The 144,179-nt window shown below is 41.6% G+C and overlaps 3 protein-coding genes across 4 annotated transcripts; 1 reads left to right on the top strand and 2 right to left on the bottom strand.

The window, feature by feature from the left end:
• The first annotated feature begins 32,371 nt into the window (after window positions 1-32,371).
• marcksa (myristoylated alanine-rich protein kinase C substrate a) lies at window positions 32,372-35,797 on the top strand. Its single transcript, XM_070987482.1, has 2 exons — window positions 32,372-32,783; window positions 33,941-35,797. Exons 1-2 carry the CDS (start codon window positions 32,688-32,690, stop codon window positions 34,616-34,618), a joined length of 774 nt encoding a protein of 257 aa, XP_070843583.1. The 5' UTR covers window positions 32,372-32,687; the 3' UTR covers window positions 34,619-35,797.
• A 2,525-nt stretch (window positions 35,798-38,322) lies between these two features.
• LOC139347892 (histone deacetylase 2) lies at window positions 38,323-51,473 on the bottom strand. The gene is made up of 14 exons (XM_070987742.1): window positions 51,157-51,473; window positions 49,069-49,181; window positions 48,862-48,979; window positions 48,017-48,091; window positions 43,460-43,598; window positions 43,109-43,250; window positions 42,841-42,933; window positions 42,072-42,180; window positions 41,841-41,981; window positions 40,808-40,916; window positions 40,263-40,393; window positions 39,187-39,342; window positions 39,026-39,083; window positions 38,323-38,716 (listed from the first exon to the last, which is right to left on the bottom strand). Exons 1-14 carry the CDS (start codon window positions 51,209-51,211, stop codon window positions 38,686-38,688), a joined length of 1,470 nt encoding a protein of 489 aa, XP_070843843.1. The 5' UTR covers window positions 51,212-51,473; the 3' UTR covers window positions 38,323-38,685.
• Window positions 51,474-53,096: 1,623 nt separating this feature from the next.
• Window positions 53,097-139,201, bottom strand: LOC139348206 (heparan sulfate glucosamine 3-O-sulfotransferase 5). 2 transcript variants are annotated; one of them, XM_070988182.1, is made up of 4 exons: window positions 138,797-139,188; window positions 94,380-94,457; window positions 55,484-55,625; window positions 53,097-54,970 (listed from the first exon to the last, which is right to left on the bottom strand). In XM_070988182.1, exons 3-4 carry the CDS (start codon window positions 55,588-55,590, stop codon window positions 54,040-54,042), a joined length of 1,038 nt encoding a protein of 345 aa, XP_070844283.1. In that variant the 5' UTR covers window positions 55,591-55,625; window positions 94,380-94,457; window positions 138,797-139,188; the 3' UTR covers window positions 53,097-54,039. The 2 variants fall into 2 exon arrangements, with proteins under 2 accessions (XP_070844283.1, XP_070844284.1); XM_070988183.1 differs by lacking the exon at window positions 94,380-94,457 and having other exon boundaries at window positions 138,797-139,201.
• Window positions 139,202-144,179: the final 4,978 nt, after the last annotated feature.

Raw genomic sequence — 144,179 nt, 5'->3', positions numbered from 1 at the left:
AAAGGGAACCGAGTCTGGCAGGGGATGACCGCTATCAAAGCTTCTTTTGTGAGTCACACCAAGACAAGGCACAAACCGTTTGACAAACAGCACGGGGTGAAGGAGGCCAACATTTTCGAAGGCACAAACAGCACTACTAGGGAAACCAAACCAGAGCGGTCAACACAACTCTCGACTACAGCGCTAGCAACGAAAATTGGAATCATATGAATGATGGTTGTCAGTCGTAGTCATACGAATATGTGGACAATGGTGGGAAAAGATTAGACACTTTAGGGGCTTCTGTGTGGCTCATTGTGTGTGAAGCGGTGCTCAGCCCCCAGCCTGTGCTCACATCAACTCACACATCAGTCTGTGATCACGGCACAACTCGTACCCAACAGCTGGACTACAATTGGCAAGTCTGGATTGATTATAAGGCTTAGGGGTGCTGGGAACAGGGGTCTGGAGGGGTTGGGGGTACCAGTAAGAAGAGTAAAAAGCAGAAGAGAGAGAAGGCAAATACTGAATCATATAAGGGCTTGTTGGACCATCGAGAAATATCTAAACCCTCTCTCTCAACATTTTTCTGACTTCGGAGTTGGGGGTGGGGACTGTCTCTTTTTATAACTTTCCAAATCCGACAATCCGGCAAGCTTCCCCACTTTACCCAGAGAACTAGTCGGTGTGAGGAGAAAAGAAAGTAAATAGAGTTGGACTTTTCTTTCAGCTATGCCCAGTACACCACCAGTACTTTTGAAAAGAGACTGACCAACAGAAAAAGCAACAACTACAAAAAAGACCCAAAGTTGCAATAAATTGGAATTATCCTTTGATTAGAGAAAGCTTATGTAGCAGATGAAAATAAGTTGTGAGCAAAAATCTTACGAGACCTTGTTTAGGGCCTTGGGCTGAATGGTAGTCTTAAGGATCAGTTTCAGAGGATGTACTGAAATGAAGTGCTACCACCTCTCTATATGGTTTCTGACACAACTAAAGGCATTTAGTTGCATTTACTGGGGGGAGAGTTGTACTCAACAAGTAATGTTTTCTTCCTCTTGTTGTCTTTGTTTTGCAGCCCTTTATTTCTTCGGTTACCATGGAATAAGGCTGACAGGCTGGAAAAGCCTGTTTAGGGTGGAGAAAGGTGGCTGAGATGGAATATCAGACCAGTGACCCTGAGGCCAATGATTGGATATGTGAGTGAGAGTGTGTGAGAGTGTTCATATTAACTCATTGTGATTTCCCTAGCAAGTGCACATGGAAAAAACAGGTGTGAACTGGTATAGGGCTGAAAGAATTCAGTATTACAAGAGTGAGAAGAATCTTATTTCACACACTGACAGAAGCAAACAGCTGCACTTGTGTTGTCAGCCAGTACAGGCAGACTGTATCTCATTAACCATCACATTAACAGTTCTTTATTACTGCAGTTTGCGGCTAAATATTTTGACCATTCCGCGTACGGTCACGTCATTTCTTTGGAGTATACGATCTGGAATTTCCTTGACCATAACATTGAGATTAGCACAGAGGGAGTTTCTGTATGGTAAAATGATTCGTCTAGAAAGAAATGAGAAATGAGATTTAGCTGCAGTCTCAGTGTACCATGACATAATGAAGTGAAACATGGTAAAGTATCAAACATGCAGTGAGGATTTAAATAGACTTTCACTATCACTATTATTATTGCCTATAAAATGCTTTCCTTTTCCCAAATGCACAAAGAGTGAGTGCATTTTCAAGCAATCAGCATTATATATCAATACTCCATACTGAAAAAAAAAAAAAAAAGATGTATCCAGGGTAATGACAGAAAAAAAATACTCAATTTAAACATATGAAGCTTGTGTCTGAAGTGGGGTAACAAACATTTTCTACCCACATCTGACCCATTTATAAGAAAATGTTGCAGGAAAATAACTGTATGTCATTGTTAACACTAGACTTGGGTTCACACTTGTATAACTACATAGTCCATCAGTTTCAAGATCAAGACCATGCATCGTGATGTTTACAATGCAAATCACCTGCTGTGGATGAGGAACTCTATGGGATTTATTTTCATTCATTTTTCTCATTGTGAAAAGTCATTGTAACAACTTACACTCACATGCACACATGCGTTACGCAATTTACACTTCATCACGTCATCACACATCATGTATCGTCAGACCAGATAGCTAACTGGTATCAAAAAGCCAAGTGTAAATGTGCCCAAGATGCAGTGGAGATGATCTATAATCTATCTATACAAATGTTGAAAAGGTGAAAATACATCTCTCTTTTCAAGTTGCATATCTATTATGAGGCCCTTTCAAGCAACAGGAATAGGTTGTAGGCTGTTGTAGCATTTACCTGATCCCTGATCAGTCCAACCACTGATTAATCTGTGTGGGCGAATGAATCAAGTAAGTGAGTACCCACAATGATGAACAAAACTTTTGACTACTTCATAGTCCATCCATGTGAGTCATCTATGCGTTGGTGTTAATGGATTGCTCTGAGATAGCTAGCTAAAGTTAGCTAAGTTCAGTGAGCCAGTTTAGGTGAAATAGATTTTAATGTCAATATAGAATATGTACAGAGATCATATTTGGCATCCAGGCTCTGATCTCCTCACTCATCCACGAGAATATGCTGAGGTCAGCACAGCAGGGATTGTGAAGTAACAGTAATAAGTTTCCAATACTGCTATAATGCAAGAAGTGTACTGGATATATGTCCTAGTCACAAGAGGGCATCACGTGAGATTAGCAGTGGACTCTGGTTTACTGCACTAACTACCTCATAGACTTTGCTTCATTTATTCTTTTGCGGCAGTATTTTGTCCATTACTAAACCGTCTAAGGTGCATTACCACAGCCCTCTGGACTGGAGTAGGTCTGATCCAGATTTGCATGTAGAGAGGAAAAAGCAAGGCAGATGCAACCAGATTTCTGACTTTGCCACTGGAGACACATATGGCTGATGGCGCCTTCAGACCAATAGTATCCAACATGAAATGGCTCTCTCATTCATTTGACTGGGACCAGTCCAGCGATGCAGTGGGGGTGCTAAAGAAGGAAGCTCCAGCAAAACGACACAGAGTCATCCATTGAAAAAAGTTGCACTTGGTTCAATTTTTGCCACAACGCAAGGAGGCATTGGCTTATCAAATGCATGTAAGCACACATTCTTAGCTGATTGCTTTGATAGATTACTATGTGTCCTCCCATTTGATGAGGCACTTGAATTACTCCTTGTGAATCGATGTTACAGCTGATGTTCCACAAGCCGCCACCTGCTGTACCGGAGGAGAATGCAGCAACACATGAAATGAGTGGTTATGCCTCCCATCAATGTCACAGCCAAACTTTTTTTTTTTTTTTTTTTAAATCTGGGTGACAGGTCTGGTTATTCCAACTGGTCTCCCTGGATCACCTGTACCTTAAACAACATGCCCCCACTAACAAAGCCTTATGCACTATTTTAACACAGGGCTGTGTTTGGTCTGAATGCCTGCTCAGTGTAAACAGAGCATACTGAATAGTATCTGGACTTTATCTGGATATGAGATACTTTAAGTGTGTGTAACTGGGACTCTGAGAACAAAAAGTATGGATTTTATCATCCAGAGGGTTTGAAGTCGCCATTAATATATAAGAAATCTTGTATAAATAATCCTATGATAATCCTACAGTTATTAACCCAGGTCAAGAACAAGGTCAGCCAGTTTGGATGAATGAGGATTTTGATGTAACTGAGACCATCACGTATCAATCTTGATTGCCCGCACGTTTCGTCTGTAGACTTGACTGTCAAAGCTGCTATTTGTCCAGTAAGCACATCAGTTTTAGCACTAAGATGACAGTCTATATGGTTTACTGAATATGAGGGTGGGATGCATGTCCTGGGAGTCTGCCTGGCAGCCACTGTGTGGCTATTAGCCATGTTACAAACTGCCCCAGCAGGTACCCAGAGACAGACGGACAGAGTGCTGATTGTCACCACTGTTATCTGAGCCGGGTGGTGGCAGTTGGCAGGGTAGGTTTCACCCAGCGTAAATGTGAAGTGACAGTGTGTTTTTGTGATAAAATCGAGCGAGGCCAGTCTTATTCCAGGGAGTTCTGTTGGCAAGAGACGGGGACACTGATATGGGCCAACTTTGTAATCCAAGCTGAACCCAAACTGCTCGTTTCCCTTTGTGTGAGCAATAAAAAACTGCTGTAGCCAGCAGAAAACATGTTACTGCTGCTGTTCATTCCCAATACTTGCCTCTGAATAAATATTTGAATCAATTCCAAGTGAGGTATCAAACAAAATCAATGAAATATTCCTGAATGTGGTTTAGCTTAAATATGAACAATAGAATAATCAAGCTAGAGAAAGGGAGCAGACCACTGACAGAGCAACTCTACACGTGGGGTGGAAAAAAAACAACTGGCAGTGAATTATGGGAGCATATGGCACAGGATGAGAGGAGCAACGGGAGTCACCAGTGTGGCTTAAAGGAGACACAGACAAGAAAAATCTCTCACCCCAATCACTGGCAATAGCAAAAAAAGAGTCTGTCCCAAAACTGGGCAAAACAAACACCACAGAAACATTATATCTTCATATCTGTGTTTGGTAATCCCTCATCAGCATGCAGAGCAGTGAATGGAGAGTGAGAGTGAAGGGGTTGAGGGGGTGAAACCAATATGAGAGGGGGTACAGCCCCACCATTCGCTTCTCCGCAGGTCAGGGAGCCCTACACTTCTCGCTGCCGCTGCTGCATCGTCAGGGCATTGTGGAGCTGTTGCCATGGAGATGTGGGTCAGAGTGGTGATGTGCGAGCACAGCGTGGATTTGGCGCTGGCAGCGGAGTGCAAACAGCCCAGGCTAGAGCCGGCAGTAAACTCTGGCTGAATCTAGGTCACCGGGATTCTCCAGAGCAGAGGCAGGCTGAGGCACAAGTCGCTGCAGAGAGGGCACAAAGTGGTGGGGGGGGCGCGGGGAGTGACGGCTGGGGCTGGGAAGTACTGGCTCACACATAAATGGATTGCTATATCAAACCCAATGCATAGCAGGCATAGCAGTTAGGGAGAAATTAAAACAGGGATCAGAATCAGGACTTTGGGATTTGGACAAATGTTTTTTTTTTTTTTTTTTTACCTTTGCCCCCAATGGTGCATTCAAGCACAATGCAAAGCTTATTTTTGTCCAGCTTCATGTTGTGCTGTGTGTTAAAAGATTTTTTTTTTTAACCCACAAACAGCCAGTGGACATTTTGGCATATTTGCTGTAACAACACACACTTGTGTGGATTCTGTGGATGTCTGTGAGACAGCTCATACTGGTTATTGTTTAACTTCTCAGGAACTCATGTTGTCTCTTTTATTTGCTTCCTGTTCCTCTCCACCTCTGCACAAGTGGAGGCAAATGACTGACAGATACAACAACTACACAATAAACCACAAAAATCCCCCCAAAAAGTTGGGCTGTTGTGTAAAACGTAAACAAAACAGGACTCAACAACTTGCAATGTGGTTTGACATTGTCTTGCTGAAATAAGCAAGGACGCCCCAGAAAAAGACGTCATCTGGATGGCAGCACATGTCCCTTTCAGTATCAATGATGCCTTCACAGATGTGCAGTTGCCCATGCCATGGGCACTAACACCCCCCCCACCCCACCAACACAGATGCTCGCTTATTGACTTTGTGCTGGTATCAGTCTGGATGGTCCTTCTCTTTAACCCCGAGAACACCATGTCCATGACTTCCAAAAACAAACTGAAATGTGGACTTGGTCTGGACTGGTCAGGCCACAGAACACTTTGCCACTTTGCGTCAGTCCATCTAAGATGTGCTTGAGCCCAAAAAGTCAGCAGAATATCTGGATGTTGTTGATACATGACTTTGCTTTGCATAGCAGAATCTTGGATGCATTTGCAGGTCCCTGTAGTAATAACCTTTATACATTCATGTCAGTTTTTTAACAGAATGTTACCTGAGGGATCAAAGGTCACAGACCATTAACTGTTGGTTTTGCACCCTGGCTTGACAGTTTCTGTTTTTTGTATTGTTTTGTTACAGTCATTTGTATACAGTTGTTTATCAAAACTGCTATCAGAACTGGTAACAGTGTGTTTGAGTGATAAGTAGATCTACAAAGTCTATTTTATTTAATTCTAACTTCTGAATTGTGCTGCCACCCTCATCAAAGCTTCAAGGTGCCCCAAGAAGCTGTGTATTCTGTTAAATATACATATATTATTTAGAAATCAGCACCTAAGAATCATTATCTAGAATAAATTTATGAGCTGTCATCAAGAGGACAAGGATTTCAAAGAGTTCACCCACAGGCAATTAAATTATATCTTCCATGACATCAAATCACTGAGAATTCTTTCTGTTCTCTGACAGTACAATCAAAGAGAGCATCATGTTCAAAGACTGACACCCGATGCTTATATACTGTACAGTCAGGACTGTAGTCATAATTCAGTTGTCTGAAGATGCAGACACTGAATTTTTCCAACCACTGAGACACAACACAGATCACCATCTGCTGCATCAGCAAAACCTCTGTTGAATCTTTGACAGTATAGGAAACAATACCTCCCATTCTTTGTCCAGCACCACAGACAGACAAAAGCCCCAGAGGAGACTGATAGCTATCCCTCCCTTTAGAGTATCACCCGTTCAAAGGAAAATGGTAATGAGATGCTGGAAAACAAATGGGAAAGCAGTGGAACTGACATGGTGCAGCAATTCCATCCATCCATCCATCCATCCATCCATCCATCCATCCATCCATCCATCCATCCATCCATCCATCCATCCATCCATCTTCTTCCACTTATTGGTGGCAGCAGGCTAAGCAAGGTAGTCCCAGTGACGTTTCCCTCTTGCTTTTTCCAGGCCAGATAAAATATAATCAGTCCAAAATGTTCCAGGGGTACCCCAAGGTCTAACACTAGTTGGAAATGTGCAGGAAACCTCCAAGGAAAGGTGGCCAGGAGGCAGGGGGATGCTGCTCACTGCAGGAGTTTTAGTGAGGTATTAGTAAAACAGAGAACCTAGAAACTTAATAAAACATGTGGGAAAGCTGAGCAGTCACTGATTCACTAATCTCTGATATTTGTTCATTGCTCTATTTATTCCTAAACTTCTATTGTTTTACTGATTTGGCTTTCTGTCATTTTTTACTTTTTGTCATCATTCTTAACTAAGCTTCCTATTCGTGTTTCTTGGTGTCTGCAGTCTTTGTCTGGTTTTTCATTATATTTCTGTGCTAAAATGAAGTTTGAATGAATGTATGAATGAATAGAATAAATAAGATGGTCTTAATGGAAAATGAATTCTTGTGTTTTTTTACCCTGTCCCTTCTCTTCTCCTTCTTTCTTTCTCCTTGTTTTTGGTCAAAAGGCTTGAACAATCATAGAGAACCATCTTCCCACTCATTATCATCTCGTTAGTGTAACACAATATAGGTATGTAAGGTACCGCTTACGATGACCCTGATGATGACCTATGTTGGTCGCAACATGTCGGTCATTTTAAATGCATGCTGCCATGTAAATTAAAGGCATTTTATTTCAGCTGGAATCCATCAGTGAGCCTTGGATCATTGTTCAAGGAGACTTGAATTTTAATTTTTTTATGGGGACCATATCACACCCAGGCATTGAGCCCTTCACAAGATGGAATAAGCACACCACACCTGAAGGATCACCTGTATGATCACCACAAAGACACAGCAGCACTTCTACTCCATTGCTCGTGTGTCAGGATGCTACCACTCAATTTCACAGCTGTATGTTGAAAAATGAATAAGCTTGGTAATCCACCATAGTGAACATTATGTCTATTATTTTTTAGCAATGTTGACATCATTTCTGGTAATTGTCAATACAAGTTTATTCACACTACACACACTTTGAAAAATATGCACCACCATGTAAAGTGCATATGATTTGGAGTAAATAGACTAAACATGCAAATCCACTGATATGCCAGCACTCACTACAGTTGTGTGATTTGCATAACATAGTACAAAGCAACAGGTGATGAAGTACAATATTTGAATATGTCAAGCCCATGTAAAAAAGCTGACTGCTGTTGTCATGGTGACAACAAACGTTACCACTAAACCAAATAGCATTAAAGAGTAATGGCAACATAACAGCATGTCATCCTCTGAACTTGACGGGTCCTGTAAAATACACAAAATGTGAAAATGTAGGGTAGATTTTGTGTCGAATGGGGGTGGCTTTCAGCCTCAGGCAGCTTCTGATGTTTTAAGTTGGCCTTTTTTCTTTCAAAGACACCGCTGACGCACAAGCCAGAGACTCTCAGCCAACGCTGTTGTCACTTTTAACTGAATTCCCCATTTACACAAGATGACCATGTGAGCAGTAAAGGCTCTGTCACTGGGGAAACATGGAGACCTTTCAATCTCAACAAGGAAACAGTATCAAAACAAAATTAACTGAGAAACGGTTCTTTTCCCACAAACACAGCCTGACTAGTTCACTGACAATCATCAAAATGTCTTCCATAATTTCTGCAGATACACTGGACATGATGAAACTAATGAGTAGATATCTATTTAAGGAAAGAGTGTGTGATCACTTGGACAATAGAAAGAGAGTGGATGTGTGAATATGGATGGAGAGTCATTATGATATTTTAAAAAAGGCATTGCCCATTACAGTTCTCTTACTGAAACAAGCTTAAAGGAGCTCTAAATAACTCAGGAAAAGCTGCATCATAGGATGATTTAAATGCCTTTTATTAAAATATCGTGTATAAAATGTGTAAGCAATGGTTAAGGTTGCATCAAGTTTCAGTACAACTATGCAACTGCTGAACCAACGCCCTGCAGGCCCTGGGCATGAGCAATGCTCTGCTCGCTTTGTTGCATACCAACTAAGTGTTACAGCCTGTGTTTTCATTCAGCCTGGACCTTTGCTGTACCGCTACTCCCCCTGTCCCAAATCTATTCCCTTCCCCATCCATCATATTTTAAATAAGCCAAAGTAAAACTCTATGTTGTCTGAATCCATGTGTCCTCATGAAATAGGAGGTGCTTGAAGCTTGGAGCTGCAGTGACTTTACAGAATGCTTCCTGATGCGCTCACAAAATACAGTAGTTCACGAATGCGCTAACAGGGTTGCCAAGTTACCTGAAAACTGCAATCAGTAAGTCATCACTCATTGAAAAAGTTAGAACATTTCTAATTACTCAGCAGCACCATAATGAGTTACATTACTCATCGTTTCACTTTTGTGAAACTGCTCTGTCAAACTGCTGTTAAACAACTTCAAATCTTCCACAATCACAAGCATATTTTCTATTTATAACATGTAAAAAAAACCCCTCATTTTGGTTTAATCATCCATCTTATAGTTTAAAGGGGTGACTGATAATGTACAGCTACTTTAATGTTAATGTAGCCCTGGAGCAGTCTGTGCAATGAAGATGCAGGCGTCACACTCTGTCCAACTCTGTAAGCCTGCTAAAAAGACACAACAAATCAGGCAGCTTAAGAGTTACCAGAAGTCGAGTTTGTCCTCTTTTGGGAGAGGCTAGCCGCCTGCTAACACCTCCAGCCCCTGCACCATGCAAACACTTTCTACACCAGTCTGCCCATTGAACACATGGAGGCCAAACTGATGTTGACCATCCATGAAACTGCAAGGACACCAACCCAAAAATGGCAAGGTAACATAACATTATGCCCAACTGTGTACTCCAGCCATCCTGGAGCATGCTAGTGCTCGACAGTCTCAGAAGCTCCCCGAGCTTGCTGACTTGTTTGTTGACCAAGAGCAAAGCGGCTATGATTTTGTCGACATATCATCATCATATCGAACAGGACCTACAGTTAAAGGTATCTTTGTAAAAAAGCATCAGTAATTAGTGAAGGAAGACTTTTGAAGGACCACTTCCTTTTAGAGTCACAAGTTTGTTAGATAACCTGCTGTATTCTGTGCTGTTTTACAGTACCTTCATTTCATGAGACAGAGGCCAAATGTTAAAACACATTGGTCTGACAAAAAAAAGTTGTTTTCTATAGCGCCGCTGACATTTTGACCTGTACACATTATTTCCCTTGCACACAGTCTTGTTTTTACTCTGCCTTTATTTCAATAAGGACAGTCTGAATGAAGATGATAGAGCTGAAAGCAAAAAACTGCAATGTCTCTGCTGCCTCAATTTGAGTAACAGATGACTTCAGATTTCCTGTCATGGTAATGTTGCTGCAGGCAGCTGCGTTTTTATAAGGCAGCGAATTGGATATAGGAAAATACATACTATTCCATGTATGGTGTTGAATGAGAAATGCTCCCAAACATCATGATTAAATGAATAAATATGACCACTGTTTGCCATGTGATTTTGGGGTATTCAATAAACATGTAAACAGTTACACCTTGCTGCCAGCTAATCCAACACAATACATAATAATACATAATACAATCAGGTCAAGAACTTTTACAATTCTATTTGTGTGAGTGACTGTGAGGACTTTCCTGAACAAACTGAATGACTCTCGGCTCAGCTGCCATGGTATTTAGTAATGGTTCCTAATTCATTGCTACTCCTTTTGTATCCCTCTTCAACATTGATCACGTGCCCACTGATGCCTTTATCCTTCCAGACAAATCCCGAGAAACTGTGACCACATCCTCGCCATTCTTTCCATGAAAACTCCAACTACAGCAATTAGTGGACTGTGAGTTACACTATGCAGAGGGCTTGGGAACATAACATTCATAGACCTTGGAAGACCTTTCAAAAGAAGACAACAATGCTTTTCCTGCATTCCACAGAGAATATGTACATATGCCCTCGAGCAAGAAGGGGGAGAGCTCACATTCCCAGTTGCAGGGGGCTCACAATTATCCCCTGATGGAGTGGAACAGAAAGAGGTCCGAAAGGTCTTGTCGAGGATGAAAAAGTCCAATTGAGATTAACTGTTTAATTCCAGTCAATTCACTGAGTTCTGATGATCTGTAGAGCACAGGGCACATGCTCAACCTGTTTCCCATAAACCCGACTCAGAAAAAGTCACTCCAGACGTGGGATTAAATCCAGGCATGGGTAGCAGTGCATGTGTGTCACGTAACGAAGAATTTCCTCCCATCCGTCAAAGAGAATTACAAGCGTGACAGGACATAATGTGCTCATTGTGTGCTACGGCATCACTTCTTATCTTCAGCCAGAAGAATACAATTTGAGGGGTGTGGGGAGCTGCCACAAGTTTGCTGTTATTTGCACAAAATACCAAAAATGTGTACAGCGCATTGATATATCCTTATTAGCATTCTCAGTCAACACAAGGAAACCGTTTGTTCCCAGTGTGAGGAAATCAGGTGAGAATATAGATTTGGGTGTTACAACAAATCCATCAAACATGATACTGCAAGCAAAAATGCCAAATATTTACTGGTTCTGCAGCTGCTCATATAACACGATTTGACACTTATCTCTGTTTTCTAGCATTGTAAATTACTGTGAATATCTTTTGGTCAGACAAAATAACTTCCTGTAACTGTGTCTCTGACAAATTCCTTTGAGAACTTATGTAGCAGCTCAAGTACTGTTAAAGGACAGGTTCTGCCTTAAAACAATAGTCAGGCGCCCATGTGAACACTGAAGTGCTTTTGCCTGCTGTAATCAATGTCCGTACAGACGCGTGTTTACAGCTTTCATTAAGAAACCTTTTGTTACTATTCCTCCACCAAGCCCACCTCCAGCCAAGGAATGCTGGGGAAACAAAACACGGCGTTCTGTGATATGAGGACCAGCTCGGGAAGATACCCACCTTATTAACAAACAGCTTGATAAGTCTTTGGTTTTTGATTGATCAGGAAAAGATAAGAAGGACTCTTGAATGACTCTGTCTCATACTTTTGTGGGATGCTCAGCTGTGAACAGGGAGGCTGATAACACCACTGTCATGGTGGAAACGACAGGGCAGGGAGTCTATGATGGACTTACAGTATGCAGTCATCTGACACATCTATTGTACATGGTTACAGGAACATATCAGTTACAAGACTTGAAGACATGTCTCGCATTAAACTGCCCCACTTTTGTATCTGATACAGTCACTCCCCTATATCAACACCTAACCAGTCTCTCTGTTATAGGTGTTCTCTTTATTAAGAAAGTAGATAGCTTGTTTTAGCTGGACAGTTTAGCCCCATCCCAGATTTCCCTGTTCTCCCCCCTTTTAGATGTGTTAAGAAATGGCCTGAGATGCACATGGCATATGTAAATAACAGAAAACTTGCTCTGAGGTAAATTGACGGCATTTTTTTTTTTTAAACCAGGGAGCTGAAGCTGAATCTGAAACCCACACATGCACAGTGCAATTTCAACACAGTATTCTTTTGCTTAAAAGTGTCCTAACTTATTGCAATTTTGATAAAACAAGAACAGACTCATGAAATCAGGGACCTGTGAGTAAAATTACAGATGACAACTTTCTCATTGTTTTTAAATCTCAGTATGAGGAAATGTTGCAGCAAAGTGACCACAATCTGGGAGCAGCATGCTAATTGTTATCTTACACTGCATGTGTCCCTGAAATCTACATTCAAATGAGTATATCGTCATACTCTACATCCCTTATTTTCAAATCAGACTCCAGGCCAATACTACATTTGGTATTTTTCTCTGCAGGATTTGGAAGGATTACCAGATGTCCAAACAAAGACACACAACAACTGTATGATTGCTGCAGTAAACATCATGCCAGTAACACACAGTGTGAATCACTGCAGCCAGGTTCCATGAATGTAATGAAAAGCTGAGGGACAATATTTGAAGACTGTTTCCAGGCGGCGAAGACTTTTGTGTTTCAGAGTGATAACGGTTTGTTAAAGCAGACACACTGCACATTTTATTGAATAAAAGAGACGATAGCCAGTGGAAGAAGGAGAAGCCTGCTGTGTGTCTACATCCAAACAGGGAGGAAAACAAAAGGGCTCATTAAAAACCAATTCAGTTTTCCTGCCCCTCGGTCAGTCTTATCATCTGGCCTCAAAAGTCTTTTTCACATATTTGCTTTGCTAGTGGAGGGACCTTAAGAAGGTAAGGTCTGTTGGTCAGTCTGCTGAACGCTGTGGTTCGGACAGACCATGTTACTATGATATTCATGGTTGCAGAAGGAAGGTCCATGGTGTGTTTACCTGACGTTTCTTCTTGTGCCAATGTTAGGCCATATATAAACTAATATTGCCAGTGGGAAAAAGATTGAAAGATGAGAAAGATAATTAAGTACAGTGCTTTCCACTATTGCACAGTAGATAAAAAAACATGACAAATATGAAACACAATATAGTAAAAAAAAAAATATATGCATAAAGTTGGTGCAAAAAAGATTAAAAAAAAAAATGTAATACGTGGACCCGTGGTAGTGTTCCTCCTTACAGAATGAATGCAGCAGTCTGCTGTTCAATGTGCTGCTTAGGGCCCCCACCGTCTCATGCAGGGGGCGGGATGGGTTGTCTATGATTGATGTCAACTTAGCTAACATCCTCCTCTCACCCACCTCCTCGTTGTCGTCCAGAGGGCAGTCCAGGACAGAGCCAGCTCTCACAGCCCCAGCACACTGCTGCATAGAACATTTCAGATGCCACCAGAGTCATGAAGTGTTTTTAACAGCGTCCTACATACTCCAAGGGACCTCAGTCTTGTTAGGAGGTGGAGACAACTTTGGCCCCTCCTGTACAGGGCATCTGTGTTGTTAGTCCAGTCCAGTTTGTTGTTGAGGTGAACACCCAGGTATTTGTAGCCTCCCACGATCTCAATGTCCAAGCCCTAGATGTTCACCAGTGTAGTCTGTGGTCAGTCATCATCTCCTTTGTCTTGCTGGCATTTATGTGCAGGTGGTTCACTTCAGACCGCTTGACAAAGTTAGTGATATACTGTATGTATATCACATGTTTGTTGTAAGTAACATTAGTTATTAATAGACACTTTGCTATTTAGCTAAATGAGTACCAGGATGATTTTATAATGGATTGCTGCTGATAAAAAAGGACATATGGTTCGATAAGAAAGATAGCTTTATGAAACCAGATATGTCACTGAGGTTGAATCACATCCAAAATAAAAACGGCTTCTGGAACCTGTCCTAAACGCAGACACCTTACTCTAATATTCTTTTATTGAAAAACTGCCACATAGACCCCAAGGCTATTTGCTGAGTTTCCATCCACAGACTTTTTGTTTGCTCTTTCCTTACAAAAAAACCTTCTCCAGCTGTGGGAACCTCAATATTCAGCAGAGTGCTTAAACACAAAATACCTAAGGAACAAGAACAGTCTAATGCAGTAATCATCAATTGTATCTTTAGTCTTGTTTGTTCGCCTCTAAACAAAACCTCTGAACAAACCTAAAGCAGGGGAGCACATTGATTTCTGTCTGTGGAAGACAAATATTTTCCCTGGTCCATGCTGTTATCTGCAATTCTACTGAATCTTGGTTCTGTATTCATAATTTATGTTATCGACAGGCATCCTGCTGGTGAGGCCTGTACATCCTTACACTATGGCCAGGCTTGTTAAAATGTGTTGAACAGAGCATGGATATATAATACACTGTTAGATGTTCTTTGCTCACTCTATATTGGATTATTATTGGATATTGTTTTGTACAACAGTCCAATTTCAAATCAATAAAGAATAGTTTTTTGGAACAAACTAATGTGAAGATAAATGAAAGAGCTAGCATGCGATGTTGAAAGAAACCGTTTCCATTTCTCCTGACTTACATCAGCACTGCTAACAAGATGCTGCTGCCAATTCAAACCATTCTTTGGTCTTCCTGTATATAAGAGGGACAGGAGCAGCATGGTAGTGCAGTCCAATGAGTAGCTCATGGTGAGATTATTGTCAAGGCTGGGGTTCAGCGAAGGTAAGATAAGGCTGTATTGATCCCACACCAGGGAAATTCAGTCGTTACAGCCAACAAGTATTAAAAAAAAAAAAAAAAAAAAAAAAAAAAGCAAAAACAGTGGCATAAAAGGGTCAAGATAAAAAAAAATGTACAGGATACAGAATAGAAAAACAACTATGTATATGTACATTATGTACAGATAATAAAAATACTAAATGCCATAAAAATCCTACTGCCATAAAATATACTATTGCTAATATTGTTATGAGTAAACTACTAATGTCATATGTTGTAAATACTATTGCACTTGGAGAAATACTAGGTCTATGGATATGCACAAAATATACAGCTTTTAAAACTACGGTTGATAATAAATAGTGTTATTGCGCACTTAAGAGAAATATACAACTTCAAAATTGCACCAGATGAGATGGATAATGTGAGCATATATTAGCATTGATAACAGTAGTGCAAAACAAAGTGGGTTTATGATGTAGAATGTGAAAGATAGCATCAACATAGTGTGACATTACATGATGCTGGCGGTAAACAGTCTGACACGCTGTAATATATAAAGGGATGAAAGCATCAACTGAATGGTACATATTTATAAGAGGGGAGGTCAGTGACAACAAGTGTTTTACATCTGAGACACCTGGAAGTCAAACCCCAGTGTTTCCGACACTCAGAAAGACTGAAAACAGATTCCAGAGCACTATTAGCAGACATCATATCCTATAAAGAGGTGCTGTGGCAGCCAAAACAAAACAGACATTAAAAGAGCAAATGAAACACTCACCAAGCTCAAACACTGACTTTCTGGTGAAAAATAAACTATTCTCAGCTCAGCAGCTTTGGGTTGAAGCCTCAATATGCTTCAAGGAAACTAGGTTGTTTCATCATAAAGTTCAGTCATGAATTAAGCATGTGGATATGTGGAAGATGGTATATGCTATTAATGCAAGCAAATACATGATATGTAGCCCTGATACATTTTGTAATCGCTCTGTATATGAGAAAACTCCAATTATGACAAATACTTCAGTCATGCCAATGCCTCAGGTGAAGACTCAGCAGTCCACCTACTGGAAGAAGCCATGTACGTCAGACTGGAATGACTGAAAAAACAGACTGTGCTTCTGGAAAAAAATTTAAAAAATGTATATTGTTATATTTTTTACTTTTTTAATAGCTTTTTTTTTTTTTAGCAGATGTGTCATGCACCAACCTCACCAAAGCAAATTCCTCTTAAGTGTAAAATCGTACTTGGCAATAAAGCTTTTTCTGATTCTGATTTCTGATTTCTGATTCTCTCACTGAACAGAAGGTAGTCTGCAACACCACTTATCAGCCCCCCCAATGCCTGAGATCCCTCCCCAGGTGGCTTAATGCCCATTCACACCTTGACTCATGTGACCCTGACAGCTCGCATGATGGCCGGGTTGGTCAACGACTCACTGTGACCTCAACAACAGCAAGAGGATAAATACCTGGGACTCCTCACCAGTCAGTCAGATCTGCAGAAGACTCTTGGATGTCTTCTAGAACCTCCATAAAGTCCAGTTGCCTTTTGAAGCACTTACAAGTCAAATGAATGTTACATACTTTTCAGTTTACATATGAAGCTCCTATTCAACACCTGACACTAGGATGTTGTGGTGTTTTGTATTAAAGCATCAATCTGACCTTTTCTGGTGTATTCTCAACACCCTTGCCCAACTTTACATCTGATACGATTCAATTCCAACACACTTCTATAACACACTGCCTGATGTGCATCCTATGCCTTGTCTTGTGTATCTTGTGTCTTGTGTTAGGGTTTGACACAGGGCTGTAACGGTTTGCATATTACTACTGCACCATCACAGTATGGGGGACATGGTGTGGTGCACACAGCCACACAAGTGTGAGTTCCACCTGGAAACTTTTAATTGGATACCATTAGCAACATGAGGTTAGCACGACAAGCTGATTGGCGTATGAATCAGCTACACTGTGACGAGCATACATGAAATACCGCAACTGAAAGACTTACCTCACCTGCGTCCTTTAAATCAGTTGTTTGGGAACAATTCAGGTTCCCAGTCAGCTACAACAGCAAAGGAGTAGTGATTGTGGATGCAAACACATCAAACATGCTAAGACACATTTGACGATGTCACTCAGCTGAAAAGAAACATAACCTTTAGCATTTTTGTTTCTCAGCTGTACTGACAGACAAAACCATGATGCTTAAACCAGGGCAAGAACTTCTGTGTACTGTTATACCCCTACTTCGACATGGTCACTGTGGATGGATATGATATGGTGTCTCTTGGGAAACATGGAATAATAAGTTCTTAGGGCGTATCGCTGTAATTTCTTAAAAATGCCCAAACACAGGAGCAGCATGAATGACTTCATTAAAATCTGGTCAGTGGGATTCAAAATATTGTTTGTGACCAACGGACAAAGAAAGTAAAACTGTGCATGCATGGACAGTCATGGATGGTGTGACTGGTGGACTGGGGGATTGCATGTGGACTGTCCACCAGTTTCACCATGGGGTCTTCTACCATTTTGCTAGAAGACATATCTGGGATCACCACACTTGACACTTCTGGTGCACGCTTAAATTAAGGTGTCACTCTTGAAAAACACATATGGGTGCATTTTGTCTTAGTAGCTTTCCTACGAATTACAATGTCTCACTTGTCTGCACACATGTACTGTGACAGTCCATTTTGGGATAGCACGTGGGTTGAGTGACTGGACGGGCATTGCATTTTTGATGTCCATTCCTGAAAACTAGATTTATGTAACTGTTCTTTGAGCTACACACACAATAAGGTGTCACTTTGTATCTTGTATGAGATCATCTGGACTGGTTTACTTGGACTAACTTGATGTCTGCCTCCTCTCTTTGTTTTTATGGTGACACAATGGTTGAGATGCTCACACAATACAGAAAGCTGCCTTGATTTGCTCAAATCTTTCCCACTGACTATAGATGAGGTTCTGATTTCCACTTTTCATTGTAACCGGCTTCATTCAAATCAGGCCATCAACACCATTAACAAAATTTTCTCTGCTTTCTTTATGATGGGGGCCATGGGTAGATTTGTGTAGAAGCTCCTAGAAAATCTCTAAAAAGTAGTAGTGTCAGTGATATGACAGAAGCCCTAACCTAACAATCTGCCAACAGATAGGAGCGTAGCACATCAACAAGATCCTTGTTATTCCATCATTTTACTGTCGCACATTTAGTTAAAGGAAGAGGACTAACAACACTGTGTACTGAGAGCGTGGTGTGGGCTGAGCTGAATTACTGCCACAATCACTGTCGGTGTAAAAATACCAGGTGCAGCAGGGCAGTGCTGGGGCCTGGAGCAGATATCCAGGAACTGCTGCCTCCAACACCCAAAACAACCCCTCCAAGGTTAGCATACTGCCAGCTGGCCTGCAGCCATAGAGCCTTTCCTTCCCTCTCAGATCCCCCCAGCTGGCCTCTCTGTGATTATCAGCAACCAATGAAAAAAAAACAGAGTATGCGGACCTGCTCAGGAGCTCTGGATCAGATCAACCCACTCAGCTGTCTATCTTAGTCCGGGTCACTGTATATATCCCAAAAGCCACAGACAAGCATACCTAACTGAGGGAAAAGGCAGAGGATACACACACAGCTGTGCCTTCTGTGGGCATTATTGGCTCTGACTGTGTAAAATCGACATAATATGACTGAAAAACATCCTTTGTAAAAACCCTGAATTGTGAGTGAGGGGGAAGGGTCAGTCCAGAGTTGCATTTAGGGATGGGTCCATTTTGGATCCAGTTGTGAACAACCGAGCCTTTCCAGGATGCCCCTTTCATACCCAACCATGATACTATCACCTGTTTCCAATCAACCTGTTTACCTGTGGAATGTTCCAAACAGGTGTTTTTGGAGCATTCCACATCTTTCCCAGTCTTTAGTTGTTCCTGTCCCAACTTGTTTGAAATGTGTTGCTGCATCAAATTCAGAATAAGCAGACGTTTACAAAAATCAATGAAGCTGATGAGGTCAAACATTAAATATATTATCTTTAGGATCAGAAGATGGTCATATTCTGTTTTATACAATGCGCAAACTTTGTTGGAATCGGGGTTGTTCCTCTGTGACTTCTGCAGCTGTAGCACAGCCTGCCAGTGAGGAGCAAACACTATTTTTAATAGTATTAAATAATAATTAATTAATAAACGTCACAGAGCGGGGACAAAATATGTGGTGAAAACCCTCCACCCTCTCAGAATCTCTGATACTACAATACTGAATGAAATTACAGTACATATATCAGGGTTGTTTTTTTTTACTAAGACATGCCATTCATTCCCCACCAGCACCTTAAAGATTCAATAAGGGCTTTGACAGGATTGAGATCTGATAAGTGGATCTGGAGCTCGATTCAGAAGTCGTGAGATGCTATCAAACCACATGTTTAGTAGACGGCTGGTTTTTTCAGTCTAGCACTCAACAAACTGGAGTCATGTGTCAAAGCCACACAGGTAAAAATGTGACTGAGCAATGTCATGCTGTGGCAGATGAGCCTCTATTGTTGTTAAGGAAAAAAGACTGGATTCTTCCACTGCAGAAAAGCAAGGGTTACTGCATTTCCTCCCTCACAAGTTAAAGACTGATGGAACTACAAGATGCAACAGTGCTTTCAACATGGTGGGAAAATTCCTTGAACAACAACGCTTGCATGCCAACCAAAATTATTTCCAACAGAGGAGATGTGAAGAACATTCTCAAGCTAATGAAAGCAGTAACCAACATCAAGACAGAATTATAAACACCCCTTAAGATAGATCATTTAACAAATACTGAGCTGGAGAAGGCCAAAACCAAGGTTGCCAACAGCACAGTGTTTCACAGCAGAGGCGGTCCTCATTGCTTGGATTAAAGACTCCTAACATTAGATGATAATAATACTTCGGAAATTAAATTAACCTTCAGATTTCACAAGAAGGCCTGGAGACCATGTCTCTGTTTTTGCAGGTTTAAATATACTTGCTACTTCCTCATATGCAACACTATTCAGAGCTGGAACTGGAAAAATCAGATGGCCTCAATATTTTTTATACTCCGTGTACTCGTCCATGTGGGAGGATATGAAACATGAAACTATCAGAGTGAACATTTTCATGTTGGTGTTGAAATGAAAACCTAGGGCGACTTCCCTTTACATGAAAAAGAGTATCTGCTTTCTGTTCTGACTATTGATGCATCTACACAAAGAAACAACAGCAACACAATGACAAGGCCTGGTTCCCCCTGCCCTCACCATCATGAGGACATCCATCTGATATCATCGTCGCTGGAGTATTTGCTGTTCTCAAAAAACATTCCCCTTTCAGCTTCAATTATCTATCTATGCATCATAGCTTCAAATGAATTTCAACAAGAAAGAGACGGTGCTTGTAGTTTAGAAGTGGACCATCGCTCACTCCAGCTGTGCTTTCACCATAAACAGCTGCAGGCATGGGTAGTCTAACAACAACATGCATCAGGCTGCAATAGTAGGGCCAGGGAAATGTTCTATTAGTCATCACTTTCAGGTAAAGTGCTGGGGTGACAAAAAGAAAAAGAAAAAGAAAAAGGGTAAGCTAATAAGCTAATTATGGGCCACACAGTTAGGACCAGAGGTGGGAATCAAAGCCGGAAGTGTTTTCAAGCAAAAGTGGTAACCAGAACAGTCACAAATAATTTGCTAATCACGTGGCATCATAGCGCCACACAAAATGGAATATCAACAGCAAAGTTTTATTACAGTGCATAGAATGCATTTTGGTGCTTTCTGCTTTCAAACAGCACATATTTGGCAATGACCAGACTCCCTGACCAGAATCCATAAAGCCCACACTACCACTGTTCTCTCCTGCTGATTTTCCCACTGGAAATTGGTTTTGCAGAGGTTGTATTATTTGTTCCATTTCTTTTGGTGGTAGTGAAGGTGCTATTTCTTTCAGAAGAGGCAGGATGCCTCAGAAAATATATGAAATGCTGCGGGGAAGCCTGTCTTCAGTCAGCTCTGTGGACAGTAAATATGGCAGCCTGAAAGGAATCAATTTCAGCAGCTCTAATAGTCAATGCTGGCCAGCTGTTCAATATATATGTTAAAATTGATGAAGAAATCTTTACAAAAGGGGAAAAGTTCATATTATTTTTCTTCTGCTACTTTTGTGTGCGCTATTATATACTAACTGTGCCAATAAATCATCTGATATACTAGATAACCTTTTCAACACATTGTCTATCGTTGTCATAAAAAGTTATTATTCTCAAATGCAATATTCAGCATTGGTGCTGAATTAAAAAATGTGACCTTGCCGGTTACATAGCACACAAAACAATGTCACGGAGATCATCTCTGATCCAGTCATGCCTCGGACACACGCATAAAGAAGATGGTCATGCACATGTGGCTGATCCACAGTGAAATCAGACATGTAGTTAAACACAGGACAGGTGTTAAAGTTAGTTCAAGTTCCATGTAACAATCAAATAATGCCTCAATAAGAAAATATTTGAAAAAGACCTCAATATTCCAGATTTGTGTCATAAAGACACTGATTGTAAGTATAACGGGCCACCAAAAAAGACGAAAATATTAACGACATGTCATTTTCAATGTAGTTCTTACGTCACACCCAGGGATCAACAAACTCATGTTTTTTGGGATGATTGTGACACATCAAGTCATTAGAGCTAATTTGGGTATGAGACACATCGACAGGGCAGACCCACAGCAGTTAGAAGGGACCCTGCCCAACCGGATTCCAGGGTAGACCCAGAACACACTGGCAGGGTAACTCATCGGCCTGGGAACAGTTTCTTCAGGAAGAGCTGAAGAATGCAGCTGAGGAGAAAGGTGTTGGGTTCAAACTGGAAACAAGCAGAGGTGAAACCCAAAAACACAAATGAATGTCATCAAAAGAAACTCTTTTTCCCCATTCTATTTGGAATACATGATGCATTATTACTGTATGATCCTCCTATACAGGCTCAAGTGGTCCAAATTGCCCCTCGACAAATGTAATATATCAATATAACTAATGTGATCATTAGCAGTGATGGATGAGGCATATTCAGATATCAATCAAATAAGCCATTAAAGGTGAGCAGACCTTTAAAGCACCTAATAACAGCTCTAACTGATGGCGTGTCACACTGGGAATGCCTTGTAGTTGAAATGACAGAGGCTCGGGGGGCTTCACAGTTGTGATTTTGGTCCAGTTCCTGTTGCTCCTTAAATTCCTGCTTTAAATGCTGCTGATCTGACGCAGCACACGCAGCGCCAGTCCTGTTTACTGAGGCTAAAGGTCAGATATTTTTGCCATGCGTTTGTCATTAATTGGGAGCAACTGGCCGAAAGGATGATGAAAGGAGCGGCTGTAGACGTGGAGACACTGTCCAAGCCTTTGAGGAGACCAGCTGTGTGGGCCTGGACCAGCACACTGAAAACTCAAGGGCCTCGTATCAATTGAAGGATTTTATACCAGGATTTCACACTCTCTGAAACTGACAGCTGATGCTTTGTTTTGTGGTTTCTTCTTCCATAATCCATCTTTGACAAGTCTTACCATCTCAAAAACAGCAAACTCCTCACTTTTGAGAGGCTGGAAGCTGCAAATGTTTTGCATTTTTTCCTCAAGAATTATTCCTGTAAATGTTGAATTATCAGTATAGTTGCTGATTTCATTCCACACACTGCCAAATATTAACAGTTATGTCACCAATATTAACATCACCTCAGAAAACTGATCAGCTGATGCAGTTTGCACGTTCATCTCTCCTGACAGCAGCATCTACATCCCATCTAATGAATCAGCAACAAAGCTTATCTAAAACATGCAATCCAAAGGACTCATTCATTTAACCAAACTGTGCTGTCACGCTGAAAGCAGCATGTAAGAGTGAGAGGATCAGTCTGTGAAGAGTGTGAGCTCTCCACTTAAAGGTCACGCACAAGAATTTTATTCTTAGAATGGGATAATCAGCCCCAGTGGAACTGACAGACTGTCATTTGCTTTAAATAAAAATTCTGACAGAACACAGGGCTGACAGACTTGTTGTGGATTTATTTTTGCAGAGTGTGAGCTCGGCATGTGGCGCACTGGCAGACTAAACATCCACTCTGCCAGACACATGCTGCTTCTGCTGCATCTGTCAGCCAGTGGCATCCCTGTGGCTGCAGCCTGTGCTGAGGCAGCAATCTGCACAGACAAAAGTCTTATCAACACGCACAAACAACAGTCTGACCCCCCCGCAACCTAACAGAACAGACACACAGCACCATTCATTCTGCCTCTGCCCGTAGGCCTGCTTTAAATCAGATCCTTAAAAGGGGAGCGATGAATCACCATGCAAATTTATCAAAACGCAGGATGACTTCTGCATCTCTCAGCCTTGGGTTCACTCTCTCTAACGGCAGGCCTGCTTTTAATCAGCACTTCAAAACCAAAATGCCCTCAATCACTGAATGACAACGTACAGATTTTCCACATTCGCACACCCTGTGACCTGCTTTTTGGATGACAGCATTGCAGGATGAAGGTTGAGTATGCCGAGCGCCGTGCATGAGAATGGAGTAGGTGTTCAGCCTGAGGATGGGCTGCAGCCGAGCCCACTCGCCCACTGAGAACGTGAGGGACTTTTCCTTTCACTAATGAGAAACACTTCACACCAGTGCTGGAATGTGGGGCTGCTATTACTTCCAGGTGAAAGTGGCCGATATACACGCTGACACACAAACACATCCACAGAGGAGATTTAAGAGGCATATCTGTGATAGCTTAGCTAAGCATACAGACTGGAAACAGGAGGAAACAGCTAACCTGGCCCGGTCCCAAGGTAACACAATCCACCTACCAGCTAACGCTCATTAATTAACATGATGTGTCTTATTTGTTTGGTCCACGAAGAGCAAAAATGACAATTCACCATTTGAAGGGGGCTTATGCGGCTCTGAACATCTGTCAAATAAACAGCATAGACTCCAGGAAGTTACTGGTCCCAGCAAAGAAATAGTCTGGGATATGACCCTGCAAAATGGTGTCTTGTCATTTTTACAGGTAGATATGACAGATGTGAGAGTGGTTTTAGTATTCTCATCTAGCTCTATGCCAGAGAGCAAAGAAAATGTCTTTCCCAAAATGTCGAACTAAGAAATGACAACAGCTGTTCAGTGTCACTGACAAGAGGTAGTAGTTCAGCTCGATTTTAATAAAGTAGTTTCACTAGTTAGGCAATTTCACATCTGATCCTTCCTGCACTGTACTGGCTAGTCATTACAGCCACACAGAAACCAGAATCAGTGCTGATTCATCAGTATGAAATATGTGATTCAAGTTCCTCAGAAGCCTCAGAAGAACAGCATGGGGCCACAGTCCATGTGACTCATCTGGGACACATTTCTGAAGACACGTAACATGCCTCCATCATGTAAGAAGCATGATAAATTCCAAAACGGATGCAGACAACAGTGAGGTGAACACCTCAGATGAAGGTGTACACATGTGTTCTATATTCAGAGCATGTGGACACGTGCACTGTAATAATGGCAACCTTTTGACCTGTTGCATGTGCAGTCTGCATGTAGTCCACGCAGTCATGAATTATGTGCATCCTGCACATCTCTAAGTGGAGGATTGTGTGAAACAAGCTGCCAAATGTGTCTCATTTGGATCCTAATAAGGACATGTTTAAGTAAACATTTGCCTGAACTTCCTTTATAATTTGTAAAAAAAAAAAAAAGGGGGGGGGGGGGATTTTTGTACAATTTGATCCACTACATGTTTGAAAATCATATCAGGAAAATAATCCAAACACAAAGAGCACTGAGAAACACAGCTTCATGTAAATTCTGGGAGGCTCTCAATGTGAGAAAAGGACAATTTAAGTTGACCTGACTTGAGTCTAATTAGTTAATGATGAAAGATGAGCTGATTGAATTAAACTGGGTTTTATGGGTTTCTGTGCTTTTACAGTGTACAGATGTGGTTACCAGCACTGAAAGATGTGGGCAGAGCTGGCTTGGTTCACCACAGTGTTCAGATGTCGCTTCTTAACTGGTTAATCATGAGCATTTGGCCACAGCAGAGAGGTAGAGCGGGAAGACAAACCTTCCTGTTTCTTATCAGATTCCCCCTCATGGCTAAACAGCCCCTGTTTTGTTGAAACACGTGGTGTATGCAAATAAAAGCCCGCGGTGTGGACCATGAAGTCACTGCCAGTGAAGTCACCGCTAGCGATAAGCCCAGCGTGGTGTTTGACATGCGGGATGCCTGATCACCATCTGTGTGGGTACAGAGGCACACCCAAAACAGAAGGAGATATTCCCTGAATGCTCCCAGCCAGGGCGGGGGACCTGAGCCGAGGAAGAAACAAAGCGACAGGAGCAGGAACCGGGGCCAGATCCACAGTGGGGAGTGGAGACCTGCAATTATACAAGGCAACGGAAGCAGCTACCTCTCCCTCTCACACAAAACTCAGCCTTATGAAAAAGAAGATCACGTTTCCACAGCTTTTGTGCGGGCCTGAGTGTTTGGTTCCTATACCTTTTGTATAGGAAGCACGAAGACAAATCTCCAGTCTTAGCAGCCAGGTTGAGTCAGGCTATTCCCACAAGGCACAATAGGGCCGGCTAATAGCATTCCTGTAATGGCAGGAGAAAAGCTGTGGACAAACATTTACGGTTGGCCAGATTGAGTTTTAAAGAGCCTCTTTTCTCCTCCTGTCCTTGTCCGATTCAGACAGGTCAGTGGGCTCCTCCCTGGTGTTTTGTGCAACGCCATTCACAGTGCTCCATCACTCAGTGCTTCCAACTCTCTCCCCTGTCCTCTGCTCACTCAGTTGGACAACACTGACCCTGGGCAAATGAACTCTGGCATTCCTCAGCAAGGAAAAGTGTTTAAAGCAAGGGTTTGAGGCTGGGAGAGAAGAAAACAGAAGAAACCCTTCATGGCAGAAAGGGAATCTTAAACTTGATCTTATCAAACCTTGTTGCTTAAGATGTTCAACTAATTAACATCGGTAACTAAGGATTATGTTTGTTTTTTTTAATCAGAATAATAAAGGGACATTTATGTCAATCTGCAATTTGAAATGTTTATAATGAACATGTTTGCAAAATATTAACTGTTGAAGCATTTAATTCGTTTTCCAGCAATATACAGCAACAACAGCATGATTCATGTTTGATGGTTATGTTTAGATCATCTGCAGCATCTGGTTAAAAGACTGCATTAAGATGATGGTCTTGGCTAAATACTGGAAAAGTCAATGCTAACTCATGGGATGCATTCAGCTGTTTGATATGCTATCGATTAATGTTAACTACACCACCCTAACCTCCTCCTTAAGCAACTGTAGCGTTTGTGCAAATGAACTGCATTAATGACATATAGAAGTGTTCATTTGTCGGTGATTCTCTTGTATTTTTTCAGTCATCTCTGATTCTCCACCTTTCGCTCCCCAGCAGAAGACTCATCGCTGCTCCAAGTCTTTGAGAGCTCCTTCAGACAGCAGAGCCTTTTCCATCAAATCTAACTGCACAACCATCTGCTATAAATGATCCATTCCCTGTCACGAGTGTGTCGGACTGAAATATCCGTTAAGATCACACTGCACTCAAGAAAAGAACTGTTGAGAACGTGGCGATGTCTCTAAAAATAGGTGTAAACGGTTAATCGACATGAACAAGAGGCTGGAAACAAACAAGAGAAATTAGCCACATCATGTAAACCACTTTATTTCAAGGTTAAACAGACACTGAGTGCACGAAGAACTCCTTTTTTGACAACACCAGCTTGTAAAGGAGGTCATAGTTGGTCTGTAAAAGGTGGTCTGTCAACTCAGACTGTCTGCAACAGACACTTTGGATAATACTGTACTTCTAGGTTTGACTCACGTTGGGGTCTAACTGTCAGACTGCTCATGTTTCACAGTGAAATCACAGCAGTTACTTTGGTGAGAATGATGCTATCATAAACTAACAGAAAGATGATGTCCAAGCAACAAAAATAAGGCCCGATTTGTCCTGTGCTCTGAATGCCTAACCAACCTCTCTGACCTTCACACTGCGACTTGTGTGCAGTAGAAGGATGTCACGCTTCCTAAACATATTTTGGAGCAGACGAGGATGTCTGTTCAGGTTCTATTCTCTTATCGGGTTACACTTAATGCCTTACTCTGCGTGGGACTGATATGCCAGGTGTAACAGATGAGTTACAACACAAGGGACGAGGCAGTGGACGTAGATAAGCAGCAGGGCGGTTTTGCCTGGAGAAATAAATCCTGAAACAAAGGAGTTGGGATCAGCTGCTTGGCCTAAACACACGCTGCTTTGAGTAGTGACAAAACACAACAGCGCACAGTGATCAGTCAGCATCAGTGTCATGTTTATGTCACCTCAGGACACAGGACATGGATCACCCCTTATTTGCTTCAATGTGATCTCAGATTCCACCAAGGAGAGCCCCTGGAGCGTGGGTCGCATCAAACAAGATTCAATTTGTTGATTTGATTTTGGTCATGTTGCATCATTCTGCAGGTACAGTTCTGTTTGTGTCCAGAGAAGGAACACAAATAAGCTGCACTTCTGTTCTTTCCCTCTGTATCTCCTGGCTGATTTCATTGAGAGACTTTTCCTAGAGAGACAGCAGTTCCCACAGAAGGCGCGTTCACTTGACTGCTTTCAATCAAAGGTGACCATAAAGGTTTAATGTCCTGTAAACAGAGCGACTTAGCCAACATCAGTTGTTTGATCACAGCCAGGCAGCTTGTAAGAACTCACCCTGACATAATATTGCTCTGCATTGTGTTGTATTGAGGCAGCTGCTCAGTGAGAAATATGTCCCTCCTTTACAGATTAATTCAGGTGCAAAACAACTCCAGTAATGGCGGGTTCAGACCGCACCATATGCGTGCCTGTCACAATGGTCACTGAGTGAGGCGCACACGAGGCATTCACTATGACGCGCTACAAAATAAAACTACTAAGATCAACTGTCGCTCCTTACATGCATTTTTGTTCCTGGCGCCCTGCGTCTGTCTGTTCAGGCTGTTAACGGCCTGATTTCCTGCAGTGTGAGTCCAGCGTGCTTGGTTATTTTGAGGATCTGGACTCTTACTGATGATGTTTGAGAGGTGAGGTGCAGCTATGTATAAAAATGAGTCACAGCTAGCTCCTGCAAAAAAGAACTAAACTTCACATTTGTTGCTTTGGTAATTACAATTTTGACCAAATAAGTAAACACAAGTCAAAAATAGCAGCAGGGAGATACACCAGGGCTTTTCAAAGTCTGACTAACGGGACCCCACTCCTACAAATTTGAGACTGTGCCAAAAGCCATTTCTGATCTCGCATTGTGATTGGCTAACAGTTATTCACCCGAGTGATCTCTCAGTATTCACTCCCACTGCACCATCAGGGGAATCACTGCACCTTGTTGTAGCTACTCATTTCTCCTCACAGTATCTAAACAATGTTTCATGTAGTTGTGTTAATACCCAATCACAAACAGCACGTCAGCGGCCTTCGTTCATGTGTGTAATGCCAAAAACATGGCCGCGCCTGCCATAACTGCCTAATACCAAAAGCTGCCATCAAAAACCTGATCAGATTTGTCATCTTGGTTCCTGATTTAATTTCATATGTCAGAATGTTTTATGTGACTTCTTGTGTGACGCTTGTGTACAGGCAACATTTAATATGGGACACGTTTGGCTGCTTTTGTGAAATGAGAGTTTTGTTTACATCTATCAAAATAAGGGATCAAAAAGTGAAATCAAGGCGTCGTATCAGCATCTGTATTGAAACGTGTCAGATGATACCAGGCTCTAACATGACACCCTCCTTACACGTCGTGTTGGTTAAGCATCAGATGCTGCCTGTAAAGCTGCTCTGTGTGGACGTCCTCTTCTCAGACTGGAAGTCAACACTCTGAACGGTAAATGATGAGTTTTGGTTGGACGATGGTTCCTCCTCCTGACAGTCATGTGACAGTCACCTGCAGCCCTTCCACCTTCAGGCGGGTTAACTCACAACTGCCATCAGTTGGGAAACTGACAACAACAACAAACTGAGTGCGTTTTGTCAACACATCAATGGTATTATGTCACTGACAGCAGGACCTGCTGATAACACCTACAACTGTTTGTTTACCTGCTGGTTCATCAGGAAGACGGAGGCAAAGCGTACGCGTTACCAGCAATATTTACTTTAAGGATCATGACTGAAAGCACTTGTTATGCAGCAGAATGGCCTCTGTTAACTACTGTCTATCATAGGATTACCATTAATAGTGCATTAATAAGCATGTTGATACTGCAGCTGGTGGAGGTAAAGGATGTTTATATGTAAAATACATATAAACAAATATACATATTTATATGTAAGATCTTAAGCTGCAAAGTAAATAGTCACTGTGGTCATTAACTGAGTAAAAAGAGTGCTTAGAATATATAAATAAAATAACCAGTTGGCCTTTCCTTTCTGTGGATGATCAAGTGAATAAAGTACCTGATGAATCCATGAATCAAGGTACTTTATCACATTAATGCACAAATCCTGTAAATCTTAAATTCTACATATAACATACAAGCAAAATTACCCAAAATGTAGTGAAGTAGTGCAGTAGACTGTATAAAGAAGCAGAAACTGAAAACAGTCGTGCAAGGTGGATGTAAGCCACGGTATGAGCCTGTGAGAGAGGCTCAGTGATATATCCTCTGTCTTCCTCTCAGTAATTAGTGCTTGGCATTTCACCACCATCACTGCGTAATGACAGCCAGGTGTCCCAGCATCACAGAGCCTGTTCAGCAGTTCAATGGCAGAAAAGTTCCTCTCCATCTGAAACTGAATATCCTGTAATTAGCACAACAATAAATCATTATCCGCATGTTCTCTTTGAAACCTGCATCGCCTGCGCAGCAAGTTCAGCTTGAAAGAAAATACAAACTGCTCCAAAACTCAACAGATCAGTGAGAGCAAAAGTGAGAGCGAAACTTCATAACCTCATTGGAGTAAACTCCGTCCCCTGATAAAGACGGACAGAGGCTTCTGAAAGCCACAGAAAAGGCTAGTGAGAAGACGCTGAGATATGAGCATTTTGTCCAGAATCAGAAACCGAAATAACAAAAGAAAAGCAACAGAAATGTGTGAAAGACAGAAAGAAAACCAAAAACATGCACAACGTCCACTTAGACTACTCGCTTAAATACTTTGTAACAGTTACAGTTATTGTTTCACAGAATTCTTCCCAGGGTTATTTCTCAGGAGTCCCGTGCATGACCCTCACATCGTTTCCAAGCCCCTGGGTTTCCCCTCTACTGTAAATGTTCATTTTCCACAGACACACAGCTTGACAGTCCTGTTAACCACAGGCTGACAGGTGGTTTTTGTGGGTTTTTCCAGTCACATTTGATCAATTGTCTATAAAACGTCAGAAAAATGCCCATCTCAATTTCCCAGAGCCCAATGGGATGTCTTCAGTTTGTTTGTTCTGTCCGACCAACGGAACCAAAATGACTATCATCATCATTTTCATCACCAATTGAACATTTTGACACTTTTGCTTAAAAATTTGTTCAATGATTGATGATTTACCAAAACAGATAGGAATTTTTACACTAACAACAAGATGATACACAATGATACATATGTACACAACTTGTGGTCCATCAACTAGTTTTCAACATCGTCTCATGGCCGTCCTCAGCAAACGGACTTCATTCAGTCTGAGAAGTGGACAAGCAAATCAGCAGTTGATCTTGAGTTCCATTGTTTTGCTTTTTGCTCAAACCTCATGCAAAGTTCTTAAACCACCATTTGTGATGTGTTTTATTATCTGGAATTTCAGTCACTTCATCTAGCTCATGTAAAAGAAGGCAAGTAGGATTCTGGTGTTCTGTTAATGGACCCTCTGGGAGGATGCCCGGCTGTGGATGGACACAAACACAGGTCACTAACAGAAACTGGGTCAAGTATAGTACTTGTATCCCAGGTGAGGGGGCCCCGGCAGCGCTGCTTTGCATTGCACTTGAAAACATTTAGAAGCAGCAGAATGAAACTGCTCCGGGAAGCCCACCACAGTTTGTTCTGTGCTGGGTGTGTTAGCTCTGTGTCTCAGGGCTGCAGAGGATAGTTCACTCTGCCTGTCAGAGGATTTGCAATGCAAATGTGGGCTGAGGGACCTGTTTGAGCTCACATGGTCATAAACAAGGCTGCACCGGGTACGCTCCCACCCCCCAACCACCTCTGCACACACGCACACACGCACACATACAAACTTTGTATGTTTCCAAAGTTTTATTTGTCCTCATTGTTTCTATATTTAGGTTTAAATGGTCGCATCTTAATGCAAGTGATACTTGAAAAAGTGGATGTAGATGGTAGACACTAAATGGCCATTATGGAAAACGTGCCCAGGTGAATGATTGCAACAGTGTTATCACAAGTGATTATATCATCATCAGTTGATCTAGGTGAGGTGGGTAAATATATTCCATTCAACCTCAGGAAAGCAGAAAATCTGTTTAATAATCCTGGTTACAACAATTTAATTCCAACATATGGTTTATAAAATTGAAAATTTGAGGCTGAAAGTTGACGGTACAATCTTCAGTGCTGCATTCAAAACACACTTTAAAAAATGGTAGATATGTACATCAACTGTGATCAAGTGATGCATCATGGGTCTGTTCGTGTCCACTGCATTTTGGGATATAGTGAATTTATCCTTAAGTGTAATCTGCTCCAGTCTGACTGTGCTCAAGTGCATGTTATGGTTTGTAGAGGACTTCCACAGATCAGATTTGGAATTGGGTCGCAAATTTCTGACCTGATCCAAAACTCGAGTAACAAAATGTCTTTTTAAAATGTACGCAGACGTTCACATTTTGTCTCGAAAAGTTTACATGACAATACTACCAGAAAGACTGCACAAGGACAAACATATCCAACACAAATAACAAAAAATAACATGCATTAACTTGATGTATTGGAATTTTTGAGACCCCTAAATCCTAAAAAAAAAAAAAGGTTTAAATGTTGATTATTAGCTTGTAGCATATGCAATCCATACCTTGTGTGCGAAAGTTAGTCTTTGATATATAGCTTAAGCTTAAGCTTAACTAGTAAGTGGACCTTTAGCTAAATATGATTAGCATACATTAAGCATGCAATAAAAGGAAAAAATAAAACATTTGTATGTTTTTAAAACTTTCCTATTTATTCATTTTGATTGGCTAATGAAATTTCCCTTTTAAAAGCAAAAAAACCCAAAACAAAACAAAAATTCTTGGTTTAGTAAGACGTCATTCCGGTGATTTAATTAAATAGTGCCAATTTTTTAAAATCATTATTCCTACACACCGTAAACGCAGCGCTACAATCTATTGTTCACTCCCTTTCCCAAACCCCGCCCACGCTCTGAGCGGAGGCTGTGATTGGTTAAATGTGAGTGCGGTGCCGTCATCGCTCGGAGCGCCCATTCATCTCCTCACTTGGGCGTTGGACTCCGCATCTTATTAGCAACAAGGGAAATTTCTCCATTTTGCAGCCTGTCTACAGCGACACGGCCACCAATCTGGGATTTTATTACTTCTCCTTACCTGCCAGCTTTTTCCTCCTATTTAGAAAAATCCTCCTCATTCTAACTGGACTTTGCTTCACATTTTCCCTGTGAACTTTTCTCTGTGCAGAGAGAGGGAGACAGAAGCGAAGAGCTTTGAGTTTCAACAAAGAGGCTTGTGGGTCTTTGTTCGTTTTTTGGATCGGTTGAGTTTCTTTGTTGGAGCGAAAAGCATGGGAGCGCAATTGTCCAAGACAGCTGCAAAGGCTGAAACCGCGGCAGAAAAGCCCGGAGAGGCTGCTGCTTCACCCACCAAGACCAATGGACAGGTAAATGATATTTTAACATCCAGCTCTTCACATCCATCAGGGGAGAATCTGGTCGTTCTGGAGGGGCTGCGCTCTGAGGGCGCAATCCGTGCGTAATTGTGGATAGATTGAATGGAGATCCGCTGTGGGAGTTAAAACTAAATGGAAAGACTTGTTTTTAATTGTGAATTGATCATAGTTTGTGAGCAACAGTTGATCATTTGAGATTTCAGTTTTTTCACGGAAAACGGGGCGCTTTATTGAGCGGATATGTAAAGACAATTTGACAAAATAAGGTGTTATTTGTGAGGAGGAAGCCGATTTGTTTGGATATTTTATTGACAATATCACTTTGAATTGTAGGATTTGAATGAAGCCATGTGTTGAATGGCTGATTGGAAAATGTACTCCTACAATAATTCCAGGACAATAATGAACCGCTTTGGCTTTGAATGAAGTCGCCTCTAAGCACAATTAAGAATTTGCTGAATAAGACAAGATGCACGACGCCAACAAAGGCTGTGTGCGCTCGGAGCACCACTCCTTTTGTTACAGATGCTCGAGTAGAAAGTGGAGATGGCAGTCTGCTATCACACAGGAGGGGAGGCAGCGGCTCGGAGCCAGCGGTGCGCCCCGGAGACACACACAGAGAGGGAGGCGTGCTCGCTCCTCTTTAGTTTGGATTTTGGAAATAGTCTGTGGAATTCAGAACCCCGTTTACATTTTGTGCATTTTTAGAAAATGTGTCTGAACTGTGCTCTCCGTGATGTGCTGCTGCTAATGAGCATCTGCTGTTTTAATGAGCAGCTGCTTTGCTTTGGCGCTCCGCTGCTGGAGCGACCAGGCACCGACCCCTTGCGATCCAGTTGAGGCACTGCGCTCAGTCTCGCTCAGGATATGAATGAAATCCTGGGCGAAAGCACCAGGAAACATGTTGCTTTTTTTTTTTTTAAAGTCTACAGCATGACTGTTATTTTGTATTTGATCAGTTCCATGCAAAGTCTCTGAAGGGTTTAAGGTAGAAACCGGGTCTGGGCTGAAGTGAGAGTCTGCTTTTGTCAGTGCTGATTTGATGGTGTCTGCTGCCCCTGGTGTCCATCAGTGGCACTGTCCGGCTTGTGTCTTGAAATCATGCCAGCTCTTTACATGGCATTAACAGCCTGTGTATCTCTTTTTAGGAAAACGGCCATGTTAAAGTGAACGGGGATGCCTCTCCTGCAGAGGACGTGCAGGCCAACGGCAGCGCCACGGCCGAGGAGAGCCCCAAGGAGGAGGCTGAGAAGGCTGAGGCTGCCCCTGCTGAGAATGAGGCTGCAGATGAGGAGAAGGTAGAGGCAGCATCTCCAGCTCCTGCTGAGGGAGAGGTGGCGAAGGCAGAGGATGGCGCCACACCTTCCACCAGCAACGAAACCCCAAAGAAGAAGAAGAAGCGGTTCTCCTTTAAGAAGTCGTTCAAGCTCAGCGGCTTTTCCTTCAAGAAGACCAAAAAGGAGACAGGAGAGGGAGCCGAGAGCGAGGAGGCAGCTGCAGCAGCATCCACAGAGGAGGCCAAGGCCGAGGGCACAGAGGAGGCAGCGGCCGCTAGTGAGGAGGCCAAGCCAGCCGAGGGGGAGGCCGCACCTGCCGCAGAGAAGGCCAAGGAGGAGGTAGAGGCCAAGCCAGAGGCAGCAGAAGCAGCGCCAGCAGCACCAGCAGAGAAACCCGCTGAGGAGGCCAAGGAGGCCGCGCCCGCAGAGGAGCCAAAGGCAGAGGAGAAGCCGGCCGAGGAGGCGCCCAAAACAGAGGAGGCCGCCCCGGCCTCACAGGAAGCAGCGTCAGCGGAGGCTCCGGCCGCAGCTGCAGAGGCTGCCGAATAAGTTCAGAGAGAGGAAGAAATTTGAAAAAAGGAGAAAAAAGATAATCAAAAAACACTTCCCTGTTTGTATGCTGGAGTGACGCCAGGTCCTGGCTTTGAGGAACTTGTCTACAACCAGGGATATTTTAAAGCTTTCCTTTATTTTTTATTTTTGGTTTCCATTCCCCCTTACACAAAACCCATCTCGGTCCATTGTTACTTCCATTCCAACGGGCTGGGGAGGTGGGTGGCTTCAACATGTACGACAGATTAAATACATCCACACTCTGCCAATATATTTTTTCATCAGTATTAAGGGTTTTTTTCTTTTGAATTTTTATACAAAATGTAAACAAAATGGTATGGACATGCCCATGGTATGAAGGAGCTGGGGTCGAGCTGTAAATGAAGGGGGGGAGGTGAGTACAGGGAGGGCCGGGGGAGGGAAGGAAGGGGCCTGGGAAATGTGCCACAGACTATTATGAAAAGATTAGTCTAAAAAAACTATGAGACCAACATCTATATACACCATACGGTTTACAACACTAAGTCCTTTTTAAAATACGACGACAAGACATCCCAGAGTTAGGTTTTTAGCAAGACATATAAACTCATAGGAGCTTTTCACTTCTCATTAGCTGTACCAGTCAGTGATTCAGTAGAAATACAAGTTGTATAGGCTTTATTGTTTATTGTTGGTTTTATGACCTTGATAAAAATGTAAGTATGTATAGGCGGGGTGTTTTTAACTGTGATTATTGTACAAAATGAAATCTTGATCTCAAGAAGCACATGAAGTTTGCAGCTCTTTTTCCACCCGCTCATTTTTGTAAGATAACAACACACAAAAAGTCATCCCGAAAGACCTTCTTAAGCAATTTTGAACTCAAAAACCAAGCTGTGATAAGTGGAATGGTTAACTGTTTATATACTGTGGTATGTTTTTTGATTACAGCAGGCAATGCTTTTTCAGTGGTCTTTGACAAAATTTAAGGAATCTATCAGATGCAAATGTTTGTGTAGCATCTTGTCTCTCTCTCTTCTTTCCCTTTTGTAAATACTGGAGAAGCTTTGACCAGTTTGACTTAGAGATGGAATGTAACTTTGCTTACAAAAAAATTGCTATTAAACTCCTCTGCTTAAGGTGTTCTAATTTTCTGTGAGCACACTAAAAGCAAAAATAAATGTGAATAAAATTTGAGCTGCATCTGTCGTTATTTGTGTGTAGAGTGTCATTTGGACTGATCCGTGGACGTCCCACGTGGTCTGTTTGAACTGGAGCAACTCTGTGCCTTCACGACAAAACTCGGGGTGTAACATTGATCGTGAAATGGGATACTGAACAGAAAAGAGGCTGGATAAAAGCTCACTATGTGGCAAAAAGTACGTGGACATCTGAGAATTACACCAATCTGTGCCTGGCTGCTGGCTGCAGAGATTTACTCCCAATGCCAATTCTAGGTAATCCAAAGGTGTTAGAGGTCAGTCAAGTTCTTGCAACCCAGACTGAGAAAACCATTTCTTTCTGGACCTGACTTCATACTTGTCATGTTGAAACAGAAAAGCACACAAAGTGTTGACACAAGGTTAGAAGAACACTGCTGTCTAAAATCTGACAGTATACTAACCCAGCATTAAGATTTCCCTTCAACGAAGGAGCCCAAATCAGAAAAAACAGACCCAGAGAAAGACAAAAGTACACAATAGCATGTGGGCGGGGGTGTCATGAAGACGTTACCTATCTGTCACACCTGACCAAAGCTGGCTCCATTCCACACAACACAAAAGTTCACATTCAGGAGTTTCAGCAAAGCGGGTTTCAAGGTACGGTCACAGTTGTCTTCTGTACAACAAAAGCAGCCCTGCAAAGGATGTGATGTCACGCTCCTAATGTGGGTAGTAAATAAACACTGAACGGAGAAAGCAATGACAAATCGTGAAGCGTGTGTGAGAGTGACGCTGCAGTTTGTAGTGAAACTGTACAGAACGAGGCCCATCGCTAGAACCACAAGAATAATGACCGCAAATACAGTGCCTCAGTGTTTCTCTTAGCCAGCTGAGCACATCTGCACAGTCAAAGTTTATCAGGGTTGAGGTCTGACCTGTGAGTCCCCCGGGGTCGGACAATGCACTGAAACAGGAAATAGAAGTTGTCCCACATACAGGATTTAATCTATGCAAGGGTGCAGCACAAAATTCTGGACCCGGTACGGAGGCATTCTCCATGTGTCCCTCCCCAAATCCACAGCTACACATTCTAGTATCTCTGTGGACTCTCCTAACATGAGGGCCCTCTATGCTCCTCTCAACACCTTCAGTTTGATTCGAGCACTGCAATCACTGCCAGCCTCTTGCTACTGTCAGCATCTCATCTGTTGACAAGTGCAGCCATGACTCAGTGATAACAGGTTTCAAAGGAGGAAGTTAAATAACCCTGCTAAGACTCGACCACGGTCTGTTGTCGACCTGAATTTTGGATGTTTACCAATGTTTCATTGAAAGACGGTAAAACTCAATTTCATGTTGAGAAACACAGAGAGCCTGATGGGTAGAACACACGGCAGCCATAACCAGGAACTGTCAAATGCAAATAAGTATTAATAAATAAAGTACTAAATCAAAGCTGCACAGTGATCAGAATCGAACCTCAGACCTGTACATCAATAAATCTTTGCATGCAAAGGCAGACATTGAAATGTTTCCACTTGAAGATTTGTTGGAGGCTTAAAACTTGTACTGCTAGTCTACTCATGTTACCACATTTTAAATCCACGACCAAACCTTTAAGTGCTGGTCCTGATCAGAAAGAGGAAGATGAGGATTCATGGCCTACAATGAAGGTTTCAAATTCACCTCATCAACAGCAGAATGAAGGCAGAAGTTTGGGCAAAGACATCCCAGTTCCTGAACTCACCTTGCACCATTTCTGTTTCCCCTCAGCATCATCACCTTACATCTACCTCGTCTTTCCCCAGTCATCGCTGACGGCCGTCCTTCCAGGATGGTTTAACATGAATCTCTGCATGGAGAAACAATAATTAACAAATGACTAAAATGAAAGTTTCTTAGCTTTTCAAGTAGTTAGCTTACCTCTCAGTTCATTCATGTGTCCTCTACGGCGCAATGTCTGAACCTTTGGTGCGGCTGCCTCCTACACATGATAAACTCCATTCAAAACTCTGACACTCAAATTTTACTGAAGACCTACGACGACAAAAATCCCGACAGACCTTAATATGTGGACATTTGCCAAAGATTAGGGGATACTTTTCTATTCGGCATACCTTAAAAATCGTAAGACACACTCGGAGGAGAGTTTCAACTCAACTCGATGGGCTGCCTGCTGTTCCCTAAGGTCGGTTTCCATCAAACCGGCGATGATGGACGGCGGCAGCGAGGAGCTTTCTGTCGGATAAATGGCTTTTTAATTACGTTTGAGTCCTCCTCGTTAGGTTTTCTGGCGCCGAATTCACCAGAATAAACTAATCATCTCGGAAGGAGCTTATATTGAGTTTTACAGTGCATTAAGACTTGTTAAGAGCCACGGTATACCACCAAATCGATCCACTCTGGCGTGCTTTCTACAAACACACTCCAGCCGTACCGCCTCGCTCAAGGTATCTATTGGCTTAGAGCGCCTCTCTGTGGCCGTACACTGTCATTACGCAATCCTCAAAAGAGCATTTAATTTCAAGTCGTGCACGTCACAAGGAAGTAGTAAAAAAAAAAAAACTTTATTGACAAATGCAAAATATTAAAATTTAAACATGAAATTACTGTCAGTTAATCTACAGGTTTACCCACAGTTTCCTAAAAACAAGAAAGTCAAGGTTTCCTTCAGAAGATCAAGCACATTGGAACAAAACGCTTCAGAGGGTATCAAAGGACATAGTATGGTAAATTCAAGTGGTGGACTGAAGAAATCCACTGACACAGTACACCAAGGGACGCTTACGATTCACAAGAGATTTTATAAGTAGAAAATGGAGTCATAATAAATATAATGCTTCTGGCTGGGATTCAGTGAAGATCTAGATCCTTGAGGGAGGACAGCACCGTCGAGTGGTGTGTGTGGATGAGGAGAACAATTCAGGCACTGCTGGTCTGCTCGGTCTTCACACTGCCAAACAAAAACGAGAGCTGATCTCAGCTGGAGATTTATTTGAAGATCTCGGTGAAAAGGTGCAGGTGAGGCATAGAGTGTCATTCTGCAATTAATCACGTCTGTAGGTCACAAAAAGTGCTGAGCAGTGACTGACACATTGGAAACTGGACCTGCGCTGCCAGTCAGGTTTGAACACGGAGCTAAACTGACCTGAAAACAGCATTCAGCCCCTGTGAACTGAGCCTGAAGAGGAAGTGAGGAAAAGAGCAAATACAGAGATACAAAAGACCATTCATTGGACAAACACTGACAGAGGCTTCTCACCTTTTTGAGTCAGTCTTCTCTGCACTGCTGTCCTTTGTTTTCTCTTCCTCTTTTATCTCTAACAGGATAAAGGACAAAAAAAAGAATCATTAATAAAAACAAACTCAACAGCAATCCTTTCTGTGACATAATTCCTCGGTGTCCACGTTGAAAATACCCACCAGTTTTCTTCTCCTCTCCTTCCTTCTTGTCTTCGTCGACTCGGGGCCTTTTTGCACCCTTCTTGTGATTGGCCACGTTTTTCCTGCCTCCCTCGCCCTCATCCTCAGAGTCTGAGAACTCTTCATCGCAGGCTATCCTCTTATCTGTGGCACGGACTGCAATCACACAACACACTCTGCTTAATGATGTTACAGGGGGACAAGCCAAAGACAGACACGAATTGTGTCTGCTTAAGAAAAGGACTTCACAGAAAGATCTGAAAGGAATGGATCTGCCACCACTGACATAAGATCAGATCAGATCAAGATTAGCCATGCATTCAGTCAGCATGTCAGAGCCACTGCACTTTCCATGTTGTAGGATAGTTTGTATGGAAACAAGATGCAGAGTCTACAGCCATGCTACTGCTGCTGTGAGCCTGTATTTTGGCTCAGTAGTGCTTTGAGCTAAATGCTATCATGCTGATGCCAAGCAGGTATGTGGTTTATTAAGTTCACCATCTGAGAATAGTGTGTTATCATGGCAACATTCTCTAATGAGTACTAAAAATAAAATTAATAAATTTCATGGTAATCCATCTAACAGCTATGAAGTCAAAATCAAAAACATGGCGCTGCTAGAGAAAAACTCTGGGGACTTAAGCTAACCAAAACAGTTTTTCGCCTCCACAACTATTCAACATAAAGTAAATATGTCTATGAATGGACAGAGTGGAATGTCAGGATATAAAACCCAGGCTGATGGGACACTTTGAGCCTAGAAAAAGCTCATATTGAATATTGTCACTCTTATTGTTATTGCTGTTATTTCTACGTGGGGTAAACATGGAGTGATGGCACATCAGCTCACTGGGTTATGCTAAGAGGACCATTGTTTCTGTGAAGACAGATCATTCACAATGCAAACAGTAAATGCTTCAACGTGTTAACATCGAGGAAGTATTTTACGAGTAAGAAGACATAAACACACGACTGTGACAAAGTTGAAGGTGACAGGAAATGAACACGAGTATATGAAGTCACTCCTTGTGTCCGCAAGTCAAGGGAGAGAGTGTGAAAATGAACAGCAGCCTTACTGGACAGGCGTTTGTCAGGATCCTCTGTGTCCTCGTCCACAGTGTCATCTGGGACAGCGTCCTCTGGGATGGCTTGCATCTGCACTCCAGGAGCATGAGGCAGCATCCGCAGGTTCTCAAACAGACGCTGCCTAAACAACCACATACACAAACATCATGCAATCAGCCACCTCTCGAGCCACACAGGAACATTAATATCCAAAACTAGTACTGAGTGTGTCTCAATATGCTTTCTCACATTGAGCAAACAGGATCTACTGAAGATTTAGTTGAAAGCTCCAGAAAAAGCTAGCAAGTGGAGCTTAAGTTAAAATTCCAAGGCGAGAACTGAATTTTCTCACCCAAAACATGTTTGAACATCATGAAAAAATCTGATAATAACAGGCCACTCAGAGCATAACTGATGAGAAAAGTCTGCATTTAAAACTCCAGATTACAATCAAAACATGTCTGCAAAATCATCTGTAATAATAATAACAATCATCCCGAATGCTTTCATAATCCACCGCAGCCTTTCTAAGAAACAGTTAAATGACGATGCGTACTTGATCTTGTCCATGTACTCGTGTGTGTTCTGGTTGGTCATGTTGGAGGGGCTGATGTGCAGCTTGAAGTCAGGCCCAAAGTACTCAAAGTAGTCATTGTATGGCAGTTCTGCAACAGAAACGTCATGGAGAAACGTAAGCAAACTGAGCCGAGATGAACACAGGGGGAACAGATTTATGCACAGCAGATATGACAAACTGTCAAATTATGAGTCGTTTGGAATGAAAAAGCAGTGATACCACACCCGTTAATGTGATTTACTGCAGCTTTCTAACCTACACTGATCCTCACTGAGGGACAGATGGATTGGAATGAGTGGGGAGGTCAGTTAATGTCCCGAAATTCCATTAAGAGAACTGCTGGCCCATTCGACAGGCTGTGATTACATCGCCTCTCTTTATGTTACACACACTCAGTGGAAGAGACGGTCTGCTGACTCAGCTGCCTGCAAGGAAAGGTAGCAATCAGGCTGTCCCTCTGCAGAGGTGAAGCAACCGACCTGCGGATACCCCGTCACCTCCACCTTCCATTCCCCCAACAAAGAGGGAGGGAGATGAAGCAAGAGAGGCGCCGCAGTCATTAGTTTCTAGTTTCAGTGTTTCAGTTCTGAGCTGATGCCCATTTGGCGCCTCTCACTGTTAAATGAGGACACAAAGGAATCAGTTACATGTTACATCAGATCTACACATGCTGCGCCTGTGTATGTGGCACATAGAATATGAAACATCTGAAACATTTATAAGCATTTTTAGAATTTATCAGTGATTTCAATGTAGTTTTATGCCTGAAGAAATGCCTTTCAATATCGTTCTGCCATAAAACCATGGAGCCCAGCACCTAAGTGAATCAATGGAGGAATTTGTTAGACTTGACTTTGAATGAAGGCTGAAATAGAGGTGGGATCAGGGAGGTTGGCTGTAAGGTTCAGAGGTCAAAAAGGTTGCAACCTGCTGCTCTGGCCTATCATTATCCTCTACTGCCAATCAGGACACATCCTACACATCCATCACATCCATCCATACTGAGACAAACCATCGGGGATGTCTGTGTCCAGAGCCACAGCGGTCTCGTAGGTCCAGCAGCGGGCCACGTTGCGGATAGTGTATCCTCCTCCCCCCAGCATGAGCAGCGGGAGGTTAAAAGACTTCATGTACTCCACACACTTGGCATGGCCTGGCACAAAGGAGAAGCACGATGTAACACTTGCATCATGGGCTGTGACTCCCGCTCATCACTCATTTAGTATCTATTGTGTGTCTGTACCGCGGATGGTGAGGTTGAAGCAGCCGAGGCGGTCTCCTGAGAGAGAGTCTGCGCCGCACTGAAGAACCACAGCACTGGGCTGGTACATCTCCATCACTTTGGCCATCACCTGCAGGGCCATAGCACAAAGTCACACTCACAAGTGTTCACAGATAGTGTGAAGCATCCACCTGTCGACTGCCTGACATCCCATTGAACTCACCTGTGCCAGGTCTGACAAGGAGACAATCCCCTCAACTGATATCTATTTAAATGCTGTCTGTCAGTTATGGGGATCTTTTTCTTTCCTGTATCATGATAGAAAACAACTGATGAACAACTATCATGCTGTGGTGTCATGTTTCTGGCCACCTGATGACTGTAAGACCAATACTCAGTCTCTTTTAGCTCTGGTTTGCTTTCCACCAACTCCTGAGAAAATACCTGGCTCTTCAGCTGCTAAATGTTAAACTCTCTGTAGAGCTGAAGAGAACTGCACAGTTGTTACTTAAAATGATCACTTAAACACAGTTATTTAATCAATCCTTAAATAAAGATATTGCTGAGTGCAGCTGTAAATACTAGAATAATGTGCAATACAAGTCAGTCGAATTCATTCAGTTATAAAAATGTCTTCCTGGTGTGAGGCTCAAGTCATCTTCTGAGCAAATATGGTAAAACTGTGTTTTGTGATTGAAGATGAGATCAGATCTTGTGGATCTGGACAAACACTAGCAGTGTAACGTGATAAGAAGTCTAGTCCTGATCATTATTCCAGTGTTGTACTCACCGGCTTGAAGATTTGCTCATACGACTCATCGTCAATTCCATCACGCAGGGGGAAGTTGACAGCATAATATTTGCCTTTTCCAGCTCCAATATCCTAAATACAGAGAGAGACAATGAGGAGCAGACAGAAACAGATTCATCACTCAATTCTCTGAATATCCATATCAAGTGTGAGAGAGGAAAGGATTCAAACAAACACAGAAAAACCAGAACATACTAAAAGTAAAAAAAAAAAAAAAACCTGAGTGAGGACAAAGGCGGAGGCTCACCCTGAGGTCTCCAGTTCCAGGGAAGTACTCCCCGTATTTATGGAAGGACACAGTCATGACCCTGTCTGTGGTGTAGAAGGCCTCCTCTACTCCGTCCCCGTGGTGGATGTCGATGTCGATGTACAGCACCCTCTGGTGGTACCTGGGAGAGAGGCACACAGTCAGAGCTGGGATAAATCCAAACAATAGGCTGTTTGCTTAATGCTGTATTTTCCAGAGAAACCATATGCAAATCATGACACTGAGGCTTTACTTCTGCTCTGATGAAGAACATTTTTGTCCTTGTTTTCATTCACGGCACTTTCACACATGCAGATTGACACAATTTCTCACACTGTTGGTGAAACTCACTTGAGCAGCTCCAAGATGGCCAGCACAATGTCATTAACGTAGCAGAATCCTGAGGCTTCAGACTTCTTTGCGTGGTGAAGTCCTCCAGCCCAGTTCACAGCGATGTCAGTTTGCTGTCGGTTTAATTTCACTGAGCCAGCTGTGCACAACAGATAACACACATTTGGTTTAGAGACATTTGACAGTTTTTAATAAATACAGACAGATCTAACAGGGCCAGAGCTTTACTCATTTCCCAACAGGCCTTAAAAATCACGGTACGGTTTGGCTGACAGGTGGCCTGATGTCATGCATTCTCATCTGGCTCTAATACACTGGTGGTTCAGGTTATTGCTGTCACAAATGCACAAATGTGGGACGCTACAACACTTGTTGGCTTGAATCCATTGTACCAAAGTATTCCAAGGTAACATCTTCTAGGCATTGAAACTGGCAAGTACTTCAGTGAAGACTGACCTTCTTTCACAAGAGTATATGTCATCACATCAGACTATTAGTCCAAAAGGAGTCATAACAGCCAGCAAGTCAATCAATAATGCTTCCTTAATGAAAGGCCCTGTAAAACATTCTTTTGAACCTGCCTCTTACTATGAGTGATGAAGGACCCCATCACTCACAGTAAGAGGGAGGCTGAACGGTGTTTTTTTTTCTTTCCAAAGATACAAGTGGTTCATTTATCTGACACATTTCTGCCTGTGCTCTTCTCATGAGCTTGAAGTTGGCAGGATTGGCAGGTTGGGAAAATATACTTCCATGCACCAATCAGGATTCATCTGAATCACAATCTAACTTGCCAATAGTGCAAAGCTGTCAATCAAACTGAGGACATCACACCCACACAGTCCAGATGAAGATGCCAGAAATGATTCTGTTTGCAGTTTTACTAGTTTATGTAGAAATTTGTTTACAAAAGACTGATTTCAAAAGCACGGTAATGTAAATGTAAATGTAAATGTAAATGTAAATGTAAATGTGTTTTATTTATATAGCCCTTTACAACAACCTTTCGGTGAACCAAAGTGCTTTACAATAAAATGAGTAAAAACAATGAGAGACAATAAAACAATAAACCAAACAGAATAAAATACAATAAATAACATACAATAAAACAAAGTTAATGTCATCACACTACTGGGTTGTGAAAGCCATCCTAAATAAATAGGTTTTTAATCTAGATTTGAAGAGGCCCAGATCAGAAGCCAGACGTATTTCAGCGGGGAGCCTATTCCAGAGCCTGGGAGCAGCAATGGAGAAGGCTCGGTCACCCCAGTGTTTGTGTTTTGACCTGGGCACTTCCAACAGGAGTTGGTTGGATGACCTCAAGGCTCTACCTGGCTCACGAACAGTTAAAAGTTCAGATAAATAAGGTGGTGCGAGGCCATTAAGAGCTTTAAAAACAAACATTAAAAGTTTGAAGTCAATTCTGTATAGGACACGAAGCCAATGAAGGGAGTTAAGAACAGGAGTGATATGCTCTCGTCTGTTTGCGTTGGTTAAAAGACGGGCCGCAGCGTTTTGCACAAGTTGAAGGCGACTAAGAGAAGATTGGGAGACGCCGGCATAAAGTGCATTGCAATAGTCTAATCTTGAACTGATTAGTGCATGGATAGCTTTCTCTAGGTCGTGACGGCTTAAAAACATTTTAACTTTGGCCAGTAGACGTAGCTGGAAGAAACTAGTCCCGACAACATTGTCAATTTGTTTGTCGAACTTCAGATGACTGTCGAAAACCATTTCCGATTTCTGACGGTTGGACTGAGTTTTGAAGACAAGGTGCCAAAGCCAGCCGTCACGGTATCCTCAAACACAATGCATTCTGTCTTATCATCATTTAAGTGAAGAAAGTTTTGGGCTAGCCAGTGCTTAATATCAGCAACACAAGCAAACAAAGAATTCTTTGCAATGTGACTGTTAGGCTTCATGGGCAGATAGATTTGTAGATCATCTGCATAACAATGAAAAGAAAGGTTGTGCCTAGCAATAATTGACCCAAGTGGTAACATGTATAGGGAAAAGAGAATGGGGCCAAGAATAGAGCCTTGTGGGACCCCACAGGAAAGAGAAACACTGGAGGAGGACAAGTCACCAACCATAACAGAGTAGGTTCTACTGGATAGATACGATATGAACCACTGCAGAGCAGTGCCGTGGATACCAACGTAATTGCTCAGGCGTGACAGGAGGACTGAGTGGTCCACCGTGTCGAAGGCTGTCGTAAGGTCAAGCAGTACTAGGACAACAGGGCATTTGGCATCCACAGACAGCGCAATATCGTTGTGCACCTTTAACAGTGCAGACTCAGTGCTGTGTCGAGACCTGAACCCAGATTGAAACTTTTCAAGCACAGCATTGTTTTGAGAAACCAACTCAAACTGGTCGAGTATAGCAGAGTGAGTTGGGGCAACAAGCAAGTCCTTATTAACACTCATGTTAAAACTTTTACTAGCGTCTTGTCTGACAGAGTCCACTTTGTCAACAAAATAACGCAGAAACATCTCACAAGTGGCAGTTGAGACATCAGTCACAGCAGAAATGGATGGGTTAACGACAGCATTAATAGTACTGAATAAAACCCTGGGACAATGATTGCTGCTAGAAATAATATTAGAGAGGTACTGAGATTTTGCTTCCCGTACAGCCCTCTGATAGTCAGTAAGGGAATTCCTTAACATTTCCAGTGACACATGCAGTTTGTCCTTCTTCCATCTACGTTCGGCCTGCCTGCAGCGTTGCCTAATAGTGCAGGTGGTGTCGTTCAACCAGGGATCCGTTCTTAGCTTGGCAGATTTTCCCCTGAAAGGGGCAATGGAGTCCAGAATCCCAGTGCAAGTGGAGTGGAAGAAGGAAAGAAAATTATCAGGACAGAGAGTGGAAGCCAAGCCATTCAAGGCAAATAACTGTGAGTCCTTGAAAGCAGCAGTAAATTCATCAGCCGTGAAGGAAGTGATGATGCGCCGCTGACAAGATGGAACAAGAGGTTTGCTAACTGATTGGGGGGCTGACAGTTCAATAAGTATGATCTGAGACTGCAGTCTCAGCAATGTCTTTGATGGAAACTGAAAGCCCAAGCGAAATAACAAGGTCCAGGGCGTGCCCAAGATGGTGCGCTGGTTTATCCACTGATTGTGTCAGGTTAAAAGTTTCCAACAGGCGTTTGAAGTCAGTGGCGAGTTGGTCAGATGGACAGCAAACATGAACATTAAAATCACCGCAAATCAGGAGCTTATCACATTTTGGGAGAACATCTACCAAAAACTCAGAAAACTCATGAATGAAGTCCTTGTTATATTTCGGAGGGCAATAAACAACAGCGCACAACACGGGACTTGTGAACTCCACCACAAACAGCTGCAGTTCAAAAGAGGAGTATGCATCTGAGGGAAGAAGCCGGCATTTAAAACTGTCATTGAACACAGCAGCAAGCCCACCCCCTCGACCCGAAAGTCGCGGTGAGTTGAAGACAGAACAGCTGGGTGGGAGGAGCTCAGAGAAGGCGCTGTTTTCGTGTGGTTTCAACCAGGTTTCAGTCAAAAGAATGCGAAGTAAAAAAGTCATTTAGAATGAAAGTCTTATTTACAACAGACCTAGTGTTGATTAGCACCATGCGAACCAGACACTGATTGGTCTGTTGGGAGATTCTCCGGTATGCAGCCCCACCTTCGGATCCTCACGAGCCGGCGACAGGGGAGTGGGTACCCGGCCTCTGGCACAGCCGGCAGCAGCCATCGGTAAGAGTAATCCGTGGAGCCTCGAATGTCATAGATGGAGCAACCCCTGGAGAGATCAATCGACGGACGACGAGGGCTGTACATAGAGGATGAAGCCCGGTGAGCTCTCAACCGGCATATTAGTCCACCTCTCTTTCCTCGTCTTTTGCGGTGGCTGTTGCGTAACGACGCGGCAGGTGGACGCCATAGGTAAGAGGGTAAAGACGCCAGTACAGGTGGTGGTGGCTGTCCATTAAAGTCCTGGATCGGTAGTTTTTCCACAGAATCGCGGATTTTCAAAAGGCTCAGGCGATCATACGCCAGCAGTGATGACACTTCATGATAGCAAAGCGATAGGAACAGGACAATATACAGCAGAGGTAACAGAGGCAGACAGCGGGCCACACACAACGGCGCCATCTTGAGTTTGTAGTACAGAGTCTGAGTTTGTAGTAATGACATCCTTTTACTGATAGTGACACACACATGGTGTGCTCCAGCATCCCTGCTGTTCACACTACTTCAGCCCTCTACTTTGCTGTGAACAGAGACTTTGCCGTCCGTCCCTCCAACCAAAGAGTCCCTCCAACCAAAGAGTTGGAGGGACAGACAGACAGACAGACAGACAGACAGACAGACAGACAGACAGACAGGCAGGCAGGCAGGCAGGCAGGCAGGCAGGCAGGCAGGCAGGCAGGCAGACAGACAGACAGACAGACAGACAGACAGACATTACCCTTTTTAAGACATTCAGCTAGCGATTAAAAACTTAATCTGTGTGTGTGTACCTAACATTTAGTTATATCATTTCCTCTTGATAAAGTCATCGAGGTCAATTTTCTTTACTTACCAGCAGAGCCCCCAGCGGAAAGTTGGCAGAACTCAAACAAGCCATCAAACACGGGACAGTCCTCTCCAACGTTGACTGCAAGATTACAATGATGGATCAGTTAGTGATGTGATCACATGAACAGAGAGAACACAAAGAACAGCTTGTTGTGAGTGTCGAGCTGTGAACAGGGTTCCCACTACAACGCCGAGGAAATCATTGACTTTTCCATGACTTGTCACACTGAAACTGGGTGCTATTTGTTGTGCTGTTTTTCAGCTGATGACAAGGTGGATTTAGCCATAGGATGTGTTTGAGGAGCAGACAGAGAGGCAGAGCTTCTATCTGACTCTACCTTCAACTCGATGCAGATCATTTGGGTCAAACATGTATCCAGCTTGAGATCATCTTCAGTCTGACATCTGACCAGCAGCGTTGTAGTCTGCACTCACACATCCCCTCCACAAAACCACTGGTTGAGTCATTTATCCCTTCTCCTTATTTGTGAAAACTCTGACATGGAGATGTGCTGGTCTGATTTTTTACCACAAAGCAAATGTGCAATGTGATTTTGATAATCCAATAACTGTTTAAATCATTCATCAAGTAAAAATGACAAAACTCGCTACTTCCAGCTTCTCCAATGTTATGATTTGCTGCTTTTCTCTGTTTGTTTTTCATTGTAAACTGAATACATTTAGACTTTGGAGTGCTTGTGACACAAAACAAGATATTCTGAAGATCTTCAGCTCTTAAACAATAAACCAACTAATAACTAAATAATCAACAAATGAATTGATAATGAAAATAAGTGTTACTTGCAGCCCTAGTGAGAACCCTGTACATGGAGCCTGCACACAACTCACAGCGCTGCATCTGCTTGCTGAACTCTGACATGTTGTCTGGTCGTATGGACCGGAGGAACTTGATGTAGTCATCACTGTGATATTTTGTCATCTCCTCTGCTGTGGCTTTGTGTGGTCTCTGAAACACAAAACAAAGTAGCTCAAATTCACATTTTATCAACATATCATAAAGGACATTATCAAATAATGTCGTGGTTAGAATCATACATAGATCTCCATTTTCCTGTACAGTCCATAGTTCAGAAGCAGGTTGTGAGTCATCCGGATTCGATGTGGTTTCATGGGATGCCCTTGTCCATAATAATAATTTCCTATGTCACCTGCAAAGGGAATCATAACCATTTAAAAATCACATTCACGAGCAACAGCATATGTATATGTCATGTTCTGTCTAAGGAGGAGGGCTGATAAAACTAACAGAGAAGAAAATAATCACAATCCCTGATACTATCTAGCTTCATATAAACAATATTGACATTTTATTAATATATATCCCAGTGCTAATGAGCCCTGCTGCTAAAGAGCACTTTGATGGTCTGAAATTGGATCATTAATAACGAATACATGCTGAAGAAAACAGCCAGAGAAGCAAGCAGAAGGACATTAAGTGCATTCATTACACTGTGAATGTAACACAGTCACACACATCACATAATTTACAGATTCAAATATCTAAATAATTGTACATCCTTCACGTTTCCACCTGCTGGTGATCTTAAAGGTTGCCACTATTCTACATTTTTCTTTTTGTCAAATCCCATAAAAAGACCCAAACCAACTATGCTTTAGTCCGTTTCTCAATACTTAACGACTTCCCTCTATGTCTGTGGTTCTCAGTCCTACACCCACTGGTTCCCACTTAAGCCATAAATCCTTAAAAACAGGCACCAATAAATGGTTTCCTTTTTTAAAAAAAACAAAGGCTTAGTAATTACAATTATTGAGGCATTTTGAGGAAATGTTGGTGGATCACAACAGCCTTGATTTAGTATTCTAATTTTATCTTCTCCTTTCCCTTCTTCTTCTTCTTGTATCTGATGGTGTTGATAGTGAAGCATGATTACTATTGTCAATAAAATCATTGTAAACGTTATTATCATAGTGCCTTTGTCATCATGAGTATTAATAATTGTTGATGTTTGTGCTCATTATTACTGATTCTGTCCATTATTTGCTTAAATTGGATTATAGAGCCTCCACTATAGTTTCTTAAAATGTTGTTTTATTACCACTGTTATTGATTCTCTTGTAATATTTCATGAACTTTCACATACAAGCATGTTAAATGGACACATACTGCATACAGACACACACTACAATGACAATTCCTCCTGATGTACCTCCCTGCTCAGGGATATTGGTATAAGGGAACTATTTTCTGATAGTGATAATCCCTATGGACTCCAGTTTTTAGGAACTATTTTCAACAAGCGACCAAACATGTGGTCAGGATTTCAAAATCGGAAATCAATCATACAAGTTTTTACAGGTCTATGGTCTCAAGAACAGTTTGGTCCACATTGAGGTGTACAGATAACTCTATTCAAAAGCTAAAAACAGCAAGCCAGGCCATGAAGTGACACTTTCTGGCAACCCTCCATTGTAAATTAATAGGAAAGTCAGCTCAGCAGATACTATGACTAATTATGTCCCGATTGACCTGATGTGCTGACCTGAAAAATAAGTGATTCCTCTGGGAGGCCATGGCTGCTCTCTGAGGGTCAGGACTGTTGCCTCTCCTGTGAAATTCATCTGAACCCACTCAGTCCACTGAGTAACCTCAGGCCTGAGCACACTGAACGTGAAATACTTGCATATTTCGCTTTGTTGACTCATTGAAGTTTGTCATCATTTTCATGTTTTCTTCCAGATCAAAAATCAACAACTCCGTCCACAAAGCCTGGCCCACGGCTGCATTTATGACTCAAACAATGATGATAATGAGTGTTGGGATTACAGTGTTAAATACACCCAGGTCTAGCTAATTAGAACATCTTAAACATTATTTTATCCATACCTTATGTCATTCTTTACACTTACTCGCTTTACATACGGCGTATATAAGATTAGCTAGACGCTTTTCGAAGCAGTGGACAGTCAGGGCGACACTAGTTAGCACCGTGGAGGCCATTCAAGCGATGTAACGTTAGCAGCAAACTGCTGGTTAGCTAGCTTAGGTTAAACAGCATTCATTCACCAGCAGCACCAGCTAAACAGGCTAGCTAAGCGGCTACCGTTAGCCTGCCAGATGGCTCAGTTTGGGCTCCTCATTCAGACACTCAGGATGTCCCATACCGTCATAGTAGTAGCAGACCTTCTTCTTAGTCCCACCCGCAGTCGTGTAAGCCATGTTTGGAGCACTTTTTCTAAAAGTTTGTTTGAATTCGCTTTAGAAGGCAGGGATTAGGATGGACGACATCAACACACGCAGGAGCGGAGCGGAGCGTTGTTGAATGGGAGGCGCGAGGGCACAGGGGCGGGGCGGCCAGAGAGGTGAGGAGGAAGCTCCGCGCGCAGACAGCTGAGAGGATGAGAGGTGTGGTGTTTACACTGCTGCTGCCGAAGGACTGACGGGTACACGAGTTTTTACTTAAAGCCAGGACATCACGCATGACGGTGACACGCAATATAGTGACAGGAGACACACGAGGAGCTGCCGGATAGACTCCATAAAGTATGCTGCTTTAAGTGCTTTAAGAAGCAAAGCATCAAAACACGCTTGTCAGGGCTTTTGTAGAAAGTATTTAATACTACTGTCCAAGTGCCTCCAACAAAAGGAAAGCACGAATCCACGGCACTTCATTTACTGCTCTGACACAACACTAGGTGTCAGCATCATCTTTGCTACATTCTGCCTTGCCGATAATCCAAAAGTCAGACTGTAAAAACGGTGGCAAACGTGTTTCAGTGTTTCAGTCATACACCGCTGAGTCTGTTGGTCATGTGACTTGCCTCATGCGCAAGGCATTTCTGTCAGTGGCTCTTCACTTCCTTTTCTACGAGGTCAGAGGTCAAGGTTCGCTTCCAAGCAAAGGTTCCAAAGCAGGCAAAGTTTTAGTCATGGATGTGAGGCAGGACCAGGGCCAGATTAAGTTGCTGGGAGGCGTTAAGGTAAAGAGAACCCCCGAGCCCCCACTGACACCCGGTCTGCTCCAGTCTCAGCACTTCTGTGCAGCATCTGTGGCTACAGTGCAGCAGGATGCCAGATATGATCATAATTAGAGCTCTGTACAGTGGAGGATGAAGTAATCAGATCTGTTACTTAAGTACTTGAACCACACCGTGAAAATACTCTACTACAATAACAGCAAGCAATGCATTCAAAAACATACTAAAGTAAAAGTATTAGAAGCAAAAAGGTGCTTAATTTATTAAAAGAAAAAAGTACTTTTGATACTGTAAAATGGCCTCATTCAGTGTTTTACTATTGTAGCCCATATGATGTTTTTGGATTAATATCACTGCTGCATTAATTAACCACGTCTCTAAAAAGTCAACTTTTCATGAGCTCAGTAAAACATCTTGGGGCGTTTTTACATAGTTTATTTATCTTAATAAGTAGGATAATTTTCTCAACCCATAAAAGAATGTCTCATATTTGAGTTTATCAGAAACATTTACATTTAAAAGCAACATGTTTAGAAATACATGGTTTTCAGTGGACAGGAAGGGAATGTACAATGATAATCTGAAAAGTAACTAGTAACTAAAGTTAAAAATGTAGTGGAGCAATAGATGCAATATTTCCATCTGAGATGTAGTGGAGTAGAAGAATATGATTGCTTAAAATGGAAATATTCAAGTTAAAGTTAAGTATAGTTCTTGGGTAAATGTACTTAGTTACCTTCCAGCAGTGGTACAGTTATGATGGTATCAAACCTGGCAACCCTGCTGTGACAGCTAGACTCTGGGAAGCTCTCCGCTGTCATTACATCCAGCAGGTCTTTGCAGAGAAACAACACAAAACACCGTCTAAAACCACAAACTGTCCTTTTTACACTTCTGTTTCTGTTTAAATAAACAAAGTAGACACCGCATGTTAATGAGTGAGCTTTAGAGGTGTTAATAGGTGTATGTTTGCACAGTCAGGCAAGCTGTTTCCCCATGCCTCCAGTCTTTAAGCTATGCTAGGCTAACCACCTCTAAACCGGCATCAATCTTCTCATCTGTCTCCCAAAATATTTCATTTCAATGGCAAAAGAGAAATAAAAGTAAATAAATCAGCTGACAAATGTTTACATGTTCTTTTAATTCCACTTTTTTAACAACACACTTATGATACAGAATGAATATTTGCACAGAAACAGACAAATTTTGTTAATCTTCATAAACAATCGGTTTGACAAGAATCATCAGAGGACACCTTTTTTTCCACTATGGCTTTTCTGCCAGGTATTTTGCAAACCAATGAAAAAGCTGGAGGGGGGAGGAAACAACATACTTACATTAAAAACACAAGCTTGAGTCTTAAATGCTTTTTGTAAATGGTTTGAGTCAAGCCTGAAACACTAGATTCTATTCTGACGAGCCGGTTCTGACCTTCACACTGGGTACAGTGTTTAGAATTAAAAGAGGTCACCTTCTAATGGATTAATCACAGCATGAATTAAGAACAAAATGTGGTGAAAAACAATATGAGCTGACAACAGAAGACAACTAATACAGAGTCTACAGTGTTAGAATGGCTCCATGATTGCACATGCAGTGTTGTTCAAATAAACAACATGATGGGGAACAAATGAACAATTTAGTTGTTTATCAAATATCATTATGTCATCTTTTAAGGTGTTTTATCATGAGAAAAGCACCACACTTAAAGCTTATCTTAACAGCATGAATGTCGGTGTTTGATAGTCTTTTAAGAGCAACAAAAATAATTTCTTCAGTTAATCACAGTTCAGCACTGGCTTTTTTCTCTTAATGGGGAACAGTGACAGACAGGAAATGAATTTGCAAGATGAAGCGTTTTGAACTGAATCTTTTGAGTCAAACCATCAAACTATTTTGCTTTATTTCCACACACGGGTAAAAACAAACTTACATCAAGTTCCTTTTATATTTGGTCACACTGTCATTCTTGTATTAAATTCAATCAAAGTGCTATTAATATTTTTCGAGATCTTGTCACTTGGCATTTTAAAAAATCCAAGGAATCTCATTGAAGGAGTTCAAAGCTCATCATGGCCAGTGGAATGTCCTACCAGTGATCTGGTAAAACTTCTGATTGAAGGGGTGAAAGAACTTCTGCAGTTTAGTCACCACTGATGGGTCCACCTCTGGATGGATGCGGCCCTTGCTGCCTGCCAGGCACTTGTTGAAGACAATGTTAAATCGCAGACAGAAAAATCCCCTGGTGGCATTGAAGTACAGGTTATACTGGCTGATCCTGGAGGGGAGGTTGAGGAAACGCTCGACGAGCTGCAGCTCCGGCAGCGGGTCTGTGATGAGGCGGTCCCCGTCCACGATGTGGAACTGCTCCACGGGAAAGTACTTCAGCCAGCGCTCCAAGTGTTTGGTGTAGATGCTGGTCCGCACTGCTTTGTACTTAGTGTTCACCTCGCAGGTGTTGGAGTCAATGGCCAGCTTCTCAAACTTGTGGTAGGTCTTGTTTTTGCGCTCCTTGCCCTCCAGCACTTGCGTGTAGTCGGACACAGCTCTGGTGGTGGGCTCACGGACGATAATCAGCAGCTTGATAGAGGAGTTCATCTTGAAGATGCGTTCAGGGACCTCCTCTGTGATGAAGTAGGCAGGGCTTTTCTCAATGGTAATCTGATGAGGGAAGGAGAAGGGCATTTTCTCTCTGTACCAGTCGATGCCCCGGGCATAGTTTTGGTCATTGTCAAAGAAGTGGATCTCCTGCGAGGCCTTGACCACTGCTGGATGCAGGTTGAGCATCTCCAGCAGGGCACGGGTGCCCCCTTTGCGCACCCCGATGATGATGGCCCGAGGCAGCTGTTGGACCAGGTTGTGCAGGCGGATTTGCTCTTTGGTGGCATTGCCCTTGCGTAGTTCATGGAGCAGGCCACGCTTAAACTGCAGAGTACGGAGAGGGATTTGCTCTGGCTCAGGAGGGGGCAGTCTGCTCTCAATTGGGCAGATGGGCTGTAGCCTGGAGGAGAAAAAAGCAAAAAAGGCAGCCTCAGTCTCAACACCATTATAACTTATTCATTAAAAGAATCCTTAATCTCATTTCAAATGAACTCTTTGGCAGGTTATATTACAAGAGTACAAAGATTCCTTTTAAAGTTAGAAACTTTTCAGTGCTAAATATTCAGAAAGCGCTATACACACATCTTTTGCCTTGTAAATTATGTTGAGTAACATCCTTATTGTTTCACTGCTTCCCAACTGATCACCAACTGAAAAGACAATGGATAGTGACAATTCGGAGGGACATCAGGCTCAGAAATGTCCAGGTTAAATCCAGCATGATCTTCACTGGAACACGTTTCTGTGTAATGCTATATACAAATTACATGTGACACAAAAGTGTGTTCCAAGCGTGTTTTGTGTGACATGAAGAGGGTGACAAGACATGTCTGCTTTGTGACATTATGCTACATTACATTGCAAGCTACATTACTTAAAATAAAAGTAATGTATTATGACAGTGATGACTTACCTATCCAAGGTCCCAACCCTGGCCACGAGATAGAGGACACTTCCAATAGCAAGGCTGCCCAGAACGAAGAGCTTCTGTCTCAGCAATGCCTGCTGTTTGAATAGCATGGCCCTCCATCAATCTTCAGGACTGTGTCTTCAGCCTGCAGAGAGCAGAGCACATAAACCACTAATCACCAGGGAGAGAGAGACAGCTTAATGTTTATTAACTCACACTCAATCAAGTCTTACAAGTGATTAAGCCACACTTACATGTACCTGAAAAGTTCTGCAGTGCCATTAGAGAAAAATTTCACTGACCAACCACCACTTTATGACATTGGTTCATTTATTTCTGCCAGCTCAAGAATCAGGGAGAATCTCAGGTAAAGGTGTGCTGTGACGATCAAGCTTTGACATGGAAAAGTGTAATGGAAGTGGTCACAAAATAGGGTTTTGGTCTGAAAAAAAAAAGAAAAAAAGAAAAACTGACAGCTGTTAATAGTCCGACTCTGTATGTGCCAGTTGGAGGTTCTTGCACAAGTTATTGCTTTACTATTCAATATTTATACATCAAGAATGGATTAAATGTATATTCTGAAAGGGGTCACTCAAGGGACAGACACAGAGAGAATTACCACTCAATTCTGAGGTTATCCTGCAGCTATAGCTTTAGTTGTTTTGGTTTTACTGCCTGTAACTTTATAGTTTGGTTTCGTGTCATCATTTTCATCAATCTTATTTCAAGTAGCAGCAGGCAGGTGCTTTGAGCAAGAAGCTTTGATAAACCCACTGTACACTGCCTGCCAAGTAACAAACCGTACACACCAAAGTTGGCAAGTAGCAGGTGAATATAGCGGAGTATTCGCCAGCGAAAGACTCTCAGTGTTTATAAGGCAATAATAAATCATATGCTGTGTTTACAGTTTGTTATACTTACAATTCTTCAGCCTGCATTATTTGATTTTTTTTTCCAGAGGAGCACAGAGGACTGATAGAGAGCTTCATCACATGGAGCAACAACAATCACCTGAAGCTCAGAATCAGCAGAACCAACGAGCTACAACGCTTTAAATATGGATGCTGCTGCAAAGAAGATACAAACTGAAATATGGATGTTTCACACACATCTTCAACCCTCAGCACAGATGATCTGTACAATCAGCACAGTTTCAATGTGAAATATGGTCACGATCTCTCCTTCTGTTCCTTGAATAATGGCCATGATATGATAAATAGTTCTGTGCAACTTTTATTTCTATGGAACGTAGAGATTAGGAGCATTTTCTTGGGCATTTTCTACCACTTTTGAAAAAACAGCGGTCTTGAGTGCCAAATGACTACATATAGTATGATAAGAAAAACTCACTTTTCAGCCAAATGTTTGATTTTCTTAAATTTTTTCGGCTTTGTGTTTGGCAAGCCCAGACAACACTTCCACCAAATGAAACTGAAAATTTTGGTCATGGGCACAAATGGATTGTTTGGTTTGTAAAGAACCTGAAAACAGTGAGAAATGGCATTACAATTACCCAGAGGCCAAAGGGACAATCTGTAATCTAATCCACTAATAGTCACTTGTATATACTGTTGGGTACTTTTATAACTCTTCATGTTTTTTATGTGCCTCAGACTTATATGTACTTATTTAGAGTACTTGAGTAAATGTACTTAGTTATATTCCACCACTAAAATAAGCATATGAATAGTCACATAATGTTGATACTTACTGAAAGGAAATGAAAGAATTCTTTTATCCAAGAGAGGGCGCTAACTCCTCTTATACAGATGGAGCACAGAAATGTTCTTTCTCACTGTAATTAAAGAAGAGTTTCTTGAGTTTTTGCGGATCGATAGCTGGGCCTGTCCTGCATCTGCAGTCTTACCCTCCACAGTGTGATTGGGTAAATCACATTATGGAATAACGGATCCATACAGAAGTCACGGCACTATTACAAAAGGGCCAACTGAACTTTAATCCAGCCTTTAAAACTGCTTACCATTACCAATAGAGCAGATCCTCCAGAGCATCTCATAAACAAGTAGAGAGAGCTTTTGACCCCAGTGTGACTGGAAAACATTTCACTCATATTGCCTTGTGGTGACTTCCGAAGGGAGAACAGCAGAGCAATTGCAATTTCATCAGTCTGACAAGGCAGAAGAATAAAGGCAGTTAGCCATAGGGCAGCCCAGTGTTTGTGGAGTCCCATTTAGAAAAGAAATGTTTTTCATTACAGCCAGTATCTCTCAAACAAGTGGGAGCTATGAATTCTGCTGTTTCCAGTGGAAATAACGTCTGTTCAGTATTTCTTAGCAGCACAACACACCATATAATCTGACCATATCGTTATAAAGTAACTCACCAGTAATAATTAACGTTTGTCATTTGTTTCAAGCAAATCAAGCAAACTGGAACTGCAACACTGTAAAACACTGGACACAAATTAGATTATATTTGTGTTTGTTTTTTCATGCTGCCACAACCTTAATTGGTCTGCCATGACCAGTATCTTATGGTGCCTTATGTTTGCTCAATGTCAGGTAAACTTAGGAACTGTTAGCTTAAATTTGCAAGGATAGATGATAGACTCTTCTCTGCTTGCTTTACTCTTACATCACTTCTTATTTATTATTATCCCATAACTGACACTTCACCAATGCCGCTTTCACCATATGCTATGGATGGAAGAGATGTAAAAGATTTCCATCTCTACCACCTCATCAGGTAGATTGGTCCATGTGAGGATACAAATTAGTGTGCGTTAAGCACGTAACCTTATATTCAATATATCCAGTCAAGGTGGGAATAATTACCTTGAACAGCAGACCATGGTTAATATGAGGCACTTTCGTTCTATTATGTACCAAGATGGATATGTCAGAGCCTTCATAAAAACATGGCTGTTGATGTAAATGTTAATTCAAAGAAATGCATTACATGAACACAGCAAAAGCTGTGTTAAATTATGTTAAATTGTAGTTAACAATGGCTTCTCGATTTCAGACGGGTATACAAAAGAAGGCTTCTCATTTTTGCTGTCAATTTTGCAGCTGAAATGACATCTGTTGCTGACAGGCCGCTGTAGCTAGCAGACTAATTAACATGCCCCAGGAGTTGGCCAAAAAACTCCACCAAGACTTTTAATGTCTCCAGCTGACTATTAAAAGTGCATTTTATGGCTCCAAACATGATGCTATCATAACTCAGTGCTGTTTATTGATGCACTACATGCTAGGTAATATGGAATCAAGGAAACTTTAAAGAAGGACTGGGTTCACTGTGAATGCACACCGGTGCCACACTTGAAAGCTCTTGACTCAGCATAGTGGTGAATGGGCAGACAAGCCCTTCTGGGAGTCTGGGAGATGGAGGCGCAGATATTTTGATGTTCTTTTATTTGGTTGAGGAATTTCTTTGTTTGAAAAAAGTCATAGTGTAGATATGTTGGCTTTTTGTGTGTCTGGCACCAAGTCTGGCACCAAGCAGAGCATTACAGCGTTGGTATTATGATGCAATGACCCTTTCTTCTTTTATAGCTTCCTTGTGCAGAATACAGATTCAATATGCAAGCGAAACATTACCTGTGGATGGGCAATCACTGTTTGATGGAGGGGCTTAACAAAAGGTATTGTCACATAAAGAAACAGAAGCCGCTGTTCAGGAAAAGGTACCTAGTTTTGAATATTAAATACTCACACTCATAAACCTCATCAAATTGAGACTCTCGATGAAAACCAACAGACTTTCTATTGACTTCTATGTCCTCATATTAGCTCTCAACAGAAACTACTCTGTTGTACTAATGAATAGAGAGTACCACTTGCAGCACATCCTTTATGACTTATTTATAAGTGTACATAGAAATTAATGGTTTGCCCTGTCAAGGAGCTACAACCAGAACATCTGTGCCAGGCCATATGCACAAGAGGGGCCCGGAGAGAATTATCAATTATGAGGCAGTTATTTTCATCAACTATGCACTGGGCCAAAGCCTCAACTTTTGTTTAAGTAGCTAAGAGAATTTACAGTTTGTGGCTGAGTTTGTGTATATTCAACTGCACCATACAGTTAGAAAGAATCATAGTAAGGCTATGAGGAAAAAGCCCACTTTCTCTATAAAATGACAGTATCATTCTAATCTACAGTGCTAGGAAAATTTCTCATGCCGCTCTGTTCTGAGAAGACACCTATGCCCCTGCCAGTTGAGATCACTCCTGAAAGGAAAGTGTAAAACTTATTTTTCTTGCCTATAAGGAGGATTTCCTTCGCCATGACCTAAATCCACTCTTTTCTTGTGGTGGGGCTTCAAGACAGAAATGTTTTGATCAAACAATGGGCAGCAGCATTACTGGGAAACAGCAGACAAGATGGTGACAGTCGTTTTCCGAAATGCTAGACATGATGCAGTGAGCCCAGATATCCTAAGGAAGGGAAACAAAATTTGTCTGGAGATGGTTTCGATTAAAGAGCACTGTCAGTAACAATCTTGGGTGAAATTCTCCATGCACCAAGCAGGCACAGGGTGTCTGATCAGAAAAATCAAATAGCACTTGAAAAGTTTCTCACTGTGGAGAAAATTTTTCTGGTAAAAATACAGTTTTAAAGACTGCTGGGGGAGCTGACAGGAATGTGGGGGATTTGCGAGAGAGCTATGATGGAGTCTAGTTTACAGTTTCACAGGTGCAATAAGCTGTGTTCAGCCATTGAGCTTATCTGCCAAGGAGAAACTGACAAGAAGCGAAGAAAAGGCTGCAATGTTTATTATACCCTGAATACAAAGGTGCACAGGCTCACTTCAACCTGTTTTTTTTTTGTTTTGTTTTTTTAACCCCAGCGGAGTGTTCAAAAATGGAAAGCCATAGTATGCCCTATATATGAACTGCTCAGTGAATATCTGCCCATGTGTGATGAATTTTTCTTTTGGAAAGTTTAAGTTGGGACATTTGGCCAAACATTCCTTGTGAGTGGGAGCTCACAACATACTTTCTTCAAGATACCTTGTCCTGAACACAAATTGACCTGAGGGTGGCACTATACAAAAAAATTGAGAGCAACAAAATCATTCTTAGCAATGACACTAATCTGCCCTGTAGCCATCAACAACAGACTGACCAACATTATCTGTACTGGTACCACTGTAAAAGTGTTAAACTCCAATACCCCAAGGGCTGCAACGGTCTTAACACCCACAGTAAAGAAGGAACAACTTTTCACTTAACTTGGCATGATAAAGGTCATAAGATCAAATCAAAAGAGTTACTCAGCCAAATTAGGTGGCACAGTGGTGCAGTTCTTCTGAAAGAAGGAAGGTTCTGGGTTCTGGATTCAAGCCTGCCAGTCATCTGGGGCCTTTCTGTGTGGAGTTTACATGTTCTCCCTGTACCTGTGTGGGTTTTCTCTGGGTACTCAGACTTCCTGACATGCAGGGTAGCTTAAGTGGGAACTCTAAATAGGTTGTTTGCAGTCACGTGACTTGACCCTGCAAAGGATAGGTGGGTATAGGTAATAGATGGATGGATGCTTAGCAAATGTCATGGCAACATACTGAAAAGATAACAGTAGTTCAAGGGTACATCTGTAAACTTTAACTTGATGGCTGACCAAGAGGAAATCTCATGGAGTGTCCAGAATGCCATCCATCCATTTTCTATACCGCCTTTCCCTTTCGGGGTTGTGGAGGGGCTGGAGCCTATCCCAGCTGTCAACGGGTGAGAGGTCCTGGTCCGGTTGCCAGTCGATTGCAGGGCAACACACAAGACAGACAGCCATTCATGCTTACACTCACACCTAGGGGCAATTTTAGAGTCACCAATTAACCTAATGAGCATGTTTTTGGTCTGTGGGAGGAAGCCGGAGTACCCGGGGAGAACCCACACATGCACGGGAAGAACATGCAAACTTCACACAGAAAGGCCCGCCCGGGATTGAACCGGCAACCTTCTTGCTGTGAGGCACGCTCACTACTGTACCTGCTTGCTCCATCGTGCCGCCTGTGTCCAGAACGAAATGGGTTAATCCTATGTGAACCTCAGTGAATATCGAGGAAATTGCCATTTGGCTTCGAGTTTTATATTTCTTGTGTTAGAGTAAGAATATCTGATTTGATTGAAGAAAGGACAGAAGGTCCTTAAACACAAGCTTTATCATCTGGGGACAATGAATATCTGCAGCATATTCAATAGTATTATGGTCACTTCCTTCAAAATATCTTGCACAAAAATGTTGTTAAAGGGGAAATTTGGACCTGATGATGGCAGTAAACAAGAAGTCAGTGGGTCACAGAATGATTAAGAATCTTCTAGGGACCATGAAATGTCATTTCAACTGGGTCTGTAGCTGTCAACACATCTTGAAGGGCATACATCATCTTTATCCCAGCCATTAATGTGCTGAAAATACACAATGGTGAATTGAGAGGCCCAAAATGAATAATTCACAGCAATAGTTTGCATCGTTACACCACTTTTATTGAGTCTCTCATGAGGACATAAATACTATCTACTACTAGTGGCTGGAAGATTTGCGGGTAGAATGCCAAAACATCGTGTCCTAACACTGTAATATTCTCGTCCACTACAGAGATCAACCTCCTCTGTCATTTTCTCATTTTCTCTGTCAGCTCCTGACCTCTGCATGTCTCGGCTCGTCCTGCTTTCCTTGATGTTTCCTACATTCAAAACAGGGATGAAATGAAAAGCAGGTAACTTTCCCCTCACACAGTTTTGACCGACATGTGTCATGAGTGATCAATCATTCATGAGCTCACAGCCTTCTGGGCTAATGGGCTGAGAACAAGTGAAGCAGAAATGCTCCAAACAAAACAGTAAGCGATTATAGAAAATGCTGACTGACTCTTTTGTGTGTAATTAAAACACTGAAAAGTGTTGCTGTTTACAGGCATGATAACAACTATAATTAGTTTCCAAATGCTGGAATGTGGAATATATCAGCCTGATAAAAACAGGCTATTTGTAGTGACACAGCACAAAAACCTGTTTAGTTATTACGGCACTCGCTGTGCTGTGCTAATAATCTACACTGCTCTGTTCTCATTTTTAGAGGAGCACACGAGGGCATCGGTAAAAATAGAAAACTGCAGCTGAGCTCTCATTAGATTCCTTTCTATTCCCTTAATTCATTGTATTACTGAAAACACTGCTGTTGGACAAACAAAGAGGGCCAGCAGTCTCTACTATCACACATTTTCACACACATACACTACAAAGTGTAAAGACAGCTGCAGCTGTGGCAACACCTCGGTCAGGTAGTACTTCTTGTTACTCAACCAATGCTGAGTCAAAGGTGTCTTGCAGAAACTCCCAAGCAAGTAGATGTAGAAAAAGAGAGAAACTGTAGTTTTAGAGGCAGCCAACATGACGTGTGTAGGTGCTGACCATCGACAGCTAATTTAGTCCTGAATGTGTCGACTGAAGACCAGTTCAGAGGAGGGGAGCGAGGTGCTCCTCAGTAATTTCACTCATTGTTGTGAACAACATTTTAACCATTGCTTATTATAGGATGGGATACGTAACAGACATGACTTTCAGAAGGACAACTGGTTTATCAGATTTGCAAAAACAGCTTTGACATCCTCCATTTTCACACAAGGGCCAAATTTCACACTGATCTGATTTAAAACTAAGTAGAAGGGAAAGCTCATTCTAGATGGGATTTAAATTTACAGGAGGCCAAGATACCGAATAAATGGAAGTAATTGTGGCTGTAATTATTACTTGAGTGGGGGTGAAAAATCACCCACATGTGCTCCACAGAAAAGATTAAAATCACTGACCAGCACAGGTGATGTTAAATTCACCCTACCTCCTTTAGAGAAATCCTATAATTCCAGTCTGAATGGGCCTTTCGAGTGGTTAGCCAGCCAGCTAACAAGACACAGCATGAACAACAAGACAAAGCATCATTGGAACTGAAGGTACAGTACATTTTCCCTCGTTTGGTGGAGGCTATCTGTCTCCTGCCACCTTGAGTTCCTGCACCAAGCTGGATGTACCAGCCTGTCTTGTGAAAACACAGAGATGAAATCAATACCAACCCTCACATCTAATTCCTGGTTAGACAGCCAACAAGACAGCCCTCCACATGTCAAACATGCCAAAGTATCAATTACTGCAACAAGTTATTCAGTCATGCATTACTGCTCAGCACTCAATTTCTATATAAATGCAGCATCAACAAGTCCCACTCCAGAGTAACTAAGTACATTTATGCAAGAGTATTTTTTTTTTTTAATATTTCTACTCAGCTACATCTCAAAGGGAGATATTTTTTCAGTTATTGGTTTGCATATTTTTCATATGACACACATCATTAGATTATTTAAATATGATGCATTATTACAGATTAAACTAGACAACAGTAAAGCCGTTAAAGTAAGAGCCACCTCAACCAGCTACAATCTAATAAAACATTCACAAGGGCCATTTACTTAAACTTACAAAAAGAAAAAGTAAAGGAGAAATGAAAACACTGGACAGACTGTTATCCATCATGGATAACCCTGAACATCCTTCTCACCACCTTGAGGACAGACAGCGGGGCTCCTTCTCCAATAGACTGCTCCAGCTCTGCTGTCACAAGGACCGCTTCAGGAAATCATTCCTGCCACAAGCCATCACACTGTACAACAGTAATTTAAACAGTTAATCTCCACCAACCTCACAAACTCCAGTAGTTCAATGTTGATGTTGTTAAGGGAAGAAGTCTGAGTACCCAGAGAAAACCCACACAGGTACAGAGAGAACATGTAAACTCCACACAGAAAGGTCCCAGATGACTGGCAGGCTTGACTCTAGAACCCACAACCTTCCTGCTGTGAGAACAACTGCACCACTGTGCCGCCTAATTTGGCAGAGCAACTCTTCTGATTTGAACTTATGAGCTTTATCGTTGTAGTGTTCTAGTGCATTTCTTTTTTGCACTACAGCAATATTGCACATTACTGTTTATTGTTTACATTTATTTATCACTTGCAACTTGCACATCTTTTTTTCTGGTACAGTATATAGTTTATAGCTCTCTCTCTCTCTCTCTCTCTCTCTCTCTCTCTCTCTCTCTCTCTCTCTCTCTCTCTCTTAAGAATTGCTGTTATTCTTTGTTTATATACTTAAGTTATATAATTGGAGATTTCTCTTAGTTTTATTCTCAGGCTTATTCTTCTTTAATGTATATATTTTATGTTCAACCTGCTGCTGCAACAAAAGAATTTCCTAATTGGGATCAATAAAGTAAAGTCGAAGTCTGAACTTTGCTTGGATTTGCATTCAACATGCCACCAGCAGTAGAATTTTGACTCTCAAAAACAGTTTTTTAATTTTGACTCTTAAAAGGTAGTACATGCACCACTTCCTGTGTTTTCTTTCAGCCAGTGTTTGTGCTTGTCTCAAATCATTACAACAGAGGTGGTGACTACTGTTATCGTGACCAATACACATCATGGATACAGTAATAAGAATAAGGATCAAAGATAGGATAATTTTCTTTTAGCTATGTGAATTCTTGAAATTTCTGGGGACAGTGCCTTCAGCTGACTGATCGACTCCTTGTCTTTTATTTGTGGAGAGAGCTGGGGAGCAACTACAAATGGCAGTCACCACAGTCTGCTTCACACAGCTTTAGACATTTTACCCTCAGACAGAACTGGTGCAACTCCAAAGTCTTTCTGCGATCAAAGATGAAGTAAGCCACTCATCGAAGGCATTTACATGTCAGAAAAAACAAAGTTAATAATATGCATATGGCTCTTTGTTAGTCAAAAGAAATTCTCCAAAGTTGGACGCAGACAGACAGCAGAGGCAGTGGACTGTAGCTCATACTGCTGGAGTTGAGTCAGCTGGGGACATTGTGGAGGGAGAAGAGAGAAGGGGAGACAGAGAGGGCAGATGAATAATGAATAATTCACCACTATGTGCTTTATTATTGTTATTGATCTTTGCTTATGCACAAGGGAGCGATTCTGCTGTTCAGCTTAGAGCTCCGCCCTCCGCTGACCTCCACTCCACTCTTCTAAACCAGGCATCCATTTTGTGATATTACACCTCCATTATTTATCACCCATCCATGCAGATCCCTTTGTCTCCAACTCTATTTTGGCATCCTGTTATCCACTGCCACTGTGTGTCTTACAAGAAGCAGCCAGGTAAGAAATAAACACAGGCACAGAATGCATTTAGACATGTATATATGCCTGCCAATAAGAGGAGATAAGCCTTTATTAATTGCACAGCAGGAAAGTTTGAGGTATAAGAAAAGTAAGAAGCATTAGTAAGAAAAGACAGATTTGGTAAATCAGTAGACAACAGAATGTGTAAAACAGACAATGGTTGAATTCACATTATTGCACTGGGAGCAGTGTTGATTGTAAAGTCTGGGAGCAGCAGGAAGGAAGTAACTGCAGACTCTCTCCTTCACACACTGCGGGTGAAGCAGCTTGTCACTGAGGGAGCTGCCCAGTGCTGTCAGAGTGTCCTGCATGGGGTGGAACATGTTCTCCGTCAGGGATGAAAGCTTAGCCACCATCCTCCTGTCTCACACCACCTTCACCGGCTCCAAGGGGCATCCCAGGGCTGAGCTGACCTTCTTCCTGTCAGCAGTTGAAATGCCGCTGCCCCAGCAGACCACTCCAGTGAAGATGGCCGCCACCAGTCAAAAAAGGTCCTAAGGAGTGTCCTCTGCGCTCCAGAAGACCTGAGTCTCCTCAGCAGTTACAGTCTGCTCTGGTCTTTCTTGTACAGTGCAACTGTATTGTTGGTGCAGTCCAGTTTATTACTGAAGTGAATGCACAGGTACTTGCAGAATTCCACCATCTCATTGTCTGTTCCCTGGATGTGTTTGCCCCGGATGTCCACCACCAGCTCTTTGGCTTTCCCTGCATTGATGTGGAGGTGGTTCCACTGACACCAAATCGCTGGGTCAGATCTCTGTACTCCCTGTCATCCCATCTGTGTTGAGGCACATGATTGCAGAGTCGTCTGAGAACTTTTGTAGGTGGAAGTTTGTTGATCTGTGCTAGAAGTCTGCAGTGTAGAGGGTGAAGAGGAAGGGAGCTAGGAAGACGAAGCAGGGTCCCCAGGCTGCCAGCTGCCAAGCAGACAGTCCTGTATCCACTGCGTAATGATTATTGCCACTGATAATGCATATAGAAATCTCCCCCAACACAATAAACTCACCATTTCCACCTTAAGCAGCCACTGCTGGGGATGAGCGAGGATTAGAAATGAAACAACTGTCTCTTATTGCTTGTTAGTCAGCTGACAGCAATGAAGGCTCCGCTACCTACCTACTCAGATGAAGTTCAATGAAGACATAAAGATGAACAGGTCAAATGTCGGCCACTCTTCTTGTTTATCTTTATGTTAAGTCTGTTAATAAGCTAACTGCACAGTCAGAGAGGTAGAACATACTGCAAATATCAAAAGACAGACATCTTAAAGACAACTAAACTCTATTCTCTGAAATATTACATTCCACACCGTGCCAAATCACACACTGAAAGCGATGAGTTCCTCATAACGTTACATCAATTCACCATTAGGGACATCCATAGTTTCCCATCATTATTATTGGAGTGGAGGAGATGGATCAAACAGTTCAGTAAACCTCAAACTGTCATAGTGAGTTTCCAGTGGAACTGACCAGCAGATCCAGACACGGCACAGGCTCTTTTCCCTAATCTGATCTGGTTATCAGATTGTGAGCATTGCACTCATTCACAGAACATTAAACTCTCAAACTTTTCCCATTCCTGTGCAAATGGATGTAAAAAAAATGGATGGTCTACATCCTGTGATTTGCTTTTGGTGTGTTTGCTGTAACATGGACATAATTCTCAATGATATGATGACAAAATATTCAACACATTAAACATCTAACAGGAGTTCAAATATATTTCAACTTCTGCATTTATTTTAGAGTGAATATTTTTGTAGTTTTTGGCCCGTGTTGACAGATACTAAATGCATGTAAATGTAAATCTCTTAGCACTGAGCTGTTGTTGCTGTCTATTTTTTTTTTTAGACATTTTTAAAATTTTCCAAAATGTCTGCTAAACTGATTAGAAAGGAAAAGAAAGGCTGATGATAATCATGGTGAAGCTGAATAAAACAAAACAAAACAATGTTATATCAAATCAAATCATGTCAAAATCATGCAAACAAAGGTCACTGCTGATAAACAGGAAGCCTCAGTGGCACACATCAGATCCAGCCCGGGAGCGTTTCATCCTCTCATGTCAGTGGATGCGCTTAATATATCCAGCCGACGTAAAATAAAACTCACGCACTTCAGCAGCGCTGCTGGGAAAAATCCACTGAGACATACAACACAACAATACAACCAGCTTTGCAAACTACAATATTTCAGTTCAACCCATTAATGATGGTCTCAATGTTGAATTTCCAAACAAACAAAAAAGCACACTACTCAAACTTCTTCATGTCTTCATGGAGAGTAAATCACCCTCGACAAGTTCCTTCTTTAGCTTAAACCTGCAATTGTTTGGCTACTTGAGGGCAGCAGAAAGAAGTTGTGAACGCATTATTGACATACCTTTTAAGTGATATGGCAAAATGTAACTGCAATTACTTATTAACACATCTAACACAGAGCAACAGATCAGTGTTAGATCAGTCACTGATTCTGACTCACGGTTGTGTGATGAATGTAAGTCCAATATTTACTCTGCTTTACCTGTGTTTAGGTCAACTCCTGAGGGAATATCTCTAGCTCTTTACCGGCTCCACTATGTTCACCAGCTAGTTGCTAACTACGTGTGCCTGCTGTTTGGTGCTGAGCAGGCAGTGTAAAGTGAGGTTTTAGAGCTTTTGATCTGAATGCAGCTGCCTGCTGTGGCAGAAACTGACAGTGCAGTGAGAGCGGTTTTAGCCGGACAGCTAAACAATGAGCTGAACCTTTAAAGCTCCAGGAAGCTGAGGGGAGGTGCAGAATGAGCTGGTTATTCTTTGTGGAGGGTCCCTATGAGCAACCTCTTTGACACTGTCAGTGATTTTACATTCTTATCTTATAACACTGTTATCATATTCATATTTGAGCTTGAAGGTTCATTCTTGACTTTGCAAAGCATTTTAATTCAAGGTCCAAAATAAAAAATCTGAAATGTGACAGTCAACTGGAAACGTGTCAGTGATCTACCCGTTAAGTGGATCTTATGAAAAGAAAATGTAAAGAAGTTGCTGTTCTCAAATCATTAGGCTTGAGTTTTTGGAGAACAAATGGAATCCACTGGAGGCATCAGAAATGCCTTCAAATGGAGGTTTTAATGTAACTGTCTCAGACTTTTGGCCTGATCACACCAGCATTTAAACATGAAACTCCTGAGCAAAATAAATTCTTTTTAAGTGGAATCAGCTTGCCAATGAAGTCATTGGTGAGCAATTGTGAAAGACTACCACTTGTATGTTCATGACTGGCTAAGGGGTTTGGCCCGGCCAGTTCTCCATGTCACAATGTTTCTCAATAACCTCAGAGTGAATGCTTTCATAGCATGATGAGTACTGTCACAACAGAAAGATATCAACATGTAAAGAGGTGTGCATATCCCCACGTACTGCAGCGTCTTAGGAAACAGACCCCTAGAAGCCAGATTAGCTCTCAGGGTTTGCAGGCTCTGCAGATGTGACAGCAGTTGATCCTTCATGTAATCCCAGAGTGAACCTCATGTCCATCCCCAAACACATGTGGCTAATTACCAAATCCAACAACGAGCCTGCGAGTGTGTCTCACACAGCTCTGACATGATAGCAAAGGGATACAACATGAGGAGTGAATGCGGTGGACTCAGGAAGCAATATGTGGGCTGCTGTGTGACCCTCAAACACCGAATAAGACAGCAATCAGAAACTCTGAGCCAGGACACAAACAGGAGGAGATATCCCCACAAGGTTTTTGATTCGTCTATTTCAAGGACCGGTGTGTAGTGTGCACTTAGAGACAAGACAAGACAAACACAGACACGTGAGAGGTTCACATGAATGACAAGATGTGTCCTTTTTCGAGCTGTGAGAACATGCAGCTGAGTACATATCAGCTCAAACATTATACTGTCATTATGATCTTCTCTCCTCTTTGCTCTCTGCTTTTGAACTCATGCCAAAAGGGAATAAAAACATTCCCCAAATAGGCCAGGGTTGTTTAGCAACCAAAAACACACTTGAAACAGCATTGCGTGCTGTAATTACACCGAGAATCTTCCTCATCTTTTCTCTTACCAAAAAAAACTTGCGCTCTAATTACAGGTGAATATGAAAAGTAGAAGACCACTAATTAGACAATAAAAGTCAGTCAGTCCGTCCTGATAACTGAATCTTCAGCTGTGAACAAAAGAATCTTTTTTTCAACGGGGCCTGGAAATTATAATTGGTATAGAAAAAAGGCCATATCATACCTGGGACCAAATGTATGAATCATGCATACATGTGGAAAGTGCACTTAGGCTACTTTCCATGCAGTTTTCTGAATATAGAAAAATCCACAGGTGGTGAGACATGCTGGTACACCTGTCACAACACTAATAATAGTGTGAGTTTGGGTGGTACATTTTATTTAGAGCTCTTTTTCCCTCACAACATTGTGTTAGGATGTAATCTGAAGTTCATTGCCTGTGATTAAGAAGTGACATGTGAGTGGTTAACAACCTCTTTATTTTGGCAAGCGTTAATTTCATCTTGTGTAAATATATTTGTCACTATGCATTAGAATGATATTATGACAATGACCTTTGTATTAATAAACAAATACATGTGTCCTGTGTCAGGTGTGAGCAATTAACGGGTCATTAAACTGTCACAATATGGCTCGCACACCATGGCTGTGTCCTCCAGGGTCCATGGCTCAGACTGTCTGACATTCAACTTTAAATATAATTTGTATTTCTTCTGTCAATTTGATCAACCATTATTTTGTGTTTACAGTCAGTAAAATTGAAGATTGAGCAAAAGTGCCTCTTCTTCTTCCACTGTTTCTTAGACGCTGCCCCCATTTCTCCGTGTGTTTGAAGCTGTAAATTGTGGGGATGGTCAGAAGACTCGTGCACGTGTGGCAATTTCAGGATGGTTGAGATGTATGAGGAAAAACGTGTGGGAACAGACGTGGGGTTTATTAATTTGACAGAAGGACCACATGTTTGCTGTTTTGTTTGTACACAGTTTTCTACACCTAAACACACACTGAGTCTCGTACATTTGGCCCGTGGGCTGGCATCGCCTCTCAGCCAGGTGGTCTAAATGGCCTGCGATAAGGACCTCAGCTCACTTCTCTCAAGGTGCTTGTTTTCTTTCAGCCATAAAACTAAGCAAGCTAATATTTTCACTCATTTTTGAGGGGACAGGATTCAGTGCAGTATCATAATAGTTGATTTTGTGTATGAAGAAGAACTTTTAGGAAAAACATTTTGGTTATTTTTTTATGGATAGTTTAAAATGAATTTTCAGTGTTATACCAATGCTTTCAGTTGGCTTTCTTTCTCAGTTGATCTGTATCTAATCAGGTCTTTATAAAGCAGCAAGGTAAGCAAAGCATACAAAATGAATGTTTAAATGATTCATGAAAATGTTCATTTTGAAATGATGCAGCCAAACAAGAATTAGCATCAAAACTGAGCGTGCAAATTTCAAATGTATTTGAAAAAATTCCTGTCAAAAGGTTCATTTTATTGCATATAATGTATTATTTGCAAAAGGAAAAATGAGGGTTGTGATTTTAAATGATTGACAACTATTTTCTGTTCTGCATCTACCACAAATGAGTGTTTTCAAAGTAAACAGAAATAGCCTCATAAATAAACTTCATTTCGGTGAGTTGCAGCTCTGAAAATCGTGTTTGAACTTGGATCTAAAAGTAACAAATTAACCCTGCTCAAGCCTAACTAATAAGTGTCAGATTTCATCCTTTAACAGCCACTTCCAGCAGGCTTGTGAGCTTCTATTTTGAGGCTGATGTGTGCTTCATGTCACATCTTTGCCTGTAACATGGTGACAAGTAACAAGATTAAGTAAGAAGGCCTGTTTTTAGCTTTTGAGTTAAGTGCACTGATGGGATTTGTTAGTGGAGGGCATGTGTTATGGTGAAAAGGGAGGTGCTGGAGAGGGTGTGTGTGTGTGTGTGTGCGTGCGTGCGTGCGTGCGTGTGTGTGTTCATATATGTACGCTGGGAGGGGCTCTCTGCTCTCTCCACCTCTGGGAGACTCCTGAATCACATCAGGTACAAACACCTGCTTGCCGAGAGGTCTCCGGAGCAGCTGTGTGCCTCTAACAGCTGCTGAGCCAACACCACCCACCCCCCAAAGGACACACTGATGTCCTAACAACCAACCGGCTCCCTGTTCTCCTCTGTTTCCTGCAGCTCTGGGTGGAGCAGGGAGCTGTTGATGCCTGATTCTGGCCCTACAGGCAGCCTGACAGACAGGCGGGCAGTGTTGCCAGGCCTGCGAGCGCTGCGTGTCACGTCTGTGCTCAATTCCCAGCACTCCCTGCTCGTCTCTGTGGCTTCAGTTCATCTGATTTTCCTCCGTTACCCATATGCATTGTCGCCCACACTGGGTGCTGCTGTCTCTCCTCACCATATACATGTACAAGCAGGAGAAGCTGTAAGAGCGGGCATCTTTCCAAACACTCGCCTGTCAGCTGAAAGTGTCTAAACCCAGATATCCAGAGGAGGTCTGATTTACTCAGCATGACAAGTTCAGAATGATGTCAGCACACTTCTTGAACTGCCACACTGTGGTCTAGACACTAGTCTAGCCTGCTGTTTTGATAGACCTTGGAAAGCAGAGTAAGCACTCAAACTGTAAATTTTACCACTTACACAGATAACTGTGCCTTCTACTGACAGAAAAACGATCCAATGGATGCTTGACTTCATACTGCAAAAGCGGTTCTTCATTTTAAAGAGGCCTTATTACAAAAGTCAGAGGGAAATGACAGCATCATCTCAGCTGACTGACTGACTGTGTGAACACTCGATGAGTGTTTACATTCACTCAGTAAATACTTTTTTAACTAGGTGCACAACATCACAACAAACATTTGTTCTCTTGCAGTTTTTCTTTTCATATCAAGTGATGGAAAGTGAATGAAACTCTGCATATTTGATTGCATGTTCAGCTCAGGAGTCATGACTGTATGCATCTTCCTGGAGTGTTGTTGTTATCATCTTAAGCACCTGCACAGAGACCTCTACAAAAACTTGTGCTCACTGACCACATCTGGTGATCTGTGCTATTTCTGGTAACGCTACAGCAATGCTAGGCGGATTGATAAACAGACCCAGGAACAGTCTGAAATAGTTCCAGCATGTAACCTCCTGCTAAATTATTGCATTTTTGTGTTTGTGTGTGATTTAAACAAACAAGGCATGTTATATATTTCAAACTGCCTCTGGAATTTATGCTAAGCTATGCTAATCAGGCCCTGACTCCAGCTCTGTACTCAACACAAAGATGGACTCATACTGTTCCTCTTATCTGACTTTTGGAAAGAAAGTGGCAATATCCAAAAATTTCAAACTACTCCTTTAAAACTGATCAGAGGACAATGATAGTTGCAGAAGTCAAGCGCCCCTTTAAGAGCTCAGAAACCAGATAAACCAAATCCTCTCTCATCCCGAAATATCTGGACCTGAATCAGTTTCAGTCAGCACATCAACACCTGATCATCCAGCGGAACAGCGACCATCTCTTCCTCAAGATCCAACAGGAGATAGACATGCTGGGTGCTTTTCTTTTGTTCACACAGATTAAAGAGTAATAAGAAGACCAGATTATAATCAGAGCAGGGTAAACAACACCATCATCCCTTTAAGGCTGAAGCTGGGACATCCCGTCCTCACAGGAAAAACTTTGTCATCTCATTTCATAGCTGGACTAGCAGAGACCCGGGGGGGGTGCAGAGGGATGGAGGTGGCAGGCAGAGGTTAAAGCTGAGTAATGTGTAAGTGATGAGACTCTGAGTCATGAAAACACTGCAGGGATTGCTGAGATATCTCTCTGCTGAACACCCAGCTCACGCCATTCACCTCCTCGTTCATCAGCCCAGCCTCTGATCAGTTCCTCTTTGTTGACTTGAAACACAGCAACCTTGGGCCATCCTTGCTGTGTAGCTTCAATCAAAGACTCAACCATGGATGTTTTATGTGTACGCCCTTCAAAAACCATATCAAGAGCCGAGGCGCGTCCATCCGCTGCGCTCGACTGTAAGTGACACTGATGCAGATAGGATGTTAGCGGGGGCTTGACAGCCTGTGTGAACGTCCTGGGGATTGTTGAAGAAGGGGGGGAAGGGGAGCCAGAGGTGGCTCTAGGTGTACTGGCAGCCCTGCAGCAGGAGTCGACATATGCGAGGAGCTAATTAGCCATGCAGCGCTTATGCAAAAACCTTTTAACTGTTTCCAGCCATCAAGCACCTTGTGATTCCCTCTGACAGGCCCTCTGCTCTGCTTTGCATAAAGATGCTGGTGTGGGTGTTTAAAATTTCATCCGCCTCCCTCAGCAGAGGCCTATCACTCCCCGCAATCATTTCTCTATCAGGTGTTGGCAAGTAAGATAGCAGGACATACCTATCAGCTTTACCCTTTCTCAAACAGTTCAGATGGTCCGGTCTCTTGGGAGACTGTTCAAATCAATATCAAGATTTGACTTCGGCATCTAAGAGTGCTGGATTGAATTTCAAACGACAATGACAATTAGTGTCACATCTCTATCTGAATCATCAAGAATTGGGAACAATGTAATATACTGACCAGAGGGAGTGTTAGTCTCCAGTGATCTCATGGCCAACCACCTGCTTCCCCAGTTGGCCATTTGGCGTACTGCTTTGTTCTGAGCCAGCAATGAAATGGCTGACAATGGAGAGATGAAGTAGTCAGCAATCCAATATAATGGCCAAATGGTCATGGTGGTACAATGTAATACAGGGCTGAAACAAAGCTCGTTAACAAAAAATGAATTACTACCTTTTTTTGATAATTAATTATATGTTATTTATCAAGCATAAATGACAAATGTTCACATTGTTCCAAAATCTCAAATATGTGGATTTGCTGTTTTACCCTGTTTATATCACAGTTAAGTATATTTTTAGACCAAATAATTAATGAATTAATTGAAAAAAAAATTAATTAATTGATTGGAAAAAGTAATTAACTGCAGCCACATGACACCTGCTCATTTTTTGTGTCTGTGCCAAAGTTGGAAAGGTAACTTTATTCCACTCATTCTAATGCTTCACAGTATGGGTCTTTGTAGATTTGTCCATCATCCTTATTAGTAAAAACAACATTGTACTTCCAAAGTTAATTGCTGACATCTAGGAATTCAGTAATGCTGTAATGACGCAAGGAACACTATTTCATTCAAACACAATCCAGGTCTGTAAAAGCTACTTGGAGGAGAAAACTAGATTATCTTATAGGTTACAGAGAAACTTTCTGGTTCCAACTTTTCCCTGGCATACATGTAACATGTAAGATCTCTGAGCACAGGCACTTCAGAGACTTCAGTTCATTCTGTTATTTGACTCCTGTCCCTCCTTTTGCCTCTGGTCTCTGTACATTCATGAAGTAGATTCACAGGTCTGGTTAAATCTGGTCTGGTTACAACCTGTCTGACCATCTGACTGCTCGGGTTTTGTCCCCTGTCACAATGTTACTGTGTTCCCGCATCTCAGCAACTACTTTGGTGGTTGAAAGATATCATAACTGAGAAAAATATATCTAATTTACTCTCTGCTATTTGCTGCAATTTACATGATCCGGCTTTCACATGTGTTGAGAACAGCGTTGATACAACTGAGCATCAGCATCTGTTCAGACTGTGGTTTTCCCTTGGTTCATGTTGCTATACTTACCTTTTCAAGTATAAGTAAATTGTTGTTGGTGTGTATTATTGACAGGAAGCACGGAGGATGAACAGAGAATAAACCAATATAACCATAACCATTCCAAACATGCTTACTGTGAACACACCGCAGTGAAGTCCAAATACTGTTTCTCTGATGATGAGCTCTGTACCAAAGATGCTGATCATATTCAACATATCTCCCAGGTAGTTGTCATGTTCGTGTTCAGTATCCAGTGTCCAGTTCCTGATTGGAACACTACATCCATACTGCAGTTCATAATGTTGCTACTGAGCCTGATGGTGGCTACATGAGTTTTCAGACAGGAGCTATTCCATCTCGATCACAGTATCTGTCAAGTCACATCACTGTCTGATGTCCATCACAGATTGCCTGGGCTGATCACCGTTCCTTTGAATTACATTTACAACAGAGACTGATCCAGAGAGACACACAGGGAAGTGAACAGGAAGCAGCGCAGCGTTTTGCTCAAGGACACTGTGACAGCACACACAGCTGTTAATAGATACGTTGTCTGTCACAGCAATCAAATCAGTGACCTTTCTGCTGCTGGCCTGTATCTGCATTAATACTAGCTCACTCTGACATGTTGCCTGATGGCCAGGAATGTCTTGCATTGCACCACCTGTATGAAAATCACTTACAAACATTCTATTGTGCAGACAAGCTCCTCAACCTGACTCCTACTGGAGTACCACAGGTTCATTCATCAATTCATGATCAGTTACAGTCCAAACGTCTGTGGCTGAACGACGGTTGTTAAGTTCTGCTAGAAGACCTGCCGTTTGTAGTTTTAGTCCACCTGAAACTGCAGTACTTGATGAGTGTTGTAAAGCTGTGTTTGGACTTATTCCGGATTTTAATTAAGCAATTAATTTTTTTCCCCCATTGTAGACTACTTTAATGAGGCAAACTTCCTGTAAAACTGCTCATGCTTGGACACCATTTGAGAATACAGGCTAAGGTAAGAGTAGAAACCTGGGTATCGTAATGTCACTATTATCAAAATAATTCAAGCAATACTAAGCCCATATGGCTTGATATTTTTCCAATATCTGTGACACTGACACAGATAGGATGTTAGCAGTAAGCTCTTGAGGGGTTGGCTGGCAAACTGGCAAAGTTTACAAGTACATTTCATGAACAAGTAAAGGGAATGTACATGAATCTCACCTCCGCATAAAAAAGGTTCATCGTGTCCAAAAGACCCACTAAACCACAGCAAAAAAGAGCTAAGCTTTACATTCTAGGTTATACAGGATACAGAAAATAAACGGTATATATACTGTATCATCAAAATACAAGTTTGAGGTCTCAGCTTCCTTAGGGTGCTCTTTTAAATGGACAAACACTCTGTAATAAAGTATATTAGAGATAATAATGTTCAAAAGTGACTACATCCTGATGCAGTGCTGTGTGGGATGTGGGAGCACACCGCTGATTTAGGGCTCAGCGTGTTTTCCACTGAGATCCTCCTCTCCATGCCCTGGGAAAACTGGCAGAGAGTTTCCCACACAGGGTGGAGCACATGTGGGTGCACACTTTTATAGGCAGAGGAAAGACACTCAAAGTCAGGATGTGTGTGTGTGTGTGTGTGTGTGTGTGTGTGTGTGTGTGTGTGTGTGTGTGTGTGTGTGTGTGTGTGCTCTGCCAGTTCCCACTCTGCATCAGTGAGTAGAAAATTTATCACAGAGTGGCACTTGAATGGATAAATGGCTGTAAATACACCACAAGGGTGTTAAGAAACATGGGCAAGAACGCCAACGGACAAAAACAGCTTTGTGTTGCCCAAAGGAAGCAGTTTATCTGTCCATAAAGGTGTTCATGACGTCCCTGAAAGATGGGGTGCCTCTGGAGGTGCACTTTATGTCTAAAAATAGTTTAAGCGAGAGGTGAAATGTAAAGGTAGTCAAAGAAAAAAATAACAGAGCTTTTTCAAAGACTCTACAGGATCTCACTTCAGTGCTGTAAGAGCAGAGGAAGTGGCAATGAGCTGCCCATCATCTGCTCAGGGAGCCAGTCAACTGTTGCCAGTCAGGACAGGGAGCTCTGCTCGGTTAGGCAGATTCCTCTTCACATGTCCATTTCACTGTCTCGCTCCAAGGCCTCAGCCTGGCATCACTGAAGTATGAATTGACATGTCCAAAGAGATGTCAGTCCAGAGAAGAAGCAACACCAAAAACCAGCGCATGCTGCAGTTTGATCAGAGATGTTTCAAAGAAAATAACAGAGAAGATTTGATATTTGTGAGGTTCTAAGCTGAACTAATCAACACTTCTTAGAAGAACGATGGCTCAAATGGGTGTGAGTCATGTGGAAGGTGGTACTCATAGTGACGAACCCACTTCTTTTAGCATCCTAAAAGAAGCACCACTGTTCAGTATCTGAAGGACAAACACAGCGAAATCAGGTTAAGATTAGTTGAAAGCAGAGGTAACAGGAATGTAAATATTCAAATCATGAGGAGGCCTATCCTGTGGGAACACAGGAGCTCAGCTATATAACAACACAAACAACACAACACTTTGAGGCTATTCAACTAATTTACAGTTAATTAAGCAAACATGGACAGTTCCTTATACCTCAAAGATACACACAATATGTTTTGGTGAAAAATGCTGAATAGAAACATAAAGTGGTTGGTCTAGAAACCTCCACAGGAGTTCATGATTCAAGGATCATCAACTCCAGAGGACGCTTTTTGCAATTTTGCAACTTTAGCCTCAGTCTGTGTGCATGATATCACATACAAACTGTCATTTAAAGAAGCGAGGCAAAGACTGTTTCTGACCAGCTCAGAGTTACACCTAACTAGCTAGCCACAGCTGAGAAAATCTAATTGCAGCAGCTGTCATTTAAGCGGAAAAATCCTTGTTGAAAATGAGGTGTGAGCTTTTGTCAAGCTCTTTCTGAAATCATCCGTTGCTGAAAAAATTGTGGACCATTGCATGCTAAATTTGCCATTGCTATCAGTGCAAATGTGCTGTGTGAGAATGGAAAGCTTGACGAGGAGCAGCAGCATTAAATAAAGGGGCTAGAGGACTGTTAGCGAACAACATTATATTTAGGTAATAAAGTCCTTTTGGAGTGCCTGTATATATGTAACAAAAGGATTAGCAAATAATCTGATTGTGTTTTACATAGTTTCCTGAGAGTTTTAGGAATGGGGGTTGTAAGAATCTAAATCTTAGATTTCATTGCTTGTCACCTGCCAATGAAACAGATGATCATTTCTCCAGATGTTTTCTGAATGGAGTTATGGTATCAACTCCATATAAACCATAAAAATGTTCCCTTTTATAAATGTGAAAATGTAAACCCGTATCTTATATAATTGAGCAGTAAATGAACAAAAAATGACATTCGGTATTCAACAAAAGCCTGAAGCCTGGAGCATACTGTTTACTACATGCTTCAAACACTGATTCTCTATTAATAATGCATCCAAATATAGATACACCTATGCTTTGCTTTTCTTGGAATGCTACTCAAGACAGAATGAAATATTTATTCATCCTGGCTGTTTGTGCAACGGCAAACAGAGCCGAACTTACTTACTGTCTGCACTACCTGACCCTGGAACAGTTTCTCATGTCTTATAGCTGTACCTAGTATAAATCCATACGTGCAGTTTATGAGTGCTGGTCTTGTGCCTCTGTCAATAGGCTGGACTTTCTTTAACTAAAGATTATATTAGCTTCTGGAAACCTCAGCATACAGGAGCTCATTTAGGAGAGAGGGTAATAAATCACAGTTTGCTTCTGCCCTGCCTGTGCTCTGAGCCCTAATTAGCTGGGACATGAGGTGTAGGTCCCTCTCTTAATTCAAATTTCTTACAAGAATTTATCTAAATGACAAAAAGAAACCATCAAAAAATAAATAAATAAATAAATTATAAATAAATAAATAAATCTGGCTTTGAGACAGATGCACCATTTTAGACAAAAGTGGTGGAGGCAACATGGTGTCACATTAAAAGATCTTCAGAGGTTCACAAATCTGCACTCGCTGAAGCTAGAAGCTTGTATATATATATTTATATTATTTTTTTTTTCACTTCTTAATAGTTTATTTTTAGAAGACTGTCATGCACCAACATCACCAAAACAAATTCCTTGTATGAGTATAATCATACTTGGCAATACAGCTTTTTCTGATTCTGATTCTACACACACTGCCACTTTATTTGGTGCAAATAACCTCTGTACGCTTTAAAGCGTTCTTGTTGCCCTTAAATAAACACTTCATAAGATAATAATGCAGGGGCTGGAGGGGAATCCATTAAAATGCTCCAGATCCCACACAGCCAGACGTTGGAAGCCTTATTCAAGTTGAGAGAGGTCTGAAGTCACAGAGGAAACAAAGCTGAGCTCTGTTATTAATGGGCTCAGTCTGTCTCGGACACATTTGCCATTTCTGTAATGTCACAGAGCAGTGAAGGAGGACGCAATAAAACACAGAGCCTGGAAGCTCCACTTATTACAATTAATAATTCATATGACTGCATTAACTCTGCGAAATCCACAATTTCACATGGCAGGCGTGGAGTGTGTGTGCGTCAGTGTGTGCGGGGGCACCGCCGTCAGAGCAGGGGGAGACGGAATCGAAAAGCCTTGTTACAGCCCATGAAGACTGCAGAAAGTACACGAGCCATGAATAATAGATGGAATATGTTGATGTTGTATGATGATGCCCCCCCAACCACACACACACACACACACACACACACACAGGCTGTTTTTAATCTCTGAAGTATCACTTCAAACACACAAGTTGAAGACAATGACAGATGCCTCACACTGCAAAAAACACAGATCATAGCACATCATTCCTTTTTGTGCTGAATACTAAAATCTCATTTTTGTTTCTTCTGCCAGAGAAGTGATGTAAAGACTATTTGTTCAGACTGCAGACTCGGCAGCGGTTCACGAGGTAAAGCTAAAATAGTAAGATACTGTAGACTTATTTATGTAAATGTAATTTATCTCTGTTTTGAAGGAGGACATCTGAAAGCACTGCACTGCGATTACTGTGAGAACTGTCTCTTTGAGCTACACTTCATGAGCAGGTTTAAGATGGCTAAGCTCAACTTTGTTTGCTTTTTGAGCTTAATTGCCATGAATTCTCAAATAAAAGCTGGTATTTAAAGACCCCTCCAGACATGCGAGACACGTAAAAACACTGCTTAGAATAGTAATTTGTGCGTGAAATGGTTTCCATCTCCTCCTTCCAGAATATGAATATGCAAATGCTGTTCATTTCAAAACTACTGGACACAACATGTCTCCTACTTCACTGAAAAAGCAGTTCTCAGTGTATGTGACCTGGACGCTTGAAGTTTCCACATCACTCTTGTCTAAGTTGCCTATTGGAGCATGATTGGTTGTGATGTCACACAGTCCTGTATGTACCATACACATCTTAAAGTAAGTTTGAAGGTGAGCACAGAAAACTTTCCCCGTCCAGCAGATGAATATGGAAACAGCCTTCTATTGTCAAACTCTGCACAGTGAAGCTCAAACGTCCCAGATATAAGAAAAGATTTTAATGGAAGGGGGCTTTAAATAAAGGCTGTGGTCAGCACGAAGAAGTAACAGCTGATCACTGGTGAAGCCAAAGTTAAAAAAAAATATATATATATTGGGTATAATTATCTGGACTCTGTGTTTCACATTGTAAATTCAGCATAATGTTTATTTCCACAAAACTAATTCCATCAGTACAACAGCAGAGTCTGCTGCTGTCAGTTTCTCTTTGGAACAAAGATACTGTTTAAATGCATTAAACAAGTCAAACACTTACGTTACCATCAATGAAACTCAACACTGAGATATTTCCAATTAAAAGCCTTCAAACAACAGGGTTTCTGACTTGACACCGCATACAAAGCTTGTATAGGCTGTGCTCAATCAACCATTCATTAACACACCCACCTATTAGATCAACACACACAATGTAGATTATAACGAATTCATCAAGAGGAGGAAGGAGGACGTTTCAAGCAAATCCTGTGCAAATTAAAATGGAAGCAGATCAGAAAACAGACAGGCTTAAAAAATGATCTAAAAAATATAAACTAGCTGGAAACAAGACATTAGAACAAAGACCTGTTTCAAATAAAGGCCCTGGCCATGATGTCACACCAACTGCACGATGGACTTGACGTCAGCATTAAGTGACATAAAGCACAGCTGGAAATGTGATTCCAGGAGCCATTCTGAGACAAGCAGCATCTCTGAAATTTGAGTTGCGTAATCACATTTCCAAACCTCATATAGTATAAATAAGCTTTGATCTTTGCAAAATGCTTGAAACTTTCTGAAGAAAATCAGGTTGTTTTCAAGAGTGTATCAAAGCATTTAACACAAGTTCAATTGGACTGAGCTCATATAAGACAAGATTTGATTTCTTTTTCAACTAAATATTTGTACAGTGCAGTTTTTATGCAAACACTCATTCTTCATGCTGCTGGAGGAGGATGCCAGTGACATTAGTGGCCCACTATGACAGATTACAGTGAACCTGCCCCACCCATCTTACAGCACATGGTCCTCGATATAGACCAAGGCAAGGAGTGTAAAGACACTTTCTCTTGCAACTCCTGCAACTAATGGGACTACACTCAGCATGAAACATCAGTAACTTATGGACAAAGACAATGTTTTACTGTTGTTGCACACCTGTTGTTTAGGATGAGCCGTTTCTTAGCAATACTGTTTTCTATTTTCTCCAGGAATCATGTTGTCACCACAATACAGGCTGAAATCAGCATGGTCTAAAATTAATGTTGCTTAAAAATGATGGGTGAGGGCTGTAATGTGTTCGGTGTCTGGCAGGTGTTTCAGTAATACAGCAGTTACCCTTCACGTAGCATGGAATCAGCTCGAGGTGAAGTTGATGTCATTTCAAATTTTACTCTCTCCTTCATGTGATTGTCCGTTGAGTACATCGTAAGTGGTGACAATGCCGTTATGCCAAAGCGCTGAAGTCAAGGGCTCGTGTGAAGGGCAGTGGTTTATGTATCTGTTTTGTTCCCAGTGTAGCCTGGTGGCAGCAGTTTGTCAAGTATACAGGGAAGGTGACTGCAGTTACATCAGCGTGTCATTTGGCTGAGATGACCCTGCTGTGTTCCTCTTATGACTTACGCATTGCTCCTGTCTTTTAATATCAACTTCAATTATGGCCCAACACCAGCAGCTTGTCTGAGTTGCCCGGCAGCAATATGCAACAATAAAAAGCCACAAAGCCTGAGGCAACAGCCTTGGATATTGCTTTTGTTTGGCTTTCATCACCATATTTCTACCATTTATTTCACAATTTTACAGAAGGTGAATCATCTCCCCAATAACAGCTTGCTTGTAAAAACAAACATAAATATATCATCTTGAAAATAACAAAGAGTAATATTAGAAATAGAGTAGCTGGGTGACAGTGGTGGACATGTCTAATTTACCCCCTGTGTTGGTTGAAACTAACCTGTTTATAGTTTGAAAATACAAGAATGTATGTGTGCGAATGTCTTTATCTGGTTTCACAATTATATAAAAGAGGAGCTATGAGCCTGCTTCAGGCACACTAGCACAGAGCAGAGGATGTAGTCAAAAAGCCTTTATTAATTAAGGCATATCAAAGCAAAAATATCACATTAGCAAAAACCAATTTCAACCCACAATGGGTCTTCCTCAGGGAGTGGCTGGGGACATGAGCCCAGACCAGACCAGAGTGGAATGTTGTGAATCTTTATTTAGACAATTCGTGGCCCAATATCAGCGTATCGCACAATATACATCCCGCAGACTTGAGAAACAAGTTAATAGTCACAGTAATAATTATAACCATGACGATAAAAATTAAAGTAACCTCAATACATCAACCAAAGGATTACAAAATGCAAATTTAAAAATGCAATATATGTGGCAATAACTTGCAGTGTTAATATATCAGGGTGGTGCTTTGCTGTCAATGTACTGCTTTAAGAAAAGTCAAGTCTGACTCCCAAGATGGATTTCACCGAGAAACAACCAATCATAGACACTGTTAAGTGTTCAGCTAATGGCAAGCTAGAGAACTAAACATTATGTATTGTATAAAGCTGATAATACAGTACTACTTCAAAGCAGTTTAAATCAGCTTCCCTGTTGCACTAATGAAGAATTTGTTATTACTATTTATGCGTGTTACTAGCCTCTTTTCATAAAAAACTGTTGGTTAAGGCTAATGTGTATTGTCATATTTCAAAGCCACTGATCATATCAAACTGACAGGAAAAAAATGTATAATTGAAACTGAAGGTCATAACATTAATCTGCTGCTCTGTTGCTCTGGAATGCAAATGTACAGGGCCGAAAAATGATTCCAAGCCGCCCACTCTGCAACACTATTATCCATAGATTGGTGAGAGGTGAGGCCAGTTCATGCCCACTGTGGATTTGCCAAGGTAAATATTCTGAAAAACACAAATATAAACCCGTTGCCCTGCTGCAATTTCCTGCACTGCATCCAGCATTTACATTGGGGCCAAAGCAGTCAACTACAGTGAATGCACTAAGCCTCTACGCATTAAGACTAACAAGGCCAGGAGACACATTACCCTGCAGACTAAAAGCACCTCACAGCTGGCAAAGGTAGGGGAGAGATAAGGTTTGACAAGAAAAAAAAAAAAAAGACTTAACCTACATTCCAACAAACTCTGCAAAACTACTCTCCTGCTCTCCAACCTTTAACCAGCCGGCCGTTATCCATGGTGAAATACGTTTAATTACTGGAGTCCTCTGCTGGGGCTGCTCTCATTGCATTGCGCTGGGAGCAGCTATTGATTTCAGGTTGTCTTCTGCCTCATTAGACCGTGGCAGAGCTCTGCCCTGCAAGCTAAAAGGGAACAGCGTCAATCCATAAATAAGCTGACTACACTATATCTTCTATTGTGTTGGGCTGAAATATCTAGATGCCTGGAAGCGAAGGAGAAGTAAGTGTTCAGCCTTTTATAGTTACTCTGGAACATTTAAGCCACAACACGACGGCCATCTTTGTTGCCCTGGGGCTGATGGAGTGCCGTGGGTCTAAGGTTTGCCACAGCAGACATTTGCATCGAATTAGACGTAATTGTGTCATTTTAGTCATTACCACTTGCTCATTGGCAGTGGCCTACACAGAAGGCAGAAGCTCGAGTGAGGACAGGCATGCATCAGAGTCACAACCAGGATCAAAATGATGATTCCTCTAAGGACGTGCGCCATTGATCTCCTTTCATGTCCAGGGCTGCTGAGAGAAAGATGCAAACCTCACTACCCACCTAGCCAACGACCAATAGCCCGGCTGCTCCTGTATGCTTGATCAGTTAATTAGAAATACTAATATGGCTGAAAGAAAATGTGAATGGTGAAATGACTTCCATTTCTCATAACCCCATTTGGATCCAACCCATCTGGTGATTTCACCTCTCTGAGTTCAGTCTTGAAAGGCCATGGATTAGCAGTACAATAGATATGTGACAGTGCTTTCTTTCACTCAGACATTAATAAAATTTGGGGAAGATGGTAAATCAGGGCTGCACGGTGGCGCAGCAGGTAGTGCGCGTGCCTCACAGCAAGAAGGTTGCCAGTTCGATCCCCGGGTCAAGCGGGGCCTTTCTGTGTGAAGTTTGCATGTTCTTCCCGTGCATGCGTGGGTTCTCTCCGGGTACTCCGGCTTCCTCCCACAGACCAAAAATATGCTCATTAGGTTAATTGATGACTCTAAATTGTCCGTAGGTGTGAGTGTGAATGTTTGTTTGTCCTTGTATGTGGCCCTGCAATCGACTGGCGACCGGTTCAGGGTGTACCCCGCCTCTCGCCCATTGTAGCTGGGATAGGCTCCAGCCCCCCGCAACCCCGAAAGGGATAGGCGGTATAGATAATGGATGGATGGATGGTAAATCAGGTCATTGTTGACTGCTTTCCAAACTTAAATCTTTTTATAAAATCCAAGCTTGTGACATATAGCGCAAAGCAAATTTTACAGGTGACACAGTGGCATGCAGTCAAAGCAAACATGTGAGTGGATGGGAACAGACACACATTTGCTCATGGTAGTGCAAACTGAGGCAAAGATTTTTCTGTGTGACTTTAAACTGTTTCCTTTAAAGTGGAAATGTTAAGCATAACCTGTGGATTTATGGCTTTACTTCATGAAACGTGCTAACAGCTACAGCTGGCTTATGCACAACCTCTCCTTTGTTGGTTAGCCGAAAAAACGACCACAAATCACAAACTGTCCAATTTGCATGAACAAACTGACACAAACTGAACAAAATTTGCTTGATATTAAACTGGAATAGACTATAGGAGGAAATACTTTTATCTGCAAAACCAAGAAGAAGAGGCATATAGTAGTATATATTTATTAATTTGTCATATTTTGTCTGGCTGATAGAACCTGTGTGTCTGAAAATTTGTACATTTTTCCTACACCATCTTCACTGTGCAGAGCTGCATGAGTAAGAACTAAATCCCTGTGATCTTAAAAGGAAATGAGGAAAACTGATGGCTGGGGCTCCATTGCCTGTACTTTATGATGGGTGACAGCGGAAGGAGGGGTGGTGGGTGATTTCTATGGCAGATCTGAAAATTTAAATTCCAGCCCCTTCAGAGGAAGGCTAAATTTGTGCTGACAGGTGATAATTTAAACACAGTGGAACAGCTGGTTTCAGAACTGTGCCTTACATATGAATAGATGTGTGTCTATGTGTGTGTACATGTGCATTATCTTGAGCTCGTATGTGCGCGCTTGTACGATGAAGCTTGTCATATTTCCTTTCAATCAATTGCATGCGCTCACAACGTTTGACTTCATGCATATGCAGGCGAGTCAGCGTCAGAAGCCGGGAGCCAGTTAAGATTTTTCAGAGAGCTCTCCGGCTGTCTCATCCCCAGCAGCCTGCACACACACACACACACACACACACACACACACACACACACACACACACACACACACACACACACACACACACACACACACACACAGCTCCACAGATATTTTCCCTCCCTTTCCTTTCCATTCAAGTGTCCTTCCTCTATAATCCTGCAAAAACTTTAAGTGACTTAAAACTAAGAAGTTTTTTGCAGCACTTCTGACACAAACTAAATTGACATGAATGAATCATGTCTAGAAGGTGTTGATTTTTTTTCTGAAGAAATCAGTTTACAGTATATATCCTGGTTGTTTGTTCTGACGCTGTTTGTACTTATTTGGTCAAATTATTGTGACCCTTTGGTTTCGACTGACACTGTCAGTAGTGTAATTAGATTGGTAGAATATCTGTGTGGGCAGGCATTACAAAGGAAGTGTTACTTCAATTCCAACAGAATGGAACATGCAATTAACCTGCTTGGAGGCTGATAATGTTACTGGTTCCAAGCCCATATGTAACCCAGGTTACCAGGCCTTATTAACAGTCCAGTTCACCAGTTGATTAATTAGACCAATAAATTAATAAATTCATATATTTTTTTTTTCTTTTCCATGTGACAGATAAATGACAATCTTGCATAAAATGAATAAATAGGATTTATGGTTAAAAACCGTAAATATGTTAATAGTTAGATTAAAAAGATCAACACACACACAAGTTAATTTATCTGTTTTAAAAAGAGTATTTTATTTCATTTCAAGTGTGGCAAAAGTGCCTTTCTCAAAGTGTAAAAGATTCGGGTGACATGAGGAGTTCGCGTGATGGTGTAACCAATCAGACGCCACCAGGGCGTACGTGCCTGGGTGCTTCCATTTTTTCTCTCTCTGCCCGATTGTCTCCGAGGCAGCGGTGTGCTAGCCTCCTGCTGCAGACTATGCCGTTTTTGTCTGAGTGCCAGATATTCCAAGTCTAAGTCGCTTTTATTGTCAGAGCAGAGAGCGGAGCTTTTCCTTTCTGCCATGGATAGATGAGTGGACCGTGTGTTTTACAACAGAAGCGGAGGAGAACGTGAGTTGTGTTAATTAGCATTCAGCGGTAACTCTGCGCTAGCTCCAGTCATTAGCCACACCCATTGTTACATTGTAAAGGTTACACGTTACTGAACTCCCATGCAGGGCCGTGCAGAGACCTTTGGAAGGGCAGGTGCTCAAAGAAAGTTGCATGTTCTTCACGATTGGCGAACGTCCGCACCACCCCGTCGCCGAGGCCCTCCCCGTTCCCCCGCTGCCCAGCTCGTCGGATTTTGCCCACTTTATCTATTTTTGCCGAATTTCCACTCGCCCACTAGGAAAGACACCTCTGGGGGAGGGGGGGGCGGGCTTTGGGAGGATCCCATGCAGGGCTGTGCAGAGACCTTTGGAGAGGCAGGTGCTCATGTTAGGATCCTACCTTCCTGTCTCTCCTTTTGTGTCTCCTCCCCTCTTTTCCTGTGTGTGTGTCTGTCTGTCACCCCTGTTCCCGCGGCTGGGCATCCCTGTACCTGCAGCCGGCTCCGCCTCCTGGTGCTCACCTGAGCACACTTTCTCATTGTTTGGAGTATTTAAGGAGCATGCAGTCTTCTTCCAGTCGCTGGATTATTCTCTCATCCTCTTATGGCGGTGTTTGGTCAACTAGTTAGTAAGTACTACGTCTCTAGTTATAATCTCTTCTCAGAGAAAGTGTTTTTTGTTGTTTGTCTACTTTCCAGCCACTCACGGTGTGCTGTGTTTTCCTTTGTTCCAGTGTTCTCCTGCCGCTTCCACGCGTGCCTCGTTCTCCATACCCGCTTCGTCGGAGCTCCTTGTGTTTCATCCACTCTGTTTTCGAGTGTGCTTTTTGTTGTTGTTTTTCCACTTGTTGAGTGCGTTTTCTGTTCCTGTTTTGTTAATAAATTTGTTTTTGATTCACATAAGTCCTGTCTCCGGGTCTGCATCTCTGGGTCCAGCTATTTGGTGGCTAGCCAGCCTAACAGCTCAAAGTTAAAAGGGGGCACATGGAGCACGAAACATCAGCATTTGAAACACCATACAGAAACATACCTGCAATATAACCGGTTGAATAGTAGCAACCCATATTCATAAAGAATGTAACATGGAATCACAACATACCATCATTGTCCACACCTCATATATCTGTTAGAGGCCAGCGCAAAGCAAAATTAGTCTGTTTTACCTGATGGAGTACATTGAACAGCTTCTGTTGAGAGGGTTGGTGAGGAGGCTGCTGCTGCTGCTGATATGACATTTCATACCTTTTCAAAAATTGTACTGTATAGCTGAATTTAATCCATTCATAATCTGCCCTTTATTATTCCTAGTGTTAAATTAATAAAGTAAAAAATAATTAAATGATATAGAAATCATGTATTTAAATATTTTTGTGCTTTTATTCAGTTTGACTATCGACTTTGACAGCAAGGTTCTAAAAGTTAGATAATTTGTATGCATATTATACTTAATTTGTGTGTAAATGTTATAAACAAACAAGTACTGATATGTTTAAATGAGAGGTTGAGAAAATCAAAATTCAAATTCTTCTATTATTGTTGTATTTATACTGTAAGAGTCCAAAATTATGTGAATATGCATATTGTATAGTTTCAGTAAAATAACATAATCTATGCCTCATTGCCTCTAGAAACATAGGAAAAAACAGCTTGACAGTAAAGTAACACAATATCTCTCTACAAACAAACAAACAAACAAGCCTGACACACACTGTGCTTGTTTAACGAGCGGCTATAACTTGTGAGAGGTGTGTGTGCAGAGTTGGATGAAGTTGGTCTGATAAATGGAGTGAAATGTGCTGCTTCTGCTAATGTTAATATGGATCAATGAGGCATTATTTTCATGAATGCTGTGGATAAAAAAAAAAGTTTTATATTACAGTGTTTTGTTTACGTTTATCCTCTTTCTGTGTTTTTTTTTTGAGAGTGAGCAGCGGTAGAAAAAAAACAAGATAAAAGAAGGAAAGAAATGTTCAGCCGTTTTGCCTCATGTTAATACTGAGAAATGTATTCAGTTCATTGAATTTACAGTAAAGAGTGGTTAAAATAATTATTAAGAAGCTGTGTTACAAAGTATATGCATAAAAATGTGTGTTTATATGTATTTATTTAAATGTAAAGGTATATTTTAGTTATGTGAACAATACAGTGACCCTGTTTTTGGCCTTTATAGCCGGGTCTTTTCTTTTCCATTCCCTTGTATGGATTCCTGTGTTGATCTACAAGACATCTTCTTCTACTGGGGATTCTTCCTGTGTCTGTAAAGGTAGAACGGGACCTCAGTGGTTGTGGTGAGCCAACCCAAAAGACAGAGACTGGAATTTATACAGGGACTGTGATTTATTTAAGAAAAAAAAGGGGACTGATTTATTGAGGACTGTGGTTGATATCTCATGTCTGAAGAGCTGAAAAGCTAAAATTGTTTTTTTTTTTTGGCTTATCATTCTACAACTTCATTTTTCATTTGATACAATACAACACACTTAAAAACGTACCTTTGATGTGTGTGAGGTTCTTTACTCGGTCACTCAATGCATTTTGCTATTACACCCTTTCTTCTGTAGTGACCTAAACTTCTGACTACTGGTCCACAAGATAATTAATGCACTGATGAAATAACTATCTGTATCTCCCAGTCTTTTACATTAGCAGTTAGAGCTGAGGCAGGTTACACATATCTGCAGCTAGGGTTCTCCATATTGGTGCTGTAAGCTAATTACATTGTGTTGTGACTCCAATTACTGGGAAAAGTATGGACTGCCAAAATTACAACTCACTGCTGTGAGTTTGATAACATCTGTAGGAAATCTATGCTAATCTCCACTCAGAAAGAGGTAGTCACTTCATAAATTTTACAAACATTACAGCTGGAAGCTAGTTAGCGTCGCTTGATAGCTTCCACTTCCTGAGTGTAGTCCAAACTTGAAGCAAACTGGTCCTCCCAATGGCAACCAACACATGTAAGATTGTTGAAAAGGGGGTAAAAATACCATGTACAGCGTTATGGGCTGTACAGGGCTGTGATCTGTGGTCTGTGGTGCACAATGGAAGTCAACATGACTCTTAGTTACACTGCTTCTCAAGTGTCAGTCAACCCCTGTTCTGGAAAATACCAACTCAGAGGCTTGAACACTGTTTCCACAAGAATGTCCAAAAAATGGTTTTCTCATTTTGAAAAATTTGAAAAATATGCACAATATCCTTATGTTTCCTTTCACAAGAAGTCAAGAGAATTCAAATTTCAGTTTGACTACATGCAAGTAAATATAAAGAAGTACACTCATAAGGCGTCTTTTCCACTGGTATCTCAGCTACATGGCTTATGTTATTCTCCTGCACATAAATGCATTTGCATCAGTGAAATGGCCTGTTAAGATCTGCCAAATGCCAATGTTTATTTGTGACCTACACTACAATAAATCCATGTGTGATTTATGAATACAATTTTTCAAGAACTAATGCACAAAACATCACAAATATCATCAATAATGAGTAGTCAGCTGAGAGATGACTAATGTAGAATCAGCTAAAAAGGCTCAACCACACGAAACAACCTTTCAATATTACAGGGTCAACAAAGTTTTAATAGGAGAGTTAGGCATCACCCTCCATTTGATTTATGGTTTTTGGTGTATATTTGCGTTGTTTACACATGCCAGCAGTCTTAATTTGGTGATATTTCAGAGCGGAATTGTCACTTCATTTCAGTATAAGCCTATAAAGCAGCGAAGGTGCTGACACATGAGAAGAGATATGAGAGGCAGGATTAATCATGTGCCACAGAACGTGTATAAGGAGGGACGTAGCTCAGCTAAGCTGGAGGGAAAGAGGCAGAGAGAGAGAGGGAGGGAGAGAGCGGCGACATGGGCACATTGATGGATGAGTACGATGTGGATTTACTGCTCTGCCTACCTACACTCTTCTCCACCCCCATCCAGCTGAGGTTGGTACTAAACTAACAGCACGTCCTGTTAGGCAGCAGCAGGTCTCATCAGCCATCTAAGCAGGACAGGTAAACAGGGCAAAGTCAAAAGCCAAGGTCAGGCAGGGAACTTCAGGCGCCGACTGTGTACCAGCCAGAGACAAAGCTAGACCAATATATTAGTCTGAGTTGTCCACGTTCAATATGATGTAGCCTCTTGGATCATCACTGAATAATCCACCAAGAGCAAATATGAAACCTTAATGCAAATATTTATTAATCCCCAATTTGTCCATTTAAATTGGGACTGTTCATTGGTGACTTTGGAAACAGCAGCAATTGACATTAACCATTTAATCCAACGTGGATGAAAAATCCTTAAAATGCCTTAAAAAGCAGTGGACTGTCCTTCACTGCTTTTTCAAAGGTCAAGACGAACAGTCACGCTCAAGTTTTAAGTTTCCATAGAGGAAAAGAGATCAAAATGTTCAGATTAACAGAAAATTTGAACATGTGCTGTTCCATGGCACATCTGCAAACTTCATCTGCTCATTAAGACTGTGTAATATGATGGAAAGCTCTAGAACAACAGTATATGGATTTTGAGTGGAATGTTTAAATGCACAGTAGAGTCCACTGAATCATTCTTGATCGTTCTAATCAGTAATAACACTGAACTCACAAAAATAAATCGTTGAAGTCCAGGAACACTGCAGTCCTGTAGCACCCATCCCCATTTTGATGAAGTCTTTTGAGAAACTGGTTCTCCAGGGCATTAAAGACAACACCCCAACCAGCCAGGACCCTCGCTAGTTTGCATTTAGAACCAACAAATCCACAGATCTCAACTGCCCTCCACTCAGTCTTCACAAACCTTGAATCTGCATCAGAATGCTGTTTGCTGATTTCTGCTCAGCATTCAACACGTCCTCCCCCATGAAACTGACAGGCTTGAGTCTGGGCTTGAGCATCACACTCTACAACTAGATATTAGATTTCCTCACAAACAGACCCCAGACAGTTCAGATTGGCAATCACATCTCCTCCACTCCAGTGCTCAACACCGGAGCCCCCCAGGGCTGCGTGCTCAGCCTGTCCCTGTCCACGTTGTATACCCATGACTGGACCCTATTCCAGACGTGCAGAGAATTCTGTTGTGAAGTTTGTTGATGACCAGTCTCACAATCAGCGGCTGACTTCCAAACAACAATGAGATTTCGTCTCAGGTGGAAGTCAACGATCTTGCAGAGTGGTGCACAGAGAGCAACCTACTGCTCAGCATCAGCAAAACCAAAGAGCTGATTCTTGCTTTTAGAAAAAAAAAGAGGCAAAGACACACAACCATGTCTACATGAGTAGAGCTGAGGTGGAGGAGGGGAAAGTTTTAGGCCCCTGGGAATCAGCATCACAGAGAACCTGTTATGGCCATCACACATCTCCACCCGGGTAAAGAAAGTTCATAAAGAACTGTAACAAACAACTTACAACAACTTAAAGATACTTAACAAGGCAAAATTCCTGTACCACGTTCCTGTTAAATTTTACAGAGGAGTGATAGAAAGAATACTGACTGGATTACAAACTGGCATGGAAGGGCTCTGCATTGGACGATTAAAATTGCCCAGAACATCACTGGTACCCACCTACTGAGCGTCAGTGATATCGCTGAGCTGAGGTGCATGAGCAGAGCCCAAAGGATATTAAAGGACGATACTCACCCCAGTCACAGCCTCTTCACCCTGCTGCTGCCTGGCAAGCGATACAGAAGTATCTACATACAATACTTGGCTAAACTGGAATAGGTTATTTGCAGTCACGTGATGTTAAATTCAGATGGGGGCCCGGAAGTGAAAACTGCAATGGACAAGATGAAGGAAAGTTCTTATTGGGCTAGTTTAAATGAAAATATGAGACAAAGGTATAACAGAAAATCAGAGCATATGTTAGATGTGACCCTTACGTTATGAAGAGGAGTGATTTTTCAACAGAGCTGAAAGTTTTGCTGCTACTGAGGCAGCAGATATAACAACTACCAGGTCATTCAGACATCACTTTACTCTAGAAAACAAATGAAAGCATCTAAAAGTATGGAGGCAAACAACTTTCTTGTTAGTGGTTTGGTCCATGACCTCAGTACCAACGTGCTCTGGGATGATAGTTGTTTGGTTTTTTCAAGGGTGTGTAGTTTTTATTGTCCTGTGGATTAACGGAGCAGCAAACGTTGAGCGTCGCAGTGCTGAATGTTAACATTTACGTTACGGTTGTTTGCAAGGTTAATCACTGGTCCGCTGAAACGCCACCAAAGATGTGGATCGTCGCAAAACAAGACTGGGTATGTTACTTACGCTCAGCTGTCTCATGTGAAACTGTTAAAGCTGATCTCAAATTGATTCATCTGAGCAACCGTGAATAACGCAAAATGTAGGCATTTTGAGTGTGTGTTATTGTGTTTTCTTTGCATAAGAATCGGGGTATAAACAGGATATTGCCAGATGTGTAATTGCTGTGATGACTCTCACCTGAATGGCAAAAACACCACAGCCATTATCAGACACCCTGCATTCATACGGAAAAGCAAACATGAAAATAGAAGTGGGAACGAGCTGTTGTGCCGTCAACTGCGAAAACAGATTCAGCATAAAAACCATGCAGAGGTTTTTACAGAGCCCTTAAGATGAAGATACAGTCAACCAATGTGAAGCGTACTGTCTTTGCTTTCTTTGATGATACTGTCAACCCCTGCATTAAAATAGGAACAGGTATTTATATACTGTCAGAATTTCTTCCGATGCTCATCAGTGGCACTGGAACAATTTTAGATATGAAGTTCAATTCACTTGTCATGAGTACTTCTCAGCCTGCATCTACAGTACTTACATGTTTATCTTACCACTGTCTGTGTATAAATAGATAGATACATAGATATAAACACATATGTACATATATACATAATTATTTATTGACATACACATATGCACACACACACAAATATATACATGTACACATAATCACACACACACACAAACTCATGTATACATATGTGTGTGTGCATGTGTGTGTGTATGTAAGTATGTATGTACTGTACTTCTCATATCAGTGAGAGTGAGTTTGCTTGGGTGCTCAGCAGGAGCACCAGAAAAATCTCTGTGTGAGTAAGAGATGTCGATACGTACCCTCTATTCCTCATGACTGCCAGAGGTGGTGATTTGCACCTGGATACTTCTTTATGCTTTTATTCACAGATCCAGTATCTAGAATACAGAGAATAATGTTCAGACTAAAGCAAATGGACAATCACTATTTTAAATCTAATCGACAAAGAAAAAAAGAACTTTGGTGAAGCGTGCATAGAGCAGAAACTTACATGAAAAATGTCCTGCCTCCATCCATTTTGAATTATAAACCATCACACCATGGAAATATCTGAACAAACCCACTGAGTGATTCTCAGCTCCTAGCCTGGGGAAAGGCTCATCCAGTGTCTAGTTTGCATGACAAATGGGATGCAGTGCCTGGCATGCAGTTGGGAGACTGCTTTCAGAAGTTAAAATATACCCACAGATGAGAATAAAACACAACTCATCTGTGTAAAATTCTTGCTCTCTTCAGTTAATTAAAACCAGCCCACTGAGTGTGTGGACACTCCAGGAAGAGAAGAGTTTTATCTTTGAAAGTCAGACACCGCTTATGTAAACAGTGACCACTGCTGTGCAAGAACTACGCATGATAAGCGTTGCCCTCAGATATCTGTCTCACGGAACTAATGTTCCTTTGGATAATGATCGGCGATGCTTCTGTGCTCTGAGAGCCGACTGTTTCTTAACTTTACTGCTTGGAGGAGCGAAGCACTAACACTGCAAAGGTCAGGAGGTCCATTCCAAGTGGGGTCAACGATGCTAAAACTGGGCACCCTGATGGTACTGCAAACACTGCTCACTTTGGAGCAAAGAATACATCAGAAGACACATACTGTAAGGGCAGAAACAGCATCAGAGCCTAGCTGATATGTGGATGTAGCATACTTAAACTAAAACGGTAAACAAGGTAAGCATGCCTGCTAAACGTCAACATGTTAGCATGTTGAGATTAGCATTTAGGTGGAAGCACTGCTGTGCCTACAAGCAAGAACAGCCTCACAGAGCTGCGAGCATGGCTGAAAACTCAGCAAACAGCAAAATGTCTCCATCAACACATTGTTCACAATTCTTTAGTTCAACTTAAGTTAAACTCCTCTGTAAACCATGTCACGTCTTGTCAGAAAAAGGAAAAAAAGGAGAAATTTAGATTAAATAATTTTGAGTTTAATTAGGCGGCACAGTGGTGCGCGTGCCTCACAGCAGGAAGGTCGCCGGTTCGATCCCCTGGTCGGTCGGGCGGGGCCTTTCTGTGTGAAGTTTGCATGTTCTTCCCGTGCATGCCTGGGTTCTCTCCGGGTACTCCGGCTTCCTCCCACAGACCAAAAACATGCTCATCAGGTTAACTGGTGACTCTAAATTGTCCGTAGGTGTGAGCGTGAATTGTTCGTCTGTATATGTTGCCCTGCGATCGACTGGCGACCGGCTCAGAGTGTACCCCGCCTCTCGCCCGTTGACAGCTGGGATAGGCTCCAGCCCCCCCGCAACCCCAGAAGGGATAGTCGGTATAGAAAATGGATGGATGGATGGATGGATGAGTTTAAATGCCACTAGTTCTCTATGTAGATGATGTCAAGTCAAGTCAGCCCTGATCAGCTCTGCTTTTAATGTCTCTTTCTTATCTGAACGGTGGAACATGGTTCTCCGAGCAGAACATAGGCATTGGGCGGAAGCCATTCTGAGATATTCACATGGCTGTATCTTTTATATAGCGTATGTACAACATTTTTGTGTCTGGTTTGTTTTAAACCTGTTCTACTTCGAGATGGATAAATCAATCATCTCGCTTGACATGCAGGTCTGTGTGATACATTGTTGAGATTGGTTGGGTGAGCGGGTAAGTCTCCTGTGTAAGCCATACCCATACCACCCTTCTCTGGAAAGGCATGCAGAGATGTTTATGTGCATCTTCAGCTTACAAAAGAAGGGCACATCCAACACCCACACTTCAGCTAATTGAACAAGTGAACAAGTTCAATTCAATTCAATTCAATTCAATTTTATTTGTATAGCGCCAAATCACAACAGAAGTTGTCTCAGGACACTTTCCATATAGAGCTGGTACAGACCAAGCTCTTTTATCTACAAAGAAACCAACAATTCCCCCATGAGCAAGCACTTGGCGACAGTGGCGACAATTTGACAAGTAACAAACATCAAATGAAAAAATAAATGCATTGCTGCAGGTTGCAGGGCAGTTGGTTAATTAGCTGCAGCACCTTAAACAGCTCAGAAACATACTTGCAAATGTAATTTTGACACTGATACTTCAGTTTAGATGCTGATGTGGTCCAACACACTTGGTTTGGTGGTCTGCTCTATTTAAAATACATTTAAAAATGAGTTGTTATTATTATGTACTTTGAAAAGGGATGACTCAGTTCAGTTCAACTTCAAGACCCAAACTTTAAAACCCTTATATAGAAATGTCAAAAAGGCAGAATATTCACATCATGTTGAGCTCAAAATCCAGTGTTGTTTGGGTCTGATAAGCACAGCCTGTAAAGCTGAAAATTGGAAAAATCTACACCTTTTAAGACCACTTGCTAAGGACACGGGCATTAATTCTGCCTCTAAGCGGAAAAAAATGAAATTACTGAAACAATAAATAATCTGCAGGCCACTTTTTTCCGATTTTCATCGATAAATCAGGCTAAGTTATTTAGTGCAGCAACACCCAATTATGAGAAAATTACATTAAAATTATCAATTTTAGAGTCAGCAGAAGCAATCAACATGACTTATACTGTTCTTCAGTTCACTAACTCTGGCCTAAAAAGAAGGGCAGAGGTAGAGCTGGAGATGGCAGCCAGGGTATGTTGTGATTACAGCAGTGCAGACTAACCCCAGAGGTCAAGGGCTGAAGGGTCAAAACCCACTGGTTGAGTTGCCCAGAGGACTATGGATCACTTCAGTCATGTAAAAGAGTACAGGTGGGAAATGCAGTAAATCACATGTGATAAGGTCATAGAGTGGACCTGTGCTGTTCCCTGGTATCACCGCTGCAGTGTGCAGATTACTGCTCCTGGAGGACAACAGACTCTGCCAATCATGACCACGCTTACACATTGCGGTGACAGGAATGTGTTTGCTAAGCCTTGCAGAACAAATATTCATTTAATTTATGCAAATATGCACAAGAGTAGATTCATTTTAATTATTAAAACGAGACGGCTCTGTGTGCGACAGATTGTTCTGCTGGTGAATCGGTGGCGTCTAACACCTCCTCTCTAATTATTAACAGCAACCTTGTACTTGGATGAAACAGAAGAGAAGAGGGAGCGAGCAGGATTCCCTGTGGTTGGCGCACAATGTGAGTCAAAACGAGATAACACAGTTTTTCACACTCTCTGATGCAGTGTTGATTTCTGGGTCTCTCTTTCTTTCTCCCTTCTTGTCTGTCTCTCTTTTTCTCTCACACTGTCAGTCTCTCTCCATCTTTAACTCCCCTTGGAGACCCAGCAAGCTGGAACTTTTTACAACTTGAGCCATCATTTATATTAGTTATGATATCATTGTAGAGACTCAGTTCAATGCTGTGACTGGGGAACATAGCAACATTGATAAGACAAGTAGTTACCAAACCCAGAGCTTTGTCAAACTCACGGTGAAGAGATAACAGATTTTAACTTGAAGTGATCTGATTTAAACTTCTTTCTCGACCAATTTCTCCACGTGCTAATGCTAAAAATGCTAACTTCAGCTGTTTTTATATATTGTACATTGTATATTGTTTATTTTGGAGGATTTGTCATCCCAGAGCTCAGTAATTACTTGGTGATTTCACTGCCCTGCACTTGCCCTTTTTATCTTTAAACCTGTGCATTGATACCATGTATAAGATTTGAATCTTGGTCCCATGGTTGAATTTTAGTGTCACTGACATGAGGCACCAACCATGGATACCAGTGAGAACGGGTGAGAGAACAACAGTTTTATCATTGTGTTATGGATGAACACTCAATAGGCTGAGACACAACTCATCTTTTCCTCCCCCACACTTGTGAAACAACATGCATATTTATATAAAAATAAAGAAAGACCCATTCCTGCTATAAGTAGCATTAGCAAGATTAATTTAACAAACACATGCTGCACCAGCTGCACAATGGCACTATTCAAAGGAATGGAAGCTATTCTTTGATGTGCTGATAAAGATCTTGCATCATAAAAAAAGTCTCCCTCTGGTGAAAATCTGAAACTTTTATTATGTGTAATCATATTGAGTATTGGAACAACTATCCTGAGAATGCACTTTACCAAATGACCTATTCCCTGAAGGGACGGGACCTTCTGAATTAATTACCATCATTTAGAGTTTTAGCTGGTTCAATGGAACACAAAGAAGTGTTTGCATACTTTGTGCTCTGGTCAAACTGTCCTCTCTGCCTTTTTCATTGGATTATGTCATCTGTCATTTTCTTGTTGCAGAGTGCATCCCCCACAGCGATTCCAACAGCTTGTACCTCTGGAACCACCTTCTGTCCTGATGTCCTCTAGATAGTTAATCAAAGCACAGATAATTAGTCTGGAAGTATAAGTGTGCTTTGGCAAGCCACAAAACCTAGAACTACTTAATAAGAGTGTCTAGAAATGATTACACTGTGGGTGTAGAATAAATAGACTAACCCTGGCAGCCACAAGTAACAGTATTAGCTAATTACAAAGTGTGATCATATTAGATGATATGACATCAGTGTGTACATCTTTAAGGTGTCACGGTTCAAATAAAGCTTGTTGGATCATTGAACAGCGTTTAAAAACAACCCCTCACATACGTTTCTGATTGAAGGGGTTGTCTGTAATGTCGTATTTAAAAGGCTGTGGAGTTTTGACCACTGGAAGTGCTATGTTTTTACCAGTTCTCTTAGTGCCTTGTGCAAGCACACTGCCAATTTTGTCTGTTCACGAAATAACTCCACAGGGTTTCCCAGCAACCTGACAAGCACTGCCACTTCCTGCACGTTTGGCCAGGTGAATGGTGCTGAGAGAGATTTTAAATTCTATTTACGGGAACAACTGGGTGCAGCACCATCAATGCTTCTGAGGAGAGACTGTCAGAAAGTGTTCCATGTTATTCCCTTTTGTATGATTCATCATGTCTTACCCATCTCTGTGACAGCAAGCTTTTCACCCTGTTTTTGAGTGTGGCCATTCACAAGTACATATGCTTTTATCTTTAGACGTGTTGTTTGAAGCACACTGAGCTATTCACCTACCCAGCCACTTCAATCCAGTGTGCCAAGGGTCTAATACTGGTGAGTCAACCCTTTGTTCTCTGTCTTGATGCTCATTGTTTCAGAATAATATTCTCAGTGTTGGGCAAGCTTCTTGGAAAGTGCAGTGAGCTGCCGTTTTTCTTTCTATCCCATCCTTTTGTATATACTTGCTGTGTTAACTTGCTTGCACTTGTTGTCTTTTAACATTCTATTCACTTTACGGGACGAATAAACGCATACTGAATTGAATTGAATTGAATTGAATTGAATTGAATTGAATTGAATTGAATTGAATTGAATTGAATCGAATCGAATCGAATCGAATCTACTAGTTACTCTAGGCTTCACTACACCAAGGCTATCCCGAGAGAAATGTAGCAAGCTAAGGTACAGCAAAATGGCAAAAGTAGTTTAGTTCATCCAAGCTAATTCTTTTTTTTGGGGGGTTTGGGTTAAGTCAGTGCTATTTCAGCCATCAATAAAACTGTCAGTCAAACAGACTTTGGGAAAAGTTAAGTTCAATTGCTAATTATACAACAAGCTGCGGTCTCTGCTCTCACTGCTCCAAAACCAATATGCAACGAAAACACACAAAATAAAAAAAAGTGCTGCACATAGTAACCAAAGCAGGTGCACAGAGTGTGTGTATGTGTGTGTCTTTGTCTATGCACACCTGTGCTTGCATGGGTATGCTTAATTTAGATTTGGGCACATTTGCAGGATAAACTGTTAACTCAAAATTCAATAATTCAAACCACTGTGGAAAAAGAAGAAAAATCCAGACTCCCTCATGTTGAATTTCTCTCCATCCTCAGTCTCTATCATCTTTCCATCAAATAAACTCAGGCTCACGTGTCTGTATTCCCTAGAGACATTGAAGGCATCAGCCCAAGGATTGGTACGTCATGTCACCATCATTTGGAAGTGCTTCTGTCAGCTACACATACACATCTGTGTACAGCACTGATCCTTTAAGTTTAATTTCAGACTGCAGCAGAGAGTTCTGCTGCGCTTGGGCTTCAGATGCTTGGGAAAAGGTAGCTCTGTGGATGCTACTGCACTACTTGATCAATAAAAGAATTGTTACTGAAAAGATATTTGGTTCAGGAAACAGCAATACTAACACTGTGTTACTGCATGTAGTCAAACTAGTCATGCAGCCACTTGTAGCATAATGACTGCCCTGAATATAGTTTTTAAGGGTATTCACAGTTGTCACTCAGCGAATGGAGCTGGCCTTTCTAGAGATCTGCACTCACAGGAAGTTTGACAGGAGTATAAAAAGCAGTTGGGAAACACACCAACCAACACAGACGACCACTTGCAACATATGATATCAGTTGCGAAAAAAGGCCCTCCTACACAGAACATGTTATCAGTGAAGACAAGGATAGAAAGAGAGAGGTGCAACATGTCTGAGGGCATGTACACGAGCCAATGGCTATAAGGAATGGAAGATTAAATTCCCCCATACATGTCAGGGCTTTCACAACACCTAGCAAGACTTTTCAAGCTACAAGCAGCACTGACGACCATCCATTTAGCACCTTAACATCTCTGCTGGTACACTCTATAGACAGAACCCCCCCTGAGAGGAAGACTGGTGACATCATCATGACATCAAATGTGATAGCAGCGGTGAACACCGTGAAACAGTAAGGACCCTGGACAAGAGACAGTGGACAGTTGGACAAAGAGCAAGGACGATATTCACAGCCAATGCCAAAGATCGTCCTTGAGTGTGACCTTGTGCTTGGCACATGTGATTCTGAACGTCTAGGACCGTACTGTCACACTGCTCACAGGCACCTCTCACACACAGAATCAGTTAAAAAACAGGGTAGACAAAGATGTAGCCAACTGCATGAAAAAATAGCTCTCTTGAGATTAAAATAACCTGGATTATAACGAGGCAAATTCTGTTCCCAAAGTACTTGAAAGTTTAGTTTAGAAAGTCATTCAGTTTTCTGGAGCCAAACTCTTTCCCAAGAAAGCCAAAACAATCCCCTGTGTTAATGCGTCCACAATGTCCCCTGCTGCTCTCCTAGTTGTATTTGTTAATTAGTTTGGATGTCTTTTGTCGGGCTATGGCAGTCAAATAATTAACAATGACAAATAGCTTTCGTGTCCACTAGCACTTATCCCACCTCTACAGCCGTGGGGATCTCGCTCTTCAGCAACCTGTTTTTATCAGGCCACAGGAGCAAAACCAAAACTGCTAATGCATCAATTTATAACATGACCTGGCGTCAGGCCGAGACAGCCGTTCAGAGAGAGAGGGAGAGGTTGTTTGGAAGAAAAACTGCAGTGTCACCACAAGTCCACTTTTAGCCCTCTTGCATCAGGTTACTGTGTATGAGCTGATACAGCCCCAGGAAACAGATGTCCTTGTGTGCTGGATTGTAATTATTAATGCGTGAGACTTGCTCGTTTCATCAGAGCCTGAACTCCATGGTGCCATATGCAGGTTTGATCTCCCAGTCCCAGACTGTCACCGACAACAAACATGAGAAAAAAATGATTAGAATTGATCATTTTTGAATAGGAAATTCGTTTTCATTAAGAACATCCCGCAATCCTGAAAGAGCATCCTCCAATCAAAACTCATGTTCTATTAAATGCAAGGAGCAACTCCTCTAAAATTACAAAATCATAATACAACTACACTAGCCTGTGTCTGTGTAAAGGTTTTTGAAAATATGCCATGTTGCCCTGCATTGAGCTTCATTGAGAGTAGCAGTAAAGAAGTCATGGGAGGAATAAGAATGATGAAAGCAGCAAGAAATGTCAGAAAAGTAAAGCTAAATGTGAAGCAGACAAAACACAAGGGATCATTGTGTAGATTTTGTAGTAAACACCTGTGGGGTCTTTACAGATGTCTCTTCCCTCAGCCTCAGGCTGGATGCCATTTTACGGTAGACAGCTCATCAAGATGAGCGACAAGTGTCAGGAGTGCAACTTTACAAAGTGAGGTTAAGGAGGGGCAAACACTACAAATCCTGCCTCTGGGTGAAAAGCTGCATACTGCATTTTAACTGGGAAGATAGGTAGCTCAAACTCCCGTGGAAACCATAGAAACCTACAGTATATACCAATATAAAAGTTCAACTCAAGTAAAGAAAAAAGAATAACATGACAACTCGACAGCTCTCTAATTTCGTTTTCTTTTCTTCTTTTTTCTAAAAAATCTCAGATCCAATAGTGGAACTGTAAAGACTGAGGTTGCAGGTTTAGCAGCTGAAGATGGTTACTTGGTGCAGTCACTCACCTTTTCAGTGCACCTTGGATTTCTCTGACTGTAATGGTCCTTTCTAGTCAATAGCAACAACAACAACAACATCAGAATATTCATCCATCAATCCATTTTCAGCCCAGGTCCCAGTGGCAGCGAGCCGTGCCATTCAGCTGCTCCTGAGGGATCCCAAGATGCACCAAATGGAATTTATATTCCACCCAGCACAGTCTTGATGTTCCCATGGGTTAAGCATCAACTGACTCATTTAATGCAAAAGACCAGGTGCTCTACCCCAAGCTCCTGCTGGATATCTGAGCCTCACATCTCATCCCTCACACACGATGCACTTAAAAACACCCGTAGCCATTATTTTATATGCAAGCACACACACCCATGTTGGCTTGACTCATCAGGATATTCCACTCCTATTTCCTATCATCCCATCATCCCATCATCTATCATCAACACCTGTAAACTCTTCAGAAGAGCAGTGGGGGGTAGAGTACTGAAAATCTCTACTCAAGTAAAAGTACAATTAGTCTTATAAAAAATGGCACTGCCATTTGGCAAACCTGCTCTATAAAAAATACTTTGTATATCAACTACTTCATGTACAAATTACTCTGTGTTTTAATATTGTTTACTCAAGTCAAGTCAAGTCATTTTATGTAAGTCCAAGATAAGACTCAAGTCTACTAGTCTCAGGAAGAAGAACCAAACCTTAAATTGAAGAAGTGTTTGCCTGATTTACTCAATTTTATTCTTCTATTTCATATTTCATTTTTCTCATTAATATCTGGCCCAATGTCATATCTCTTTGTACTGCAAAGGACACCAGTTAAAACTCTCCACTCTCTGCAAAACAGCTCATTTTGGTCGATGTAGTAAAATGCTTAATAGATAACAGACTAGTCGCAACAAAGGTAAAAATATTAAATGTAGCAAAGGTAAAAGTAGATTACTGCCCTGGCCAAGAACAAATACACAAGAGTGATAGTACAGTTTTCAAAAGGATTGTGAAAAGTTACTTTTTTACTTGTTTGTGTCACTTGTAACAAGTTACGACCCACCTCCGCAGAAAAAGGCAATTTTATAAAAGTCACTCCTCAGCAGTCCTCAACAGTTATAGTCATTGCAATTATGTATATAGTCATTTGCAATTTCTGTTTATAGCCGTTGCAATTCTGTTCTTTTTATCTCAGATTTGTTTATTTATTTATCTTTGATTCTTTAAATTGCTCTTTGTTTGATATTGTTGCTTTTTATATAACTTTTTATCTTGGCATTCTCGTGGACCGCAAAGTAAGAATTTCATTGTACAAGGGAACTTGTTTCTTGCTGTGCATATGACATAAAACACTTTGACTTTGAGCACATCCTGGCTACTCTATCAGGACATTTGGTGTGTGCTTCAGTCATCAAATTATGTATATCAAATGACGAGATTCTGTACAATACAGCCCATGTGACTTGCACCTAAGGTTGAGGACTGTCTGTGAGAAGTAAAGTGATTTTGGATTGCTTGTATCTGCAAAATTACTGTTTTGGTCACTCCCCCGCATTCATGCCTATGGGTGAGGGCTGGAACATAGATCAAATTTAGAGCTTTGACTTCACACTCAGCTCCCTCTTCAGCACTACAGACTGGTACAACACCGACATGACTGATGCAAAAAAGATAAGAAACTGTTAAGAGAGGTGTTTTTGTGTTCAAACAAGCATCAGTAAAAGTAATGAACAGCCAAGACAAGATGAGAAATAATACAGAAATACAGCTCCTCCAGTAAGACGTAAATATTCAGTAACTATTACATCAGTTCACTACCAACTTTGCACCACACAGAAAGTAATGATGCCTCAAGTCAATCAGTCTAAATGTGTCTGTGAAAGAGGTCGCATAAATTGCAATAACTGTTAAAAACTAGCAGCTTTTTAAAGTATTAATTCCCTCTTCACATAATTGGATAGGACACCAAGGTGGCTGGCAGTATTTTTTATGGGACTGCTCTGTCAGGAGTGCAGATTGTCTTTTGAGGCAGAGTGATGGTTGAGTGCAAAGTGACAGTGAATCTTGGAAATGGGACTCCTTAGAACATTATTTGCCATAAATTTCAAAGAGGATCTCTACTCAAGGTCAGCTGTAAAAGTGACAGCCTTCAAGCAAAGCCCAGTCCAGCTGAGCATCAGCAGCCAAGGCTTCATCAAGACAGCACTCTCCAACTTCATCAGCCCGCTGTGGTGTCTGTCCCACCACTGGCCAGCTGAGGTGGGAGCTTGACCAAGTCCCACATGAGGGCCTTTTAAACTGGCCAATAAAACATGGTCAGTCTCGAAGCAGACTTGTAGACGACTCATAACTGAGGACAGCCAATTACTTGGCAGCTTCCATAAAGACTTAAAAGGTTGAACTCTAGGATTGATTTGGTCTTGTGTGGCGCCTGGTGAAAGGTTTTGCTGGGTTTACTGACCCATCTACTGTATGGATCTGGATCTCGCAAAGATGATCCATTTCAGTTTGGATTCGAAAGGATCTGTAAGCAACATTTGCAGACACTGGTGGAATCATGAAAAATATCAGTGACTGTTCAATTGACAAACGCTTACAATCACTGTTATTCTAATTTATCAACTGAGAAGCATTGGTAAATGGCTGCCAGTCCAATCAGCAAAGATCCACTTTCAATAAGAGCGCTGTAACTGAGGCTAATGGCTGGCATCTTTTTTTACAAGCTGTTCCTATCAGGTATATGACCCCAGTGATTAGTATGACTGGTCTTCAAGGGATTAGCCAGCTTGGATCTTCCAATCTAATTTATGGAGCAGAAAATATGAGCGGTTGTTAACAAAGCTGGCTATTGCTCTAGCAAGGGCTTTTCATGTGCTGCAGCTGAGCAGCAGCAGCTGTCCCATATAATGGTGCAAGATCTTGTTTATGTATTCAGGTAACATTCACGTTAAGAGCCTCTTATTGAAGGTCAAGAGCCTTAGGTCATTCAGCATGTTTAGCACTGCAAAAGTGACCCCAGTTAATGATACTTAGACACATGCATGCATGTGTACAAATGAGATGGTTTCTTGAAAACAAGCTTCATTTCACTTAGATCACATTTCTACATTTTACATAAATACATGCATGCAATGCAGTGGTTAGCTGCATGTATCTGTTTTCCTACCTTCAAGGTACTTACATGTACTGGTTTCAGATCATGTCAGTACAGTCTGCAAATTAACTCGCAGAGAGCTGAATGAGGTAGCATCAGACGTTTTCTTGTCTTAATTATTTCTCAAATGGTTACAAACCAAATAGGTACAGCTTTTGGTGTATTCACAGATGCTTCTGTGCATTTCTGAGGCAACCTTTTCAAAAAGGTCAAATTATCAACCTTCCATGACCCTGTGTTTGCTACTGGAAAGTGTACCTACATATCATAGTCCCCGCTCAGTACAAAATCAGGGTCACTACACAACAAAAATGTAAACTTGATTCACAGTAGTCAGAGTAAATCACTGTGCACTGTGATGGGTTAGCTAATCAGGCAAGATGAAAGACTCTGCAATGTCAGAATCCATCTCAAATATTGACATTTGGATCCTTTCAGGTTCTGTTTTTAGCACCTAGAAATATATATACATATCCCAGATTCGACTGGTTTTGACTTTTAAAGATTCAGACATTGTCATACATGCCTTTTTTCATTACCTCTGGACTACTGCTGTGGTCTTTCAACAGGTGTGAACCAGAAATCCACCAACATCTGTTGGGATCCTACCTTCCTGTCTCTCCTTTTGTGTCTACTCTCCCTTTTCCCTGGGTGCTTTTAATTACATTTAATTGTGCCTCCTCGTCTCCTCTCTCCTTCGTCGACCCGGAAGTCGTTTCCCCTCCGCCATGATGAAGGATCTTCAAATTGCTTAAATGCACCTGAAGGAGACGAGGAGCGAGGAGAGAGGAGGCTTCTGAAGGAGATCAGAGTGAGGATACACCGGTGTAGCCTACGCGGAAGTCTTTTATCATTTAAGGGGCGTGTCGTATGTGGCACACGTTTGAATCATGGCGGGAGCAGGTCTTCACAAATGTAATCTTGACTCTTGTTTCAACTGTGTCCTTTTAACAATTGTATCTGTCACCAAGAAATTAATGAAAATTCTTGGTATATATTTACGTTTTTTTAAAGCAAGGCTACAAGGCTGTTGGTTTAATCTACCACACACCCGTCCTCTGTTTTGCCTCTAACGGCATATAATTGAAACCTCATCAATAGCAATCAGGAGTAGAACAGTCTGACTGCAGATCTGACCATAATATCACGTTTTACAGCTTTTACAGCTGTGCAAACGTCATCAGTAATTGACGTCGCTTCGGACTGACGCTGTGGAGCGAGGATTTTTCATTTCAGAGTTTCGTCTCCTCCGTCCTCACGTCCCTTCCTCGCATCCCTCTTTCATGTCCTCGCTGGGCGGAGCTAAGACGCAAGGAGAGGAAGCAAGTGGAGGAGACGAGGAGACCAATTTATGTAATGAAAAGCACCCCCTATGTGTGTGTCTGTCTGTCACCCTTGTTCCCGCGGCTGGGCATCCCTGTACCTGCAGCTGGCTCCGCCTCCAGGTGCTCACCTGGAGCACATTTCCTCATGGTTTGAAGTATTAAAAGAGCATGCAGTCGTCTCCCAGTTGCCGGATTATTCTCTCGTCCTCCCATGAGTGTGTTCGGTCTACTGGTTGTAAGTACTACGTCTCTTGTTCCATCTCATTTCAGAGAAAGTGTTTTGTGTTCTTCCGTCTACGTTCCAGCCACTTATTGTGTGCTGTGTTTTTTGTTCTTTCAGTGTCTCCTGCCGCTTCCACGCGTGCCTCATACCCGCTTCGTGGGAGCTCCTTGAGTTTTCCTCCACTCAGTTTGAGTGCGCCTTTTGTTTATCGTTTTCCACTCCTTTTGAGTGCGTCTTTTGTTTGTTTCCATTTCCGCTCGGTGAGCGTGTTTTGTGCTCTCGTTTTGTTAATAAATTTTGTTCTTGATTCATTTAAGTCCTGTCTCCGGGTCTGCATTACTGGGTCCAGTTAGTTATTGGCTTACCAGCCTAACAACATCCCCCAAAATGTGGCTGCAAGACTGAACTAAAATAAAAACAAATAAAAGAGAGAGAGATAGATATTAGAACTTTGCTCTAGCATCACTACACCAGTTATCCATCTGTTTTAAGATTGATTTTAAAATCTTAATGAGCTCTTCATTGGACAGGCTCCAGATTATATGTCAGAGTTGCTCTCGATACCAATCTGTGCACAGCCTGAAGGCACAAGGAACTGGCCAACTCTGTCTGAGTTGAAGACCAGAGGAGTCTGTCTTTCCAGGGAGGGCACATCAGCTGTGGAATCCCTCAGCTTGTTTCAACAATTGTATCTCACAAGTATTTCCCATCGATCCAATTTTTCTGTCTTTAGTAACTGATATCTCATTATCTGCTGTGCATCTTTGTTATTTGTCTGTTTTACTGGGTTTTAAACATTTGTCACATTGTAAAATTCTTTTTGAAAAGCTCTTTACAAATTTACTTTTTTCATTTGTTTTCCACAAAAAAGGGAAACAAATTACCCGCAAAGTCAAAGCACACTGCTTCATCGACTTACAGAAGTTAAAAGGCCTTCATCATAGTGCACACGAGTCAAAACAAGACCATTGTGCATCTTTGTCTTTGTCATATCTTTGCTTCGGAAGGAACACAATTCTACAATCTGAAATCATATTAGACCGGTATTACTATTTGCTCCAGAGATCTCAATTAAACTGCACCAGGAGTCTGAAAAAATGAGTCCTACTATTAGAAAAGCTGGAAAGGGCAAGAAGCATCACTGACAAGTCAGGTTGCAGCTGAGAAGAGCACTGAGCCATTGCCATGTAGTGTTGCCCTATTTGTCCAAATTCATATTCAGTGAAGTATACCAGTGGCAGGCAAATAGTGGCCCGTGGGCCAACTATGGTCCTCCAACAAAAATATCTGGCCCCCTGACAAAAGTTGAAGCTTTCCCAGTTGTAGATTGCATTGTAATCTACAATAACATGATTATTCACTTCATTTCTAAGCCATGTCTTTTGTTGGCTGTGGTTAACATATGAATTACACCTCTCGTCTCATTTTGCAACAAATAACATGTTTGAATAGAAAATGCCATTCTTCATTGCATCAAATGAATCTTCCCTCATGTAAAATAGTCAAACAAACGGTTTTATGAATAAGTTTCACAATAAGTAACACATACTGAGGACATGTACAGTAGGACAACATTTCCATTGTGTCTGTACAACACTGCACCCCCAGTGAACAACACTGCAACAAGCCTTTCACCCCTCTTGTCCTATTGCTGTCTGTGGTGTACAGCTGGCTCTGTAAATGGGAGCATGCTGTGTGTAGTTTACTGACATCACACCACATGATGTGACCTCTTGCTGATGTGCAGAGCTGCTAACATTCCAGGCTGCCTCGTGCAGCTTTAATGAAAAATGTAATCCCTTGCTATCTCAGACGGCAGCGTTACATTTGCCTAGACAGGCCGTCAGACTTGGGTGACATGCATATTCCTCTGCACAGGGAACGGTGACATGTGATAGCACCAGGCTTATTCTGCTTTATTCCTCAGCCCCCAGTGATAATTTCCACAGGCTGTGCAGTCAATCACGCAGCGCTGCCCTGTCACCAGCAGCAGCCCTGGCCTTCAGTTGGACTGTACTGCCTTCATGGAGAGTAAACACCACACGCTCACTGTCTCCTCGCTGTCTGCACGCTCCTCTGCTGACTGGCAACAGCTTGTCTTGTGACAGCGCAGCGTGCAGCGGCGGCATGTGTGTGCCAGAGATAGGCCCGCTCTGAGATTCCACATAATCATCCTCTCTCAGCCTTCCTGTACCCTTTCATATTGCTGTGTCAGGCCTCCACACTGATTCATGCTAATGATATTAGCTGATGCAATTTGTAAGGAACATAGATGCGACCAGCAAAGCGGAGTTATGTAAATGTGTTTTCTCTTTTCTCTCTGTTTGTTTGTTGAGTCTCCATTCTCAAGTGTCTTGTATGATGATAGGGTCTGAGGTTTAAAGGGAAAAGAGGCATTGTTAGTAGGTGTGTATGCAGGGACTAGCATAATCAGGATGTGGTGGTGGAATAAATGAACAAAGACATTGTTGTTAGAAATCAATACCTCATCTACCATGCAACAGATAAGACTGGCAGCCTGATTATACAGTGAACATGTGTTAATTACAGATTTGTTCCTCAAAGGGTCAGTTCTTCTGAACTACCAGAGACCCTGTTTTCTCACTTATCTCTCATGGTTTTTGGTCTTGCATGTGTGTGTAGAGTGGCACTAATCAATAGTTTCATAATAACAATGGATCAAAAGATAAGACTGTATTGATCCCACACCAGGGAAATTAAGTCTTTACAGCCAGCAAGTATTACAAAAAGCAAAAACAGTGGCCCATAAGGGTCAAGATAAAAAAGTATACAGGATATAGAATAGAAAATCAGCTATGTCCTTTATGTACAGGTTCCATAAATCAGCATCTTAAAGCTCATTGTTTTGATTTGGTGACTCTCATCACTCTGGTTTTCAGCAGGCAACTTAATTTCAAATAAATCTCCATTTCATTTCACCAAACATCACAGAAGCTAGGGTCCTACATCTCGCTGTTTCATCCACACTTGTTGCTATTTATGTGGACACTTTTCTGCCATTAATTTTCATTGATGTAGCACAGTAACTATATCTAGCTACATGTGTACAGAAATGCTGTTTCTGACTACACTACTTGAGTCACTTCACAAATTGAAGATATCGGTGGTGATTCAGAGGGTTAGAACCAGGCCTTCAGTGTCTGGAATGACCCAGGAAAAGACTTCCAACAGCTCTGTGAAAATCTGTGGCTCCATTTACACCTGGTACAAACATTATCATGTATATCTGTATTATCTGGATAATAAGATCCAATCCATGGGTCTTTGCATTTACACCTGGTGTAAACACATGATCATACTGACGTTATCTGAATAATGAGATCAGATCCATGGGTCTACAGCTGGTATGATTATCTCTGACTGATTCAGAATCTTAATAAGCAGAAGATTTGACAAACATGGAGCATCCCAGGTGAAGGGTAGCAATGCTGCAGATGGGCTTTAATCCTTTTTAAATCAAGCAAGTCTCCCCTTGCAAAAAGCTCAAGGGAAGCTTCTGCGACTACTTGCAGCTATGCTAAGCTAGCATGAAGATGCATATTGAGATGACCTTTTAACATGGTGTTAACACCGGTGGGTTTTTTCTTTTAGAATGTGGTCACAACGTATGGACTGCATTAACACAGAAAGATGAGGTCTGCAGGTGTAAAAAACTATTCAGAACTATCAAATGACCAGGGCTGGACTCTAAGATGGCACCTTTAAACAACCCAAGTTTACTGGCCTGAGAGCTCATAATTCAGAGGACAGCTTGGTGACCCACTTTGTTTTCCACCTTTCAAAAGCCCCCACAGTAATGATTGACTGTTTGCCCATATTCTCTGAAAAAGACACAAATAGCTGGAGCCATTCAGAGGAGACTGCATGATGGTAAGAGATGACTAGCAACCCCCCCTGACACCACCCCCACTAGCCCTGCCAGGACAGATGTGAAAGCTTTTAAAGCTACTGCAAGTGTTCATTAGAGATAAGGGAGTTTGTCTGTCCACTTAATTGCCCAGCTCCTGTGGCAGACTGTATGTGCCAGTCAACTATTACCAGTATGACAGCGGCCTGCCAGACTACAGCAGGTGCTCGTGTTCCCTGACATTTAGACCCATTTAGACTCATTAGAACTAAGAAGCCAGCAGGGCCTTTTGTGTTTGCCTGTTTTGCTCACATAGAAGATAAATTAGTGGTAACTTAAAGTGCTTTTTTAAACTTGTGCTTCACTATGTTTCAACAAGTCTGGAGTGACAGCTGCCCTGTGTGAATATCCATGAATAAATACATTTCACTGCTAAGAAAAAGGAAATTCCACATTGACAGTGAGAGGTAACAAAACATAGGAGCAGTAACAAGAAATTCTTCATCACATCAGTAAAGCTGCAGGTTTACTGTTAATGTATATGAAGGTAGTATTTGTAGAGGGTCCTCCATACACAAGATATTAAGAAGTGTTTCAAACATTGAGACAGCTGAATGAAATCTGACACTGTAAAATGATCAACAGATATTTGATTGCCTATTCTTTATAATGACAGGGAACTTCAGCACACCTTCTGATGTCTTTGTTTATAGAAAGGCAAAGCTCAATGAATCTCTTACTGTTATCAAAGCAACAACAGAGGCAATGAGGCCTGCAGTTGCAGTGTCAATCTTTCTCCTGCATGTTACTTTACAGGAGACACTTTATATTTTTGCTATGTAAACCACATCAGTGGTTCTGCTTTCTTTCGCCAAGTACAAATTACACACACACTTATACTGTTGCTGAACATTTTCCCAATGTCATCATACCATTTCAGGATGATTTACAGAATAGGATTGCCTTTATTGGTCTTGGTCAAAGCTATGTTTTTGTCACATGGTAATGTAGCAGCGACAGTTCTGTAGACTCAAATCATAAATCTGTCTCAGAGGGCTTTACAGTATGCAAAACATATGCCACCTCCTATCCTTTCACAGCAGATGTTACGGTACATCACATCATAAATGCTTCAAAAAACACTCTCTGTGTAGACTGCCAGATAGATCCAAGATTTGAAAAAGGCTAAAAAAAATCTCACAGACTTCAACAGCATTAGATACTTTCAAACAGGGTCACATCATGTGCTAATTTTTAACTGTGAAAGGTTTATTTTTCGACAACTGAATGTGCAATTTCAGATATGACGACATCCAGGCAAGATTTTCCAAGGACTCCCTACTCACAACTGCATTAATACACAAACATAAAGTCCTTTTGACAAATAAAGTAATGAATAAAAACAATGACATGTTGACTGTGATGGATGACCAAGGCTGGATTTTCAACCAGGCAAAGTGTCCTGGGGCACAAGATCTGCAGCGCCCCCACACTCCTCAGTTTTACTGTGTGGTAGTTTGTAGTGATTTGATTAATTGTGAGTTAGTTTGGGAAAATGGGAATATGTATTACTAAAGCACAATGGAACTGACATGGTAAGGACTTTCAGATGGGCTTTGCTTTGATAGCTGGCCTTGAAGCCCTGTGTCAAAATCAAGCAGTATTTCCTGGGGGCCATGTCATATTCCAGTACAGGAACACTGTAGTGGAAGAAACAAGGGCTTAACAGGGGCCCAGCAGCTCATTTTTCCCCCCACAGGGCCCCATAATCTTCCCAACTCTCAACTCTTTGCACACTAACTTTTGAAAAATGACAACGTGGTGAAATGACTGGAAACAAGTGAAAGAGTAATTTGGAAAATAGTCAGCACTGCTGTAAAGTTCAGAGTGTATTGTTAGTGGGAAAACATGCAATGGCACCAGAGTGGTCCTATTAGCTCTGAGTCAGCAGTTCCTTCGGACTGATGAGTGTCTCTACCAGAAAAGCTTCATTTGGCCACACAGGAAGAAGCTATGGGAGGCGGGACATTCTTCTCTATTGCAGCCTCACTTTGTGATTTCAGCTAATGAGACAGCTGTATTTTTATGTACAGAAATCTTGCTGAGTGCATCTTTAATTCTGTAACGCTGGCATTTTTTGCCAGTTCAGTGAAAACTTCGAGGGAGTTCAGGGAGTATTTTGGAATCCTCTGTCTGGTTTCATTTTTAAATTGCCTGTTTAAATGACATACTCTGCAACATTGCAAACTTTAGCATTGCATAATTTCAAAGAGAATATTTTTACTGTTTTGAGACAGACTGGAGCTATCCTCCAGCTCAGAGTCTCCAGGGAGTGCCAATTAGCTTGTTTTTCTACTCTTTGATCATCCAAGTTTAGATGGTGCAACATCATGCCACACTCAGGTGATGATGGGATTATCTCCTTTGTCTGCGTGTAAAAGCAGACATTGAGAACAGATCACATCTGTTCTGTTGTTATGTGTCCAGATGATGTATTGTGGCACGGCAGATGAAGATTCCTGCGGGAAAAATAACAAACATGCTGTTGAGGATGTCTAGATAACCCACTGTGCTTTGAAGTGGATTAAGTAGAGGGGTGAGTGTATTAGAAAGTCTTACAAGAGGGAATAACTCTGCAGAGCTGGCGTAAAGCCACAGTGGGATCTTTAGGACGGATTTCAGATAATTTGGCCCTGGCACTGTGCCCCCTTCAGAGGACTTCCAGGGCAAGGCAGGCATGGCTGCGTCCTCCTGCAGTGAGTGACATCCATAAAGATGACGGCAGCCCTGCAGGAGATGCTGGAGGGGACACAGGAGGAGAGGATTGCCCTAAAATAACCAGGCTGTTCGGGGTTTACAGCAGCGCCTACTGATAAGAAGTGGCAGGGGTAGCTGTGGTCCTGTTGGCAGGCACAGGGCCCATTTGGCATAACTGCACTCGCTGGTGAGGTGGTGATAACTTTAGATTGCTGAAATCATCAGGCGTGAAGCTCTGTAAATGGACATCAACGGGAAAGATAAATGGTGATGAGTAAGCGGGCCAAAGTCAATGCCCTGCCTGCCTGACGGATGCAAACACACCTCTTAAGTAACACAGTCTCATCTAAGATGCCCAGCACACACCAGGCAGGCTGTTGGCAAGCAGCTCCGTCCCTTCAAGTCTGATCTAACTTCCTCCAGGCTCTATAAACGGTGGTGTGTCACATCGTGTGAGCAAAATGGAGTAAATATGAGAAATAAACAACTTCAGGTTTGAGCTTAAAAGAGTTATTTTTCACCAGTGGGAGGCAAACGAGTGAACTCCCTCCACAGTCCCTGATGAGGTGTTATGACAGTAAGTTTAATAAAGCATGAAGAACTCATTAATAAGTAATGCTCTGCTGTGTTGACAAATAATGTGGAGAGTGTCAGCTGGGGGCCTGGAGCAAATCACATCAACATGAGCAGCCAAACATCAAGTCACTGAAGCCAAATCAAGAGGTATTTCAGTGAGGAGAGCTCAACCTGTGTGCTGTGTACAGACGTACAGCTGCAGCAGAGGAAAATTCACTCCGGCTGGTTGCAGTGCAGACAGCTCCATTTCACCAGAATGTAAATGTACAACCCTACTGCCATTTAATAGCACAACATTTTGAGAAACACGCGTATCTGCTTTCTTTCCAAGATTGACGTGAGAAGATGAACAATCTTAGAGGTTAGCCTTTGACTTTATTGTCTGGCTCTGTCTACAATGAAAAATAGGCCTACCAACATCTCTAAAGCTTACCCACTGACACACTTTTGCCTTGTCTTGTTTGTTAACTCACATGCAAGCAGAAAGGTAAATATGACAATTTGGGGGTTGCAGTGGGGATTGCAGGCTGGAAGTATTTCTTGACAAACATTTATTCAACCAGCGCTATGAAGCATCTCTGACTGCTGACATTAGAGCATCTAACAGCTACCAGATAACACAATTTCATAATTTTAAAAGCAGCCTGTTCATATATGAACTATATAGAATTTTTTTTTTTTTCACACACCAATCCTTATTTAACTTATTATCTTATTTTGTGATTTAGCCACAAGCCAGCAGAATGTGTGTTTGCTAATTAAGAAACAGATGGGGCTCATAGTGTGGAATAAACTTGAACCCATATTGATACAGATGAGAGGTGGCAACATGAGTAGCTGCTTGAGTTATGATTTAGTTACCTGTATTTCATTACCATGGCAGCATGTTGTATAAGGATTGCTCACCTGGCTGTCATATTTAGCTGTTTTCAAAGATGAGGTTGCATATTTCATATTTTTAGGCATGTAAACACCTGAGGAGGGACAGTACATGCAGTATATTTCCATTTTTATGGAGCGGGTGGAATCTAGCACCATTTCATAACTGATTCACAAAAAACGATGAATTAGTCACTGTTGTTATTTTTCGCAGACTTCGTTCAGGCATGTTGATCACATAGAAATAGAAGTGCTGTCAGGCATACTTCTTCACTTCAGTCAGGGCCAGGCTAGTTGTTTCACTCTGCTCCTAGTGTGTATGCTAAACTAAGCTAATCACTTCCTGACACCAGCTCCACAGACCTTCATTTGATATCAATCCTTTCATGTCACTGTCTCACAAGTAATGAACATATTTCTCTAAAACTTGGCACAAAGGAATGGATACAAAATCCACATGATTAAAGAAAAGAAAGAGGCTGACAGCTGATAGAGGAGAGCAGAACATTGGCTTACATGTCAGAGCAGCCTGTGATATATGGTTTATTGTACAGGCCGGTGCCACACACAATGTAATGGGATCCTGCGGCACCCACATCCCACTGCTAAGCTATGGACCATGAAAACAATAATGGGTCAAGTTGGCTTCATAAAACATGGCCACTTTTGTTCAAAGAAAGGAAAAAACATTAATGGTAATCTGCTATTTTGCAGGAGCTCATCTGCCCATGTTCGCTGGTTTATTTACAGGAGGAGTATAAAAATGCATTGCTATGATCACAGAGCTCATATAAGGTGTGCCTCATAACCCAGGCCTTGATCGTCATCTATTTGCTTAGTGGCACACATACAATATTACAGCCGCACACTTTATGTTCAGCCCATGCATCATCTTAAAAGATTTATTTACAACTTTCTCTTGCTTAGTGCCAAATGAACTGAAAGGATATAATATACAGTGCACAGCTGCAGAGGTGTACCTCAGCCACGGTATACTGGTCTTACAGGGTTAGAAATGGGTTTGTACCCCATCACAAAGTGCACATCTTTAATAATGACACAGGCAGTAAACAGTTCATTATTACCTGTCTTTGAACAAATAAAATGATGCAGCTGTAGCCTCCTACATTTTCAACACAGTCACAGCTATTAGTCCAGATGACTTGCCATACTAACGAGCTACAGTGTTTGGATTAAGAATATTTTTCATTCAATGCACAAATACCTTTCTGTCAATGGAGATAAGCAAATAATCATTACATTAATTTTCTTAAATGGTAAAACCCATTATTGTGACAAAAAGCTGATGAGCACAGTGCCCTCAGCTCTTATCCTCTCATTGCGTGTCAACAGGCAGTATAATCCTGGGGAAGAGGCTGATTCAGCACCACGGACAGCAACTATGGCCTCACATGTTTCTTACTCTGACAAAACCCATTTCCTCTGTGGCTGGTATGAGCTGCAGTGGTTAGACGGTTTATCCCGAGTTTTCTCTCTTTGTCCAGTTTAGATTGTTCAGACTTTTCTAAACTCTAACTTGAGCAATGAGTCAATTGAATCCCAGATCTAAGCAATGAACTTGGTGAGCGAGGGGGCAGGTTTTGTTCCACAAGTGAGGGAGACGAAATTGAAGTCGGAGGTTGTTCAGCATAATGAAACAAACAAATATGTATATGCAATATAAAAATATGAAAATGAATCTGGTATGAGTATTTCCAGCATTTATATAGATCTAGCAAGCCACAACTTATCAGATTGGTTATAATAGTGGTAGTATACAAATACAAAAGTTATGTAAATCTCTATACTGAAGGATGTCTGAATGAATATTAATTGTAAATACACACACACACACTCACACACACTCACACACACACACACACACACACACACACACACACACACACACACACACACACACACACACACACACACACACACACACACACACACACACACACACTCACTCACTCACACTCACACTCACACATATATATATATAACCTTTGTATAACCTTTGTCTGTTGCCAATAGCACTGCTGGCCTGTTCAAGGTTGTATGTTTAAGTCACTATTGTGTTTTATCAGCAATATGGAGTAGACCAAGCAGACATTTGTGTATATGAAAATGTCACAGATTATTACGTCTACACAGAAAATATATGACTCCACAGAGAGACATGTCTGCCTTCTTATAAACCTTGGTGTACACTATCTTGGCAGTAGCTACTATAGGTCAAAGGCAGATAACTTTGACCAAGAGTATTATTCATATATGCACACTATCTAAGCATAGAGGGGAACAGATACAGTGAAAGACAGTGAGACAGAAACAGACATATTGAACCATCCATCCATCCATCCATTATCTATACCGCCTATCCCTTTCGGGGTTGCGGGGGGCTGGAGCCTATCCCAGCTACAATGGGCGAGAGGCGGGGTACACCCTGAACCGGTCGCCAGCCGATTGCAGGGCCACATGAAAGGACAAACAAACATTCACACTCACACTCACACCTACGGACAATTTAGAGTCATCAATTAACCTAATGAGCATGTTTTTGGTCTGTGGGAGGAAGCCGGAGTGCCCGGAGAGAACCCACGCATGCACGGGAAGAACATGCAAACTTCACACAGAAAGGCCCCGCCTGACCCGGGGATCGAACCGGCAACCTTCTTGCTGTGAGGCACGCGCACTACCTGCTGCGCCACCGTGCAGCCCATATTGAACCAACCAACCTAAACATGTCTGCTCTAATGGCTGTTGTAAATATAACAAAGTTGAGATTACATGCTCAAATGCATAGCGAGCATGGTGCAATCGATGTAAATGATGCAATGCAGTGGCACAAATTTCTCACCTACATGTTAAGATTGAGAGAGCATCAGTTAGTGAAGTCACAGGTGGGTTCATTATGTGGAGCGTGAAGGTGTCAGCCTCATTAAGCTGAAGTCAGATCAGTGGAAAATGATCATACCACTGGGACTGAAGGCATTCATTGGGCAACATATTTATCATAGTGCCAAAAAAAGAGAGATCCTGCTCAGCTTTAGAGAAAAGCAAAATCTGAAATATGTGGAGGCTAATGCTGTGAATACAAACAAGAACAGAGTACATAATCCATAAAGAGCAGTGAACTGGCCCCAATAAGTCTCCACAAGACTGAAATACAAGGTTAAAATACAAGTAGAAACCAATTTTCATTGTCTGTTTTCTCAGTAATATACTGTACATCACACCTGTGCAGTATATGTAGAATATATACTGCTTCAGATACCAAGGTGTTTACATGTCTTTGCACAATGTGATGAAAGAATATGATTACAGAATTACAGATTTTAATCAGTCCAAAGCTTTGGTTCACAGCGACATGTTACTGCTGGCATACAGGTTGTTCTCCATTGTTGAACCATGACCATGACAAAAAAAAATTTTATGAACATTTTCTTATCTGACAACTTTTGGTTAAGTTTCAAACAACGTGGTTATGGTTTAAGAAAAAAACAGACTGAGTCTTCAGACTGCAAGGCTAAACTAAGGCACAGCCATACTTGCAATGACAACGCTAGCATGAAAGTTAACCATGTTCATCCAGCGAGTTAGCATTTGCTAATCAGCACTTAACACAAAGTACAGTTGAGGCTCATGGGAAGGTGATGGTGTTTGCTCTTAAAGCAAACTACCGGACAGTTTCAGATTTTGACCTGATCATGTTTCTCATTGAAAAGTCAGGCAGCAATCACTAAAAAAAGGGCAAACAATTCAATAATTAAGACATTTGCCTCCAAACAACATTGTCAACCATGTAATGGTGCTAGAGTAAAAATTAGGATCATCGAAGTGAAGCGGAAGATTGTGATCGAGGTTAAAAGAAATCAGAACTGACTGTTGGCAAAAATGCAAACAGCAGTCTCCGATGTTAAAGTCAACCACTTGTTTCTGCCTGACCTCCTCAATAAGACATTGTGCGATGGTACAGTGTCAAGCTACTTCCACCTATGCTGCCCACGAAAGACAGAAAGAGAGTATTCTCACAAGCAGGAGAGGGCACTTGCAGGAAGCAGTTTAGCTGAGTAGTTTGAACAAACAGTGTTTCAACAAATGACCAAGGTTGTCATTTTTTTCATGAGTCCAATCTCCAAATTTCCCCTCCACCAACACCTCAATCCATGACAAAAAACTAAAGATACAATGTTCCTGAAGTTTGGACATTCATGGCCTTCAGAGGATAAATCCCAATATTTACTGAGGTCAAATTTTAGAAATTGTTAGTATATTTATTCTGTCCTATGGTTTTGTATTGTGTGATGTAAGTAGTACTGCAGCCTGTAGATGGCAGAATATAAGCATCAGATAATGCTTGTGAATGCAGCTTTCTCTTGACAAACCGCCCACTTACTTCTGTTTAGGATACAGTCACTTCCTGTGGGTGGAAATTTTCCTGTGACTGATAATGCCCGCAACCACAATTTAATTTAGGAAATTAGGGCAAATGTAGAGATTTTCTATAGCTGGGAATCAGATATTCATCAGTAGTGCAGCCCTACTTTGTGGATTCATTTGGTAGAACAGCTCTATTTTTACTTAAAAATTTTGCCGAGTTCAGCTTTTAGCAAATCTTGTCAAAGAGAGTGATGTGAGGGTCAGTGGACTCTACTGAAGATAACCACTGAAGGTCGAGACATTCATCCACATATTAGATGTACTGATGCAGGCGTTCACTGGCATTTCAGAATGGATGGCCCTGCTGCTCTCATCTCCAATCCAATCCCTGCTCGACACTCTCCTCCCCACTTACACCCCCCCGCTGTCTCCCTCATCTCCATTGTGCTTGTGAGGCAGAAGCAGTACCTAATCATGGAAAATGCTGCTGTGTCCTCAGCTCAGTGGAGGTAGCAGTGGAGATGGGGGACACTCATGACTTGTGAATGCGTTAACCCTGGGGTCAGTCGCTTCAGACAAACTGTTATTTTAAAGAGCTGGCCCTCCTCTGTATTGTCCCTGCTTCCACCTCCAATTCCATCCGCCAACCTCCACCCAAACATCATCTCCACTTCCTGTAAAGCTTGCGTATGTATTCTTTTTTTGCCATCCTTCATTCTCAAAATTCCTCTGTTTTGGTTGATTCTTCACTCATGCACTAGGGCTGAAATAATACAGCACTGGCCTGTGTCCACATTCATTAATGACTGCTACCCAGTGCAGCCTCAGTCTTTAACTGAAAAACTACTGACAGACCCCACAGTGAGGAGTTAAGTGTTCAGGGGTTTAGCGTTCACAGGCACTCATCATTTCCCACAAGCATAACCGATCTCACCTCATTTCAAAACATGTTTAATAATCTTCAAGAAAGTGTATGACACTATATGTCAGACAGACAGACAGACAGACAGACAGACAGACAGACAGACAGACAGACAGACAGACAGACAGATATCTATGACAGGTCATAGGTCAGGTGGTCTATACAGACAGACAGACAGACAGACAGACAGACAGACAGACAGACAGACAGACAGACAGACAGATATCTATGACAGGTCATAGGTCAGGTGGTCTAGACAGACAGACAGACAGACAGACAGACAGACAGACAGACATTCACTCATGTTGAAGGGCTGAAAAGTTACTTTTGGAACACTATAAAGTCATTGTTTCAGTGATGTTTTCTTACCCTAAATGGCACTGTTAATACTTTTGGTTTCCAAAAAAGGCCTACTGCTGCATTCACATTAAAATACAATTACTGTGAATATAGGCAGAAAGTGATGAGTTAGTATCAGCTGTAGCTTAATGCATCAACACAAACTCACTGCAGCAAGTGAACAGAGCAGAAGAGAAAACAATGTGGCTCCTGCTGCATGGATACTGTTAGATAAACAGAATAACTCCTGCCAAAAAATAAGGCAATATTTTGTACCAAAGCAGTAATGTGCAAAGTATTTACATTCATCTTAATCCACCAGCTTCACACATGCTAACCTGTCACAGAGTACCATTTAACCAGTGGAAACAGTTGTATCATGTATAATATAATGGCTGGCAAATCATCTAGAACAGTCGGACAAACATTGACTGCTGTTACAAAGTGGCTCTAATAAGATCAGTTTTCCTACACGGCTCTATATTACATAGATGGCTGAAAATATGTGTTTTAATTGATGTTTATAAATCAGATTCCATACTAAGCAAAAATCAGCAGCTTTAATGATCATTTGTGAAGAATTATCTGTTCATTTTCACCACAGAAACATGGAGCTGCTGCTACAGCACAAAGTAAGCTAGGGATGTGTGTGCCCAACTTTGAGAAATGTATAGTCGCCTTTTTGAACCAACGATCATGACTTTTAACTTAAAAGTACGACAGCAAGCAATAACAAATGGGAGCTAAGAGACATAACCAGAATTAAAACAAAGCAAAACAAAATGCCACCCCTGTATAATGTCAATACTTGAGACTGAGGATGCCATCATATTTTCAAAGGTCACACTGAGACTGTTTCCTCGTCTGTGCCGGGTGGTATCTTAGTGACTCACCATGTGAGGAGGTGTGAGGTGGGGGCTGTGGTGCTGTCAGTCCAGCAGCGTTCTGCCATCATGGTGGCAACAATGAGTGCATCTCACACAGTTCACGGCCTGTCTGCTCAGAGCAAGCTGACAGCTGACAGCGGTCTTTAATATTTTGGTCACTTCCTTTGAAGAAGGCACGACCAAATAGACCTTGAAATCAAAGTTTTCTTCCAATTTTGGCATCAATGTCAGCAAGGCAGGATGAAGATTAATGAGTGACTCTTACTATCTCTGTCATATATAACAGTTAGCAGTCTGTACCGGAGGCCTTCCCTTTACTCTGGTGACTCTTTCCAGCCGTCTGAAGGTAGCAGGTGTCCATGCACCTGTTGTCTATACCTAGAGGCATGATGTCACTGTCAAACCACTGTTACATGCAGTTACATTTTGTAGAACCAGCATCAGATTATTGTGAAATAACCTGAGAAAGCTCACCAGGTAACACTGGGTAGGCAGAGTCTGGCCAAGGTAGAGGTGTGGCTGTGTAATCTGACTGCAGTGACCTTCCATGAAAATGTTGTCATTAATGTCACAATATGAAGACAAGCAGGCATTTTGTAAAGATAACTAGAGCACATTTTTAATTCTACTTTCATATTAGTTGCAGTGGTCCTTAACTGCAGATGGTGATTGTTTGCATTGGTGATGACAAAAAAAAATCATGCACCATTACAAATGGAAAATCATGGTGACCGTCCTCAACATGTCAAGAAAGGTGAATTCCACTGGAGCGACATCATCTGCTCTTGGCAGTATGGAGTCTCTGAGGTGCCGTATTCATTTGTGAAACTCGTACCGGCAACAAGTTTCCTCTGATGAAAACTCCCTCATACTGTCAGTGTGTCATAATGGGAAGAGCCCTGAATTTAGAGGGGCTGAAATACCTCTAACACACCCGCCTATAATGTTTAAGGTATCCTCTCTGATCTCACCCCATGTCCCAGTGCACGACAAGTGCGCCAGGTGAGCTTGGCCTTGGAATTAGCAAAAGCGCACTTGGCACAGCCCTGAAACCCTGGGCAGAGCACACTTGACTGCGATCTGTTTCACACCGCAGGGTTCACGAGAAAAGAGCCCTTAACAGGACAGAGTTCTCTCACCTGCACACTATTAACTAGAATTATAGTTCAGAGATGCATTAGCTTTCATTTTTCTTTGCTCATTCTATGCTCAGACTCACACTGAGTGACTATGTTATGAGAGAAACTCAAATTCTGGCACAAAAATAATGATATTAATATATCTGAGATATATGTCCCAGTAAATTAAAGTAAGGTGATCAAGGGCGATACGTGTGCTGAAGAAGCACAGCTGAAGGGGAGGCTCATTGCTGTGCTTTGTGCAGGTGAGAGGAAGCTGAAAGAGGAGAATCAGCAGAACAGGCCTGAAGAATGAGCACCCTGTGTTTCCTTCAGCAACTTAAAATTGCAGCCTCAGAGATTTTATACTAGCTAGCATACAACTGCAACTTCCCCTAGAGGAGCATCGTCCAGGCAGACGGTCTCCAGGTGTTCGTGTAAATGTTCCCCCCAGGTCTAAACAAATACCAACTGAAACAAACCGGCTCCGAGCTTTTCTTTCAGGCTGTATCCCATCTTCCTCTGTTCCCCCCAAGGTCAACAGAGCAACAGTATTGAGTCAGAGATATGGCAGGCATGGCAGCAGATCTGTGCAGATAAAACATCTAGGTTACATCCCAGTGGATGTTCTGTACCCTGACTTGAAACACATTTCCACCTCATTCTATCCTGTGACAAAAACTCTTGATGTATTCGATGCGATTCTACGGAGGAAGTCTTGTCCTGAGGGGACACGGAAACATTTCCCACCTGTTTCTCTATTCTGAATTGTAACAGATTGCATAATGTTGAATCTTTTTCACCTCTGAAGGTTTTATGGCTTTTTGGTGGAAACTGACAGCTTTTTATGGTGGAAATTTACAGCCAAAGACGTTGTGTTCATTTGGCTTTGGGCTCTTCATATTTCAGTCAACTGGAATCCAGCTAGAGTTGGCTCTGTGTCTGAAAAGAGGATTATTTCAATGCTGATAACTTTTCCCCAAAGAGCACCCAGGCAAAGAAGAATGATACTGAATGGTGATTTGAAACTGTGCAGCATCACAACACTAACAACCAGGGCTCCTATTTATCAAAGTTCTGTAAATTAGACTTCTGTAAAGACTCAAATTAGGACAAAAAAGTTCTTCTTGTGAAGAATAAGAAACATTTATCAAGTGACTCACTCCTACTTCCAGGAAAGTGTAAGAGTAACTTTAAGAACAGCTCTTAATTGATCAGGTGATTCATCACATTTATGTGCTTACAGAAGAAAAGCCAATCAGAGACAGGATTTAAAGTTCACCTGCTCTTTATTTCATTCTTTTTAATAGATCCAGAATTTTCTCGGAAATGCAGTATATACGTAGTCCTGCAGAACCCTGTATAGGTTACTTTTTTAGTTATCTCATAGAAATTAATCATTTACAAGTAGCCTAGCCTTGCCGAACACCTAGAAAAGCAGGAGGGGAAGTCTGCTGCTGTTACATTCCAAGGCACATTTTAAAAACAGACTTCAGGAAACAAAAGATCCTGGAAAGGCTCAGTCGCTTACAAGCAAGAATGGAGCGAGGTTCACCACTTTGTGAACACATGATTGTATGGAGGATATTACTACATGGACTCAGGAACAGTTCATAACACCACTGTCAGTAAACAGTCTGTCTGCAAATTGTTTAATATTCTATATTTACAATAATTCTATTGCAAATCGTGATTTTGACTTAAAAACATTAATCACTGATGCCACTGATGCAATTGTTCCACAACCTACCATATCCATACTTCAGCTACCAAGACCCTGAACCTCAGAGATATCTGAAGCTCTATTAAGAGAGCAAAGTAAGAATATGGAAAATAGCTTTTGTTTTTAAGTTTCTGTTTACCTTTACCTTTATCTTCAACTTCAAGTCTAAATCACAGTTATGGTTTTCCCCAAGTAGATCTAGTTCAGCACAACAAGGTCAACCGTAGACAGCACAAAGCATCAGAAAACACTGATATGCTAATGTGCTTCCCCCCTTTGTTCTACACCCACTTCTTCCTCATTCAGCAATGCAACAGCATGCTGTACTACTCTGCGTGCAACACAATTCTATCAAGTCACTGATGTAACACTGTCCTTTATCTGGTGAACATCTCTGAAAACCAAAACCAATCCTCACAGTGCTGTGGCCTCTAAAATCTGCTGCCTTCCCGCCAGAGCAGGTATACTGGCTCGTGATTACAGATGACACAGCTAAGTGACAAAAAAGAGAAAAGCTGTCTCAACCCAGCTCTGTCACAGTGGAACACATTAAATATTAATAGGATTTTCCTATTTTGACTGCAGAATATTTCCAGTTTTCCAGCCGTTATGGCCTTTGACACGTCCTTTATTAGATTCCTTTGAGCATTTAAAAGCTGACCTGAATACAGAGTTGCAGGACTGACCTGAGACTGCCTTAAACCTGGGAGGACAGCTGCCTGTAGACTGTAAGGCTGGAAATGAAAGCACAAGCATTTCTTTCTTCACAAACTGCACATCAGTGGCATGTAAAATATAGTTTGTAGTAACATTACTGAATCTGTACTTACATTACTGTATCTTACTTTACTGCAAAGGATTAGTCCAACATTTCTTTCAGATACCGAGATGATACTAGAACAACTATAATGTCACTAATTGACCACAGTTATATTATACCTCTTAAGACCCCATTCACATATCCCAGTTTCATAGTAAATGATTCATCTAACCATGTCTTGTGTAATGTCAGAAGCACTTTCACACTGTGACGGTGAAACAATTAAGTATGCCTTAAAAACGCCAGCATGCAGCCACTAAAAGAACCCACTTTTTGACTGAGCTTTTGATGGATATGGCAATCCCACAATGCAGAGCACAATGGAAATGGAGCTGCTCACAGCTGGGGAACAGTTCTGGATGGCGCTGCAATTGCTCAATGATACTGAACCTCATAAAAACTTAACTCGTAAAACATGGAAAAAAAATGAAATTGACAGTGGAGTTCCAAACGTACAGTGCTGTGTCTGCAGGTGGGCATCATGTATTGTTTCCTTTTAGTAAAACCTGTACACTAACGACCAAAACAGCACACTGCGAACATCACTGCATAGTGCAGACTTTATAGAGTTAGCATATAGTATGGAACTGGGGCAAAGCTTTTATCCTCAAAAATGTGTGGCTTTTACCATCATATCACTTATGGAAGTCATTTCCCCACCTTCAGATTTTACAGTTGAATGAACTGTAATAGAGAAGAGATAAAGACTGTATGGTGTTCTGCTGGCCTCGTGGTTAAGATCAACACTCTGTGTCTGTAGCATCTGCACTCTGATTCTGACCGGGGACCTCTGGCTCTCTCTTCTCTCTGTATGCTATCCAATAATGGCAAAATCCAATAAAGGCAAAAGTGCAAAGATGTCTTGAAAAAAGAATGCAAGGGTGTGATTTCCACCTGGGATGGATTTCAACGTAAAACACTGTCTCTGAACAGTCTGACAGTCTGAGTTTATTAAGATTGTAGAATCAAGTGTCTAAGTGTGTTTGCGTACTTATGGGATAAAATCATTAAATTTACATTTTAATGTACAGAAAACAATGTGTAGTTGTGTTAATCTAGTATGAGACAACCAAGGAAACTAAATAGGACAGTGCTCCTGAGACATCAAGTGATTTTTAGTGACTAAAACTGAATTCTGCCTAAAATTATTTATTTCACTGTGGTTTGTGGCCAGAGATGTGAACACAGTGTTCAGCCTCAGTTCTCTAGCAATGAAACAAAATAGGATTTTCAGGTGTCAAATGCTGTAAAAGACCACATTTCTAATTCTACTGTTAGACTTAAAGAAGACAAAAGGGCAGATTTTATTAGAATGTGTCATTTGCTAGATGAACACACTGCAAAAGTGTGTAAATTAGCAGCAACACAATGAAAAGAAAAGCCATTTAAAAGACATGTAGTTTTCGAGGGGGAGTATCAACTGTTTGCATTAAGGGAACACACACTGATAACAGCCAGACACTACTAATGCTAATGAAAGGGTTTGTTTCTCTCTTATCGTGTGAATAACTCAGCTTGGCATTAAATGAAATTCATTCAGGCACCGTCTGAGACGACCCACGTCTGTGCAGCAGAAATGGCTCCATCCTGTGGTTTTATTGTCCCCTGTGGCAGCCAGTCGAAAGAGCTCCACTGACCTCTGACATCAAGCTGATAAAAGCTAAAAAAGATCACTTATCTACTCCGTCACTTTTTCCCGACACTTGACAGTTTAAAAAAACAGACTGCTAATAGCACAGTGAGCTGCCTTTTTATTACACAACACTGTCACATCCTGCTTTGTCATATTACATTATTAATGAGCATAAAAACCCCTCGCTCTGACCGGAGACCTCTGCATTACATCTCTCACCACATATTCCCAACAGACTATAGAAAAATGAAAACAGTATGAATTAAAAAGGGTGAGACTGGCCATTAATTTCAGTAAATGATTATCCTGCCACTCGTACAGCAGTATTTTATCTCAGCATCAGTTTAAAGAAAACATTCATCTCCTCAGGCGACAGAAACCAATAAAGCATTAAAACTTTTAAACTGTGCTCAACATTTCTTTGTCGGTGGCATGCGCACCAAGGCTATTTTTAATTGAGTTTTGGCTCCAACCTGCTTCTCCTACTGCATCTACTTGAACCTTAATTACAGAGGTCTGCCTGTGCAAGAAAGCAAGGTAATAGAATACAGCCGCAGGTCATCACATTTAATAGTATGACTCATCATTAACACTTGGCAACAGCGATCGATCGGGCGTAAGTGAAAAGAATACTTGAAAACAAGGCCGGCCTGGAGACTAAGTGCTCCATCAGATAAAGGAGAGCCATAACTCACAGTTGGGATGGAAGGAGGCTGCTGGTGTTTTTCTCGCTCCAAAGAAGGTTCAGATTACTGCTCATCAGCGTCACTCTCCACAGGCAGGCAGCCGCAGACTCCTAATGCTTCCTTCTTCTGACAGGATGGTTGAGGTTGACCACTCTTTATCTGCTGATCCCTGACAGAGCAGCCACCAACAGAACTCTCCTGAAAACTTCATCTCGCTGTTCCAGACCAACTCCCCACCACCTGTGCAGTGTGTAAATACTAAATCCATCTTTGGCGTTTTTCTTCTTCAGTCATAGAAGTCAAAGATATTGAACTTAAAAAGCACCAGCATCAGCCGACAAAGCCAATCATCACAGCTGTAGTCAGAATTTGAGGAATACATGAGTCGAGTTCCTCCTTATGCAGCATAACACCCCCCCCCACACACACACACACACATACACACACAGATATCAATACAAAGAAATAATCCTTTTAGAAATACACTGTCTTTATTTCTACCACTCACTACCGAAGCTTTGCAGACCCTGTTCAGATTAAGCACGATGAGTTGCCCTCGACTCATTTCGTGTCAGACTGTCTGCTTTATCTATTGTTTGTGCAGTTTGAGGAGAACACAAATGATTAATGACCTGCATGATCAATGATCTGGCTTTCAGGTGATCATATTGATTTTTGGCAGGTCAGAAATCTTTGCTCGGCTGTCTGCAGCTTGAGCGATTTGACGATGATCTGATTTGAATATGTCTGCTGTTCAGAGCCATCATTTCTGGAGTAGTACTTTACATGTTGTGTTTAAACTGTAGTCTAGAGACTGCTGTGATATAACATACATATAGACAGATCACACTGTTTGCATCTTCCAGCCATCTGCAGCTCCATATTATTCTTCGAAAGAGTCGAATTGCAGAAAGTACCACTGCCTTTCTCTCTTTTTAGTCAACACTGCTGAGGATGCAGTCATCTTGTGTGAATACATTTTACTGGAATTGCCATTGGATAAAACAGAAAAGGGGTTCAGCGTTTGTATTTTATCTGTGCAGCAGCATAAAAGTTGCAGGTTCAGACGCACACAAAGGCTCCTAAACACATGTAGTGTGAGCTAGCACAATGTATGAATAAAAATGCAGTGACTTTTTATGGGTGTAAAGACTCTTTGATACTTATTGGATAGATACCAAATTTTGCTGAAATACAGCTGTTGAAAAACTGAATCAGTGTGAGGAACATGCACAACCTTTTCCAGCTAGCTAGTCACATTCTCCAATCACATATCAAGTGCAAGCAATCCCCTTTATGAAGAGTGTCTACCATGTCCATTGGCACGTTCAATTTTAAACCTGTTCAGCAGTCAGTAAAATGCACAGTGATACTCTAAATGCGTTAATGTTAGCAGCTAACTGCACTTCCAAAGTACTCCCAGTTGACAGCAGTAATTGATGTGCTGAGCTGTTTTTTTCTAACACCACACATCCATTTAGCATTGCTGAAAATACCAAATTTAGATGGATGACACTGATCCAGGGACTGTGTTGATAGCATGTCATTGAGAAATTCAACCTCCATAAGGACAAGTTGAAAAATTACCCAGTAAATCCCAGCTAAACACGTAAAAACATCAAATCTTATTGAATTGGAGCTAAAATCAGTTCCAACACGGCTCTGGATTGTAACGTACTGTATTGTTCCAAATTGACCTTTGTCATTTTTGCATTAGATCGTGGACCATGTACAGTATCTGCTATACATACTTTTTACCATGTAATGCATAGTCTAGTATAACATGAGAGGGAGAGTTCCACTGCCTTGTCGAAATGCTCCTCCTCCTCACGGTGAGGAGTTAAAAAACACTGAACCCTTTATTTATTTTTGTTGGTCTAAAGTCAGTCAACTTCAAATATATATACAACCTAAGATCGAATGAACTATCGTGTAAAATATCACCATGAATAAGTTTTAACTGTAGAATATTAACTCCCTCTAGTCCCTTAAACCCTTAAATTCAGAGAGCAAATACAGAGGACATGACCTCTGCATTTTCAGTGGTAGCTCTGATCCCTGAGAGGCAACATCTCTTGACATTTCAATTTAAGACTCGTGTAAAACCCACCACTAAACCCAAATATTTTAAGAAATCAGGGCATGACTGGTCATAAAGTGTGTTATAGAAGAATAGTAAGTTGTTAACTCAGGCATTTTCATTTGACAGAATCCTAAAGCAGCTTGTGAAAGTGTGTGAGCAGGTAATTTGAAAGTATATGCTGTATAACTCTGGGCTTGCTTCCAGTAAATTACTGCTTCTGCCTGCTAGACACTTTTGCAACTTCCTCAGATTGTCAAAGCTATCCGTTAACATTCAAAATAGCCTAAGCAACTCATACAAAGCCAAGATGCTGAGGAGAAGCTGTGTCCACGAACAGCACAAGTCTGCCAACACTACTAAGTATTTCATGCTTATTGTTTCTGTCCCCAGGCGCTGAAGATTTTGAATCTTTAAAATGTACTGTGCAGTACTACTTGCAAGTGCTCCATCTACAGCCCTGCGGGGATGCAACGCACTGCCAAAGACACTGGTTGCTATGGCAACTCTGACAGCACCTCCCCATAAAAGCTCTAATTGATAGCAGCAGATAGCTGCAGAGAATTAAGCATCACGGCCGGATCGCTGGTGCTACGTGCAGACAAAGGCACTGACAGCCAGTCATATGCAGACCCGTGAGTGGCCAATACAGGCTTCTGATGTAAGAGTGCTCTGTTGGGACATATTTGTCCCCAAAGTCCTTAAAAATCCTTAAATAACCCACATTTGAAGTCATGTTGACTCCTAAAAAAAACCTTAATTTCGGAGCTAAAATTGCTTTTTTCCCTACTTGTATGATACAGTAATGTCAGAAAACACCATGTCTAATTATCTCGTCCTTTTGCTTGTGTTTTTCAGCAGAGACCAAAAATTTTAGGCTCAAAACAGAAATTTCCAATTCTGCCTTTTTTCCACCAATTCTGAAATGCCCCAAGGGAAGGCACTTTGATGAACCTGCCTCTCATTTAGCTCGAGATGCCATTACTCTGCTGAAATGACTCAGAGTAAATCAGCTCTCTGCTAGAAATATAATTATGAATGATTTTTGCATTTAGTGTGGCAGCGTTATGTCCACGCATGTCAATAAAGCTTGAGTGGTAAGTCTTTTTTTATGGCTGTGTTTCAGCAGCAGGGCTGCTGCTCAGAGAGGAAGTATTGAGCCATGATTCAACAGTCAAAGTTGGGAGGAAAAAACGACAGCGACTCTGCCTCTTCGTCTGCAGACAGCTGAAGCAGACAGGCATCAGCTTTTTTGTCAACACAGTGAGGTGGATGAAAAAGCTAAAACAGACACACTGCCGGGTTTGAGCCTGGGCTACGCTTCCCGTGCTTGTTTTCAAATTAGACGTCTATACTGGGCTGACTGTATAACACATGACAGATACCAGCAGAAATGAAAGAGTGGAAATGTGAGTCAGACCTATAACAGTGATGAAATAGTTCAGAATACAATGAAGTTCAGGCATGTCTGCTTGAATTCACAGGACGTGACGCAACACTGAGCACAGAGTGAAAAGGAATCCAGAACCAAGCCTGTCACTACATACTGATTAAGCTCTGTAGGACATTACTTTTATATTGCTGACGTATTTATTCAAAGCAACTTACAATTATAACACAAGTGCACTCAACCATGGCAATACAATCTGGAAACTGAACACATGAGTTTTCAGTCTGCGGCAGATTTTAGCTTATCACAGATACACTGTATCAGGCATGCAGAGCTGGATTACCAACAATGGCCACAATGCCCTGAGGCCCCAGAACCCCTGGGCATTCAGAAGTGTTTCAGCTGCATTTTTTAAGTTGTCCATCTCACGTGTGTCTAACAGAACAGATTCGCTCCTACAGTACTTTAATCACTACAGCTCACTGCACAGACCACATAAGGCTGGTATTTTACTTCATGTAGTGCTCACATGGTGCATATCCTTACCACAAATTAAATGATATACTGCAAACCTGGGAGCAGCACAAAAGTACTGGTTGGTGAGGATCTCTGGATATATAAAGCTGTCATGTACAGTCTCCTCTGTGCACTCTACTTAAAGAATAAGCCTGGTGATATTCAATATATGTCTTGTTGAAAGTAAGATCCAAACAATCGATGAAAGTATCCCACTAACAAGTACTATGGAATGCCTGATGCATCTTTTTCATCGGATCATAGAGCTCCATTGTTGTTCAAAAACTGTTAAAAACACATCAATGAGACACGCTTGCAGTGGGTGATGTGTTCCTTCACTTCCATGAACACACACACTGTAGTTTCTATTGATTCAATCCCACATATACCGTCCTGCTGCCCTAAATCCCCATCAAATGCACTATTTCCTCCTGTTTGAGGAGCATTTGTTAAAGACCACTGTCACCATGTCAGAAGGTTTTGAGTTCAAGCTGCAGATTTAAACAATGTTTGAATAAATCTGTCCTTTGTTTCTGTCTATACGGCTTTATGCATCACATAGAGACAAAAGAACAGCAACTGAAGGACAAATTAATACTAAGGATGCCATTAGCGTCCCTAGTGACAGACTATTTTAGCTGTCAGCTACAGAGTCGCCACACCCCACCTGCTTACTTTACTTTAATATTTCGGTATAGTTTATTATAGTTCTGTATTCTTTAGGCTGAGCTTTTAATATTTTTCTCTATTTAAGTAGATTATTGTATAGTTGTATTCTTTATTGTTACTCATTTAATTTCCTGGGAAGTCTACTGTTATTGATTTTAAGTTTTGGTTTATGTTATGTGTTTCATTCATTTTTTAAAAATTCATAAAAATTTATGTTGACCTCAAAACTGTAGCAAAAGTCACGCTCTATTCGTGACACTTCTTCAGTTCTATGCTGCGACAAAGCTAACTGAGCACAAACGCCTTCTGATACCCCAAGTGTTTGCATGTGAGGCATGAGTGACCCCCATGGGACACCCCTCACCCTGGCCAGAGTGGCACTATCCTCGATCCGATGAGCACAGGCCCATAAACAATCTTCACGCTTAGATGGGAGAGCATGTTTTATTTCCAGACACCTCATCCACCTGGACTTCAGCTTTGTTTGCTCCGTTTCAAGCAAATTGCCCTTTGTAGAGCTGCGGCTGCTATGACAGGAGGCAGAGGTGAGCTGGAGGAGGAGATGGACAGTCAACGAGAGATCCAGCAGGGGGGAGAGGGAGAAGCAAGGCCATAACGGCCGTCATTATTTATGTGTTCAGAAGTCAATTACACAGCAAACACAGCAGCAGTAATAAATATGGATCCCAGCAAAGCACCGGCATGACTTCAATCAAACGCATTAAAATGCAAGCGATGCAGAGGGAGAGCTATTGCATTTCACTGTTTGCACGGAAGCAAATATAAGACATAAAACACACCATCAACGTTACATCCAGGTGTTGTACCCCATGACTTTAAAACGGCTGAAAAGTTACACAAAGTCTGGTGAGCGTAACAAAGAACAAACAGCAGTTCAGTCTTTCTATTGCTCTGGGTTTCAAAGGTTCTTGAGAAACTGTATTCAAGAATTTGTCATCCTTTCACTATAAATAACATTCTGTAAAAAGATTCTGTCTGAAGGTATATCAGAGAAGAACAAAACTGCCCTTTATCAGCATTTTGATACACTTGATGATAAAATGTCATCTTTAAGTTTCAGATTAATGAAATTCACGGTGTTCTCAAACACAACACAGATCCTGATTCTTTTTTAGATGTATGGTAATAAAAATGAGGCAGCTTTTTAACAAACCTGAACAAACCTATACTCAATTTGAAGATGATACACTATATTTTTTTTTTTTACCAGAGACAATAATTACCCTCAACTTTGAAGATATTTGTAAAAAGTAAGGTACCCTGTGGAGGTTTAGACCACTAATGGCGCTATAGAGCACTGTTTGCTTCTTCTAATGATGATTTCATGCTGCTCCACTGCCAAGAAATGTAGCAATGCACCATCAAAGGCAGTGACTAGAAGACTAATCCTGTAGATAGCACAGAGATTAACAGTAAAAGTTTCTGATTCTGTCAACAATCAGCTCTGCAAATGCTTATGAGGAAGGAAATGCACTTAACACGTTTGTTATGCCTCAAGGATGCACATGATGACTTTGGTGAGTAACAATGAATTTAGACATGGTTTACAGTGATGCCAACTAGTGTTGGAACAATTTGTCCACTGACAAACACTGAGTCCACTGAAAGCTCTGAAAAGAAATCTAGTAACTGGACCTTTTGTTTTGTTTTGTTTTTTTCAAATGATTGTTTCTCATGTAATATTTATGTGACTGGATACAAATGATGGTCAAGAATAAATCTTCAAGTCAATTAATCAATTATTGGATTGCTGGAAAACTGACACGTTCGATCATCAGATGATCTCTTTGAATCAAGTGAATATTCCAAACATTTTCAGATGCCACCTTCTACAATGTGAAGATTTGCTGTTTTTGCCGTGTTTCACGTCATGTGAATTGAATACTGAATACTGTGCCCTTTTGGACTGTTGGTCCAAAACAAACAAGTTTGAGATACTGCAAATGTCATTTTTCATTTTATCCGATATTTTACTGTCTAAACCATTAATTGAAAAAATAATTGTAGGATTAATCTGTAAAGTAAATCATTCAGTTGCGGCCTTTATTCTGACAACAGGATAACTATTAAATGGAAACGAACCTTTTGATAAAGGTGCAGAAACTATAGGAGCCAAAAATCATCTAATGAAATGAATCTCAAGCTTGCACTGTGGCTCCGCTGTGGGAGCACACTGAAATTACATCAAGCAAATCTGGGGAATGGAACCCATATGGCTAATGGATGTGGGTTATGATATTGTTTGGGAGGGCTCTGCAACGTGCCGTCCTTCAGATGCTACAGCACCACAGACCTCCACAAATCATTACTGCCAGATAATAGAACACAACTGATCAGACCCAGGAGGAAGGCATGCCAGGGAAAAGAAGCAGAAGACCAGTCTGTGAATAATGATTACGGTCACCTTCGTCATATATCACCATCCTGAGAGAAGACGACTTGGATAAGGGTGTCAGCATGGAGGGCTGACAAATTTCTGCACCATCCTCAGATTTCAATCCCACACAGTCACCCTCCTCCTCTCTGTGTCTGCCTCCTCCTGCCTCCATAATTGCTTGCTAAGGCAGAAATTAATCCATGTTGTAGCTACCAAAACACGTCTTTGTAAATTGGACGAAGCAGGTTGACCATCAGGAATCTGGAGTGATGACACAACACGCCACAGGGCCTCACTTTCACTGAAGTGTCTTGCTTGCTAAAGTTATTGGGAACTGGTAACCAAGGTCATGTTGGTACAGTAGGTAGGTCTTCGCCTGAATATTGGATGCATTCAATTAACGCTTCTGCAAAGGCGAACGTGAGTGAAATGTAATAACTGGCAGGGGCGTAAGGGAGCGGCCGGATTGACACGCTGGAAAGGCTGCTGTAAAATCAGACTGATAGGCTAACACTCTTCTGCTCTCTGTTCTTTTCAGTTTTACTGGAGTTGGCAGCCTCCTGGGCTGGGCTCTGTTGTTTCGACTGCACTCCATTTGTTACTCCGAAGGTCACCGGAGAACATTATCAGGTCCTTCCTCAATGTCCGCTGCCGCCCTGCCCACAGGAGTCATTAAGAGGAATAGGACAATATGCAGCCCTGGCTGTTGCTAACACCATGTTTGCCATCATGACCTCTGATAGCTCAAACTAGACCTTCAGCAACTCATACCTCTACTGCTATCCTCTGATTAGAGTCATACTCCATACTGTGATGCGCTGTGGGATGATGTTCCTTTAGGTTGAGGTGAAAAATTGTTCAGGGGATTAACTGGGACTAAACATGGACTGTACAATTCTTCTGAGCTAAACTAGAAAACCAGGCATTACTACGATTAAGGAGACTGGGGTCATGACCTTTGTATTTCCTTTGTTAATTCAGGGGTTTTAGCAACCTGAGAGGAGGAGGGTTATTTGGCTGACACCACGATATTTAGGCTTAGTATATTCAAATTTGGCTACTTTTAAAAATAACTAAAGAAAATGAATGAATTCATTTTGCGATGGGTGTGGTTTCCTGTAGATCGTTGTGCATGTAAATATTGAGAATAGACAATAATAAAACACTGACAGATGTAGAATCACATTTTCTAAGCAAGCTGGAAAATATGAATACATTTTTCATATATTCACAGGAAATGTGCTTTGAACAGGTAAGGCTATAAGGAGGTGCAAATAGATCAATATGCTGACATTCACTCAGAATCACTCTTCATCACTTTTCACCAGATGAATTGTGCAGTGTGTAATACAGCTTGAATCATGTTCCACACTGCTTACGTTTTCCTCATGATCTAATATTGAAGCCTGGTACTGTGAGCTACTGAAGAGCTGGAGTTAGGGACCGTCTCAAAAACGCAACACGAATGGGCCGAGGGAGAGTTTCACATTTAACTGAAAATGAACTGAAATGAAAATTTCCCTCCGGGGGACTAATGGCATTCTGATTCTGATGTCATTAGATTTCTCATTTTTCTTAAATCAGCATTTCAAACATTTGTTTTTTGTTGATTTCTAGTGGGATCTGTTTTCCACTGGGACCATTCCCAGCTACACAACTTTCTTTTTTTGAAGGTGGAATTCAAACACAGATCTCATTTTATTCTTCTGTTAATTCAGGCACAAGTCTAAATCTTAGCCTAGAAGCAGTAGAAAACAATTAAATACAGAAAATGAAGCAAACTAGACCACTTCTATCTTCTATAGAACAGAATACAGAATATAGACATAAATACTGATGCTTTTGTGACTTAATGAGATACAGATAGTAGCTTATCACATCTAATCAGTATGATCTATATGAAGGATACTGAAACATATAGAGCTCAGATGCTGAATTAGTTGAAATTTCATAAAAAGATCTCTAACATACAGACATAACATTATGTTATCTTTAAATCTTTAATGCATCATCCTGTCAGATGTTAGGAGTGGATCACTGCCAGCTCAGATAACAAAGTCTCATTCTCAGTACTGGACACAGTGTTGCTTCTTCTGTGGGTATTTGGGTTGTTTGGACTATTTAAAGCAAATATATGCTGCTTTTCTGCACCATTACTCTCCTATGGCCAAATATGTTTATTCCTATTGAGTGGCTCCCTTACACTTCTATCTGAGGACATCAAAAGACAATACTACAACAATATATGTTTAGTACATTTACCATTTCCCACCCTTAAAACTGAACAACAGCAACTGTGCTTCAGCATGCACAGGGCTTGCTGATGAACTGGTCAGTGAGGACACAGCCCCCTCAGCACACCCAGAAACACGCTAATGCAAATAAAACTCTCACACTTTATGTAACAGGGCCATAGTTTCCTCGTCATTTCCCAGATTAAATGGTTCTTCTCATTTTCCTGAAACAGCTCATGACCTCTCTGAATTTCTGGCCACAGCCCTGCTCAGTGCCTCGCAAATGCATATCAAGTTTACAAAGATCATTCATGAATGTTTTCTGATCTGCTACTACTACAATCTTTTTTTTTTTTTAACCATCATTATACTAGAAATGCTTGATTAAGGTTAGGGGGGGATCATGATCATTTAAAGAAAGATCACAAAGTGACTGCAGGTGCTCGGAAAATGACTGCACTGACAGAAACTGCCTTTATTCCCTGCTGATTCTTTTTATTCACAGCGCTCTCAGAGCTGTTGGGTAGTGTGGAGTCCGCTGGTGCCAACAGGGCATGTTCAAGCCTGAAATATGGTAGATACGATGCAGAACTGGGATAACAAAGTATTTTGAGGAGCTTACAGCCTCATACTATTAGTGAGAGAGCAGTGTCCAACACACTGATGGCTCATTACTCTCCACTTCTGCACTCCGTCTTTTCCACAGAGCTGCCACAGAGCTTTAGGCACTTAACTAATAACAAAAGCCCTATTAGAGAGTTAATGCAGAATAATGATGACATGCAGCAGCACTGAAAATAGCACCTGTCGCCTGAGACAATAATAAATCTCCTGAGACAAGGCTGATGGTTCACTGACACAAACACAAGGGGAAAGTAAGATATGTTACACGGAGAGGCGCTGAATGTGTTAGCTGGACCTCTGAATGACTGTGCTCCACCTCTGAAACACCAAGTGTCAGAGAGTAATGGTGCCAGTGTTTGAATAGGAAAAGACAGTGCTGAAATCTAAATTAAAGTCCAACTCTGGAGGCAAGTTCATGATCCAGAGAAATAATTCAATAGTGTTTCAGTTTGCTGTACGCTCAGGCTTGCACAAGTAAGATTCTTATGTCTTTGAAAAATACATGGTGTCTGATCATTGAGCTGCTGAACCAGTCCAGCAGCGGGGACATCCAAGTTTGTTGCACTGTAGCTACAACTTGATCATTCATGTGAAAGAGTAAGAAATGAAAAGAAAGCGCAGAAATAACAGCAGAATGCCAAACCTGTGCAGAAATGTTCCACTCATCTTCTACAAAGCGCATCACAGAGTGCCATCAGGTCTGTGTGAATGTGATTACATTTAATCCTCAGCATCTTATATTGCACATGCTTGGACTAAACAAAAGTGCTAAAAAAGATGGCTGGTTCTACCTGTTCGGCATCCTCCTCAGGACACGGCGGCTACCCTTCCAGCCAGACGCTCCGGAGGCAGAGCCGGGAAGCAGCGGAGGTCAGAGAGCCTCTCCACATCTCCGGAGGCGCGTGGGTTCGGCTTGAACAGGACAAGTAGCGGCAGGTGTGTAACTGAAGAGGGCTCTGATTCGGGGGATCCGCTCGGACGGACAGGTGCTCAAAGAACACGCAGAAAGAAACACTCAGTAGACGTCCTGCCGCGCCGACATTATTACCTTTCCTCTCAGGAAGGTTTTCTGAAGTCCACTTATACCGGAGCGCCCCCCTCCAGCACCCCGCCGGTCAGTGTGTGGAGGCGCATGGAGCTCGCTGTAGTACTGCTGACTGGAGACGGGTGCACGGGAAGAACTGGGGCGTGTTCCTGAAGGAGGAGGAGGACGAGGAGGAGGAGGAGGGAGGAAGGGCGGATGCGCAACGATGCTCACCCCAGTGTGAGAGCGCTGAAAAGTTTCTACCAATAAAAACACCAGTCTCAGTCTTTAGGTGTCCTATAATAGAGAGTGATTTATTGCAGAATTTCAGGGTGCAGATGATTTTAATTTTGAGGACAGATAACATATTTCTTATTGGGATTCTGTGTTCTCTGATGAAAAGATATTAAAATAAAATTCCAAACCTTGACATTCTCAGTTCAGAGTCTGCTGCTGACTACTGAACAAGCTGGAGAGAATTTAAAGGTGACCCAGTTATGCAGCTGAAAAGAGAATTTCAGCTAGAAATGGGGGAATGAATATTCCTACCGGACTGCTTTTGACTTTTGACCCCTCAGAAAGAATCAATGCCAACTTGCATCACTGAATTATTTTACTCCCTTGTTTTTTGAAGGTCCAAAGGGTGAAAAAATAAAAATGACTTTGTGTGACAGAAGTTTGTTTTCTTCTTTCCTTAAGAACCTTTTTTCTTAAAAAGTGACTTGGTGACCCGGTATCCCAGCCAAGTGTGTCTACACCCACCAGTCCACTATGTCAGTGTAACGTTTTACCGCAACTAGACCCAACCATGCCCCACAGTGATGTCACAGTGTACTGACACACCCAGGATAAATGAATCTACATATCAGCAGCATGCTTTTTTTTTTAACCACATTAGGGCAGTGCAACAATCTGTCAATACAATATCTACATACTATCGCTTTTTAATGTGGCAAATATATTAATAAATGTCATTTGAGCAAGTCCAGTACTCTCCCTCTCTCTCCTTTTAGCTCTGCTTTGGTCTCCACCACCTGCCTGAGAAAAATACCTGGCTCTTGCTACATGGTACCTGTTCCGCGATGTTCACTTGCTCATCGCAAACTTTGTCTGTCTAATCTTTGGTGCTGAGCAGGGAGAGCAGAGCGGATTTATCAGAGCAGCTTCCTGTCGCTGCTGGAATCAAGGTTGATGAAAGTGAACTAAAACAGTTGCAGTCCTGACAAATAAAAAGCAACAAGCTGAAAGATGCTAAAACACTCAGAGCTGAAGAGATTTTTAGAGTCAGGTGATAACTTTCTGTAGTTTTCTTATCATGAACGACACCGTGCACATTCCACATAGTTATTTGATCCATTCTTAATATAAAATATTGATTGAAGCAGCTTTATTTGTTCTCTATGGAATGGAAAAAGCCTTTACTTCTTCTGAATCTGTCAGTGATGAGAAGATATGCATGAATGTGTGTGCACACATGGAAATTGTTGTGGATGCTTGTATGCATGCTTGCATAAGCTTGAGCATGTGCTCATACATACATAAGTGAATATTTAAATATGTAACTGTTGATACAGAGTTTTTCTTCCTCAGTCCCTTATTGTTTTCACTTATTTCTAAGATAACTGGATTGGGATTGAGCTTGGCAGAAGGGGAATGATTACTATTTGCCAAGCGATGTATTCAACAACACAGTGTTAATAAATTGCTGTGCAGCCACAGTGCCATATCCATATACTGAGAAAGAAAGAAAGAAAGAAAGAAAGAAAGAAAGAAAGAAAGAAAGAAAGAAAGAAAGAAAGAAAGAAAGAAAGAAAGAAGCAGTTTTGAGATGTGGAAATCATCATGTCAACAGTCAAACAAACTCCTGACCAGACAGTGTGTGTGTGTGTGCGTGTGTGTGTGTGTGTGTGTGTGTGTGTGTGTGTGTGTGTGTGTGTGTGTGTGTGTGTGTGTGTGTGTGAGAGAGAGAGAGAGAGAGAGAGAGAGAGATTTGGCACCCTGGCTGATATACAGCCTGAGTGTGGTGTGAAATGGTCTTTATGTTATATCAACAATATTTGAGCTCCCGCTCTGATTGCTTATATCCTCCTAAATAAGCCATCAGTCTGACACAGCACATTTCAGTTTGCTGGTAAGCAGCTCAATCTGCCTGTACATGGGTCCTGCTGCCTCATCCCACACTCACTTTACAAAAGCTATATGAGAAAGGCTGGTGTCTTGTGTGCCCGCTTTGGGCTGCCAGATGGTCCTGCGTAAGAACTTTGAATTATTCAGCCATCCCACAGCAGATTGAAGCTGTCATGCGTAAGACAACTTGGCTGGCCTCTTCCTGTGCTGGGGAACACCAGTGGATGAGCATGTACAGCTACAGCAGAGATGCTGCCCCGTTATGCAACTCCCCGTTCAAATTTCATTAATGCACGTATTAGGCCTGGCTCACAATTTTCTTCAGCAATGGAATGATTTTCTCCCTTTTTCTGATCAGACAGACAGAGAGTGTGTTGTGCTTTCACAGAGAGGGATGAGAATCATAAATTATTCACCTGATCCGGCTTTTATGTGTGAATACTGAGCTTACAGCGGCGCTGGCACATCTAGAAACAAGCAGTTAAGCTTTTTAATAGATACACAATATCTGTTTGTGCCACTCTCTAATGCATCACATTAAGTTAAACACAATTATGGAAATGACTAAAGTTGGACAAGAACGTGTGAAAAGCCATAAACCAAAACATTGTCATAAATTTTCTGAAAGACATCATGTGGGTCCTTAGACATTTAATGTGCTACAATTACCATACTGGCCATTAGTGATATTAGAGTGAAGCTTTACTGATAGCAGGGATCATGATTAGAGCCATAATTTAGCAGGATAACTCCTGTCACTTTAACAGAGCCATTGACACTATGAATACACGCCATTACCAAATGCTGCTGTATAATATATCACCACATTAGGGATGATACATGTTCCATATTTCACTTTCCCCTCGTACCTGCTTCATTTGCCTCCAACTAAAACCAGCCTCTCAAGGTTGAGATGAGCTGAGCTGAACAGCACGGATGTAGTCTCATCCCTGTATTTGTTTGCAGTGAAAGTGTGGGTGGCGAGCTAATCCCTTCAAAACAGGATGAAGAAATCCACTTCACATGGAGGGCACTGTGTGTATACCTGAGTGTGTGTGGTGTAATCACCCTGAGAGCGGCCCATTAATCCAGTTGAGAGTTGACGCTTTGATCTCTTGCTGAGTGGCTCTACAGAGAAGCTCTCGAGCTCACCTCTTCTGCTAAGAATCACTTCAAATTAGGAAGGAGACTTATGTGAAATGGGCTAATAGTCAAGTCGTCAGTCAAGAGGCTCGTCCTGCTCGTACGCACTGCTTAGATGTGGGGCTCATTTTGAACGAGCGGTCCAATTTCAGATGAGGGCCTCTTCACAAGAGGAGAGCAAGGTACTTATGTACTCAACAAAACAACCTGCGTGAAAAGAATCTTTCAAAATTTGAAATCCTGACACTGTAATTGCATAAGGTCTTTACTGCAAGTGTCTTCTAATTGCATCTGATAAATGTAAATGAGCACATATAGTGTGTGGTGACTCCAGACGGTAAACCTGAAACCTGCTGAAATGAATGAAAACAGTCATGTGAAGCAACATGCCACATTTTTAAAATGCATCCTGGAAAAATTAGGCTAAAGTTTTAAGAACATTACAGGGAATCTGTATTTTTGCTTCATTATTAATCAAAACATTTAAAGTTAAAACAGTATTTTTTACAGCGACAGCGAACAGTCGTGAACACAACATTGAGATATTATGAAGGTAATAAAGGAGAACTCAAATTTTACACGTCAAAGTCTCTTTACAGCTGTAAGACAGTATTAGTACATGGCTGCCTGGAGCGTGCAGATCTCCAGAGGGAGCTGTGTGAAGTCTGATGACTGTCCTCAAGTGATGTCACTTGAGTCAGACTCACTTCAAACCTTTGTAGCAGCTTCTCATCTCTGCTGCACTCCAGTGGCTCAGGGCTACCTTACCTGGCATAACACACTCAAATCTCCAAGCAAACTAGTTGCATTATGGTTAATGTAGGTTTTGAAAGGGAAGAAGAATGCATGAATAAAAATTATATATATATATATATATATATCTATCTCTCTCTCTCTCTCTCTCTCTCTCTCTCTCTCTCTCTCTCTCTCTCTATATATATATATATATATATATATATATGGTTCTGCTACATTGATTTTGATCCTTTTTCTGAACTATCCATCGTGAGTCAATGTTACAGTGCAATGTAAAATCAGTGGAGTACTCTTTTAAGGTGTTGTAGTTCACATAAAGTTGCCTATTTACACATCCAGCAGACACAGCAGCATTAGTATTCATTTGGAGTCATGTTCCTGTCCACATGATGAATGTAAGTCTAATATAAGTCTAATAATACTTTCATTTTAAGCTCTGTTTTTGTTTTCATCGGCTCACTTCATCACTTTATTCATCAGCTAATTGCCAGCTTTGTCTGTCTATTGTTTGGTGCTGGGTAGGTAGCATTTTTCTGCTGAAAAAAGCTTCCTGCTGCTGCTGCTGACGAAAATGCTGAGAGGGAAGTTTGCATGCCAAACAATTACATTTATACACTAATAATTTTCCTCAACAGCAAATATGCTGTGAAAGAAACATAATGCCACGCACATTAAGTTTTTTTTTAATCAACACAATGAAGAAATATTGTTAATTAACAATTAATTAATCTGTCTCAAAAGTCTCAAAAATGTTGATACTGAATGTTCACTGACAGCACATGTTGTGTTTCACCAAAATATCTTATCTTGCAACCCAATATCAGCTTGTTCTAACGATGGCATTATTAAAGGTTCTCAAGGTGACGGTTTTTGAGGTCACAGCACTAAGTCACGGTTTGGGAAAGTACATGGTGTTGGCCTAAAGCAAACAACGAGTCTGCAGTGACTTTAAACATGAGACAGGATGTGTTAGTTAACATTTAACTGAACCACAATCAGACCCTAGCTTTAACCAGAATGCTGTTATTTCCTGAACCTAACTGCAAGTGGGAGTCAGGATGTGAAACAGTCTCTGTTGTCAAAGTCCCAGAAACATCTGTACATTATGTAACTGCAGGGCCTTA

This window comes from Chaetodon trifascialis, chromosome 19 (genome assembly GCF_039877785.1).
Source record: "Chaetodon trifascialis isolate fChaTrf1 chromosome 19, fChaTrf1.hap1, whole genome shotgun sequence".
NCBI lineage: Eukaryota > Metazoa > Chordata > Actinopteri > Chaetodontiformes > Chaetodontidae > Chaetodon > Chaetodon trifascialis.
Note: the sequence above shows the minus strand (reverse complement) of the source record. Positions and strands in the feature narration are given on the sequence as shown.

Bases quoted from the DNA above. Each gene is read 5' to 3' on its own strand.
- marcksa (XM_070987482.1), top strand. From the start codon at position 32,688: ATGGGAGCGCAATTGTCCAAGACAGCTGCAAAGGCTGAAACCGCGGCA. The intron at 32,784-33,940 runs GTAAATGATATT...ATCTCTTTTTAG, and splicing joins CCACCAAGACCAATGGACAG to GAAAACGGCCATGTTAAAGT.
- LOC139347892 (XM_070987742.1), bottom strand. From the start codon at position 51,211: ATGGCTTACACGACTGCGGGTGGGACTAAGAAGAAGGTCTGCTACTAC. The intron at 42,181-42,840 runs GTGAGTACAACA...ATGGCCCTGCAG, and splicing joins ATGAGCAAATCTTCAAGCCG to GTGATGGCCAAAGTGATGGA. The intron at 39,084-39,186 runs GTGGGTATTTTC...TTATCCTGTTAG, and splicing joins AGGAGAGGAGAAGAAAACTG to AGATAAAAGAGGAAGAGAAA.
- LOC139348206 (XM_070988183.1), bottom strand. From the start codon at position 55,590: ATGCTATTCAAACAGCAGGCATTGCTGAGACAGAAGCTCTTCGTTCTG. The intron at 54,971-55,483 runs GTAAGTCATCAC...TTTCTCCTCCAG, and splicing joins AGGGTTGGGACCTTGGATAG to GCTACAGCCCATCTGCCCAA.